This window comes from Pleurodeles waltl, chromosome 7 (genome assembly GCF_031143425.1).
Source record: "Pleurodeles waltl isolate 20211129_DDA chromosome 7, aPleWal1.hap1.20221129, whole genome shotgun sequence".
In the NCBI taxonomy this organism is placed as follows: Eukaryota; Metazoa; Chordata; class Amphibia; order Caudata; family Salamandridae; genus Pleurodeles; species Pleurodeles waltl.
Window position 1 is genome coordinate 982,328,270 of NC_090446.1, and position 144,179 is coordinate 982,472,448.

General features: G+C 44.2%; 1 protein-coding gene across 1 annotated transcript; it reads right to left on the minus strand.

The window, feature by feature from the left end:
• Positions 1–11,794: 11,794 nt before the first annotated feature.
• GPRC5C (G protein-coupled receptor class C group 5 member C) lies at positions 11,795–114,730 on the minus strand. Its single transcript, XM_069199790.1, has 5 exons — positions 114,334–114,730; positions 84,857–85,899; positions 55,510–55,604; positions 15,559–15,678; positions 11,795–14,428 (listed from the first exon to the last, which is right to left on the minus strand). Exons 2-5 carry the CDS (start codon positions 85,863–85,865, stop codon positions 14,399–14,401), a joined length of 1,254 nt encoding a protein of 417 aa, XP_069055891.1. The 5' UTR covers positions 85,866–85,899; positions 114,334–114,730; the 3' UTR covers positions 11,795–14,398.
• Positions 114,731–144,179: the final 29,449 nt, after the last annotated feature.

Here is a 144,179-nt window from a genome sequence, read left to right on the forward strand (position 1 = left end):
CCAAATTTGCAGTATTTCACATTAGGACATGTAAAACACATCAGTACATGTACTACCTAGCACCCTGCCTGTGGAGCTACTTAGGGCCTACCCTAGGGGTTCCTTAAATGTAGCAAAAGGGAAGGTTTGGGCCATGTAAGTCAGGTCGAATTGACAGTTTAAAACTGCACACACAGACACTGCAGTGGCAGGTCTGAGACATGTTCACAGGGCTACTCAGGTGGGTGGCACAACCAGTGCTGCAGGCCCACTAGTAGCATTTGATTTACGGCCCTGGTCACTTCTAGTGCACTTTACTAAGGACTTACTAGTAAATCAAATTTGCCAATCATGGATAACTCAATCATCAATACAATTTATATAGGGAGCACTTGCACCTTAGCACTGATTAGCAGTGGTAAAGTCGGCAGAGACAATAAACCAGCAGAAACAGAGTCCAGTATACCATAAAAACAGGAGGTCAGAAGGCAAAAAGACAGGGGAGACACGCCAAAAAGCTGCCAGGTCTAACACTCATCCTGGAGATTACCTGGTGGTCTCAGTTGGAATTTCTTTGCTTGCTCAGTCGAGTGTGGTGAATCTAAGAATGTCACTCACCCCATTCAATCCACTCCAATCCAATCTGCCTCACTCCAATACATGCCAATCTTCCCCACTTCAATCAACACCAATCCACCCCACTCAATTCAATCCACCCCACTCCAATCCTCTGAACTAGCCCCACTCTGCTCCACTCCAATCCAAAACAATCTGCTTCACTCCATTTCAAAACAATCTGCTCTACTCTAATCAATCTGCGGGCTCAGACTTTCTTCTCAGAGAGCAGGGCAGGCCTCAAGCAGTCGGCCAGTCCTCTGAAGGACAAGGACGGCGTTAAGCAGTAGGGTGGTCCTCTGGGGAACAAGACAGACCGCAAGCAGCAGGGCAGCCCTTTTGGGAACAAGGCAGGCCTTATGAAGCAGGACAGTCCTCTGGTAGCAGCAGGGCAGTTCCCTGTAGAACAAGACAGGTTTCAATCATCAGAGTAGTCCTCTGGGGGAACAATGCAGTATTTCTTTAATGTTCATAGGTCCAAGAGTGAACTGAAGAGTTGGTCTAAGGATTCACAATTTATACCTGGTGCCAGCCTTTGAAGTGGGAGAAACTTCTAAACCCTTATACACATGGATTTTGGGAACTTCCGCACCCTCCCAAGTCCAGGGTTCAAGAGATCTAGGGTGACTAAAGACTGGTGTGAGTTTTTTGGTGAGTACTCTGGAGGCAGCTCCTTTGAACTGTTATTGGGACAAGGAACAGTTCAGCACCACATATCTTGGCAGGATGGCCAATCCTGCCACACCTAGTCTTCTTTTTTCTCACTGTCAGGGAGGAATATATAAGAGCAACTGCCAGCTATCCACACAGCCCTGTGACCCAGGACAAAAGATGCAGATAGGACGTGGTTAGGACAAGAAAATGCTAACTTTCTAAAATGACATTTTCAGAATCATGATTAAAAATCTGACTTTACCATTAAAATGATTTTGAATTAAATTTCATTTGAGACCAAACACATTTATTGAATGTAATAGTGTAACCCAGTGTTATCCTATGGGCGAAATAGGCACCGCAATGAAAACCACATTTAGGTGTTTTTCCTCTACAAGGACTTGCAGCTTAAAAGTACATGTCCAACTTCCTAAATATATTGTACCCTGCCCTATGAGCTGTGTGAGACCAACCCTAAGGGTGACTTATATGGATAGAAAGGGAGGTGTAGCCCTGGCAAAAGGTTCATTTTGTCAAGTCAAATTGTCAGTTTAAATCTGTGCACAGGCTGCAATGGCAGGCCTAAGACCAATCACACCACTTAATCCACTCCACTCCACCCCACTCCAAATCAATCTGCCTCACTCTAATACATACATTTAAAAGGCTACTTAAGTGGGTGGCACACTAAGTGCTGCAGGTCCACTAGTAGCATTTGATTTGCTGACCCTTGGTACAAGTTGTACCACTTTACTAGGAACTTATAAGTAAAAATGTAGCAATTGAGTGCAAGACAAATTGACCATGTTTAGATGAGTGAGCAAAAGCACTTTAGCATTTGTTAGCATGGAGAGGCGAACAGAGTCCTCAATTTCAGCAAACAGGAGGGGAGAAAGCAAATGGATTGGGGAAGACCACCCGAAAGCCTGTTAGGTTTAACATGTGCAGCCCAGCTGAAAGTGGGGAGAATTACGCTCCTTCATGGGAGTTCTTATCTCTAAGTCACTAGAACCTGGATAGACCATCAGCTTGGAAGTGGTCTGCCCAGAGTGGTGGTCCACCGCAATGTCCATTTCCTTTAGAGAGAGATGGACCATCTCAACAGTTTGGGATACACATCCCTCATCTGCGTTAACCATCTGAAGGGCCTGTAGGGTGCCTGAACTCAGAAGTGAGACCCAGACAGGTATGGTCTTAGCTTCTTCAGTGATCCCACCCTCAGCAAAGGCTTCTCTCTCAATTACACTTCACTTCTGTTCCATGGGGAGTAACCTCCTCCTGATGAAGGCTACAGGCTGTTCCAGGCTCTCCTTACTTAACTGATAGTACCACCCACATGCCATGTTCTGCAGCATCTGTCTAAACTATAACCTCCTTGGAAAAGTCAGGGGCCTTGGGTACAGGTCCTGTACACCTGGCCTCCTTGAGAGAATCAAAGGCTTTCTGGCAGCCTTCTATCCAGAACACCTTCTTGGACTGCTTCTTACAAGTTAGCTTTGTTAAGGAGACAACAGAGCCTCCTATAGTATCCAGTGAGGCTCAGGAAGACCCTCACTTTAGTCTGAGTTTTGGGGGGTTCCCAGGCTCGAAGGGGCACCGCCTTGTCCCCTTACATTAGGTGATATACCACAGATCCCTCCCCTATCTGGCACTTGCTGTCCTTCATAGTCAGGACAGTCTGTTGCAGAGCCTGAAACACCTCCTGGGGGTAGAACAGGTGTTCCTCCCAGCTGGAAATATAAACAGCCGTATCATCATAGTAGGCTGCACTGAAGACCTCCATCCCAGCTAGGACCCTGTTGATCGACCTCTGGAAGGTGGCATAAGCATTCATTAAACCAAAGGGCATAATTCAAAATTTAAAGTGACCCTTTGCGGTGGAGAATGCAGACCTTTCTTTAACGTTCCTCAGTCAAGGAAGTCCACCATGACCCCTTTGTGAGATCAAAGGTATTTAGGAACTTGGCAGCTCCAAGCCTGCCAATGAGCTAATCAGCTTGGGGGATGGGATAGTTTCAGTTTTAGTAACTGAATTGAGCCCCCTATAATTGACAAAGAACCTCAGATCTCAGGTGGTACCCAATAGGGCATCTTAGGGCACCAGAACTACAGAACTCGACCAGGGACTACTGGAGTGCTCAAACACCACCAATCCAAGCATCTTGGACACTTCCTCCTAGATGCTAGTCCTTGCTTTGTCAAATAGCATGAAATCTGTGTTTTTCACAGGCATACTGTCTCTTAGATCAATATCATGATTATGCAAATGTATAAGCCGAGGGGTGAGGGTGAACAGAGAGACCAACTGTCCCAACAGCTAATGACAGTTTTTTTAGTGCTGTGGGCTCAGATAGGAGAGAGAATATTGACACCTTCCACTAACCCATACTGCTCCTTAAAAGATGGCAGGTCAAGGAGAGGTTCACTCTTCTCTTCCACCCCATCATCTGTCACCAGGAGCATGGTGACATCAAACCTCTAATAATGGGATTTGATTGACATGGCGTACCCTTAAGGAGTTCTTGGAGGTCTTGAGGTCTACTAAGTATGTGACCTCTCCCTTTCTCTCCCTGATTCCCTAGGGCCCTGAACAGCGGTATTGTAGGGCCCTGGGGTCCACTGGCTCCTTCATCCACACTTTCTGTCCAGGCTGCAACTCAAATAGAGTAGCATTCTGGTCATGTCAGAGTTCCATCATCTCCTGGCTGGCGTGTAGTTTCTCAGAAGCCTTCTTCCAGAAGCATTGCATAAGGTTTCTGAGAGCCAGAATGTAGCTAACTACATCCTGGGGTGGCTTTTAGGGTGCTTGCTCCTACCGCTCCTTCACCAGACTGCAAGGTCCCCTAGCACGATGACCATAGAGGAGCTCAATGGGCTAATCCCAACCCTCTTCTGTGGTACCTCCCTGTAGGCAAAAAGCAGGCATGGTAAGAGGAAGTCCCACTTCTGCCTCACGGGCTCATACAGGCCTATAATCATGCCTTTGAGGACAATTTTGAACCTCTCAACAAACCCCTTGATCTGAGGGTGATAGCGTGTGAAGAACTTATAGGTTACCCATCACTGATTCCTTGTTGACTTAATGTATGCAGATGTAAAGTTTGTGCCCCTCTCAGGCACTCTAGGATTGAACAACCCCACCCATCAAGAATCTAGCCACTGAAGATGCAGTTGTGGTCCTCAGAAGGATGGTGTCTGGTGGTCTACTGGCATGGTCCAGCAAAACCAGGATAAACCTGTTGCCTAAGGTAGTTTTGGGGTTCAACAATGTTGATGCCCACCCTTTCAAAGGGGGTGTCAACAATAGGTAAAGGAACCAGGGGCATCTTTAGCTTTTTCCCTGACTTCCCACCGGTCTGGCAGGTGGGATATGACCTGCAGAATGCATCTGAGGCTGTCTTCATCCAAGGCCAATAAAAGTGGGTGACAGGCCTAGCAAAGGTCTTGTCCTGCCCCAGATGTCCTGCTGTGGGTATATGATGATCCAGACCCAGTAGTAAGGCCCTGTAGCACTGGGAGACCACCAACACATATGTTGCGGCAGGCCCATGGACCTTAGGCTCACTATATGAGGTCATTCTCCCAGTAGGTGAGGTGATGTGAAGAGGTGCCACCAGCTGTATGGGCCTCAGCTTGCACCTCAAGCCCTCTAGAATGGCACAAGCTCAGGAAGGTCTTCCAGGGCAACAATGCCCTCCTTTGTTGGTTCTGGGGTGGCACCCTTAGGCTCAGCCTCTTCCTTGACCGAAGGGAGTTCCAGTAACCCAAACATCTCCAAGTGAGACCTGAGCTCCACCTCTTTTCAGGCAGTGTGCTCTGGGTCATTCACTAGCAGACAATCAACAAGCATGGCAAGTTATTCTAAGAGAACCTGAGAGCCCTCTGTCCTTCTCAAAGGGAATCAGAGCCACTGGGGAATAGATTTCATGATTGACTGCTATTACAGCCTGGAGGAATGTTTAGGGGATTATCTGCTCTGGGGACACCAGGCACAACCTTACAGTAGTAATACTGTCTCCAATGTCCCTAAGAGCCTCCACCCTCTTCCCATTGATGGTGACATGCTGCCTATTCTTGGAAGTATTTGCAAGCATTTGGGCTTCAGGCACCATCGCCTTGTCACACAGGAACACTGAGGTAACTGCTGCTGTAACCCCACACTAATTGGAGCAATCTCGTCCCTAAGAGCTACACTGGCCAACCCTTGGGTCTGGCCAGAAGTGGGAAGCTGTGGCATACTGAAGCACTTGGCATCTCCCTTCACATGCCCATACCAGTAAAATTCACTTGGGGCAAACTTTTTGGTCTTTGTGTCCACTAACCCATTCTTCTTTTGGTCAGATTGGGCTGGGTATCCTTCTGTTGTGAACTGTTTTGTTGGGCCTGGGAGATCTCCCTACTTTTATTTTTGTCTACCCCCTCCTTCTTCTGTTGGGGATCCTGAACACCCTCTTGGCAATTACCCCAGATGCCTTTTTGGACACTTTGGGGCTGACTCAAAGGTCTTCCTGCTTTGCAACTACCTGAGGTCAGTTAGCTTGCTGTAAAACAGTTGCTGGAGTAACGCTTTAAAGCAAATACTGAGCATGTGCTCCATCAAATTTAGATTCTACTGTTCATTAAAATCACTCACTTTACTACCCCTCCCACAACACTTCAGTGTCTCCCTGGGGCAGTCTGAGAAATCCACCTAAGACTGGTTTGGCAACTTCTCGCTGTCCCTAAACCTGATGCAGTATTTCTCAGGAGTCAACTCAATCTTGGTGAGTAAAATTGCCTTCATGAGGCTATACCCCATCAGATCCTCCTCATAGTGTAAAAAGGATGTCCTTCACCACTGTGAGCATGTGGTTGTTTCACAGGCTTACCTGTCATCCTCCTCTGGGACCCTGTGCATCCCGAAGGCTTTCTCATAGGCAAAAAACATTTATTTATATCATTTCCCATCACATAGCTGTGCACCAGGTTGTGGGTTATGCTGATCCTCACATCTCATTTGAAGACTGGATTTCTTGCACCATTGCTGTTGAATTCTGATGCTTGCTTAGCTTTAGGGTCCAGCTCCTTCAGACTCTTCTCATGAGCCATTCTCTTTTTGTCCAGAGACACCTTTTTCTCTTCTAGGGCTCTTTCTGCCTCATCCTTCTCCTTTGCCAAGATCCTCTGTGCCTCATTCTTCTCTGTTGTAAAGGCTCATTCTGTTTCAGCTTTCTCTCTTGCCAAGGCTCTTTCTGCCCCAGCCTTTCTCTTCTCCATTTTCAGTTTGGTTATTTTTATCCGGAACTCCCTTTATGCTCTCCTGTTCTCCTCTGAGGCCATAATCAGGGCATTATCATCCTCCCATTTCATTCCATCCTTCTGCTCCTTCTCAAAGTACACCTCCTCAACCTCCTGGGCTGTTATATGTTAAGGCGGGCCTCTTCCCAGGCCATGAGAGCATTCTGGAGCTCATGCTTCTTGGAGTTCTTGTTTGCTGAAAATCTCTTCTCTCTACAGAATCCTTTGAGGTCAGTCACAGTGTAGCTCTCCAGGACGTTGAGCCCAAACTCCATGCTTGCAACAGGCAGAGACACAAACGCACCACGTTAGATAGAATGGAAGTGAATTTGCAAAAAGCAAAAGACGAAAATCAAGGGCAATTTAAAAAGAGGCTGAATGTGGTATCTAGCTATTTATGTGAGAGTTGTGTTACACAAAATCACTGAGTGGCACTGCACAAATACAAGTACTGGATCCCACCAAGGAACACCAATGTAGGAAATTGTTCTTTCGATTGACGGGGTGAAAATTCTCCTCAAGCAACAACCAAAATCCTTGTCAGGGTTTAACAACAAGAGTCACTAAATTAACATGCTTACCCCTCTGCTAAGTTGCCACAAAAACAGTCAAGCTTAACTTAGAAGTGCTGTGTTAATTCTTTATGCAACACACAAACAGTAATAAAGTAAAAATACAACACAAGGTATCCCCCACTAATGTAGAAAATAGGGTAAAATGTAATACATAAATCCAATCAGAACATGAGGTATGCAATTGTAAAGATTTCTACTTATTTGAGACTATTTAGTTTAAAGTCGAACTAAACCTCTATAAATAAATAGATCCATACCTGGCATAGATCCATATCCATACCTACCCTAGTGTGGCTCCTCTCTCTCACAAAAGTTCCTCTTCTCAAGCATAATGGTTGCACCCAGGGTGTACTTGCTAGATAGCTTTTACATTTAATAGAGAGGATTCAGGCTGAAACCATTGCATTGTTCCAGACAGCTTGCAGGGCTTTAGAAGCAACGTTTACCTGTATACAGTAAAGAACTTTGTTAAGGAGTGAGAGGAGGGGATGACTGAAGTATAACTAAGGGTAGGTGGCAACTCTGCGATTTCCACAACAAAACTAGGTTGATTCCGAGGCTGGCAGTTTCAACAGACACTGAACCAAATCCATGCTGGGATCCTGGTCAGAGCAAAGAATGCAGGATACGTTTCCAAGATAGAGCGTGGGTTTCCCACTCATACTATATTTTGTGCTTTCTTTTGGTCATTGTCCTACCAAAAATGAAAGCTAAAAGTTTGCAGTGAAGGTTTATCCCAGCAGAGGATTTTCCTTATCCGTTTTACACAAGGGTCAGTGATTGTTTTTGGGTTGTGAAAATATGTTAGACCTGTAGTCAGATCCAAGTAACGGAGAGTATCAGAAGTGGTCATGGACCATCTGAAGAGACATTTGCCAGGCCAGCAGCCTGCCACAGGTTTCAAGCATCACATTGATGTGAGTAGAGATTTTTATTAATGAGGGAGGCCCGATAGCCCTGTGGTCTTCTGGTTATATCTGTGGTCCCCATAAAGGGGATCCCTTATGGAAATTGGTAATGTAATTTTTGTAGTTATTTCAGACAACTAAAGTCTAATTAAATATTTAAAAATTAATAGATCTATGTCTGTGACATTTCAAAATTCTTAGAAATGGAGACTACATATGACGGATATGGTTATTAAGATCTAGTTTAACTTTAAAATAAATGCTCTCCAGTAAGTACACACATTTGTATAAGCAGCCACTGATGAGTAATTTTTTGGTCAGATTGGCATCTGCAGGAAGCCAGTCTAGGTGGGACAGACGGCAAGAAACAGCCATCATGTGACTTTGGAACTTTACGTTTTAGTAAGGCTCAGTAGGGCACGGGCTGCTAGCTGAAAACCAACACTTGACTAGTAGAATTGGTCCCGCCTATGTCACCAACTGGATTACTGCGCCAATTGATATTCTAATTTATTGGTGTAAATTAAAAAGCTTATTATCTCCGTTACCAGGCTAAGGTTATTGACAAATCTTTTTTTGTTCAAATATTTTATTATTTTTTAAAGAGTAAAGGCGACAGTATGCATATATACATATGGCACATAACCGAGGCCCAACACAATACAAGTTTTGACAGGTAAAGAATAAGTTATTGTCAACATAGGGGAGACACAGGAACAATAGCAGCCATCCTACATTTGTCGATAAACGTATCATAATAGCCTTATTACAGCACAGTATTATAGATATACATTACATCATTGTGTGTAACAATGGGGATGGTGCTGAATCCTAATGACTAGTAAAGTCAAAACTAAGACGGTGTTAAAGCCAAGAGGAGAAGTCTTGTCCATAGGGACTGCATGGAAGGTCTATTGAGCCCAAAAGTTGAGATTTGTGAAATAGCAGTAGAAAGGAGAGATGGGAAAGAGTGAAACAAGGGAGGGGAGGGTTGTGGGGGGTGTATACCATGGGAGGAAAGATGTTGTACTAAGAGTGAATGTCAGCTTGTGTGTGACGGAGCTGAGTGGTGAGATATGAGGCTATTAGATGATGGACATGAATCTATTAAGTGTGCCCCAATCGATTTTGTAGGGACAGTATTTCTGGAGGAGAGGGTCAAGTTTCTATGTGTGCTTTAGAGATAAGTGACCCATGTTATGCATCGCTTTCCATTCTAATAATTTGAAGATGTTTAAACCAATGTATCTGAATGGGTTGGGGAGGGGTGACTTGAGAACTGTGTAATAGTTTGTAGATTTTTCACACTAAATTTCCAAAACTACTAGATTGCTGAAGGAACCGAGATAGACCTGAAGGAAGTAGTGGGTCTCATTTAGAGAGGTTTGCCTTCATTTTAAAAAACATTATAGAAATCCATATTGGATAGGGAGTATTCCTCCTGGGAGGAGACAAAAATAAGAGGAAGGCCATCAGTAAGCAAGTCGGGTACTAGGTTGATGGCTTTTGATGCCTAAATGAGGCAAACTACGGCTGAGATAGCTGTTGCTGTTTTAGGATTGTTTCACAGAGAGAGGGCCGTAGACTTACTTAGGGCAGGGGAGAAGAGTTTATCAGTCATTTTGAGGGCACACATTGAATCCAGAAAGATATGATTAGAGTGAGGTAGCATTGGGCTAGGCGTTGTCAATGTCACAGTTAGTGAATATGGCAAGATGAGATGAAGTTCACTCACAAGCAATGGTACTGTTGTAGTAGAGTTAGTGTCAAGCCAACTTGTGCCTCGTGTGGTAAGAAAGACTGTTTGGTAATAATACCAGTTAGGAAGACCCCACCCTCCAAATAGCCATGGCAGTCTGAGCTTCTTCAGACCAATCTGGGTTTCTTTTTACCCCAAAGGAAGTTGGAGGATAGCCTGTCAACTGTTGTAAAGAAGGATGAACATAACTGTATTGGAAGCATAATGGGCAAAAAAATCCAAAAGGGGAGTAATCATCATTCTCAAAGACTGTAGTCTCCCCCCCCCACAAGATGAACTTTGGGGACCGGGTGGATAATAGGTCCTTGGTTTTATCCAGAGTTTTCTGTTATTGAAAAGAGGATGACTCTGATAGATTATTTGAGACCAGATACCTGGGTATTTCATCATTTTTGGCTGCCATTGAAGACTGGATTATCCAATACGAGAGGAGTGACAGTGAACATGAAGCAGCATAAATTCTGTCTTTTCTCTGTTTACGGTGTAGCTGGAGAATTCCACAAAGGACTGAGCCAAGGATAAAATTTTGGGGATCATTGTATAGAGATTTTCGGAGAAGATAAGTATGTCATCTGCATAGGCAGCCGTTTTGAAAGTGGCCATCTGTGTAGGGCCCTTGGTGTGTCTATGTGGGATGTATTTACTTTAATCGTTTTCTCTAAGTTGGAAAAATACGTTTTAATGTTTTTATTTTGTTTTTTGACATTCAACAGATACAGAAGCCTCTGGTGACACACAACAGGGTGTCCCACAGAACCACTTAGCAGGAAACTGAACCAGCGTATTCTTTAAAGACAGAGAGATTTCTTTGCAAGCCATTGTCTATGATCTTCAAATCCAGGAGCTCAGAGTTCATACGCCAAGCATGTCTCTTGGAGAGCATGAAGGAGAATTTCAATGAGATTGTGATGGCTTCACGGTCAGAGACTATTCTGTTGAGGAGTCAAGAGAATTCTGAACAATTCCAGCACTAACCAATATGTAATCAATCCTAGAAAAAGTATTGTGGGGAGGTGAGAACAATGAAAGTCACATTCTGTGGCATTCCGAAGTCGCCAAACATCTAGCAATGTATTGGTCATATATAGAATGTGCATGGCTTTGTGTGCTTTGGGAAATATGTATCAAAATGCTGATTGTCTATCAAGAGTTACATCCAGAAGGGGGTTGAAGTCTCCCCCAACACAATACAGGATGATTGAGGTGGGGAGGCTAGCTTTGCAGCAAGGGCACACCAAAATTGGGGGTCGTCAGCATTAGGGGCGTAAACATCGATGGCATAGAGTTCGCCATCACTCTGTGAAAGTATGGCAATGGCCCATCTGCCATCATTATCCTATTCCACAGCAATCAGAGAAAGGCCAGAAAATTTTGTAATTAGTGTTATAACACCATTCTTTTTCGAGATCCAAGTCAGTGCGTAAGGATAGGGCATATTTGTGGTCAATCCGTTTCCTGGAGGAAAGGTATATCTCCTTTAAGGTCATAGCCAATTCTGAGATTTTCCTACTTTTCACCCGTGATTAAGGACCTTATCATTGGGGGAGATCACTTTTAAGTCAGGCGTCTTAGGGAGGACTGATGATCTAGCATGTAAACTAGAAAACAAATGTCCAAAAAGATGGGCCGCAAGGCAGTTATTAACACATCTTTAATAAAATACTAATAAATATAAAATATTTTTAAAAATCAGGTTGCTGTTAGGTGTCTATATGGTGCATGAAGGCAGCCATCAGCGTCAGTCACTCCTGATAAAGGAAGTTACCCTGGGAGACGTATTACTTCCATGTCATTGATTTAAAATGGCTACCATATTAACTGTTCAGAAATACTAACTTTTCCAGAATGGGACAGGCAGAAAATGGACTTTAAGGAATGTGTTTTGAGAAGGAAAGCAGAAACTAAGCTGCTTCACACATAAAAATCTCATTTACAAAGATTAGGTGCGTGTCACCCTCCCCACCACAGAATATTTTATTTTTAAAGTTGTTCAGGGTTTCTACGATACAAGTAACAGAACACAACAATTTTAGCTTTAAATAACAATTTATTCATATGTACATATTCACACAAGAGCACACAATCACACAATCCCCTTTTCTCCACGAATCGTAAAAATAATAATAGGTATATACATCATAGTATCTAAATACAACTGGCACAAAAATCATGATTTGAAAGTCATCAAAATGGCAGCTGTAAAGGCCACATTATTGTAGGTCATCTGCATATAGTATGGAATAAATATATAATGTCTATGTATATACAAAGGCACTGCTTTGGAAATCCAGTGGTGTGACTGAGGTGTCAAAATGGGTGAGAACTTAAGACTTAAACCCTCCTGCACCTTTTATTTTTTATTATTCCATCCCTTGTCGTTAGCCTGTATTTTCCTACGAGAATAAGAGCCACAGAATGAAAAGGGATGAAGCATCTGCTCTGGGTTCTGATTCAATGATTCCCTCCACCTGCACAGGAAATGACTCTGCCCCGTGCACCTTGAATTAGCTGCCTAGCATTTCCTGTCCTCAGTTAAGAGGCATGAATCTCAAGATGTCTTCATTCATAAGTGCTTAACTTTATATACTCTATATTGCTTACTTTGAACATTGTTGGTCTGTTGATTTTTTTGTTATTTATTAAAAATGCTAAGAAAGACAATTTATAGCACACCAGCTGCATTTGCTGTGTTTTAGAAAATATTGCATGAAGCATGTCTAGAGCATAAGAGAACTTTTAGTAACATTCAGCCATTCTAACAGCAGGTCAGAAGGTAACACTGACTGCTGTCGCTGCTTGCTTTTCCTTCTTCCTAGGCGCGATTTCGTGTCACGTTTTGTTTGTTTGCACAGAGCTAAACCCCCAAGGTCCAGCAACGACCTTACCAGTAGGAAGACTGGGTGGTGGGAGAACAGGCGGTGTGTTTTTTTGTTTTTTAGTTAAGAGACTGGGAGACCCTTTTAGTATAAATACAGCACAAAACTTCACTACGTTTTCTTGTAAATGAGTCTTGTGGTATTAAGATGGCTAGATGAATTCTTCAAATAAGCAAACTGCATAGTAAGGTTTATATTTATCAAGTATTTGTCCCGATCGTGGCTTACTGATCCCAGTTTTCACTGGATCTTCGGTCACCAATGATGGACCTTCTTTTTCCAACGCATAGAGATGGAAACCAAGAACTGGACCAACATGCAACCAGGTACCCCATGGATTTGCAACTACATACATTTGTGTAACAAGTGTACTCGGCCTATAAAATTGCATCTCTAGCATTTAGCAGTTGGATCTTGATTAACACAATACCAGGATTACAATGTTGTGGTAGGACACGCTGCGCACCTTCCATCAGTGAGTGCATTCAGCTCTCAGGTGTCGTGTCAGAGACACCTAGTAGCATCAGTGCCATGTGGGACAATCATCCCCACCACAAGCACATCAAGGGCATTGAGAAGGGACACTGATTTCCCCACACAGCCTCTTGCAAGAGTGAACATATCTTCCAACAGAGAGGGCGGCATATGATGTCTGCAATCAAAGGTGGACTAGCCGATCTAGGACTCATTACATTTCCCAACAGGCATGTGCTTCTGGATGTGCAGAAGATCTGAGGATGAGTGAATCATATTGTGTGCCTCGAATGTTGGATTTGATGTTCTGGTGATAAAATGAATGAGCCATTCCATCGCTGGAGAGATTTGGGTGAAGGAGATGCTAGGAAACTACCTTTGACCTCAGAATAGATGATCTGTCATTTGTAATGAATCAGAACAGTCTCCCCACTAACCAGATGCTAAATGCACATTTCCTGCACCCTTGCAAGCTAGTGTGAAGCCATTTGTGCAAATCGGCAAACAAGCAGCCTACTTACCCTCAAAGGATGCTCTTAGAGCCCTACTTATGCATTTCCAGTTCATCAGATTATTTTAAAATGTATTAACTTCATTCTGTACAAAAGATATTTCCTGAGTCTAAATATTTGAAAATAGCCATGGTTACCTTATTGGAATAGGCATTTTACAGAGACTGTTAGCTCTGCTCAGGGTAGTTATCTCCTGATAAGAACAAGTGACTGAAGAAAATGGTTGGACTCACAGAGAAAGGGTGAGAATAACCTCAGCAGGTGCTGGAAAGCCACTGAGAGAGCTAGAGGCAGAAGTGAAATGCAGTGTTGGACAAGCAGACATGCTGCCATGGTAGGCTTGATGTAACAAAACGAGAGGACAACATATAAACCTTTGCTCATCTTCGAAAATTTCTGTCGAGGCAATGAACTGGGATGACAGCCCTCTTCATCCCTCTTCTAGGGGATTCTGCCAGAGGTGAGGGGTGTTGCAGGGTAGAGCAGCTTTTTATAAAGGTCTCCCAAGTTCAGAGGAAAAAGTGAACTCATTACTCAATCAGAACAAAGGCAGGGAGTTTCACAGGTGAAAATGACCTTGGGTGGAGTTGCATCGAAGCAAGACTTCTCAGAGAAGAGGGGAGACACCATCAGATTGGTGTGAGTTATCAGCTTCTCCCAGGACACCAGCCTGGAGTCTGTCAATCCTTGTATTGCTAGGTGCATGGCAGAATGGGTGTAGAAGCTGGGCAGCCGTGCCCTGGGAACGCTGCAGCAGGGACTCTTCCCCTCACCACCGGGCATTGGGGTAGGACGGGTTCTGATGCAAAAGGAAGATAAGAAAAGACAATTTAGTACCGTAGTTGTTTCCAATCCCTAGTCAAACTCTAAGCAATTATAATTTCCCAAAAAAATCACAATGCAAGGAGCAGAATTCTTAAACGACATGGACGCATCATGCTACCAACGTCTACACCAATACAGGCTGCTGAACCCTGAACTACAAGGATGCATTTCATGCCAAAACTATGGAAGGCAGATTGGCCTACAATAAATCAAAATATTCCCAACCAACGTGTCCCAAATAGTGGCCCAGAATGAATAGGTTGTTAACGCTCATGGGTATTTCAGATGAATTACAGCTTGAAGAGGAAAGCTAGAACGATGGTGTAAAGGATGCATTGACATTCAAGGAGGAGGGATGCGAGGGCTTAAATATGTGTAGTTTGGGAGGGAGGGGTGTTGTGAGAGAGTCATCAGGGTCTATGAGCTCAGCTGAGGCAGTGAAAATATTAGGGTAGAGTTGTGATTCTGGAACAATGGTAATGAAATAAGTGCTTTAGGAGGTGGGAAGGGGAATCTCAGAGGCACAGAAATGTGAATGTTCACCCTACTCAGGATTTGTAAAGCCTCGTGATGGGGGTCTTCACTAGTGACTTTGCATTACGACAGACAAATAAATAGACAGGCTAGGTGGACCTGGCAGCCCCCGGTATCACATCTACAGAACCAGGCATTTCGCCACCAAATACTGAATGAATTGCCCGGATAGACTGAAAATGCCTAATAGTCCCTAGCTACACCACTGGCCTTTCCCGGTGCTGCCCTGCCAGCGGGCACCTATGGCAACAGCTAGCCTGCTTTGGAAACACATCTAATAGCTTTTGGAATGAGGATGAGTGCCAGCTGGCACCTGGATGCAAACTCGCAATTATATCATATAATGTGATAGCGACCTTAATCACCCTCGCCAGATCTGAGCCATAAATCAGCAGAGTATTTATAACTTTATGTGAGAAATGTCTGAAAAGAGCCAACAATCTCTGGCAGCAAGGGCGTCACGCCCGGTATGGACTTTGGCCTTGTGTGTAATGGAGCCGGGCAAAGCCCTGCCCGGTGCTCTATGCATCATCGAGCACTCCCTGGTCGCCGTCCCCTGGATCCCCTTACCTGTGATCTCCTGGCATCCTGCGCAGCATAGGCATCTTCGGCACGGATGGTCGAGTTGGTGCTGTTCACCTGAGTGTTTGCCGTGGCTCGAGGGATGATGACATCATAGGGAGTTTCCCCCTAGGAGCACAAAATAAAATTTTATCAAAAATTGATTCAGAAAGAACGGATCAATCATCATTTTTTCCCAGGGCTGTTGTATTCCGCTGCCTGTGAATAGTTGGTTTTCACTGCATCACGAATCCGTGATCAGGTACAATTTAACTTCTGATATAACAATCACGTTAGTTCAATTCGTGTAACTCACACCACAAGACATTTGTTAGTGCTTATGTAACAGATGCTATTATTACCCATCCCAGAAGAGCAGATACTCCCACTAGAAATCTCGGTTCACACTGGTTGTCCATATGTCTCAAGTTCCTCACAGTAACTGGATATGTTCTCAAGGCAATAACATCTACCTGGGGCTTCTCACGCTGTATACTATTCACCCTAAGCGCCTCACAGTCTCTGACCATGCACACCATATTTTTCACCCTACTCTGACCTGACAGAAATAACGCAAGCCATCCTACTCTTAACCACACAGTAGTAATGCAATCTATTCAACTCCCCTTAGAAGCCTCCCCACCCTGATCAGCTCGTGAGTAATTGAATCCATGCAACTCTTCACTTTGGAGTATTGTAATCCATTCAACTCCTCTTCACTCAGGAGTATTAAAATCCATCATACTCTCCTCTAGTCATGAGTAATGTAATCCTTGCAACTCAGGATATATGTAATCCATGCGATACACCTTCGCTCAGGTGTATTAGGAGCCCCCTACTTTTCTTTGCTAAGGGGAAATGAAACCTATGTTACTCTCCTGTGCTCAGGAGTAATGAAAGCTGCCATATCGCTCTTTGCATACTCCCCTCTGTTTAAGGGTAATATAATCCACCCACTCTCTTTTACCCAGGCATAACAGAAGGCATTCTGCTCTCCACTGCTGGGGAGTAATTTTATCACTGCTAAATCCTTTGATCATAGATATTAAGTACTGTCCCACTCTCCTCTTTTCAGGAGTAATACAGTCCATTGTACCCTCCTCTGCTCAGAATCAGTGTAATCCTTTCAATTCTCCTTTGCTCAGGAGTATTAGAAGTAACCTCACTTCTCTGCTCAGGAGTAACGTGATGCATGCCACTCTGCTCTGCGCAGTAGCAATAGGCGTTATCATTCTCACTTCCATTGTGAGGCATACCGTGATACATCCTACTCTCCTTCGCTCAAAAGAAGAAGAATCCAGCCTTTTCTCATTTGCTCAAGACTAGTAGAAGCCATCCTCCTCTCCTTTGCTCAGGACTAATGTAATCCACCATATTCTCCTTTGCACCGAAGTATTAGAGGTCATCCTACTCTCCTTTGCTCTAGAGCACCAGAAGCCCTTACACTCTACTGGGCTCAGGAAAGATCTAACTAGGTTTACTCTGCTTTGTTTATGAGTTTTAGTGTCCATTCAACTTTACTATGATCTGTAGCAATGCTTTAGAAAATGGACTCAAATATACTTCACTCTGCTCAGGCGTAATATGATCCATACTCCATTCCTTGCCCAGGAGTTTTAGATGCTACCCCACTTTACGCAGCTCAGAAGCAATACAATCCGTTTTATTCTGCTCTGTTCAGGAGTAAGATAATGCACCCCACTTCCTCGGCTCAAGCGTTCCAGAATCCACCCTAGTACTCTAGCTCAGGAAAAATGTAATCCACCCTACTCTGCTTTGCTAAGGGGTATGGAATCCATCCTACTCTCCTGTGCTCAGATATAATGTAATCCATTCTACTCCACCTTGCGTAGGTATTTTAGTATCCATCTTAATCTCCTCTGTTCAGGGTAATGTAATAGAATTCAACCTACTTTCGCATACGCAGGAATTACGAGAACACATCCTAATTCTGTCTGCTCAGTAGGAATGGAAATCATCCTTATCTCCTTTCCTAAGGAATATTAGAATAGAAACCATATTTAGAATTTTAGATTGATGACAGTGAGATATGGGGATTTTTTTCTCCAAAGGGTTCTGAATGATGTCAAACAGACCACGAGGTTGAAGCTTGAGTTGTTTATGATGTCACTCAGAACCCCGAGGTGAAAGCAGAGTGCCCACCTTCACTAAGGATTAGTAGAAGCCATCCTCCTCTTTTTCACTCAAGAATATTAGAAACCATCCTACTCTCCTCTGCGCAGGAGTAAGAGAAGACAACCTTAGTCCCTCACTGGGAAGTATTGGGAGCTATGATAATCTCCTCCTTTCAGGAATAATGCAGTCCACTCTGCTCGCTTTTGCAGAGTATTAGAAGCCATCTTACTCTCCTCTGCTCAGAAGCAAGAGAAGACATCCTTGTTTCTCCACTCAGGAGTAATGGCAGCTATCATACTCTCCTCTTTTCAGTAATAATGCAGTCCATCCTGCTCGCATTTACAAAGGAGTATTAGAAGCCATCCTACTCTTGTCTGCTAGGAGTAATAGAAACAAATGTACTTACCTCCAGTCAGAAGTAATGGATTCCTTCCTACTCTCCTTTAGTTATGATGACTATAAACTATTCTACTTTCCCCTGCTCAGGACAGAGTATTAGAAATCATTCTCATTTACTCTGCAGAAGAGTACTGGAAGCCACCCTAATCTCCTCCGCTTGGGAGTAATGAACGTCACCCTGATCTCCTTTGCTCAGCAGTGAAAGAAGCCACTGTCCTGGAGGTTAACCATTACATTTGTCTCGCCTGAAACAACGCGAACCACGTGCTCCTCACACAGGAGAGACGTGCAGAGAGGTGGAGCGCTCTGACGCAACACAAGAGCATTGTGTGGCGTTTCACAATATTTAAGAAGTTTACACACATACTTGTGGACAAAGGGCCTCTTGAAGCTGGTTCCGTGCCCTGAACGGAAAGATTTATGTGTTTACCTGCTGACCATTAAAGGGTGGCACCCTCTGTACAAACGGATCAATGTACCTGACGATACCAGTAATCAGCGTTCCAATGGAAGGTGTGAATCTGGGTGGGGGGAATAAATCACGAGGTCACCCATCGGCTGGTCTTTGGCCTCATTCCTCACGTGAGGTATTTTAAGATCTGATCTTCGTTTTCTCATAAGCGAGAGGCGGCTGCGGGACTCATAAAACCTCAAGAAGGCTGCGCCCAGGATGGCGGTGAATACACAGTTTGCAAAAAGAGGGAAGCATTCTACCCGGAGATACCATATTACATTCTGGAAGAGGGGAGTGGGAAGGATAATTCACTGCTTAAAAGGTTGATTACACTCTTAAAATCAATCAAACCGTAATGTACACTTTTAGGCTGCGTTGATAACGCATAGTGGGGGGAAAGACCCAGAATGCCTACAGAAGCTGTCACCTCGTGTGCTTGAACCTGAAATCGTCATTAAATGCCTACCAATAACCTCTAAAGAAGATGAAATATGGAGGTGCATCTTTTGGGTGGCGAAAGCCACCACCAAAATTCGGGACGCCCTTAACCCTAAATTGTGACCTGAATCCATTCATAGGGGGTCCAGGAACTGAAACCCGAGCTATTTAAACTGAGCTCTGTACGGAATCGGTGCAGGAGCAAGAATATTGTGCACATCACAATAAGGTGCTGGATTGGTTCAGCCGCAGGCGAGCAATCACACACAATTACGTATTTGTCAGTGCACAATTTGAAAATAAAAAAGTGCCGGTGCTTAAAGCCCTAAACACGCGGCAGCCGCAGTTCAGTGTGCGAACACGGAATACTGATGCAGCGTCATCCCGAAGCCATCTCGAGCCCCTTCAATCCGTTTACAGCCACTTCCTGCCCCTTCGCAGCTTTCTGCTTTCTCCCGGGTGACCCTTTTTCGTTTTTCCCTTTTCCGTCTTTCTCATATGTGCCTTTTGCTCTCAGTAAATGCTTGAGGCAGAAAAATAAGTGCCGGCCTTCAAAAATAAGTGCCCGTGCTCCAAACCAGAAACGACAAGCACAAATTAAACATTTTTGTGGAACAAGTAATGCGATTTTCTATGATAGCAAGATTAGGGATTTGTATAGGCATGAAGAGACAGAGAAAGCAAGTGATGAATACGTTATTTCAGTGATCTTTGGAGTAAGAAGATACTTCTGGATTGTCATGGACAGAAGAGGGCAGCGGGTGGAAGTGGTTTGGGTTGGGAGTACCAGGCTTTTGCAGAAACAAGAGTGAGTGGAAAATCAGCTATTCGACTTATTTTTAATTCGCGGTGCTAAAGCCACACCTCTCCCGCTCGGAAGACCCTGTACTCATTGATGAAAGCGCTATTGCAGATGAGGCACAGTCATGCGCAACACCAGCCTCACATCACCTCAGCACTGTCCAGATATTCCATGCACCTAAAGCTGGCTTCTCTTTGACTTTCAAATGGTGTTTTCAAATAGAGGGAAGTCTCTGCACCAAAAGACCTTCCGGTAGCTGCATGTTACAGTGCTGGTGATCATTAATTATGACCGGCATTAGAATCTTTAATCGCACAGCTAGATTTTTGTATATTACCTTTGCCTCATTAACCTCTGCTATCCGGATACCGAGTTGTCTGTATTTATAAAAGCTGCACATAACAGATGGAGTGGGCACTGCAGACAGCATCTAAGCACTACCCTGAGAATCTGGCCTCTTAATGAGAAGGAGGCTGGCTCTGCCCTCTCTCTAGTATCATGTGCATTCAAGGGTCTGGGCCTCAGGGCCCCCACTGCCTGCCTCTGTGTTTTTGTTGCTTTAAGGCCTCTTAGTCGACCGGTGTGAATTGTCTGGAGGTTAATGTCCTAGCAGGAGTGTAATATCAGGCCAGTTAATGCTTAGAAGCCGGCCTTTCTCCCACTAGGCTTTAAGCATCGTTCGGAGTGTTTTGACTATGACCCTTGCACTGGGAGGGAGGGGTGTGCCTTATCACGTGACTGTACTGCCATATATTTGAGCACATTCTGATAGCATGATTTCTACAGACTCCTGTCTGTTAGGGAGCTGTTATAGAGGACTAGAGTAGATTAGGTTGCAAGAACCCAAGTACCCTATCGCAAGGGGCTCCTGTGAACTCAGTGACCGGTGTGAAGGAGCGTCGGGACTTTCCTGAGTTCGGTCTGTAGGAAACTGACAGCCTTGACTCCAGCTTTGGGTGTGTGTCAAACATGGTTCCAGTGTTTCTTACTTTCTGAGATGTGGGAGGACCGTCCCAAAGCTGAAGGGCTTTGGGAGATGAATTATACCGGGGAGAACATCTCCTTAGTCCCAACGCCCTGCATCAGGATCTCAGTGGTAGCTCCATTCAGAGTAAGTTCTCTTCCTGCCATGTCATGTATGCTGTAGAGGCATTTGGTGTCCTTTGTCAGCCTGAACTAGCAAGCAATGGACAGCACAATGTGTGCTTACAAACTCCATGCCTTGTCCACTCAGATATCCCATAACTTGGTCCAGTTAGAAAGGTGCTTGAGGGTCACTGCAGAGATCAGTGTGCAACTTCCAGATCATAGTGCCAACTCGGCATAACAGATTCAGGTAAATGGAACGAATACTGGTGAGTTAAATAATAATTCATATTATCAAAGTGCAAAGAAGCATTTCAGTTTGTGCCAGGCACTATACAACTGACCATCGCGCAAGCCACACTTGCACACTTGTGATTGTCAATATACATGACCAAATACAATGACAACCCAGTGCTTTGCAAAGGACAGTGCAAATAATTAGACAAGGGTGACAAGGAAGTCCTGAGGGGCTGGGTCCATGAAGTTAGTCGTTCGGAATATCCATGTAAAATATACATACTTACAGTGAATGAATATAAAACTAATTACCACAGCTAGGGGTTAATGTGGCACGGATTTAGCCCTCATAGACCCACACTGGACACCCTTAGTATAGTTTACAGGCAGTCTCCCTAGGGAGAACATGTGTGTCCCCTTGGGGGGCTCAAGGCTAGGACTGTAAATAGGTCTTCGTTCTGGGTTGCAGGTCGGATGGATTTCATCCACAATTCTTCATCCTCCGCCTTGACTTGCTGCCGACCTTTCTGAGAAGCTGAGTAACACCTTGGGGCATTAATCCAATGGCAGCACAGGCAGGAAGACAGGGATAGGAATCTTGACGAATTCAATTTGCCTTTTTAAAGAAGGCAATTAAAACTGGATTTACAGAGGCCGCCAGCTAGAGGGAAGGTTGCCAGGAGAATCTTGTGTTTTTTTTTCTTTGCTCTTCGGTCTTTGCTGCCCTGCCCCCTCTTCCCTTCTAGGCATCATTACATGTGTCCTTTTTCTTTCACCAAGATGGTCTCTTACCCTAGACAGGACTGTAGGTGCAGAGGCAGTGGCTTGGGTGTACCAATCACCCTAGAACAAGCATTGAACATTGGACAGCTTCTTGCTGTCTGGTAATGAAATTTAACAATTTTCAGAGGCACTCTCAGGCTTCTGGGCCCAGTGAAATTGCAACTGATGCACTATTGATAGCTAACCTGCTCTGCTGTTCATTTTTTGTTACCATGATTTCATTACTCACATGCCCCCTGTGAAAAGGTTTAGCCAAAGTACTGGGGATCCCCTTTCTGATGCTATTCGCATGTTTTTCGGGAGTTGCGTTTCTCGTCCTTTCCTGCTGTTGCTTGGGACCCAGAAGGTAATCCCGCCTCTTGCTCCTCGGGGCACAACGCTGCCTGCTGTTGCCTGGGTGATGAAAGCATCTGTTGGCCTCATAGGACAGGCCTCTCTAAACTGAAGGGTTTCTAGCGTGACTGCGTCGCCTCTGCCTCCAGGTCTGCAGGGTCGGATTGCTTATTCTGAAGGCAACACATTCTGGGAGCTGAAACCATAAAACTTTCTACAAATACTCCAGTTGCTGAGAACCGTTACGGATTTCTCGACAGACATCTGGATGAAACATTATCTGTCACCTTAGTGACCAGGAGCCCAAGGCGAGATGACCACCAGATCTGGTGGCTGAAATAAGTCAATGTATCTGCCTTATCTTTAGACCAATGGGAAACAAAGACATCAAATGAAGGCAACCTATACTTCAGAACAGGAAGTTTTATGTGCTGTGCTGTAGGAGGCTACCGTCACCTAGCTATCCATGAGTGACACAGAGGCTGAATCCAATCATAAGGGCGCACCTCACAGGATATCACGTACACTGTTTATCAGCAAGTTATGCAAACCAAGATAGCAGGATGTGCCTAGTCCTGACTAACAAAAAGTGATCCAAGTTTTTCTGACGAAGTGTTTTCTGAAACTGTCTATCAGGAAGACCTTAAACCAAGCCAATAGACAGACACCCAAACCTACTTAAGAATATGTTATATAAACCCTGCTAATAAAAAAGCTACCCTGTGATGCCCAACAAGAAATCTTGAAATTGCAGCCCGCAGAAAGTTCGGAAGAACTTCCTAACATTGTAACAGATCGTTGCTTAATCACAACTAAGCCATGCTGACTATTACTGCTTGCCCAAGTGGGATCGTTAAGAGCACTACAGGAGAGAAATGAAAATGTGCTGAAGCTTTGTGTGTAGTATGACTGACTAGCTTGGCTATTTTATATATTGTTACATATTGTAGTACCCCTGAGAATTTAGGGCAATGGCTCTTTGAAGGTTTGACCATAGTTAAGGGCAACTGGTCTTCTGGGTAATCAGATGCTTGTTTGATAGATCAGTGTCCCGGAAGGAATCCTCTGACTGGAGTAGAGCCAGGCTCTCGTTAAGTTTGTCTGATTGATTACTCCGATTCGAACATTTTTTCAGGAAACGTCTAGAGAGCCGGAAATCTCAATCTCCTGAAAGGCAAATCGTCCGCGGTTTCGTTGTCAGTCTGTCCGTCTTGTGCCGACCCATGCTGGCTATAACTGCTTGAGGGTGGGTACAGTTTAGGGGATTGTCTGCTGTTTACGGTACAGTCAGTGGTAAACACTGGCTGCTGGGGCTGATGAAGGTTAGATTTCAAAGTGGCCAATCAGGCTTTTAAATATCTACTACATACGTAGAAAGAGAGAGAAACGTGATGTCTGCAGCATCACGAGCCCCCATAACCAGTAGAACACACACTCTCAGTTTCTGCCACGGCGATGTCTGAGTGACAGCCCACTGTGGAGCCTCACACTGATAATTGCTTCGTGAACGTCATTAGTGTAGGGGGGTGGGCATTAGCGCCGTACCGCCCCCTGCCCCAACAAAGACTGTACTGACAAAGCTTCACCAATCCCCTATTTAAATATTTAAAGGGGCTTTTTATTCCCAGAACTCCTACAATATGAACATTGAAATAAGTGAGAACAACTTAAAGTTAAGATAATTAGTGAGATTAAAAAAAAAGTTTTCACAGTAGAGCTCGGGGGTCTTTCAAGTTCTAGTCTATATTTTCTATAAACTATTGGTCTGATCTGTCTAGTCAGCTTTTGAAGAGGTCCTAAAGTAGCCATTCTAAACCCCATCAGAAGAAAAACAGATCACTTTTAGTGCTTGAAAGCATGGTACACTCCTCAACATCGTCTAGTCAGTACTCTCATATATGACAGCATCGCTACAGAACCCCAACCTGCTCAAAGTACAATGCTCATTCGATGACATCAGCAACCCCCTCCATGCTTCGAAGATGCAAACCGTGACACAGCTCGTATGGCGAGGAGAGGACTACTAAACTCCCGCCGAGTCCAAATGACCACACGTTTTGCATAATAAATACATCGCCACAAACGTCCTTATACTCAAAACACATGCCATGCAGTGGCAACGTCACTAGCAAACCCCAGCTTGCTCAAAACAAGGATATGCATTACATAGAGGTGACAGCACCACAGAGCACCAAACCAAGACGAACAACACGACAAATCACAAAAAGATGAAAATGCCGTCAGTCTTTAGGCATGAGAACCACCTCACACTTCGCATTTTATAAAAAAAAGTTAGGAACTTTTGCCTGTTCCTACCCATAAGTAGTATTTTTGTCACATCACAACAAAATGTCAGTCCTAACACACACTGTTGTTCTATGGATAACACTAAACACTACATCCCCCTTCTAACTGTTTAGCCACCCATATATCACCAAACTGACAGCAACTACAAATAAGAACATATAGGCATACTGATGTCCTCCAAGATAAACAGCAGCCTCAGCAGCAAACCAAGCCCTTCTGCAAATCCAAAAGCTTTGGTACATATTGATTTTTTTTTTTAACACAAACTTTAATGTATTTTGTTGAGACATGACTATGCATACATTAGCGACTGGCATCATAATAACAGTTCTGAAACAAATAGTGTTACATAGATATCTGGTAATGTCAGAAATATTGTAGGATATATTGCAATGGTATAAATAAAGAACAATAAACTTCAGTCCCCCCACCATCCCCACCCCAATAGCCACGTCACCTAAGCCTGGAAATCCAAGTATATAACAATATGAAGAGGGACACAGAAATTATATATTCATGCAAGAGGAGGTAAAAGAGATAGTATACCTGAACGGACAGGGGGCAAAGGGCTCCAATCAAGTCACCACCAACTATCGTTGATCAGCCACAGCAGTATTTGCAAGCTCACCAGGTACAATGGGAGTTGTTAATGATACTTCACCCGCAATGGGGGAGTTGCAAAAAATATGTATGAAAGATGGTTAGTCTGCTGCCGTGTCCTGCACTTTAAACCACTCTAAACGAGCATCCTATTCCAGGGAGATTTTTTTTTTTGCAGAGGCTGTGATACTCCGTGAGACAAAGAGCATTGCTCTCCGCAAGACCCCAGGGGGCCACCTCGTCCCGCCCATTATCTAATCTCGACGATGTCAAAGATTTCCATGGTCGTGTGATAAGCCATTTTGTCAACAATAAAGCCAGATCGGCAAATCGCAGTATTATCTTGGAACCACTTGGTCAGGGATGGAGGCTTAGGAGACACTGCACTGGAGTATTCCATTGATTCATCCCCGTAACTTCAGACAAAGCCATTGCTATTCTTGCCATTGCTTTTCAAACTGGGTAAGATGGGGACAAGTTCATAAGATACGTAAAATATCAGCGCTTTTCGATGAGTAGCACGCTACTCCGGTACCCAACAAGAATTAGTGCTGGATTAGTATAATTTAAATAAGGAGTACAGTTTTAGTATTATTATGAGTTAATTTGAGTTGCGGATATGAGAGTTTGTTAGTTAGATTCACTGGAGTAATGGAGGGGTGGAGGAGGAAAGAAATCCAGAAGTGTTAGTTGGGAGTTTATCCTTCATTTACTCAATCCAAAGGCTTGAGATGAATAAAAGGGGAGCGGAGGAGAAAGAGGATGTGGAAGGGTTAGGGAGAGCATAGTAGCAGGGTGAGATGAATGCAGGAGAATTTAGTAGGGTTGTGTGGGAGGTCACAGAGGTAGAGTGAGGTTTGGTGAGTTAGATGTGGAGGTGGAGGGAAGAGCTTAGGCAGAGATATTTAGGAGATGAAAGTGGTCGAAGGGATTTGGGATGAGTCCGAGTGAGAATGGAGGATAGTTTGATAGAGACATGACATAAGAGTGATGAGTAGATAAGTGTGATAAAAAGAGAGCAGAAATTCATAGATATCTAGTATAACAACCCATGCAATGATCCACAAACATGCCAGGCACAGAAACAACATATACACATACATACACATATATATATATATATTTATACACACACACACACATGAATACACACACATATGCACATACAATACATAATTAGAATCATGGGTAAAAAATACTTAGTCAGACAGGTTTAAAAGAGTGTGTGTGTATTTTATTGTTATTGGTTTAGTTTCTGTAAAATGAGCATCGTGGCCTACCCAACCGGAGAATTTTCTACGAGTATGTCAGTAAGCGTTACCTAGCATGTTTTATATGCCCCGTTTATATTGTACACTAAGGGTACGTGATGGCGTCTCCAGCAACCTTGTGTGCCTTTGGCAATGTGATTGTTACTAGTGCGTCTTTGTGGAGATGTCCTTGTGCTTCTGAGCATCAACAACGCACCACCGGAATCGGCGGTAAACGCATTGGGGTCGTTTTGGAAAGCTGTCCATCATCCTGGTAAAAGGCGGGAATTCCTTTACCTACTTCGAGGGTGGACGGGGCGTGGCTCAGCGGGCGGAGATTACAGGTGCTTTATAAAGGGAGAACCTTCTACTCTGTGTCTCCAGCAGAGGAAGGTAGAACCCGAGCGTCACAGTCAGATACAGATTACGCTACAGTACATCATCAGTTCACCTCCAGGAAGGATTCTAGATCTTTTCTGCTATGGGATCTCTGAGCGTACAGCCTTGCTTTATCTTTGCCAAGCCCAAGAGTTAGGGTGGCTTGTCCTTTCCAGAGGCTGAGCTTCAACTGCGGCACCTGCTACGTTTATATTTCTAAGTGCTTCCTGTTGAGGTTTAGTTTCTGTAAAATGAGCATCGTGGTCTACCCAACCGGAGTATTTTCTACGAGTATGTCAGTAATCGTTACCTATCATGTTTTATACGCCCTGTTTATATTGTACACTAGGGGTACGTGATGGGCCACGGGGTAAACGTCTCCAGCAACCTTGTGTGCCTTTGGCAATGTTATTGTTACTAGTGCGTCTTTGTGGAGATGTCCTCGTGCTTCTGAGCATCAACAACGCACCACCGGAGTCGGCGGTAAACGCATTGGGGTCGTTTTGGAAAGCTGTCCATCATCCTGGTAAAAGGCGGGAATTCCTTTACCTACTTCGAGGGTGGACGGGGCGTGGCTCAGCGGGCGGAGCTTACAGGTGCTTTATAAAGGGAGAACCTTCTACTCTGTATCTCCAGGAGAGGAAGATAGAAACCGCGCGTCACAGTCAGATACAGATTACGCTCCAGTACATCATTAGTTCACCTCCAGGAAGGATTCTAGATCTTTTTCTGCTATGGGATCTCTGAGCGCACAGCCTTGCTTTATCTTTGCCAAGCCCAAGAGTTAGGGTGGCTTGTCCTTTCCAGAAGCTGAGCTTCAACTGCGGCATCTGCTACGTTTATATTTCTAAGTGCTTCCTTTGAGGTTTAGTTTCTGTAAAAAGAGCATCGTGGCCTACCCAACCGGAGTATTTTCTACGAGTATGTCAGTAGGCGTTACCTAGCATGTTTTATACGCCCCGTTTATATTGTACACTAAGGGTACGTAATGGGCCACGGGGTAAATTTCTCCAGCAACCTTGTGTGCCTTTGGCTATGTGATTGTTACTAGTGCGTCTTTGTGGAGATGTCCTCGTGCTTCTGAGCATCAACAACGCACCACCGGAAATCGGCGGTAAACGCAGTGGGGTCGTTTTGGAAAGCTGTCCATCATCGTGGTAAAAGGCGGGAATTCCTTTACCTACTTCGAGGGTGGACGGGGCGTGGCTCAGCGGGCGGAGCTTACAGGTGCTTTATAAAGGGAGAACCTTCTACTCTGTGTCTCCAGCAGAGGAAGATAGAACCCACGCGTCACAGTCAGATACAGATTACGCTCCAGTACATCATCAGTTCACCTCCAGGATGGATTCTAGATCTTTTCTGCTATGGGATCTCTGAGCGCACAGCCTTACTTTATCTTTGCCAAGCCCAAGAGTTAGGGTGGCTTGTCCTTTCCAGAAGCTGAGCTTCAACTGCGGCACCTGCTACGATTATATTTGTAAGTGTTTCCTTTGAGGTTTAGTTTCTGTAAAATGAGCATCGTGGCCTACCCAACCGGAGTATTTTCTACGAGTATGTCAGTAAGCGTAACCTAGCATGTTTTTATACGCCCCATTTATATTGTACACTAAGGGTACGTGATGGGCCACGGGGTAAACGTCTCCAGCAACCTTGTGTTCCTTTGGCAATACGTTTGTTACTAGTGCGTCTTTGTGGAGTTGTCCTCGTGTTTCTGAGCATCAACAACGCACCACCGGAATCGGCGGTAAAACGCATTGGGGTCGTTTTGGAAAGCTGTCCATCATCCTGGTAAAAAGCGGGAATTCATTTACCTACTTCGAGGGTGGACGGGGCGTGGTTCAGCGGGCGGAGCTTACAGGTGCTTTATGAAGGGAGAACCTTCTACTCTGTGTCTCCAGCAGAGGAAGATAGAACCCGCGCGTCACAGTCAGATTCAGATTACGCTCCAGTACATCATCAGTTCACCTCCAGGTAGGATTCTAGATCTTTTTCTGCTATGGGATCTCTGAGCGCACAGCCTTGCTTTATCTTTGCCAAGCCCAAGAGTTAGGGTGGCTTGTCCTATTCCAGAAAGCTGAGCTTCAACTGCGGCACCTGCTACGTTTATATTTCTAAGTGCTTTCTGTTGAGGTTTAGTTTCTGTAAAATGAGCATCGTGGCCTACCGAACCGGAGTTTTTTCTACGAGTATGTCAGTAATATGTGGTGTTAGATATGGCCTGTGTAGGATAGAGAACTGGATAAGTTTATATCTAGAATTGCGGGCATCTTGTTTGGAATATTCTATTATGTTTTCCCAGTCTTTATCTGGGATTTCACAAATGCGGTCTATTTCCAAGTCTGCTTTTGAGATTTCAGGGATGCCCGCAGAGGTATTTGAAACCCGCCCTAGAGCCATTGAATAAGATGTTGCCCATTCCCTACAGTGTACAATTACTTAAGCAATTCATGTGTATTGGGTTTAATCCCTTCGGAGGCCCAGTGCTGCTATGCGTACCACATTATGCTGGCATGTGTCTGAAATAATGTCCCAGGGAGCCTGTACAACTGCACAAAATCCATGTGTGACGGCAGTATACAATCTTGAAACAATGATCCCACCGTCAACACCCTCTCCCATTCCCATGGACCCAAACAGCGCATTGTGAGTGTTACTGGGGACGTAGGAAGACTGCAGAGAGGAATATTCAGTGCATATGGTATGGCGACCGCAGTGTACCTCAGCACTAAAAAGGACCACCTGAAGTGGGGGAGGACAAGCTTGCTGGGGGTCACCCTGGGAAATATCAATCTATGTAGCTGGCCCCTAGCGTTTTGTGCTGGTGTGTAACCTATCTCCGACAAATTGTGACCCGCTAGCCAGTATGACAGCTCCTGTAGTTACCCCACTATGCAATATGCTTTGAAATCGGGGGCCACCAAACCGCACCTAATCATGCAAAGCTGCAATTTAGTAAGACTTACCCTACGGTGCCAAGGACCCCAGGCGAGGTCCCCCAACAGAGCATTTAACAGACAGAACACCCACGCCGGCACCATCACAGGAAGGTTTACAAAATAATACAGGAGATGCAGTAACATGACCATCTTCACCACAGCGCAGAGACTGGTAGGGGCAGTGTGATCCAAAGGGCGATTTAAGTGAATTGATCGATCTCACAAGGTTTCCATCAAGCAGGTCCTTCATTTGCACATACTGATGACATCTCCAACAAACTGCTGCCTACCACAACACTTCATGGCTTTGTATAATACTAACATGGAGCTCAAACTTTCTCCAAACCAAAAAATAGTGTCACATATTTAAGATATGACCAACAAAACCAAACCTTGTGATGAAGCAGAAAACACTAGAGCATAGTGAAAAAGAAAGTAACATACCATGGCCACCTTTAAACCAAATTAAACTGACTCATGACAACATAATCAGCAAATAAGCCTTCAAGCCAGAAGACACCACTAAAGCCACCACTGAATGTGAAGACCTTGATGTCTAACCAAGACATACCACCTAACAAGAGCGCAGCACCATCTTGTAGGGACATCATTGCAGTAAGACATAATCTGCACCAAACCATATCATCAGGTGCTTGAAATCAGGATCCATAGAAAGCTTCTTAACTGTAGCAGAACACTGAAGAGTGATAATGTCACCACTATGAGAGGTATTTTCTGATTAGAATCATATTTGCTATTAATATGAGTAATTTGTAATTGAATCGAAAATACTGGGATGTATAGCACCTGCTTTGCTGACCTAGGTTAAACGAGGCCTCAACTAAGCCTCAACTCGAATTTGAAATAACATGGCTGCAATTTCATAATATTTCTTGTGTGTTTATATTTTCTCATTGACACTGCATGCAATGACATGTTGATTATGAAGAATGTCAAAGGAGTTCTTTGGGTACTTTCTAGGCTCCTCCTGCTTGCACATTGTAGTGAATTCATTCATGAGTCTTTTCATTGTTCATGTAACTAGTTTGGTCTGACACCTCCAAAGACATTGCGTGAGAGGGGACACATTGTTAACATATATGGGATAGTGCTAGAATGGTGATGCTATATGCTGCTTTATAATGCTCAACTGTGAATTGTTGCTACAATGAGGCATTTGCTCAACCCATTCTGATAATGTGATTTATATTACTTTCTATAGTGAAACTGACTTAAAAAGACAGAAAACTATGCAAACTTCGATGGCGGATTGGAGTTTATCGCCCACCCCTAATTTGCATTTTAATTTTATGAAGCTTCATGGGTTTTCTAAATTTACTGATCTCAAACTCCTTTTTGAGTCAACCTTTATTATCAACTGTATTGTTAAATTGCTGTTTTGAATCTTATATTGGTAACACATTCCTTCATATATTCCTGAGGACTACACCGTTCACGACCCTGCGAAGGGTGCTATCACTGTCATGCAGTTTATCTAAGAGATAATACCACCACCAATAAACCGCAGACCACATTGAAACTTGAACACACATCTCACAATGATTACTACTAAACTTCAACACTTAAGAGGTAGGAGCACATGCAGTTGACAGATTATCAAGGAGTAGTGTCACCCAGATGGACGGTTGATCAAAGCAGTGCTGATCAGTGACATCTAAAAACAAACATTGGAAAAATCAATATGTCTTGCCTATGTACGATCCATTGGCTTTGTCAATGTTTATTAGACATGTTGCACAGCAACATAAGCTGCTGTGCAACATGGCTTGAATTAAAAAAAAAACAAAGCATTGTTATGTGGCCAGCGTCATAGCACTTTTTTTTAAGCCATATTGCACAGCAGCTTATGTGAGAGGGGAGGGATGGAGCACCAGATGGGGGCAGCAACACAGAGCAGGGATCGGTGGAAGGGGAAAGAAAAAATAGTACCTCAAACACAACAGGAACAGCAGACGGGCACTAATCAATCTGTGCATAGTCCATGCTCCATAGAAAGGAACAAAAGTGATGCTTGGTGTGTGCTGTCCAATTTGGAGGCAGTAAAAATAATGATACTGGAGTCATCAAGAGGTAAGCAATGAACAAACTCTAATCCATTTGCTGTAAACAATATCTCACAAGTGAGAACGCAGACTCGAACTAACCAGCTCAGTAAGAGAAAACAGTAATTTCTTCATTATGAGACAGGCGGCTTTAACCACTCGCGCTTACTGATGAATATGCGTTATAACTTCAGGGCCAAGGCTGCAATTTCAAAAACAAACATAAGGTTTAGTTAGTGGGAGTATAATGTTTTTGCAAAATATGCATGAGAGCGCACCTTTAATTAAAAGTCAATACAGCCGCAGATCTGTCTACAGAGCCATGTTTGCTTTTATGTACTGTGCAGAACTCAATTAAGTGTTATTGTGTGTTTGAGACTTGGCTGATAGAGGCAGAAAACGAACTGCAAGGGTAAACGTGGTGTTTTGTTTGCGGTCTGCTCGGTTGAATACAGTGCTTCAGAGCCCGGAGCATCCATTACTACTTGGTGATAAAAGATGGACCCACCCTCGGGTGGGTCCATAGTCTAGGGTGATGGCTTGTTGTCGACACCCGAACAACACATAGCGCAAAAGCTTTCTGTGTAAGTTTATCCCAATGGGGAGTGTGGCACAGTACGCAACCCTTACTAAGGTTCAGAGTTCTGCATCCTGATTGCTTTCCTGGTGGGCAGAATGGCACAGTGTGCTGCTGGCAGCCTGGCGCAGTATGCCACAGAGTGCCGCACTCTGACTGTCGCCTTGATAGGCAGTGTGGAGCAGTGGGCACACCATGACTGCTGTTGTAAAGGACATTCTTGGCACACCCTGGCTGATGTTCTGATGGGCTATAAGGCAAAGTGTGATTGGTGTCCTCGTGGGGCGTATGGCACAGTGTAGACCATCCTCACTGCTGTCTCAGTGAGCTGTATAGTACAACGTGGCACACCAAGACTGCTGGACAATATGCCGTACACGGACCGCTGTCCTAATACTGAGAGTTGCACAACAAAGTGTTTTGTAGACAACAAAGTGCACACTGATTGCTGCCAATATGAGCAGGGCATCACAGTGTGCCACACCCTGACTCCTGTTCTGTTGAGCAGCATAGCAGAATGTAGCACACTCTGAACGCGTGGTCTCTCCGGGCCTCAGACCGACTAGTAATTAAAAACGGGTCCTATATTCAGGGCCACTGGAATTATGCAATTGTGTGGCTTTTTTTGCTTAATTATAGATTTGCCACATTTACCACATAATCCATCCTCTGCTGCATAATTTGCAGCTTTTAACAAAATTTATTTTGCTTCCAGCTCAAACGGTTCAAAAGTTATTAAAATGCAGCAAAATGTGCTGCTAAGCAGTGGAAGGACCTCTGCAAAGATTGACTGGTCACCTTTCTGTTGCTTATTTCCTAAATTGGCTGTCAAACTGCTACTAAAGAGGTGCACCAATGCCCTGGCAATGCAAACAAGTGTGTAACTGTCATAATAATGAAGTGATATTATTACAAAATGTGCTGCATTACGCTGCATAATTTTGCTTTTCTTTCCACATAATTTAGTGATACTGCCTCTTTGCAAGACCACCCCCCCCACACACACTTTTTTCATCCCACTGAAAGTGCTGCACGAGGGGCTCTGTGGTGCAGTGCAGTACACCTTGATTGCTAATAATATGAACAGTATGAGGCAATGTGCTACATCCAGACGGCTGGTAGGCTGTATGTCACACAGTGGCATACGCTGACAGCTGCTGATATGAAATAAGAACCTCCTAGCCGGTCAGAAACCTCCATGGGCCTAGACAAATAGTCAGTACCTGGCACCCCAGGTGAACAATGCAATAGATACCTTCGATTTTCATTTAAAAAAAAAAGATTTTTATGTCTGGCCTTTGAGACAGTTTTCTGTCTTGCATATTATTGTTTTTCCAAAAAGTGAGGTATTTGAGACAGTTTCAGCTGTCTCGCCAGACTATAGTTTTCCTCCAATGTGCATAGTACATGTACATAAGGGGGTTTGGGAGCAGTGGACTTCAACCACTGGTCAGTTAAATTGTCATTCACATTTTGCTACCCACCATTGTATACAGAATGGGGCAAAAGGTAAGACCCCTTTCACTTGGTGCCTTCACTTTCAGTGATTGCACAACGCATGCGCACATTGTTCACAAAAGGGTAAAATGTAGAAGAAAATTATTTCTTCAGTTGTACAGCTGCTTCAAGGCATGCCTTTTAGCTTATTTGTATTTTAAAATAATCTAACAAATACCGGCTATTTATTTTGCCTGCGCTCCTGTTTAATGTTTATGTTTTAAAATGTGACATAGGGCCAGATGTGCCAAAGGGTTTTTTCCATTCTGTGTCAATGGGAAAATGTGTTCGTACGTATGGCCCATAGTGACATTGTAACTGCTTGCGATTTGCTTGCTTGAACGATGATTTATTCTGCACAAATATCAGTAATAAAATGGTGCAACTGAAATCCCTGGTGTTTAAAACATCACTAATTGTTGTACTAATTTCTTTATTTATGCTTATACGCAACATTATGAACGTGCAACAAAAAACCGTGACTATTACATGCCAAACTCACCATGACATTAGAACTTGAAATAACAATTCGGCCCTCCTGTAAATGCCCTGCCCCCCTTAGCACCTATACCATATCATTTTAATTTAATCCCCTCGACTATCATGCCTTGCAGGTTTCATTCTGAGTTCGGTACGTGGTTCTACCTGCGAGTCCCTCCCTAGTGTTCCAGCCCCGAAGCAACCCCAGGAGATAGAGGAACTCCCCCCAGTGCTTCAGATGTCAACCTGCGATCCCCGTCCTGCATCACTGCCAAAAACACCACTAGTTAAATAGCATCATCAATGATTTTTTTTATTGTAGCATTTTTATTGCAAGTATAAGGCAGCCATTATTAGATGAAGGCACATTTTCTTTGTTTCCTTTTTAAATTTGTGGCATATGCTTGCAATAACAAATAAAATACAAAATCAAATAACCACTGCACCACCTTGCCTACGCCAGACGTGTTGGCTTTGTCAATGGTTGTTTGGTGTAATGTTTTTCCATGAATTTGGCACAATAGCCACACTCCCCTCCCCGACCCACAACCTACCACTTTTGCTGAGGGGGGCTCCTTGGAGTTCAGTGCCCCCCTGGGGGCTCATGTTATACCACTGACCGTAGCTACCTTAGCGTTGCGTTTAGTGCTGAGCACCGAGCTGGGATTAAATCTCCCTTGGCAGAGGCAGGCCCTGGCCCGTGGCACCAAGGCTGTACTAATCATTGACCAATTGGAAAGGGCAGGCCGCCTCCTTGTCAATAATTTACTTGAGGCTTGCCCAGCTCAATACTGCTCATTAATGTGTTCACAATGTATGGGGTGTGTATGTTTCTGCATCAGTGCTCCTGAGTCATTAACCCTAGCCTAGAGATTAATGAATACCTTCAACCAGAAACACCTCCATCTGTACTTACATCAGAATGCCCACCCCCCTAGGGCACTAGATTTGAAGCCCAAGATCGGCATTAAATGTCATAAATAGAGGTGTGTTAGCACTGGAGGAGTGTTTCAAATGCTTGCTATCAATGATGGTTTCAAGAGAGCTGAGTTGAAATCTTAACAACCCCAATTTACCACATTGTAGGGTCCACACAAGTAACTTTATCTCATTGTCTTTATCTGTCAGCTTTAAAGCACCTCCTAGAAGCAGTGTTAACCCACATATAACAAGCTTTGTGGTATGCCCCTGGCCGCCAGCCTTTTGGCATTGCTAGTGCTTGTTTTTTAGCCATGGTTTTTGGAAACTTTCTTTTTGGGAAAGCTGCAAAGCCCTTATCAATCAAAAAATAAATTGACTGGAATTAAAATATCATATGGTCCCAAAAAGCAAACATTGTTATGGTAGTCCATCGAACCCAAGGGAACTACCGTGTGTGTTGATGTGCATCTTGTGAAAGTGCAGAATGCCATCACTCACAGTGGAAGTGCTAAAGTGGGTTGTTCCATTGCCCCATATTCTATGCTGTTGGAAGTGGAAGGAAAATGTGATTGACACAATAACAGACATGAAGATAGTTGTCTGAAAACTCCTATAAGAAAGCACATTATGCACACAATGTTGGTTAACTCAAAAGGTCTTAGCTAATCATAGACTTAGATATGATGATTTGACACTACTTATTTACTCTGGGAGCCAGACTGAGATTTATTCTAAATTGGCTGTCAGCGTACCTCCCTGAAGGCACATTTACCACCTTTGTTCCTACAGATGCAAAACACTGAATACAATAATCTGTGGTTGATTATTAACTACTTGTGTGTGCAATACATTTGGCTTTGTATTTAAGGACTGGGTTCAGGTTTGAGAGTCCCTCACCCAGGGAAATCCAGGCCCATATTCCATAAAGAGCCCAAGAGACGCCTACTTTCGGTGTTTCTGGATAACTTGCGGGGCCCTTTCTGTAATATCCTATATGTCCCAACGTGTCCCTGAGCATCCGGGGCATACTATGTAGAGGTTGTACTTCATTGGTCTGTACTGCGATGAGCGTTCAACAGGGTGTGCCAGGAGCAGACCTGGTCAGTGCGCTCTATTAGAGATAAGCGCTGCACCTATGGCAACGTAGCCTCCTTTTGAAAGGGTGTCAGAGAGCCCCCGGCAGGGGAGTTCAGTGAGTGACAATATTCATCTACAGGGGGATGTCAAGAGGTCCATGCGACCTTTGCGCTCCCCCACCCATTTCAAGGAGCAACCTTGGAACGCACTGCTCAGCACCTGCCAACTGCTCCTTTGCCTCAGTGCACATTCCTGTAACTTCTGAAAATATCAAAGTGTCCCAGGGCTGCAGAAAGCTGGAGCACCCACCTGCTTCGTTTCCGGGGCACTTGTGTGCTACGTGGTACAACTTACAAATTAGGAGTATCTTGGACACGCACAAATACATGACACATACACACAGAAGAGTAGTGCTGTGCAATGTATCGTACTGTAGCTTTTAAATTGCACTTGTCATTATGGTGGGGGTGAAGAAGTGTTTACACACATGGATAGTAGGCTACAATGACTGGGTGTGTGAATGGAAGAGTGCTGTCTTTGTTTTCAGCCTATATAGGAAGCAGAGAGGTGATCTTCTCTTGTCACGCTATATTTAGCAGTGTAATGAATGAGGGATATGGGAGACAGGTGCACAGTTTAACTAGTAGTGTGCAAGCATCTGTGATCAGTTCTGAAGAGCTCATTATTATGCATGTCGTATTTTCTGGTTACAAACGTATATGCCCAGAATTACAGAGGTTGCCCACTCTAAGTTCTTCTGTATCTGGAAATGGCATAGAACCTGCAAAAGAGATCTTCCAAGGATTGACTGGGTTACATTCTGGAAGTGAAGTGAATTAATGGTATTCTGAATATTCATAGATAATGGTAGTGCTGTATGTATGTGGTATTTTAATAATGTGAATCTAACCAAAAGACAGAGGGTGCTGTACAGGGTAAAAGCCAAGGATACAGCCAACAAGTGACTGAAGAGGTAACTGACTTGTGTGATTACTTCATCATGATGTAGTGTTCTTTAAAGATGTGCATTTTAACCTCTTTCCTGAAATGGAGCAGGGCTGGGGCCTTATTGATGGGAACGGAAATGTTGTCCTGATCTTTGGAGAACATATGGTATAGACCTGTTGTCTTGTTTCTTTTTCCACTTATTTGTTTACTGCCTGATGGTATCCCTCATGCTGTTGTGCTGATAAGCTATCAATAGTGGCGAGCTTGTCAGCCATATAGTTGGGGGCGTAGGGTATCATGACTTTGTAAATGAAGCAGCTGGTTTTGCAGTGGAGCTCCTTCGGGATAGGGGTGATGTGATCATATTTTGTCAGGCCCAGGATGAGACAAGCTGTGGAATTGAGGATGCGCTTTAGGTGATCAGTATTGTGTCTTGGAAGCCACGAAGCAGGGGATTTATCCTTGTGTGAGAGTACAAGGGCTTGAACACCTGTTCTGAAGTCACTTTCTTGTGATGAATTATTTCACTTTTAAGAAGTGAGACCCAGTACCAGGCCATCTTTGTTTTATTGGAAATTGGTATTCAGGATGAATTCTAGTGACTTGGCTTTGGGTGAAAGTTGGGGTCCAAAGCCATCAAAGTTTTCACTGAGCCAGGTTTGTACAATTTCTTGCTTGCTACTCTTTGCAACTTTAAGGAATTCTGTCTTCGTGGGGTTGAGCTTTAGGTCTGTTGTGTCTTTAGGTGTGTTGGAAATCCAGGCCTGATTGAGGGGCAGGCAGTGTTTGAGGAGTTCCAGGTCTGAAGCGGAAGAGACTTGTAAGTAGAGCTGTGTATCATTGGCATATTAATGAAATTTGATGCTGTTGTAGGTGAGTAGTAAGAATATATTGTGACGTGGGACTCATCTGAATCAGAGCTGTATGCCAACCGGTCTCCAAGCTCAGTGAATTACTCAAGTTGATTTAATTGTTCAATTCAATTGAAACAAAACGACTTCTGTGTCTAAATAAATAAACAATGTCGGGCTCTCAAATCAATAACATCATCTCTCTATTAATTGTGATCCTTATAACGGAGCTATGGAGCCAGTCCTGCTGCCCCTCATGCACTGGATTCTCTTCCAGGTCTTGTTAGAGGTAGTAATTGCACACACCTGTGACCAGTCTTGCTGCCATTGCCTGAAGCTCTTATGTTTGTGCTCTGAAGTTTGAACCTCTGTGTACTGGAACTCGTTTTGCCTGTTTTCCTGACTAGTTCTTGTCTTGCTTCAGCCAGGACCCAAGGTAGCTTACTTCCCTTTCTGCTTTTTATGCCAGTGAAGTGCAGCCCCTGGGGCTGCTCCCTTTCTAATTGTTTTTTCTGTTCCTCTTATTATTTACCTTTACCATTTTGTTTCTGCCATAACTCATACTCATCTCCCCTTCTCCTAGATTTTACCCCATGTTTATTTGACATGCCTCTATGTTTTTCTTGCAGTCTTTAGTTCTCTTGCAGTTTTAGACTCTTGCTAGAGTTCCTAGTATCTTTGTGCTTGTCACGCCCTGCTTGTTCTCTAGTGTTTTCCTGAATGTCTTGCACTTCAATGTTTGTTTCAGTTCTTAGGTTCCTTTCTAGTGTGTGTGACTCTTCTTGGGCTCTTTGTGCCTGGTAAGTGTGCTATTTTGTCCTTACTTGTATATATGTATATTCCTTTTTTACATGGTATGACTCTTGCATTTTGGGAGGCAATTCCCGTCCCACCCTTTGTCTTGTGTTTCTTGTAGTATTAAGTGACCTAGTAAGGACGGTGAGATAATGCTATTTTCATAGTAATCTCCACTATGCATCCAGCATGTCTCAAGCATGTACATACAGTCCTTGGTTTTGCCAGAAGGTCCAGATACAGAATCACATCTGCTGCCCCCTTTCGATGGGATTCACAGGGTGACTGTCTATATGAGTAATCTGCATAGAGACGTTGACTTCTCCTTTTGCTGTGGAAAGTTCTGAGTCTTACCTGTGTACAACACTGGTGTGTTTATCTATGACTGGTTCTTTTCACTGTCTGTACACGTAAGAGTTGTCTTGCCTCCTCTGTCATGTTCCTGTGCTCTACCCTATTGGTGCCTATTCTTTCCTGGCTTATGCCTTTGTCTATTCCTCAGCATTGTTATTCTACTTCCATGGTCAGAAATTCCTTGACCTTAAAGGGTGCTTCCACCGTGACCCACAACAAACAAAATGAGTCTAACAAGTTTTAAGGCGTTGATCAGCACCAAGTACCTCTCCTGTATGAGGCTAACCTGTTTCATTAATATACTGACTACACCTACTGTAGCATATCTCGGGATGTGCAGAAATAGACTGAAATATAAATATATATATTGTGAACCAGGAGTTTTGCCAAAGGCCATTTAAGCCTTTGGACTCAGGCGATGATCTGTATTGGATAATGAACATATATGTTTTCTTTTATCATTGAAACAATCTATTATCTCTTCATGATGAGTCCTTTATTCATATCCGAAGTGATAATGATGTACCATACGAATAGGTGTCATTCTGGATACACTCACAGAGTGATAGTGCTGTACCATGTGAATTAGTATCATCTCAGATAAATGGGTGGAATTCTGGAATATATTCAAACGAAAAGGTCTGTGCCTGCTGAATAAGAATACCAGAAAGAGAAGGATAGTGCAGTAGTATGTAATTGGGTGATATGCAAGATACACACAAAGAGGAGTAGTGAAGTGTTCAATTACTGGGTTCATCCAAGACATACACAGAGAGGTGCGCTTGTACTACATGACTAGGTGGTGTCCTGGATACACATAGAGTGAGCAGGCTGTACCATGTGAATACGTGATATTATGGAACTTGGAAAGTTTCCTTGGGAATTTAAATCAGTTTGCAGAGTGCTAAGACCCCATTACTTCATAGCCCCTGGACTGGTGCCTATGCACATCCTTTTATGACGTATGGAGTTGTTTCTTTTGACACTCTCCTCCCACACTCTTAACTGTCTCTTTCTCACAGGACGCATGCACGTGTCAATTCTGGGCACGTAAACCCTATGTCTGTTTATCTTGGCTGTCTATTAACCTTGAAAACGACATTTACTTTCTTATTTATCCGATTGCCAGACCAACTTTTTTTTTCTCTCTTATCTGTTTCTTGAAACGCAGCCTCCATCTCTCTCTATTGTTGTGTCGGTGCGTCCTCTGTTCTGATCTCTTTTGTGCCCCAAATACCAGAACACAGGATCACTGACAAGCTCTTTGACATCTTCAGCTACTGGGGAGGTGTATCAATACTAGGTGAGCTGTCTATGTGTGATGAGGTGTGGGGGTCAAGGAAGCTCGGCTCCTGTCATTTTTTCCAGAAAGTCTCTCCAACAACAGATCAACGAATGACACCCTGCATCCTCTCCCATGTCCCTTGTTCACTCCTACTATCTCTCACCTGGTAGCAATGCTTGTTGGGCCTAGAGAACTGGGGTCCCAAGGATTTTGCGAATCTATGTGTCAAGGGTGTGGGCAGGAGCACTAGCAAACTAGGACAGACCAACCTGGCATCAGAGAGTGCAAGGACATGTGCCGTCACTTCCCAGGGTGGGCTCCTCCCACAAACACAGGCCTCTGTGGGGAATAAAGGGTGTGTAGCTAGCATTCCCCTAGCTCTCCTTTTTGCCATGTCTGCGGACAACACTGGACTCCACAGGCAAAATGTAGATATGAAGGACACGGCACAGGGAGGGGTGGTTCCTGCAGCTTTCTTTCTAGGAACAGACCAACACTGGAACTTGGAATACACTGAGACTGATATATGTAAAGGCCATGACACGCAGACTGGAGCCGCTAGAGAGTCAGACCCAGACATACTGTAACTGAAACACAACCCCCCTGAAGACACTCCTGGATTTGAAGGAAGATCGCTAAAGTCAGCCTGTTCAATGGACCCTGCCGTTGAGATAACTCACAACTAGCAGCAAGAGTTTCCATACAGAGACTCCTCGGAGCACCAAAAGGACACGGCAGTGGAGAACACTACCCCCTGCCCCTTCATTTCTTTGCCTCAGTGGCTGTGCTACAAGCTGATGTCTCTTTGTAGCAACTGCAATGGCATTCCTGGTATTTCTACTCTCAAAAGCTCTCTTTGCCTTGCTGGTTGTGACTATTTGTTTGCAGTTGTGCTGCTGAAATCGCTTTATTCTGCAACCTACAAGGATTCTTTGTGGCACCAGCTCTTCTAGACGTCCAGGTGTCTCCTTTCCTTGCCAATGGGCCCACATACTCTTAAATGCTTGCACTGTTCTGTTTCTGCCACTGTGCACAACACATAGTTATTTATTACTTTATTCCCCACCCTCAGCTGTGACATCTGAGGCCCAGCATCAAGGCAACCCCACTACTGCTGAACGCAACTCAAGCAGCAAATGTAAGCAGCAGAGTTGGTATACCCCTGGGGGACACTCACGGTGGTTTGTCACCCCCTTTGTATCAAATAACTTGTGGTCTGGGTTAATCATTCCAGGGCATTTAGGTACCTACTGGTTAAGCACAGCCACCCCGAATGCACAGACCAGCTGCTAATAGACCGAAATGTTAAACATGGAAGATAGCAGACATCCACTGGAATCAGAATCATGCAGAACTACTGGTGACAGTGGCTAGTTTCTCAGTATCAATCTCTGCTATGCTTTTACTATGCCAGTCCCATTATCAACATGACAACCAAGTTGTGGGTTAACCATATCACTCTACGAAGACACAAAATCTCCTTTGGGTAAGAAGCCCCCTCAATGGTGACCCCAACCACCTCCTTTCTCATCACAATTGGACTCTCATTTCTCTGTAAACTGTTATGATTCTCTCAGTATGCACCATTGTACCACTGTGAGCGATCAAGACAATTCAGCCAGCTAGTTGAAAACTATATACTTTTAAAGAAGGTACAACCTACTGGTACAAACATATTTGCTGTCCCAGAAAATGCAGAGGATAAGGGCTCCTACGGCTTTTAGGGGAACTATATTCTAAGTTCACTGATATCTTTGAAGTAGACAGAGCACATGGTGTGTCATTTTATGCAAAGTCCGATGCCCAGCACACAAGAAAACTGCCCTCAAGGTACCCGGGCATTGTCATTAAATGCTCACCCATATTACAGGTAAACCACTATCACTATTCCAAAGTTTAACACAGCAAACAGATCATCATCATTCAGAATTATGCTGATGAGACTTTGGAGAAATACATGGAATTCCAAAATTTGAACAATCATTTTTAAATGGCTGCTTATACCACTGCCAGCTGCCTAAACCTCTGGGTGACTTTTTTTCTTCATCACAAGAGACGACTACCATGGTGATGCATTTCACGATATAATGAAAAGCCAAAAGAGGGAGAGATAAAGTAGTCCCTAGTAATTTGCAATTGCAGAATTCCTCTGGAAATGAATGGATAAGCCCAAATTGCCAGTAGCATTAGGTGAGAGATTAAGCCTCCTTTAGGTTGAGCAAAGATGTGATTGACAACAAAGTCTCAAGGGCAGAAAGGGGATGCTACAAAAAAAAGTATTTGCAATGCTATGGGTCTTGCATTTGCTTGAGGTAGAGCTATCAGCGTTGTAAATTCCTAACTGGCCTTTTCTTGCCACACAAACTGAAAATAAAAAGTAAAACAGTTGACAAAAGCGAGCGAATTCAAACTGCCGCCGTGAGCACGAAAAGAAAGACAAAAGGAAAAAGCAGTTCGCTCACAGTCAAAGTTATCGGCAAAAGTGCAGATAGCCATGTAACAGGGTCGATGGCAAAGGCGGTAAAAAAAACACCCTAAGGAGGTACAAACGTAAAGCAGTTACCAACGAGAACACAGTATTTTTGAAAGTCAAGCCCATGAACGAGTGACAGTGATGGGCGGCGGTGGGCGTGGTTAAAAGTCCAGATACAAACCAACACGTCGGAAAAGCAGCGCTTGCGCGCTGCTATGCTCAACCTCTAAAACAAGGAGGCCACTCCATTGCCTTTTCTAAGTATTTCTATGTATATTACAAGCAACAAGTCCACTACACAGCAGCATTGGTAAACCCAGACCTCAAAAGCTCCCATGACAAAACATAACATACTTCAGACAAGAAGTCCCAAATTGGGTACACAAGCTTCACTATTTCGAGACAGCTATTTTTTAAAATGTGAGTACTTCCTGTGGAGCAGCAAACTAAAAAAATTGTGTGATAGAGAAAGGGAATTGCAGGAGAAAAACACAATAATTTGTACATCTTCTAATTTCTGCTCTTTTAACCTAACTCCTAAATAAATAAACATGTGTAGCTGAGCTCCACCAATTTGCAAGTGGCTAACAGATCCAGACTAATTGCGTAAGGCGGTTTCTGTGATTATAATCACATTCAAACAATTGGAAATTAAAATCCATTACATAGTCTTGGGTGTCATATGTGGTGCACTAAAATTCCCAAATAAAAAAGAATACAGTTCATAGAGTGCAGGAACAATCAGCAAGTTTTAAACTTAACACTTTGTTCACTAAAGAAATAATAAAGGAACACTGGGACATCAGATACATTTATTTCCTGTGAGCATCAATCACTGGGTTTTATCCACATATGGCTTAATTAAATCCGTAAAGGCATAAACTGTTAAATTGATAATCTGATATATAATTTCCAGGTTAGAACATCTCAGTTTCTTCAAGTATGTGATTTCCAGACCTAATAGGTATATGGTACGTTTTATGTCTATACCTGAGGCTCATTTTATGATGTCTTCATGCCATTTAATTGAATAGCAGTCAGTTTTAAACAGTAAACCATGACAACCGAGAAAACAAACTTTGATACCGAGCATGCTCAGGTGCTCTACTACTGTTACATTCACAGGCCCACCATTAGTACTCTGTATATAGATAGGGGCGTGGCTTAGTATGATTGAGGGATGTTAGCTTCAGAGTTCCGACAATCACGCTAGCACATGATGATAAAATACATTATACTACAAACAAGGTGCATGAGAGGGGCTTAAGAGGCAGTGGAAAGGGAGAGGAATGCGGATTGATAGTGTACTAAGTGAGAGAAAGCACATTGTTTTGTGAACTAACCAACCTTTTTGAAGTCTCTCTAAACAGAGAGAGGGAGAGAGTGTGTGCACATTTGTGTCTGTGTGTGTAAAAACTCCTGGTAAAATTGGACAGCACCTCACCGTACCCGACTGAAAGCACCTGCACCCAAATATTTATCACAAAATACATTTATTGCTGGGTAACACCCTTCTCCCCTCAGAACCTACTCCCCTGTATAAGCTGCCTTTAAGTAACTTTATACTTTCCTTCTAACTTGTCATGAGAGCAGGTCAATACTATTATCTACACTGTTTCATTTTGTCACGAAGTACAGCCAATATTATGTTTCTATTGCGTGTAACACGCATTGTTTCTTCGAATATTTCAAGGTTAACGTTTCATTTGTTATTAAGAGTTTTCTTCTCCTCCGTCAACTCATTTGTAATTATAGCATCAGGTAACTTCTCAGGAGCTGCTATACGCCTGCAGTAACGCTCATCTGTGTTGAGTGCGTCTTTTCTTTATTTGGCTTCGAGCTCTCGAGGAAGCGATAACGGGCTGGGGCATGTGAGCATTTGCTGAACTTCGTTTTTATTTCACCACAATTCATCCTTTAGGCCTCAGGCCAGCCTTCCCTCACTTCATAAAACAAGCTCTATTGCCTTTCAGGAGTTTCAAAAATGTAAACTCATTCAAATAACGTTATACTGTGGTTGCGCAAGTTTGGCGTCACATAATATCAAGAGACTGTTTGTAGGAACAAATATTTGGCTGAAATAATGACTAAATTAGGACAGTAAGAGAATTATATAGATCTGAGTGAAGAGGAGCTCAGTGGTAATTTGAATCAGTTCATGAAATCTAATGTTGTCAGCTGTGAAATCTGACTTGTAAGAAATTGTTCAAGGAATTTTGAATAGTGTAAAAAGGTTAATATTAGACCCTCTTCAAAAGAGGTAGAAGAGCGTAATACAAAAAAATAAATCTCTCAGACTTCTACTATTATATTTGATGATGATTCTGATGCTCCTATTTATTCTTCTTATGCAGATTCTGATCAGCAAGATGACCTTGCCTTTAATTAGTTTGCTTCACATAAGAGAAAACTTAAAAAACAATGTAAAAATATCCAAAAGAAAAGAAAGCTGATGCATGATATCATGAAATGAATGACTCAGTTGGTGACCTTTAATTGATTCGTCTTTGTTTTTTCATCATCTTTCCTTGGAGTGGTCAACTATCCCTCATGTTGAGGATTATATCACGTCCAGAACAAGACAGCCTTTAGACAATCATCGTAACAAATTCAGGTCTGAATTCCCCATACCAATTAGTCCTAATAAAGGTTTACTAACTCCTGTAATTGAGCCTAAATGCAACTTTCTTTTTCAAGTACAACAATGACCCCAAAAAAGTTATCAATATGCTCCGGGCGGCCGTCAAGATAAGCTTCTGGACTACATGGGACAGATTACAAATATTTTCGAGATAGCTGAATAAGCCAAAGGAGTCCTCATCATTGATCTGAATTAATTATCTAATTTGATCCAACTGGTAATGTGCCTAAAAGGTTATGCCAATTCAGCAATATCATTTGAATACCAGAAAGATTTACTTCTCGAGGTAGATTCTAAGGTGACGGAATGGGCTTCAACCTCAGTAGGTCCTAAAGCCAATGACTTTCCATTTGGAGCTCAATAGGCAATTCCTATGTTTCACTGAGAAAGGTGTTTTGGCCAATTGGTTTTCTCACGAACTGGCAGAAGAAGGGCCATTTTGCTTATAATTATCAATTCAGTCCTCCAGTTACTTAGGTCAGCTGGGATACTTCTATCAACTACCCACTTTCTACCCTCAGAGACACAGAGAACATTTTAGAGGCCACAACAAATATCTGAATGACAATAGTCAGTGTACAACCGATTCCACAGGCTTTGGGGATTGGGTGGGTGGTTGTATTGCTATGTTTTTCTAGTCATGGATACTAGGTACTTTAAACTGTACAAGTTTACCAGATAGAGTTCTTCGAAGAACCTTTTCAGGTATGTTACCCACTTGTAATTTCTTTTTCTCGAGCAGATTCCAGCCATATTACTCAGGAGATAAAGGATCTCCTTTTAAACCAAGCAATACAACCAACTAAGTTCAATCAGTCAGGTTTTCTAAGCAACGTATTCCTGACAAAGAAAAGGAATTAAAAAATCAGACCAGTAAAAAACATCAGGGACTTCAATCGGGTTGTCTTTTATAGGCATTTCAAGATAGAAAAAATTCTCTACCTTCAGGACTGCCTACAACCCTTTGATCGGATGGCTCAATTAGACCTGAAGAATGCTTATCTCCTCATCAGCAATACCTCCAATTTCAGTAGGAGGGGAAGTTCTACAAGTTCACTGCACTCCCTATCGGCCTCTCCTCTGCTCTTTGATGCGTCACCAAGTTTAACAAACCCCTAATTACACACCTCAGGTTACAAGGGGTTTGGCTTCTAATTTACTTACACAACATTTTGATCACATTACAAGACAAATCCATACTCATTTCCTTTTGGCAAACAACAATTTGTTTTCTAGATAATGTGGGTTTGTTATCAATCAAAACAAATCTTTACTTTCCCTGGTCCAATCAGAAGCGCTCCTTGGTTTTCTAGTGAACTCAACATCTTCTACTCTTCAACTTCCAGACGCAAAGTTGAATATTATCAGGAAATCATTATCACTGTTAGTAGTTTCTCCCTGAATTTCCCTACAACATTTTCAGGAACTGTGGGCCTTAAAGCCTTTTCTACCAAGGCAATCATCCTGGGTCCCTTTCAATATTGTGCACTACAAAGACTCAAGATTTGTCATTTAAGGAGAGGTTAATGTTATTCAAACCTAATACTTCTGAAGGAAGAAGCAACCTGGTGGTTAGAGAATCTACTGTCTAGATGGCAGCTACCATCGCAGATCTGCTATAAGAATTCAATGCTAGTACATAGGGTAGGGGCGCTTGATCGGGTCAGTTCTCGACTGGCAGCACATGGTCAGGGAAGTAATCCGCATTGCATATTAACTATTAAGAGATTCTTGCAGGCTCCATTGTCATGCACTGTTTCATGCTTGTTGTATGGTTCTGTTGTCAATGGACAACTTCACAGCAGTCAGATGCATCAATCACTTAATAAGCACCTGGTCACACATTCTAGCATTTTAGCTAAAGAGTTTTGCAATATTACATTCAACATCATATGATGGTCATGGCAGAATTTTTCCCTGGTTATCTCAGTTTGGAGGCAAAATAGTACACCCATGCAGCAGTCAGTGATGGGCAATTAAACTTTCTAATATTTCAACTAATTCAAGAAAGATAGGACTACTTTTGAATGGACCTGTTTGGCTCCTGCCTGACTATAACACATTCCCCAGTTCTTCTATTGGAGACCAGTTCCTCTTGCACTAGCTTCAAATGCTTTTCTTCCCTCTTGGAACTGGGCTCATCTTACATGTTTCTTCCGTTCCCAGTCATCTCTCTTTGTCTAGTGGAAATCAATAGAGAATCAAATACTCTGCTACTTATAACTGCTTTATGGTCACCTTCATGGTTTCTGGATCTTCTATGGTTGTCAATAGACATCCCTTTTCTCGTTCCCAACTTACCACATCCCCTAATGAATCCCAAGAGCCAACTACACAACCTAACAATTACAGGAAATTTGCAACTGATGGTGTGGAAGATTTCAGGGCGGCCTGGTCTGTTCTGGGTTCTCTCCTCAGATACTCCTACATTCATCTCTAGAGACTGGGCATGGAATCAAGGTTCAGATCCCGTTTTGACAAATGTCGCTATCATAGCCAATTATTTGGGGTCCCTTGCAGCTTCAGGGAAGTGTTTTAGAACAATGAATACACAAGTATCTGCAAATTTGTTGTTTCATCACGACTTAGTAGAGAAGTCGATAAGGGACTATCCCCTAAATTGATCCACAGAATACCAGTATGTATTCCTCCTTCGCCAAGATATTCTCCGTTATGGGATGTAAATATTTTTCTACAGTTGTATCTATCTTGGGCTGATGTCAGCAAAGATAACAATGTTATTATGCCTGATTTTATTTTTAAAAGTTTATGGTGTGAAAGCTTTGGATTTTCAGTTAGGCAGTTCACTCCTTATGGTGTTCTTTTCAGTTTCAAAAAGAACAAGGACTCTACTACCAGCACTGGAGTATTCTGGTTTTACGAGTATCTAAAACTTTGTGTAGTTCAATGTTTAAAAGAATATGAATTAGAACAGCTTCCCTCAGGCCCTCCTATGGTGAACTTATAATTTCCAATATTAAACCTCATTCTCTGGTGTCTTCAGCAAACCTCGCCCATTGAGTCATGAGAGTTATGTCTCTGTTGGTCTAGAGCCAGACTTTAGGACATACTGAAAGCAGCAAACTAGTCTTTGGATTCGATGTTTAAGGCCACCTTTTGCAAACCCATTTCTCATGCACCTTTTGCTGTATTCATGTAGGAACATCCTAACTGTATTAGACACAGAGCGAGTATTATCCCATTGCTTTGGTTCAATATTAATAAGTTACTTTAGCCAATCATTTTGGAGAAGTACAGCATTGGACACAGCAGTGCAAACGTCTCCCAGGTTGAGCACAGGCAGCAACAGCAGGAGTGAAAGATTCCCTCCCAGATGCAGAACAGTTATAGCAGAGGCAGCATCTGCAGTCTAAGTTTTCCTTGCCATTAAGCATCTCTGAATACTCATGGTGTATGACTTCAAAATGGGCAAACAAAATGAAAGGCAGTGGGGAGAACAATGTGAACTTTAGCGTGTGGTAGGGGAGATAATAAACTCGCAGGAAATGTGGATTTTACTGCTGCACAGTGTACACACTAGTGGTAAGTCCACATCTGGAGTACTCAACTAAAGTAGTAGTACAAAGTTTAGAGTTCCCATCTGCCAAACTGCCCCCAGTTCTGAAGGCCACGTTGGTGTATTGTGTTCAGGTCTCAATTCCTCACTTAAGGTATTGCCTCTACATTTAAAGTCCTCTATTGTGTTGTGTTCAGCACTGAAGGTCACAATTCGAATAATTTTTCTAGTTATGAAGAATACCTTTTGTGATATTGTATCCTATCCTGAAGACCTCACAAGAAGTGGTATGGTCAGTTCTGGAGCGATTCATCTTCTAGGAGGTCAGCTCGAATGTACTGTGTCCTTTTCAAAGGGCCACCTTCGGAGTTTAGTATTCTGTTCAGGAGTAGACCTCTGGTTCATTATTCCCAGTTTGAAGGTCTTCAGAACTGTGTTTGAAAGCAAAATTCCTTGTCAAAAATCCTTATGTTGAAGAATGTTCACACAAAAATATTTAGGGAGAAAAGTTTCCCATTGAAAGTGTTTGTTTTTGTTGAATTGTTTTGCAAACCCTACTTTTGCAGTATGTCTTTGGAAATCAAGGTTGAGATGAGAATGTGAGAATGACAGTGAAATAAAATCAAGAGTGAGCTAAACAGTTACATGATACATGTTTTACACAGCATGTATTAGCAGGTTCTTGGCATCTAAGTGCTTTTAGATGTAGAGTACGAACTTGTGGTTGTAGGTTTACCAACGACATTCTTTCATTGGTGGTTGCCAGTAGACCATAGTTGAACCAGTAAAATAAATATAGAATAGTGAGAGGTTTGGGGTTTTCCCTATCTTTGTGTTCTATATGGATAGCAGGTGTTGCAATCTGCCTGTCAAAATGTGTGGTGATGATGTGACCTTTGATTTGCTCTGTGTGATGCAATACTCTGGGGGCATGCATGGGCCGTACGACCCTTTGCTGAATGTGTGTCAACTGTGGTTATGTAGTACATCAGTAGTAGAATGATCAGAAATGAAAGTGAAACTCATGGTTATTGCCCTTTCCTAGGATCTGGGCTAGTGATTTTGGAAATAATCATGCTGCGAGACCATCACAAGCGAAGGTCAGCTAGGACTCTTTGCATATTCTCTTACTTCCCCCACTCTTTTATTACAACGTTTCTAATAATAAAAATAAAGCCTGATTTGTTCCTCCTTAAAGCAGCCTACATGCCTACAGATGGTGCCAAACACTCCATTTCCACTTTTCATAATATACATGTTTGCCAATTTATGAGCTGCTTCTTGGTGCAGAAACACAACAGCTTGGCCGCCACACTCACTAAAGCTTCTGACATGCCTAATTTTTGTGAGACTTCCTTAGTTGAAACACGGCATGGGAAGGATAAAACCGATTAAATGGGCTGTTTGCCTTCTTGATTAGGAATAAATTGACTTGCCTACCTCATTTACAGCTCTTAGTTCCTTGCTAGTGTTAGTTGTAGTAAATGAGACTTAATCTCTTTTCCTCCTGTGCACTCAGTTGCTCTTAGGTCCCCAGACCTCTGTGTTTTTTATTCTGACAAAATTGTGTGATCCTACTCTGTGTTACTGAGGGTCCACTCTTCTTGGTGTTCCTTGTTCTCTGATTCTTAGTTAGTGTAGTCTAAGTTGAGCTGAGTGTCAGAAGAATTGAAGTTCAGGTGAGCTTGAGGTTACAGTGGGAAGCTATGGTTGGGGTCAAATTGCGGGATGTGGGGGAGGTTGAAAAGAGGGTGAGGTCTCTGAAGGCAAGGCTTAAGGGTTTAAGCCTACCCTTCTGAGACCTCACCCTCTCTTCAAGAATGAGGTTGGGTTGAGGTGAGGATGAGGTAACATTGGGTGTGGTCGACCTAAGGCTGAATTTAGATAAGTTTATAGGTGTGGTAAGAAAGGCACATGGTTGAGGTGAAACAGACGGGAGTTGACATTCAGATGAGGTTGTCACTGAAGGGACGGAGAAATGAGAAGGCTGAGAATGAGGCAAGATTGATATTGTGAAAGTCTGAGATGAGGTTTAAGTGTGTATGAATTTAAGGTGAGAATAATGCAAGAAGCATTGAGGTTGGCAACTGAATAGAGGTGAAGCAAATTTGAGATTGATTTTAAGATTCAGATTGAGAAGGGGTAAGGATAAAGTTGCGGCGAGGGGATGTCTTTGAGGTGAGGTTTTGGAGTGAAGGAAGGTGAGGTTGAATGAGGTGATGTTGAAGTGATCTTCAGGTAAAAAGGAGATGAGTTTCAAATGACTTGCAGATGAAACCGAGATGATAAGAGGCAAGGTTGAGCAGGGTGATGGGACCTCAACTACATTTCACCTGCCCTGATGGCAGCCACAGTGGAGCTCACATTAGGAAAAGATCTTGCCTCATTCCACTCTCACGACCCTGATCCTTATTTCTAATTAGTGGCTAAACCATTGGCATAAAAAAACAGAGCATTCTAAAGCTGCTTGCAGGATAATGGTCGCAGCAGAAAGACAATCTCAGTGCTGAGTTTGTGGAAGTAGCAGGGGCGGCTCCTCCGCTAAGGCGGAGGAGCGTCACTTCCCCAAAGCAGGAGCTGCAAAGCTTTAGAAATAAAATGATAATTAACTATTTTATTATCGTTAATGATAATGAATTATGTTTATTATCATTTTATTTTTATTTTTAAAGGGGCAGGGCCATGAGGGTGACAAGTAAATGTCTCAGCCAGCCAAACACACATGCACACAAGGGCTCTCTCCAACCCAGCACTGTGTTGCCAGGCTCCCAGGCTGCGCTGCAGCGCCCAGCCAGGGCACTCCAGCCAATCATAACGCTGCTTTGAGCAGCGTCATGATTGGCCGCAGGGCAGGCGGTGCGGTGGTTTATTTATTTATTTATTCCCCCTGCCACTTTTCCCAGTCGCCAGCCGTGAATAGGCGGTAGTTGTCAATTTTCGGCAAAGGTACTCATTCTAGGGACGTAAACACTTTTAGTGGTTAGCTTGAAATGTATTGTCAAAGCAATCGCGTCACAAAACAATTATTAATCATTATTCTTTCTTTCACTACAAACTAGTAAATGTGTTAAAGTCAGTGATGCGACATTGTTACAGCCCACAGAACAAACATGCCCAAACCTGCTTCCTGTTGGCCTCTGACGTAACTATGAAGCTCTGTTGGGAGGGGCCAGTATGCATGCTTGTCTCTACAGCGCAGCCATGCCTCATGGAACTTGACCGGGACCGGATGCCCCTGGTGTTGCCCACGTGAATTAGGGTGCCTAGGCACCTATGGCAGCTTTCATCACTGACCATTGCATCCGGCACCACGGATGACCACTTATGCCTCTTGCAACACTGTCCTGCACTACCGGGACCAGCTTCTGCTGCTGTCTTTGCTGAGGCATGGGTTATACTAACATGTACAAAGGCCGTAATAGTGTCTTGGATAGTCATGAGAAGAAGGCTGGGCCTAGACATGGAGCGGGAATGGCTTTAAAGACAAACAATGTACCCTTCAATGTTGATTCGGCGTTTACAGAGGTATCTGCAGCACTATCCCGAGGTAAAGGTCATCTTTTAGTTCCATACTGTTGTGAGGAGGAACTTAATTTATGCCAGCGTGCTTTTGTGCCATGTAACCTGTCACTGAGGATGCACGTGCGCATTGCGCATTACGATCAGCGTTCACTTCACTCGTGGCTGGACTATTTACCACATTTAAAAAAAGAAAGATTCTGCTAAATTATGAACTATTTTCTGAAACGTCAGACGAATTGTGTTTAGGTATTTTCCCCTGAGCAAGAACCATTGCGTGTTCTAGCCAGTGAGACATGTCACTGTCTAAGCCATGGCTACAGGGCAGAGAGAGTATATAATAGCATGTGAAAGAAATAGACAATGGCTGTCAAGACTGAGACCTCTGAGTATGACCCATGCCGCGAAATACCTGCTATACGAGTGAAGTAGTCCTGGGGCCAGCCAGGAGCGTCATTGTCACACGCCTTCACATGAGCTCACGCCATGCTTTCTTCTCTGTCTGCTGAGCCTTGCTCTTTACCTAGGCATGTCATGAGGAGAAAGGAAGGTGCCATGAAAGAATAAAAGGAAAACGCTGTTCCTTATTTCTTCATGCCCTTTCTACATCCTATGTCACAACAAAGGCTTTGGGTTGCATATGTTCCCACAAAAACCTAGATTTTGCCTTCCATAATGCCCTCGCCTCCACGCAGGGTTGTAGGTCACTCCCTCAGAAGACAAAATATCGACTTGCAGCAATCTTGAATGTAGGACATTGGCGACCACTATATCATCAAGGTAAGCATCGGGAGATGTGTAGATTTTCTATTTTTCATTATACGGTTCAGAGAGGTGGAGTTAAGAATAGTAAGTCTATATGAAGCTGCATACACTGGGTGGAAATGAAAGCACAACTCTTGTGAGATTGTTACGTTCAGCTATGGGTTGTTCACTGATGTCTCTATGGACTGTGATCGCTCCCGTGACACAGAAGTGGCAGCGGCACAGTGACATGTCACACACCTGACCTCTGGGAGAACTTCCAGACACCAGAACCGAACCAACAGGGTCAACGTTTGTGTGGGAGCAGCAATATCAAGTGTTAATTCCATGGAAGACCTCTACACAGTTTTTTTGCTCACTCATAGGGTTACACATCTCAGTATTCTGAAAGTATGTTTCATTTTTTTTTCTCGCCGAGTAGACTCCTTGGACTGTGGAGGTGAAATGATATACAGGAGAAAAAAAGGGGTCAGTGCTTTGATTTTGGTGTTTTTTATTTTTACTTCACGACATCTCTTGCATGGCAAAAATTATAATTCCCATTCTCGTGTCATTTTAACTCCTGGAAAATAAAATAATGTAAAGAAAAGTATAAAAGGCAAACATATGGGAAATGTAAAAGTGGGCAAGTCGTTCCATGTTAGGAATGAATTAGTTCTGCGGTTCTGTTTTCAGACGTTCCATTCTGGTTCTTGTAGATCTGGACTCGTCATACACAATCCAGGGCTACAGGACCAACAATGCAAATGAAATCTGGAGGTGATTGGCAGGGGGCGATTTTAAATGCAGATTGTGGAATCAGTATCGTGAAAGTAAAGGATGGAAATGAAAAGGAGTGACCCACTGGTAATCGCCCTGGAACCATTGCAGTCTATCCTTTTTAGGGTCGAGCGCACAAGCGCTCTGGCTTGATGTAATCTCTCTGTGGGCTTTTAACCACGTCCACTCTTGCTATTTATTCTTTGTTGTGCTTGTTTTAAATGCTTCATTTGTTTTGGTGCATTTTGTGAAATGTATCTCCTTTGTGTGCTGAGTTCCCTCCCAGGCGAATTCACTAAGTGAAAATTTTTGTTGGCCATCACACTACATCACGCTTCCTCCTGTTACAGCGTGTGATGGCCCCTCCTCCGGTTTTGGTTTGCCTTTCATCCCAGCTGCGATCCTCTCTATACATTCATGCAGGGAGCCAGACAATAACTCTTGCGCTCATGCTCATGGCGGCTATGGCGCTTTGAATTGACTTGCTTATGTCAACTGTTTAACTTTTCGTTTTCAATTTATGTGGCAAGAAAAATCCAGTTAGGAATTTACAATGCTAATAGCTCTAACTCGAGCAATCCCGAGACCCATTGCATTACAATTGCTTGTTTAACATGCCTACACCTATCCTGGCGGATATCCGAAATATGCAAATAATACTTGGTTCTTCCCCAAAAGGAACAGTCCTGCCTGAACTTCAAACCATGCACCTCTAGATGGGAATTACCAGGAACCCTGTAGACATTTTAGCAATATTGAGCTTCAGCTTGAATCCTTCTAGCACAATGAGCACAGGATATATGCATGGCCCTACCCAAACCACTTTACAAGCTCGAAAGTGACAGATCGAAAAGCTTGAATCAATTTGATCTAAAAGTAATTACAATGGGCACACTCCATCACTCATTTGTTCTTAGACCCTATGTGCCAATACAAACTACACCCAGGAAAATTCAAATCAGTCTTGGGCTTGCCTTTTTGGGGTGACATAACATTTGTGATATTATTGCCCCTTTGGAATGATTTTACAATTATTACATCAGTGCAATAGCGCAAAAGGTTCAGCCCTCAGTGAAGAGATCTCTATGCAGCCTTTAGATTATAAATTTGAGTAGCAATAAGGGTCAACACAGCTTTTCATCTGTCCATGGTTAATAGAATGAATACTATGCGAGAGGCAATATTAGCTACTACTTCAACTTCAAATCAATTTGTAGTTTGCACCTTGGAAGTGGTCAAAATTATTTATGGTGATCTAAAATTTGCCACATTTGAGAAGGCAAAAATACAATTTCTTACCGGGCCTTTGTTCATGAGTGCCATCTCGGTAGGTTGGTACACACTAGACCTCAGCTGCCCATTGTACCCGCTATATGGAGACATCGGCTTCTTGGCTGTGAAGAAAGAGAGCATGTTCAAGCATCATAAGCCTGCAGCTAAGTTATGGCATGCAAGATATCCCGCTGCGTCCCGCCCCCCTCTGAGTTGGACACCAACCCTTGAAGACTGTGTCACTGTCCTCCAGCACGAGAAAGCTGAATGTCAACTAGAAGCTGAATCACAGGGTCCTCCAGGAACCTGATATCAGTATTACCCAATTCTGTAAACCTTAATACCACACTTTCTTGCGCTTAGATGCCAGATGCAAGCAAAGACATATCACTTATGTTTGTTGACACTTCCTGTTCCTGCACGTTGCATGTCAACCGAGCCACTGTACTAAGGCTTGCAGTGAACACTCTTCTCATGCAGGTACACCTTGGACCTCTTTGAGCTCTAGACCGTGCACCCTTGTTATTCAGTTGTGAGGTGTGCAGGTGGTATTTCTTGACTGCCCTGGTTTGACCGTATTTGAAATTTATACTCATATGTACAAATCACATAAAAATGTATTGATTTAGTTCGCATATCAAAGTGTCAAGCAACGGCCTACATTGGAGAAACTATTAATAATATTTTCAAGTCCTGTCCACTTCACATGAGACACAAAGCAGCAATGAGTCAAGTTCTTACGTTATCTCTGATCAGGAAAGGGTTCAGCATGTTTTCCGGTATTGTTTGACGAGTGGACTTATGCAGAAGACATGAGTCAAATGTTTGTTAGGTTGATTGCATGATCTGCTCTGGCTAGACAGCAGAGAGCTTGAGTTAAAGTTTGGCAGACAGGTACTGCGTCACAAATGTGACGGTTATCCTGACTGCCTTGTTGCACGTGCATTAAGGTATAATATATAATAGGGCAGATGGAATATCATATTTGTGACAAAGTACTCCCCTGATTAAAGACCAGAACTGCCAGTTTTGAGGCAATAACTGAGAGGTGATTTGCGATGCTATAGTGACTTAAATGTGACAACATGCATTACATCCCCATTGGGTTTAGGACTGTCTCTTTAGCATTGCAAAAGATTGATCAGACGGCCATTTAATTTGGTAGAAGTAAGCATTGCTCATCAAAGGCAACCCCAATGTCTGTAGCATAGTGTATAGAGATTGGAAAGCAGAGGCACCAGTGCACAACCCTGTTTGAGACCTCTTTGTTATGATCTTCTTTGACTTAGTTTACTTCTGACACATATATTGATATAAAATGCAACGATTGGGTTCAAGAGTCTGGAATTTCCCAGTTTCTAACCTTAGACCAAAGTAAGGACCCATCAACTCCTTCTAAGGCAAAGTATAATTGATAAAACAGCCATTTGTTATATTCATTGCATGAATGATCAATTGCTGTAAGGCCAACATAGTGTCCATTCTATCAATGTGGTCTGAGACCTGTATGTTATAGTGCGATCAAATTTTGTTTTTTAAATCCATCTTCATAGGTCTTGCAATAGACGTTTAGCTAAAAATGTTGCTTTAGTCATAAGGTAGTTTGTTGCAAGTTCAATGCCACCCCTTTTACGTATTGGTTCTAATATGCAGCCCTGCCAAGATGTTGGCAGGATTTGCATTTCTATCAAGCTTTATATTAAGGGAATAACAATGGTGCCGAGAATGAAGAATCAACTTTAAAGAGACCGTTGGCAATGGCATTTGGACCCAGGGCACCATCTATCTTGCCACCCTGACCACCCTGAATGAAAATACATTCTAGGTTTCTTGGATACAAATAATTTCATACCATGACTTAAAATCTAGAGCTATTGTATTCCCTACCAATTTAGTCCATTCTGCCACATTCCATGACAACAATTTACTTTTGTCTCAAAAAGGGTGACGTCATAGAAGGCTGATGGAAGCGATATTCGTGGCACTGTTTACACCAGTAGAGCCATGGCCAGTCATTCGAATCCCATTTGAAATCCACTATATGAGAAAGATTTGGGTGTGTAGCGATAGATCGCTCTGAAACACCAACAATAATTTCATTTTTTTCTGGATGTTGTAGGGAGATAGGGTCGAGCCCTGTGCAACTTTCAGTAAAGATAACGTCAAAGGGGGAAAGAGGTTGCAGTTTCGGGCTGGGAAATGTAGCCTACAAATGTTTAAGGGTAGTGACACTTTGTCCTCTGAATGCATCATGATGCAAAACTTTGTCTACGTGCCCCAACAAAATTAAATGCACCTGCTTACTTTTAAAAATGCTGATTCCTTTTAAGAGGGAAAGATCCAGAACAACGTGTCCGGAACCACAACGCTTGCCTGAACAACCCAGGCCTTTTTCTCTGCCTTAACCACGTATGTACTGAACAACGCGCATGCGTGGTTAAGGCAAAGAAACAGGAAGATTCATTGGGAGAGGACACAGTCAGGTAAGTGGGGGTGGGGCAGAGTTGGGGGTAGTTTTTAGGGGTGGGGGCGGGGGTGAAGGGGTTGGGGTTGTTAGTTTTTTTTTTTTTTAAGGGACAGGGTTGGGGGGTCGGTGCTATGGTTTTTAGGGTGGGATAGGGGACTGGGGTTATTTTGTTTTTAGGGATGGGGTAATTTTGTGTTTGGGGGTGGAGGGGTCAGGTTTTTAGGGGTGGGGGGTCAGTGTAATTTTGTATTTGTGTGGTTGGGGTAATTATGTTTTTAGGGCAGGTGGGGGTGGCTTTTTAGGGATGGGGGTCGGGGTAAATTTGTATTTAGGGCGGGTGGGGGGGCGGGTTTTTGGGGGTGGGGAGGGGGGTTGGGGTAATTTTGTAATTAGAGCGGGTGGGGGCGGGTTATTAGGGGTTGGGTGTTGGGGTAATTTTATATTTATGGTGGGGCAGGTTTTTAGGAGTGGGGCTCGGGGTCATTTTGTATTTAGGGTGGGTGGGGGGTCAGGTTTTTAGGGGCGGGGTGGGGGTTGGGATAATTTTCTATTCAGGGCAGGTGAGGGGTAGGGTTTTTAGGGGCAGGGTGGGGGTTGGGGTAATTTGGTTTTCAGGGCAGGTGGAGGGTCAGTTTTATAGGGGCGGGGTAATTTTGCATTTAGGGTGGGTGGGGGGTTATTAGGGGTGGGGGGCGGGGTAATTTTGTATTTTGGGTGGGGGCAGGTTTTTATGGGTGGGAACCGGTGTAATTTTGTATTTAGGGTGGGTGGTGGGGTCAGGTTTTTAGGGGCGGGTGGGAGGTTGGGGTCATTTTGTATTCAGGACAGGCGGAGTGGGGTTTATAGGGGCGGGTGGAGTAATTTTGTTTTTAGGGGTTGGGTAGGTTTATTTTTGGGGGTGGGGGCAGTTTAAGGGCTCAGGGTGGGTGGGGGTATCGGGGTACTTTTTGAAGGTGGGGTTGGGGTACTTTTGTTTTTAGGGCTTGGCTTGTTTTATTTTTGGGGGTGGGGGTTGGTTTTAGGGCTCAGGGTGGGTAGGGGTATCAGGGTAGTTTTTAAGGGTGGGGGTCGGGGTACTTCTGTTTTTAGGGTAGGAGGTGACATGAGATAACCACACATGCCATTTCCACACATGCCTTTACAAGGCATGCCTTTACAATGAAAAATCATTGTAAAGGCATGCGTGGTAAAGGCATGCGTGGAAACAACGCGGTCGTTGTTCCGACCGCATTGTTCAGACGTGTGGTTGCCGCATGATTGGTTCCATCATACAACCCTTTTAAGAAAACCTGGATGGTAAAATGAATCGTATATGATCAATGACATTGCAAGCCCCATGCCGTACTGAAGCGACAGAATGATAAAATCTTTATATGATACATAGATTCTGCAATCCCTAATAAAAACCTGTCTCTCATTTCTTTATAAAAGGCGAAACGGTTCTAACATTACCAGATGGAACTTTGAGACCACCCAGTGGCATAATATAAAGAAATTACATGGCCTCTCAACTGCAAAAACCTATTGCAGTGAAGTCCTAATGAGACAGTGCCTGCTGTCAGAGCCAGCAACAAAGGGGAAAGGCTGATCAGGTCACAGAGTATAATTATAACAGCTGTCAAAATGTGTCTTTTCCTTCTTCTTCTCTGTTTTTCTAGATGTACTGTGTCAAGCAGAGAAAAAATATTTATGGCAACATGTATATTTTTTGAAGCCATGAAGTAATATTAGAAAGTTACACTCTTTCTGCATGTTTCTACACATGCCGAGTTACTGTGCCTTTTAAAAAAAAAAAAAAAAAAAACTTCTCTTAAGCTGATTTTAATACCTTTATCAACGAATCTGTAACAACTTTTTTATTTTAAAAACGTATTTTCATTTATTATGAAACAATAACAGTACATGAACACCTCACTGACACAGTCACATGTTACCATTGAAACGGTACATTACAGATCTTTTTCACCCTCCCTCCCACCTCTACCTTCTGCACTACACCCAGTGTTGTGACCTTCTGCTTCCCGCCGGCTAGTCAAGTTTCCCGGAGTCGCAGGTCCCCCAGATCTTCTCAGACTTCTTCTAACAGCCTCTATCCTTATCTAACAACTTTTTTGATGTGTTTAATTCTGAATTAAAGATGTTATTTAAAATATTCATGTTTGCAAACATTCTCTTTTTTATGTGAAAGAGACACGCACCAAGAATTTAAGGCAATGGTTGTTGGGACAGAAAAGTCCTTTGCATGGTGATGGACTCCCACACCTTCCCTGAGGCCCCAACTGTACTAATATCTGGATCTTAAATGCTGTTGTTATGGGGAAACAAAGAGCAAGCATATGCTCCATGACATGTCTGGCTTGTGTTCTTTTTAGGCCAGGAAGGGCGGCCAATGCTCTACCCTCATAGTGGTGAAAGGCTACTACCTTTTCTAGGAGCTAAGCAGCATGAGCTCTGTGGTGGCAACATACTGTGTAGTGATCAATAGAACTAAACATGTCCTTTACTGGGTGTATTGTGCCTGTGAATGGTACAATACATAAAGATGTAGTGTTGTGCAGCGCATGCATGCTATATGCATGTGCTGAGTGCATGAGCACCATTGAATGGTCCAGTACATGAAAGACTCTGGGCCTCATTACAACATCGCCGCTGCAGTCAAGAGACCATCATTTCTGGTGGTCTGTTGACCACCATGTTAGAAGTTGTGTTTGGCATCGGCCTGGCCAATGGAGTTGAAGAGGTGGTTGCATCAGCCGCACCGCCACGCCAGCAAAACTCCGCCTGCCGTATTACGAGCTGTAATACGGCTTGGTGGAGTCTTGCTGGCGTGGTGGTGCTGACGGTGCAAAACCGCCAGGACCCATCCCCTCCTGGCGGACCACCTTGCCGGAAAAGGTAAGTTGACCGTCCGAAAGGGGAAGGGGAGTGTTGGGTGCATGTGTGTGGTGTGTGCATGTATGTGTGTAAATGGGAGTGTGAGTGCATGTTCGTGAGCGAGCTAATGGAGGTGTCTGGATGTATGTGTGCGGTTGGGAATGTGTGTCTGCATGTATGTGGAGGGGAGGGGGATGTCAGGGTGCGAGTGAGTAGGTGTGTGTATTGGGATGCATGCGAGTGGGGTACATGTGTGCAGGTCTGCGAGTGAGTGGGGGTGTGTGTGAATGTATGAATGTGCGGAGGGGTGTGTATGTGAATGTATGCGTATGCAGAGGGTGTAGGGGTGGGGGTGGGGGTGTGAATGTTTGTGGAGGAGGGTGCATATAGGTGAGTGGGGGTGTGTGTATGTCAGTGTGAGAGCGGGTGGGAGTGTTAGAATGGATGTGTGCAGTTTGGGGGGTATTTTTAAGTGTGTGGACGGGTGGGGGGGTGTTTGTAAGAGTGGGATGGGTGGGGGTGTGTCTGCATGTGTGTGGATGTGTGGAGGTGCATGTGCAAGTGACAGGATTGGGAATTACTGTCGCCGGGTGTGTTACCGCCAGGGTTTTTGTAGAGGGATGACCGCCACAGAAAGCCTGGTGGTCTGCAGCCTTGTAATCCAGCCGGAAGGCAGAGGCTGGACGCGTTGGTGTGAAAACACCAGTGGGCCAGGCGGTTTCTGCCAAACCCCACAACTTGTAAGGCAGTCTTTACTCCAGGTCCACGGAGGTAAGACCACCACAGCGAGGCTGGTGATCTGATGACCGCTAGCCTTGTAATGAGGAACATGAGGAGAGGAGGTAGAGGAATCCCCCAGATAGATTTGTGTGTTGCTGCATTCCTGTTGGCTGGTGGAAAAAGGGAGAGACAGGCTCTGTGTACACTTCAAAGGGTGCTCTGTGATTCAAAGAGAGGTCATTGGGATGGGGCATGGGCACATCTCAGGAAGGGTATGGAGCATATAGAGAATAATAAAGAGTAGGGCTGAGGCCCTGGGATAACCTTTTGCTACATATATCACTGTGGGTGGCATCCACGTGTGAAACTCTAGTCAATCTCATGGCCTATGTTGTGGGGAAATCAAATTTGAAGTCACTCCTGCTGTGACAGATTTCTTTCTGGAGGAAGAGAGAACAGAGGAGAGGGCAATTTAAAAGGCAGTAGGCCACCAAAATAAACTTCAAAAACTCAGACTCTAAATCACATTTGGTGTTTGGAAATGGACTATAAGAAAGGGAGCTTGAGACCCCAAACATTGTCAGCTATCAAGCAGTCAGTCCATCTATGCGAGGTGGAGATGCTCTGTAAGACTTCTGCCTGTGACCAGGACTGGAGGCCAAGGCCTGCTAGTCTTCAGCTGGATGAAGGGACATCACCCAGGGAATCCAAGACCACCTGCCCTTGGAGCCTTGAGCACCAGCACCTGCCTGCTTCCTAAAACCAGAGCACCTTGTGAGGGTAGAGAGGGCAATGGAGAGAGTGAAGTCCAGTAGGGGGATCCTGACAAGTGGATCCCCTTAGAAAGGTGTGAGGAGGTAGCTGCTCCACCGATTGAGTCATGGGCTCATGTGCTGGGAAACGTCAGTGACACTTGTGTGCCAGAGGAGGTCTGATGTAAAGTAAGCCATAACCATTACTGCATTGAACAGTTGGTGACCTCGTATGCCAGGTGGGGCCGCCATGAAGATTGCTGCTGTGCCAGTTGGGCCATAGCCCATGAGTGACATCAAGTCAATGACCCTGTATGCCAGGTGGAGATGTTGGAACGTTTGTTGCTGTGCCGTTTAAGCTGTAGCTCATGTGCATAGGAGGAATGGTGACCCCATATGCCAGGGGGTCACTGGAGAAAGCAAGAAGCATAGCCTAACTCTTTATGGAGGAAGGTGGCCATTGTGGTGATCCGATCAAGCTCAAGCCGTGACTGAGGCTCAGCACCAGGATCATCGTATCCCAACCATCTATGAAAAGAAACTTACCAAGCATCGAAGGAGCATCAAGAACCCCCAGCCACTGCCGCTGAAGGACGGCCTTTTAGGAACTCGAGGGCACCTGATTGTTGTCCTCCAGGGCAGTGTATAGATGACTGACCAGAGGCAGCCGCTAAAGTTTCAGCACCTGTGAAGGAGGAGGCATCAAAGACTCTGGTCATTCAGATCCAGCTGCTGGTGCTGGTCAGAGTAATGTTTGGCCTAAATGGCCCAAGGGAAGTTGCTTGTCAGATATCACTACAGCACTGGAACACTGCCTTTAATCAAGAATCAGAATGGGACTCCACAGACTAGAACTACTAATAGGGTATAGCCTGACTGTCACCTATAGTGAATGGGGAATATCCACTACTGCTAGCTGGAGGAGTGTGGGATTCAGGGACCTGTCTACATAACACTAGAGCCCTGACCTCAGGGGACTGTGCATTGTTTGTGATTGTGAATATCATATGTCATTTTGTGGTTGTCCATAAATACTGCTTATTTCATAAAAACAAGTATTTGGACCATCATTGATTGCTGCTGTATGTATTTATGTGTTGCAAGCCTGTGTTCACCCCATACTTCTCCCACTCTCCCCTGAGTAGACTTGGACTTCTCAACCTGCACTACTACTGAGAATCAAGTACTGAAGGGGTACTCTGTACATTTGCTTAGGATACATGGTTGGTCATGCCTTGGATGGCAGGAGTAAAATGCCTCAACCGTCATGGTTAGGCCAAGTAACTCCTGCTTGCACTGTGGTCCTCTGAACAGGGATCTGAAATAAAGTACCCCTGCCATACACGATAAGTATATGGAAGCCACCTTGGAGTGCCATAACCTTATAAAGGAACTAAGCCTTCGACCTCATTCCTTTGTACATTTATGGAATTCCAAGGTAACTTGCAATATCCTTACAATGTATGGCAGGGGGTATGTTATCCCAAACATATATTGCTCGATTAAGCACATAGGGGGTCATTCTGACCCTGGCGGTCATGGACCGCCAGGGCCAACGACCGCGGGAGCACCGCCAACAGGCTGGCGGTGCTCCCATGGGCATTCTGACCGCGGTGGTACAGCCGCGGTCAGAAACGGGAAACCGGCGGTGTCCCGCCGGTTTCCCGCTGCCCAAGGGAATCCTTGGCAGCGGCGCCATGGGGATTCCGACCCCCTTACCGCCAGCCTGGTTCTGGCGGTTCTGACCGCCAGAACCTGGCTGGCGGTAACGGGTGTCGTGGGGCCCCCTAACAGGGCCCCACCAAGATTTTCAGTGTCTGCGAAGCAGACAATGAAAATCGCGACGGGTGCAACTGCACCCGTCGCACCCCTTCCACTCCGCCGGCTCCATTCGGAGCCGGCATCCTCATGGAAGGGGGTTTCCCGCTGGGCTGGCGGGCGGCCTTCTGGCGGTCGCCCGCCAGCCCAGCGGGAAACTCAGAATAACCGCAGCGGTCTTTTGACCGCGCAGCGGTATTCTGATGGTTCCCGCTTGGCGGGCGGCTCCTGCCGCCCGCCAAGCTCAGAATGACCCCCATAGTGTGTCCCCCTACCAGAGTCATTAGCCAGAGTAAAAAGCAAATTTATAGACTGAGAATCCTAAGACCCCCCTATTCAACTTCCCACCATCATCTCATGCTTTTTACTATGCAAAACAAATGTTGGATGCACTTAGGAGAGCATCATCTCACTGGAATTATGGGAAGGCGCCTGGGGCAGGATAAGGTGAGCTCAAGGGTGAGCCTTTATGGGCCATCTGTGAGAGCCCAGCAGCATCATGTAACATATACGTATATTACAACTTTATATATACATGTATTACTGAATGAAATAATCCTAATTCGGCTGTGACTCTTCAACATATTTGTTTTTGATTGCATCGCTGCTACACTTTTTTGTCATCTAATTCATTGGTATCCCAGATTGCTCTGCGATAAATTTAAGCACGTGAAAAAGGTTATACATGGTGGGATGGAGAACGCACATACTGGATTAGAGGGAGTTGCGCACCCATGGATAATGGTAATTAAAGTAAACAAAGACACTAAGGCCTTGTTAAAAAAATACTTCAGAATATTTCATATACTTTTCTCCTGATGAATGGTGTTAGGCCTTTGCAGAATGTTAAGACATGCATTGAATGCTGTTTTGTTTTCTCTGGGAAAGGTGGCAAACCTAGTCTGACCGGTACCACTGCGCCTTCTGCAAAATTGATAGCTGCTCTGCAGGTGGCTGGCTCTTAAAACTCTGTTCTTGAACTCTATATAGAAACACAAATCAGCGCAGTGTCCGTGTTCTAGTTCTCGATATTCGCCTTCGGTAGTTGTAGTTCCCTTGTGCCAGCTGCGTGGTTGGAAAAGAAAACATTCAGTGGGTATGCCAAGTTTTTTCAATAACCCCTTTTCGTATAAGCCAGTTCAGTTGCAGGGGGGTTTTCTCATCAAACGTTTTCCAACCGAGAACAGGCAGCTTTGCATTTAATTTGCGTACTGGCAATACATTTCCGGTTTGTTCATGCTTTAAGGAAGTATCACTAGGGCATGAAATTGGTTCATTTATCCCTCACCTGCAGGGTCAGACTGGGACAGAAAATGGGCCCAGGCACCAAATAAAAGTGGCTCTCATTAGAAAATTAAAAAGCAAAAAAAGTGGCCTATGCTTGCAAATTGGTGCAGTTTTGCTCGGGTGGAAGACACCTGTGTAACCGTGCTGTAATTGTTTTAATATCAGGGAAATCAACAGTAAAAACCGACCCAGCAGACCATAAAACAGGCCCACAAACATCCAAAAGCCAGCCCACATACTGACCTGTCAGACCAGCATATCGCACACTGTCTGAAAGCCCTGTAAGCCAATCCGACTCTAATCTTTTATTAGCAAAGTTCTGTCCCCTAAAAGTAATTTTAAAGAATCTGCCACAGTAGAGCTATTCTTTGACAAAACGAAAAGCATTGTATGACTTAGAATCTGTTATTCAGAACTAAACTTTGATAGGAACAAGGCAAAACTCAGAGACAGTTTAAGAACATCTGGGGCAAGCAATCCTGATTGGGTGCTCATTGAGTTGCTAATTCTGAAACAAGCAATTGTAAAGTCAATGGATCTCAGCCTTGGAACTTAGTGGCTTTTTCAATTGTTAGCCATGCTGCACAGCCTCAATGATGCTGTGCAACATGGCTAAAGTTTTTTAAAGCCTTTGATGTGACTGCCTGCATCATTTGTAGGATCATGCACCACACATTAGAGTATGTAGTGTTTAACATCACAGAAAAAAGTAGTGCTTAAAAAGCAAGTGGTGGTAGCACAGATGCAAACAAATCAAAGAAATGGTAAAGAGGCAATTTGAGGTGCAACCACAAGATTGACAACCTGGGGCACGAATAAGAAGCAGGCAAATTAAAGTGATAGAAAAGTCATCCAATGGTAATAAGAGGGGGGCTCCAACCCCCTATATATTCTTGGTAAATCATAAAATATATTGCAACAGACAGTGTATGTGTTGCGTAGTAGGCTTAACTTACAAATGAGTAAACCTATGTTAGTGTAGTGGTATACCTATGATTAGCATGCATTTTTTTCATACTAATAAGCGACAGACACATGCATATCAGTTTTCTGCACAGCAGGAAATCCAGAGTGTCAGGATTAATGTAGATGTGCAATTCATGTTTTGTTCCTTCACCTGGGAAACATTTTCCATGTGTGAAACACCTTCATCTATACATTCTGTAAACATGCTTTAGCAAAATCAATAGCTCTATCCTAAAAGTGCCAATATATACGAACAGACATTCATACATGCCGTGTGCTTGTCTTGCAGCAAAAATGCTATTAGCTCATCAGACCACAGCTATTTGGTGTTGCTAATGGCAGGCAACACAGTAGCAAAAATGATTGCTTGCTATGTAGAATGCACATAGAATATACATAATTGAATGTGGCGAACCAGCGTGACGAATGAGTTAACTCTCCAGATATAGAGTAGCCCCTTATTCATTTCAATGAAAGCTCTTTGTAGAGGGTGGAATGATACTTACACCAAACAGCCAATAGTATGAGGTGAGAAAATATATACCACTGGGTGGAACCAAAGGCGACTCTTTGTGTAGTTTACAAACAATGGTTAAGGACAGGTATTGCAAACAGATATGTTGCCAAGCCTGATCTATTAGCAAACATTGGCGAAGCCAGTAGGTCTTGCCTATGCAAGAGCTATTGGCTTTGCCATGTTATACACCAGCGTTGCTGCTGATCAGCATGGTTAAAAGTTAGTGGAATAGAAGAGAGTGGCATGGATTGTTGTAGAGTGGAATGGCGAAGAGCAGAGTGGTGTAGAGTCTTGTGTATTGAAGTGGCACAGAGTGGAGCTCTGTAGAGTGGCATAGAGTAGAGTGGCAAACAGTGAATTAGCATAGAGTGGAGCAGACTGGCGTAGAGTGTTGCAGATTATAGTAGTGTAGAGTACAGTGGCATAGAATTCAGCAGTGTACAATGCAGTGTTGTAGCATGCAGTGGCATAGATTAGAGTGTTGCATAGAAGAGTGTAGTTGTGCAGAGTGAAGTTGTACAGAGTGGAGTGGCGCAGAGTGGAATGGTGTAGAGTAGAGTAGTGTTGAATGCAGTGGCATAGAGTAGTGCAGAAAAAAGTATAGGGCGGTAGAGTGCAGTGGCAAAGTGAGTAGTGATGTAGAGTGGAGTGTGGAGTGCTGCAGAGTGCAGTGGTGTAGAGTGGAGTGATGCAGAGTAGAGTGGCGTAGAATGCATTGGCATAGAATGCAGTAGTGCAAAGTAGAGTGGCATTTAGTACAGTGGTGCAAAGAAGAGTGCAGTGCCACAGTGTTGTAGACTAGAGTAGTGAAGAATGTAGTGGTACAGAGTGGAGCAGAGAAGGTTGGACCGGTGTAGAGAGCATTCGCGTAGTGTTGTAGAGTGCAGTGGCATAGAGTGCAGTGGTGTGGAATACAGAAGCGTACAATATAGCATCTTTGAATTAAGTGGCATAGATTAGAGTGCAGTGGTGAAGAGTGTAGTAGTGTAGAGTGGCAGAGAGTGCAGTGGTGTAGAATATAGCGGTGTAGAGTGCAGTGGTGCGGAGTAGAGTGGCACAGATTTGCCGAGAGTTTAAGGGTGTAGAGTAGTGCAGAGTAGAGTGGCATAGAGTGTAGTGGCATAGAGTTGAAGTGTGCAGTGGTGTAGAGTGCAGTGATGCAGAGTAGAGTGGCGTAGAGAGCATTGGCATAGATTGCAGAGTAGAGTGGTGTAGAATTCAGTGGCATAGAGTGGACTGGTGGAGAGCAAGGTAGAGTGGTGTAGAGTGCAGCAACATAGAGGATGTTATTTTAGAGTAAAGTGGCGTGGGGTGGTGCAGGGTGGGGTGCAGGGGGTAGAATGTAATTGTGTAAACGGGTGTAGAGTGCAGTGGTTCAGAGTAGATTAGAGTGGCGTACATGTCATTGGTGTACAGTGCAGGGGCATAGAGTGGAGTGATACAGAGCACAGTGCATTGGCATAGAGTGTTGGCATTGAGTGGAATAGAGTAAAGTTGTTGAGCACAGAGTGGAGTTGCCTAGACTACAGTGGTGTAGAGTGCAGTTGCAAAGATTGCACTGATTTAGAATAGGGTGGCGTATAGTGCATTGGCATAGAGTAGAGTGTACAGAGGAGAATAAAGAGGCACAGAGTGAAGTGGCGTAGAGTGCAGTGGCATAGAGTGGAACAGAGGACACTGGCATAGAGTGCAGTGGAATGGTGTAAAATGGACTAGTATAGAGTACAGTGCAGTGACGTAGAATGGTGCATAGAGAAGTGGAATGGCGTAAAGTGGAGTATGCATGGTGTGATAGCACACAGCTATTACAAACAGCACATTTTCAATTGAAATGACAATTACAGTTGCACAGACATATAGTATTAATAATAAAACTATACAGCGCACATACGATTACGGGTAGAAATGGAATCAAATGGGGTATTGATTTGTTTTGATCATATTAAAGTATTTGTTTCCAACACACTTCAGAATTAACAAAAACGTGATTCATTTGTGCTTTCCTAATTTTGGTATATTCTGAAATACTTGCAGTTCATTTTAATGTTGTTGTGTGCTAGGGAAAAACACCCTTTCCTATCCCCAGTTGCCAGCAATATTGTCAAATTAAATCCTCTCATTCTCAAGTCAGAGGAAGGTAAGTAAAAACCAAGCTCCCTTACAAGGCACAGCCTGACGTTTGACCTCTGTCTTTGACAAAATAAGTACAAGATTTACAGGCCTGTTTAAAGATAGGAGCACTGTGGAAGAAAACAAGGAGAGGTAGTGTGAAAAGGCTTTACTCCTTGGGAAGGATGAACTTACACTGGGCAGTCTAAAACAAATAAATCCAGCAAACAGAAAGTCAGAAAAAGTGAGTTAAAGACCGCAAAGCCCATGGTAAGCAGCAGCCGGAATGCATTCCCAAGGGAGCTTTCCGAATGTCCCCAAGATGTCCTTAGCAAACCTGACAGCAGCTCTGTCTGGTAGGTTTCAGCCTAAAATGGGAGTGTTTGGAGCAATTTCCCACATGTATAGCAGCTTTTACACCTTCTTAAAGTAGGCATGTGTTTACAAATTCGGTGAGTGGAGTGTAGGCCAAGGCTTGCACGATGTTTGTGTTTACTCACAAAAATATTACTATGTGGCTGTTGAGCACAGTTGCATTATATTACCTACCACTACATACTATGTGGTCATCCATTCTTCCTCATATACGCCTGTGGAAAGTACAGCCACAGCCAATATGAGCTTGCGAGCATCTGTAGATCCGGAATTTATGGACCAAATATTTTATTTCGGGCAACAGGCCCACATCGTTTTCAAGCTCAAAGGGTTAAAGAGTGGGCCCCAGTAATTTTCCTTGAGCATGGCCAATTTGAGTGAAGATTAGCTACTAAAAAGAGATGCCAGGTTTTCACAGTAGGAAATAATAGGTAATATTGTAAATGAACAAGGCATAGGATGTGCACAGGAAGTACAGGAAAGGCAATAAAAAAAGGAAAAGCTGAGCAAGAACAGCGAAAGCCCATTAGAGAGTGTGAGAAGGTTTAGAAATGCATAGATCCAAATGATAAGGAGTAACCAATGAATTCAGACATTCACAGGCAATGCAGAGAGGAAACTAAAATAGGAAGCTAGCGATGGTAGGAGAGCTATGAGAACTATGGAAAAAATGGATAAGATGCAGAAAACTGGTATCAGACTAAAATAGTAAAAAAATATAATTCGGCAGACGAGCACACAAACAAAGATATAGTTTTTAAAAAAAGTCAAACAATTTAGAACAAGAGTATGAAACAGAAGTTAGGGAGAAAAAAAGTAAAATCGTCGATTAAATCGTCAAGGTAGAATACAAAATGAAAGCTACATTTTGGGCAGATTTGGTAAGAGCAGAAGAAGAGGCAGTAAAGTAAAGAAGATCGTGGAAAAAGTATCTTAGACCTGTGGAAATGAAGAGAGATTATGGGCGCATTTACCCAGACTTCAGAGATAAATAGGTCCATAAACCCGCATCAAAGGAATCAGCGAACAAGGAAACAGAGAAATGCTTTTGCCTGTTGAGTGTATGAAAAGCAAAGGAAAAGAACGATTGACAAAGCCAATAGGTCTCGCTTTTGAGAGCTATTGGCTCTGCCAATTGCTTTAGTTCATGCTGTACAGTTTTGGTAAAAATGCTGATATCATGCAGCATGACCAAAAGGGAAAAAAGAGAGGTGCGATGGCACGGCCATGTCATTTTGTAGATCTGCATAAGTATCATGACATATGTGTGCACGTGTCACCATGAACGCGTGTGAAGCCATTTGATCTAAGATGGATAGGTACATTTAAAAATGAAGTAGCATGAAAGTGCTTTTATTTATAAAGCAGCAGGGCAGTTTGCTGCCTGACGCTCCTAAAAAGAGCTAACCTCTAAAAAAGAAAATAGGACAACGTGGGTTGGGGGGGGTAATAAGGAGCATTGGAGGAGTGGGTGGGTCAGGGAAGTGGGTGTGGGGATAAAGGGAAAAGTAGCACATGAGGAAGGGAGGGAGCAACAAGGAGGATGGTAGGAGATGCACGTCAGGAGAGAACAAAACCGGTAAATAGAGAAGCCCATATGCAAGAGCAACGTGGATCACGGAAGGGGGAGGGAAACACACAGACAAGAGAGAGAAACAGTGCGTACTGTAGGGAGAAGCACACTGAGTAGAGAGAGCAACACTGAATGCAGTTGAAACACATGAGGGAGACAACAGCAAATTTCTCATGGTGTGCTTAAGTAAAAGCAAAAAAGGAGCAGTGGAAGACACAAGTAAAGCTGGTAGGCTCCAGGGAAGGGACACACAAAAGATGGACAAGGCAATCCACTGAATAAGACACAAGCAAATGAGACTGACAATAAAGCCAACCAATGGCAGGAAATTTTCGAGCTTATGCAACAAGAATTTTCAAGTCTATTAAGGACACAGTGGCGAGGATTATGCTTCTCTCTCTTTATTGTGAAAATTACAACAGCCAATCACAAAACAATAAAACTACATTTATCATGTTACCAGAAATAACCCTTATCTCATGCACCAATCATAACCAATACGTCTCTATAAGTAACAAAGAGTCCACCTTGCATTCTCTTTCTTTGCAGAATAAAAGTCATAACATAACAGACAACTGATGAACAAGATGCAGCCTTAAAGGGATCCGAATCGCATTCTGCACACCAATGCACCCATCCTCGCCAAGCTGACTCAAACCATTTGTGTGTGCTTGATTAATGTAGATCGAAGTGTGTAGAGAAATGCTAGCACTTGCCACTGACTCCTGAATCCGTCAATACTACTAATTGCAACTGACCCGTCGATATTAGTGGATGAGGATTCCCCAATGAAACCAGTATCAGATTGTGATGAACCAGAATCAGATTTGGAAGGTCGATATACAGCTCTAGAGGCACTGGGAACCACGGCTGTGCCCACCACTGTGGAGTCACCAAAATCATTTCTGATTCCTGTCACGCACCTGAGCCAGAACTCTGTGGATCAGACTAAACAGGGGGAAAGGCAAACCCCTGGTGGAGGGATCAATCGTAATTAAAGCATCCATAGCTGTTGCTTCCAGATTCGGCCTCCAACTAAAGAATCAAGGCAACTGTTGATTCAGGCGTGAGGTGAATAGGTCCACTGGGCAAGAGCTCCACATGCGACTGAGGCAATAAAACACTTGAGGGTGCTGTCTCCAATCACTGAAGTTCCAAAGAAATCTGTAATTCCAACCTGCCACAAGTTCTTCTCCCCCGGGAGGTATTCCATGATCACTGAAATATGGTGCTGAAGACAGAAATGCCAAAAATCCTTGGCATTCCCCACTAGCAACCGTGGTCTCATGCCACCCAGCTTGTTAACATATCTGACTGCCGAGATGTTGTCCATCTGTAGCAGAATGCAACAATCCGTCTGATGAGGGGAAAGACTCTTGATCGCAAAAGAGCCCACCAGTAGCTCCAAACAATTTATGCGGAGATGAAGCTCTTTCTCTGACCAATTATCCACTGTGGTCAGGGATCCGGAAAGGGCTCCCCAGCCCCATCTGCTGGCATTTGATTCTAGTATAACAGCTGGGAAAATTCACATCTGGGAAAATGTTGAAAATCGCCTTGCCGTTCCAGGCATCCATGTGCTCAACCTACCATATCATCTTAGTTCTGGCCTCCTCTGAGAGCGGGATCTAATCTGAACAGGACAGACCCTATTGGAGATGAATAATTTTGAGCCTCTGAAGAGCTCTATAGTGGAGATGACCCGGAAAGATAGCTTGGATAGATGATGCCAAAAGACCCACCATCCGCGCCAAGGCTCTCAGAGAAACAGATTGCTCAGAGTCAGTTACAATGTACTTTTTATACTGCAAACTTTCTGAGCAGGAAGAATCAACTGTGACCGAATCAAGTCTATCTGGAAACCCAGGAACTCCATACTTAGAGAAGGAACCAGGCACACTTTTTGTTGGTTGATAAGAAATCCCAGGTCCTGAAGTAGTTGAACCGTCCATGACAGGGGTAAATTCACCACTACAGGATGCTGCGTTAATAGAATCAGGTTATCAAGGTAAACAATCAACCTCACTCCGCGGGCGTGAAGGGACTCCACCACCGGTCTCATCAGTTTGGTGAAGCACCAAAGGGCTGACGAGAGTCCTAAGGGGAGGACCATAAACGCAAAGCATTGCCCAACCCAAAGGAAAACAACGATGAGGGGGAAAAATTGGGATCGTCAGATATGCGTCTTTTAGGTCCAAAATGGACCATCCAGTCTCCTTCTTGTAGAATATCCTTTAAAAGATGTACCCCCTCCATCTTGAAGTGCCTGTAAACTACCCAGGTTTAAAGCCTTTTAGATTTAAAACTGGGCGGAATACTCCTCCCTTCTTGTCCACCAAAAAGATGGTGCTGAGAGAGCCCTCGGAATGAGGGGAAGAATGGCAAATTGCCTCTTTGAATAAGAGGGATTGAAGTTATTCTGAAATAACCTTTTGCTCTCGTAGGGAAACATTGAGTTGTGTGGGGAGATTTATTTGAGAAGGGGAGTGATAAAACTCCAGTTTGAAGCCTTGAACAGTCTCTAAAATCCAAGGGTCTACAGTTAACAATTGCCAATTCTGTAGAAACAATCATATTCTGCCCCCCAAAGTTACTTCTGAATACAGAATAATCCTCACCTGTAGAAGAGGAGTCTTGAGAGGTCCCTTGTTGACCTGTGTTGCATCCTTTGTGAAAATGCTGTTGTCCTCCATGATATCGTGTGGGGTAAAAGATGGGGTCAGCCGAATGGCCCTCGCTGTAACTGCTGTAGAAGTCGCTGTGAAGACCTTGTTGGTAGAAACGGCCTGACGATTGGCCTTGCATTTGTCTGGCCGGTCGAAAAAAAGAGTGTTGCGAAATACTTTTTTCAAAGACAGCTGCGCTTTGTCCATGGAGCTGAATGTTGCGGCAAACTTGGAAAGATCCTCAATAAAGGGAGCCTCGAAGAGGAATCCCTGCGCAACTGAACCAACTTCAGTGGATGCTAAATCATTTAGCTGCAGGTCGATCCTCATCAAAATGGAGTGACCGCGGTCCCTGGAGATCACGACATTGGAATTCCCAGCTGGCAAATTGCTCTTTGTGCCCATCCAACCAGAATGTCTGGGTCAATGGGGGAGTTTGTTTCCTTGGCCTGAAAGGCCAGCTCCAAAATTTTCACAAGGAATCCAGACATGTCTAAGAGCTTATTCTAGCAAAAACGCCAGGCTCTAACTAGTCCGTTTTTACGGTCTTTGCACCATTTCTTCATGACTGTCACCATGGTAGAGTCTATCTCTGGAATATCAGTAACTTCCCAGCTAGTTCTGGTCTGGGACACTTGGCGTGGAGTCTAGCCCGCACCTCCTTATCGAATCCTTGTCTGATGTGGTTTGAGTATATTCCGCTACCTCCTGTGGAGGGGTCCATTTCGAAGATCGTGGATGAATGAAATGATGTAACCGTGATCACCTCTGACTGTCACCGACAGTTATTCAAAGTTTCCATAAGGGGCCACTTTTTGGCCTTCGCTTTACCTTTAGAAGGTTTGTCTTGTGAAGGCTACGGTTCGTTTAAGGGTGTGAGCGGGGGAAGCCAGGCGGGCAAGCTCTAAAAATGATGATTAAGGGGACCTAGGGCTTTCGCCAGGGCATTATTAACAGATAATTGGACATTTTTTAATTGGACCCACTAGGCTCTCTTCCAAGAAAGGAGCATCATCCTGAAAATAATTTTCTTCCTCATAATTATCAAAATGAGCCATTTTGTACAATAAATCAAGAGCCCCTAGAGGCGCTGGTTTAACCAAGGTAGCCCAGGGCTACAATCAGGGGGAGTACATGGTCCTGGCAGACGGAAAATCAATGGAATGTTCAATAAAGCATGGAGAGAGCTGCCTGTAGCACTCTATGCCAATCTGTACAACCCTGGGGGATAAAACTGCACCAGGGCATGAGGGAGCAATGAAGCGCACTACTTATTTATAAGGCCTGCACAGGTTCAGTAAGTTAAGATGCAGTGAGGGGCACATGTTGCCAAAGGCCTGTTGTGTATTTAATTTCCAGGAGGAGAAACTGGGGAAAACAGTTGTTGGGAGGGAGAACCACTCTACCGCTCCTGATTATTGCCTCATTTGAGTGACACGTGACGGTCACGCGCATTAGTGCTCAAAGTCCTCGACTGGGACTAGAAATAGGTCAGCTCTTGCTCCCACTCCACATATGGAGCCTGTAACAAGGCGCAGGCTCAGGAGGCTGCAGCGCTCCCCCTGAAAAGCAGAAGTATTTAGAATAGAAAGCTGTAAAAAACAAAATCAGCGCTGCTCGCAATGTTGCTAATAAAGCATGGCATCATGCATATCAGTCTCTCAGGTATTACGAGAAAACGCATGCAAATGCTTATTAAAGGGGGAGTAAATATAAACGTACCTGGCTGTGGAGCAGCAAAGAAAGAGGAAGCAAGATATACTCTTCGCTACTTATAGAGTCGTTTTGGATATGGTTGGTGCATGTGATAAGAGTTATTCCTGGTAACATGGGAAACTTAGTTTTTCTTCATTGTCTTTTGATTGATTGCTGTAATTTTCACAGTAAAGAAAGAGAAGCATAATCTGAGCCTCAGGTCCTGACATAGAATTCCTGGAAAGCCGACAATCGGTATTTACAACAGCTTGATATCCTCTACCTAATAGTCACCTGGGTTGGGTGCTCAAGAGTGAACCTAGGACAAGTCCAAAGCCTTCCTTAGGGTATTTGTGTAGCAAATGAGGAAGACCCCTTTCAGGCGGGAAGGAGAAGCAATCCGACGAAATGAGCCAGAATGAGAGTTGCAAAGTTCCTGCAGGCTTGCTGTCCTTTCAGTACACATAAGGCAGTTCATGCTACAAGAAACATCATAAAGTGCAAAGACTGAGTACTGGCAGCTCCACCAATCCAGAATCACTGCAGTCAGACTTGGATAACCACTTTTTAATCAAGACCTAATATGGATAAGCCTAGTTCGAAGAGCCTAGACTATTAACTCTCCAATTGGTCCAGGTGGTCCTCATCTCAGTATAACACAGTTCAGATAATCTGGCACATGCCCTTGAGCAAGTCCCAAATAATGAACACATATATGCTTGAATTGGAATCTTAAACGTCTGATCCCTCAGGACATCCTTGACTAAAGTTCGAAGCAAAGGACAGGCAAGGACAATTACTTCACAAGTTTGAGCGTGTCAGGACCTTTTAAAAGCCAATGGACAAGAAGCCATGCACCTTGCCACACATACTGCACAAAACCGCAGCTCCATCATCAACTGCACCATGAAGGTCCTGTGCAGGCAGGCGTTACAACCCAGCTCACAGCTCACTCATAATCAACAATATAAACATCCAACTCACAACCTGACACAAAAACTCATTTCATGCTGATCTATGCTCACTCTTCAGCAAGGCTTGCTAGTTGATCTCATTACTATAAACAACCTTGATGTTATATTTCCTAGTGGAACACAGAGCCATACAACACAAGCACATTATAGAAGATTTGGTCTGACAAGACCACAACATCGCTCATGTTGATAAGCCACACCAAACAGGAGGGGGCATTGCTATCATCATCAGTCATCATTGCAGCAGTAACCAAGCTTAATCTCCTTTAGGCTCTCGCCTTCCACCTCATCTACATCCACTTGATCCCAACTCAACATTCAGCACCAAGATATCAGGCTTCCTCATTGCAGCCTCGATCAGATACATAAGCAGAATGTTGATGGTGATTCCAGGCTCCAAGGGGCATATTTATACTCCATTTGCGCCGGAATTGCGTCGTTTTTTTTGACGCAATTCCGACGCAAAACTAACTCCATATTTATACTTTGGCGTTAGACGCGTCTAGCGCCAAAGTCCATGGAGTTTGCGTCATTTTTTAGCGTGGACACCTACTTTGCGTTAATGATATGCAAGGTAGGCGTACCCGTCTAAAAAATTGACTCCGAGGCATGTGCGCCGTATTTACACTCCCGGGCAAATTTCACGCCCGGGAGTGGGCGGGTCAAAAAAAATGACGTACGCCGCTTTTGCGCCGTTTTTTAGCGCCTGGACAAGGCAGGCGTTAAGGGACCTGTGGGCTCGGAAAGAGCCCAGAGGTGCCCTCCCATGCCCTCAGGGACACCCCCTGTCACCCTTGCCCACCCCAGGAGGACACCCAAGGCTGGAGGGACCCATCCCAGGGACATTAAGGTAAGTTCCGGTAAGTATTTTTTTAAAAAAAATGTGTGGCATAGGGGGGCCTGATTTGTGCCCCCCTACATGCCACTATGCCCAATGGCCATGCCCAGGGGACATAAGTCCCCTGGGCATGGCCATTGGGCAAGGGGGCAAGACTCCTGTCTTTGCTAAGACAGGAGTCATTTCTATGGGGGTTGGGCGTCGAAAAAAATGGCGCAAATCGGGTTGAGGCGAAAAATTTGCCTCAGCCTGACTTGCCCCATTTTTTGGCGCCCAAGCTCCATATCCCCCTACGCCGGCGCTGCCTGGTGTACGTCGTTTTTTTTCACGCACACCAGGCAGCGCCGGCGGCTAACGCCGGCTAACGTCATTGATTAAATACGGCGCCCGCATGGCGCTTCAGAATGGCGTTAGCCGGCGCAAATTTTTTTGACGCAAAACTGCATTAGCGCAGTTTTGTGTCAAAAAGTATAAATATGGCCCCAAGTGTTCATCCGCGAGGCCGTTAAGGTTGCCTACTTCATCCTGCTGGTTACAGACTACATCGCTCAGCTCATCACACTGCCTGTTCACATTTGACCCATAAAGGGCCTATTATTCACCATCATGAGCAGCTGCACAGATCACTCACTGCAACGTGTAGAATTGACTGAAAATGTCAGCATTACCTTTACCCTGCTGTACATGACTCCTGGCCACCAAGGTCACCCCATGTCTTCAAAAACACCAGAGGCTTTAAGCACTTCCTGAGAAACATTCTCTATGATGGCTTGGTGTATCTGACAACCATGTTTACCTATAAAGATAATTTTGATACCCTATCATTTGACTTCAGCCACACCATCCAGATGACATTAGATGGTAACGCCTCACTTAGTCATTGTTCTGTGAAGGACAAGAACTTCACACTATGATACTGAGAAGAACTAATTCACAGCAAATGAACAATCAGACATCAGCAGTAGAAATGGAAATGAACACAGATACCAGAAGACCTGATTAACAGAAAGGCCTTCCATGAACCCTGTTGACAGCTCAGCAGAGGTCACGAGACTTCCTGCAGGTGCTGGGCATACAGGATGATCCAGCACTACCTGAAACCCATGCCTATTGACCTCTTAACACTCCAAGATTAAATGTATAGGAATTTGGAAAGGCGTCAGTAACCAACTCCACCATAAACCCAAAAGTAACAGCCTCTTTCAAGACTGCGAGTATAGTTTCAGATCTCGATGTAATACAGAGACAGCAACTATCCAAGTGCTTGTTGCGCCCTTGATGCTCTCTGTTGATCCTGTCTCTTCATTCTGCTTTACCTCTACACAACGTTCCACATAGTGCATGATTGAGTAATCTTTGAAGTCCACATATGCCAACTGGACTTCAATAGCTTTGTTAAGCAATCGATTGAGCCATACCTGCAGAACAGTGCCCAGCGGGTCCATATGCACATCTCTAGATCTAGATCTGAGCACACCCCTATCTCCTGCAGTGTACCCCAATGTTTCATTGTCTCTCTAATTAAATTTTACCTGTGCACATAGCATCTAGGAGTCATGCTAACCAACAAGGACTTAAGAAACCACCAGTGCATGTGTGACATTTCTCTATATGAAAGTCTCAACTACAAATTATATTGATCACGTGAAGGACTCCCATATTCTGATCCAAGCCTGCATGCCCAAGGCCTATCAGAAACTGAAACCCACCAAGACAGAATTTGTGCTCATAGCCAGTGACTTCAAACAATCAAAGGTACATCTCTAGCTCACTGAGATAAACCTTACGCCTTCAACCCCCGACTCGTCCACATGTGGCAAGTTTCTGGGATAGCACATTAACTTCAACCACAGTTTCAAGGTCAAATTACTCAAAATACAACAACTACCTTTCATGAATTGACCTTTATCCTTCATATTGAAAGCAGACCTAAGAACTGCCATCTAGGCGCTAGAGGCTAGCCTGTTCAGATCTTGACAGAGGGAAGGTCCTCGGACCGGTAACATCCTTGAAATCCACCAGACTACACTGAAGAACATCCTCCGTCCAGCACCATGCCTCATTGAATGTCTGCAAGAACAACAAGAACCCTCAGAGATCTGTGACCCCACCTAACCTCAATATTCACCTTTTGAGGCCTACTGTATACCAGGCAGTTAAGCCAGGCACCCCTCCGCTGTACAAGATTTATTGTTGATTTGTAATTAGGATTAGCTAAGAATGCACTTTATAATTCACATCTATTTGTATCTATCTAAGTGTAACTATTTATGAGTATAACTCGGTCCGGAAAAAAACCCATCAGACATCAAATTCAAACGCGCAGGTTAATCAGATTTGTCAGAAAATAACTCAACTCATCTTGGAGAAATTACGTCTGCTGGGAAATAAGAGTACAGTAAAGCCGTGGGTGAGGACCGAGATGAATGAATTTAAGCACCTTCACAGAGGCGGAGTACTGAGTAATGCAAAGGTTGGTGACGCAAAATATTCTAGTTCAATCAGGAAAGGGTGGAAGTGGGGTAAGGGAAAGGTGAGGCTACAGTAAAATTAGAGGTAGCCAAGAGAAAATGAGAGGATCCCACTTCTTACAGGACTTCGGAGGGGGTAAAAGCTACTTTAAACTAAAGCAAATATGGCATGGTAGAAACACATACATTACTTGTTTTACGGATCCACTGAGGTCATTAATGTATGCCAACACTGCTTTTGAATCATAAGGCCTAAGACTGTGCGACAAAGATGGCTCTAAGTGCAGTGCTTAATTTGTGCTTGTTGTTTCCGCTGCGGAGCACCGGCACTTATTTCTGAGGACCGGCGTTTAGTTTTCTGTATCAAGCATTTATTGAGAGCACAAGACACGTGGGAAAGACGGAGGAAGAGAAAAACGAAAAAGCGTCAGGAAGGGGAAAAGCAGGAAGCTGACATGGTAAGCAGAAGGGGCAGGGAGTGGCTGTAAACGGACTGAAGAGGCCCGAGGTGGCTTCAGGATTACACTGCCTCAGTATTATGTGCTCGCACTTTTAATTGCAGCAGCCGCGTGTTTAAGAGGACAGCTTTAAGCACCGGCTCCTTTTTATTTACAAATTAAGCACTGTCTAAGTGACAGTAAAAGCTGCAGCAGTGTGTGAATTGTGTGACCTGTGCAATCTTTCATTGACATTTCAAAATGGAAAATAAGAAAACAAAATGAAACCAGAAGTAAACACATGCTTGTTAACCAGAACTGCAGATGTCCGTAGTCTGGATGCGATGTCTAATGTTGTAACAGGGGTAACAGTCACTGGCGTAACAAAGGCCTCCACAGCCCCCGCGGTGCTGGGCGAGCTCTGGGGACACCCTCAGCACAGTACACTGTGCATGGGCGGTGGGCATCTGGCCTGAGAGCCTGAGAGCTCCTGACTGGGTGGGGGAATGTGCCTCTCCATGTACTTTGCAGGGGGCCCCCCACGTTTCGTTACGCCACAGGTAACAGTGGGTATGACAGATCTATTTGATAGCTCAATGAGCAGTGGAGCTTCATGTCCATACATTAAGCTTCAAGGGTTATTTCATATTTAGCCACCTCTCCTTTTTAACGCATGCTTTGTTAGTACATTTTGCTGACATAAAGAGTGCGCCATTTTTACCCTGCCCCCATTATCGTATCTTAAGGCTGGATTGAAGAAGCGTTTACTCTCCACCCAGACTAATTATAAAGATCGTAATTAAAGGACTTATACTAAGTGCAAAATACCGATAGATGGGAAGCTTGCACGGTGCTATTTCACATTGTAAAGCAAAAATGAATATCTCACTTAAAATAAAGTGTTCAGTTTATGACCCTCTCCTTTGATTGAGTCTGCGTCAGGAATTATAGCACACTAAGGACAGACTCCAGAGTTAGCAGGAGGGCCTGCCTAAGCTAAGCACCCTTCACAATATGCCTGTTTATAGATAGCTGTGACTGCCTGCTCTAGTTAAATGGTATACACAATGCAGCAGTCACACCGTGTTTACACCTACACTTTCTGTCTCATGGTATTATTCACATAACACAGTCTTGTAGGTCCCGCCTAAGAGAGTGAATGCTCTATCTGTAGCGAGGTATACATTTATCTTACTATTGGTTGGCTTTCTTGCCACTCACATTTGATTGCTTCTTATTTGTTGACCTTCTTGACCTTTCATTCCTCTTTTGGTATGTGTCCCTTCCCCTGGAGCATGGACCTATTACTTGTGTTTGCTACCACTCCCTTTTCAGGTGCTACTTTTTATTTTAGTGTAAGCATCCTATGCACGCATACGTTTTCCAACTGTTTCCTTCATGTACTTCTTGCTGTTTTCTCTGTGTTTCTCCCCTTGTTCTCTCTCCCTCAGCTGCCGATTTGCAATCTACCCATCAGACCCCTTCTGTTCTTGCTTCCACCAACTCTCCTCCATTGCCTGTGTGCTGGCTCCTCCACCCACCTACCCTATATGTTTAATGTGCTTTCCCAGCCTCATCATCCCACCCTCTGTTTTCATGTGCTTACCTATCCACGCCCATCCTCAATTACCCATGTGCTTCTTGATTCCCCATCCTCCATTGTCTGTGTGCTTCCCCATTGTTGTCTCTAGCTTGACCTTCTCTCCCACCAGCAATGTGCTCCTGTACCACCCTCCCTCCATGCTTCCTCTTCCTCTAACTGCTATTAATTCCAACCCACGGCCCTGTTTATTTGATTTAAAAAAAAAAAAAACACATTAGCGCTATATCAAACAAGCGCATTAGTGCTTTTTTTAAACAAGCATTGGCAAGGTCAATAGATTTTGCCTCTGACAAAGTTATTGGTTTTATCCATTTATTTTTAGACTATTGCACAGCAGCATGCAACATAACTTAAAAGAAAAAAAACACTATGTCTTGGGCAACGCTGGCTACGTCATGGCATAATCTTTTTTTTTTTTTAACTTTAAGCCATGTTTAACAGCACTGCAGGTCGGGCTGCTATGCAACAGTCTAAAAATACATTGACATAACCAATAGCTTTCACCAAGGCGAAATCTATTAGCTTTGACACTGCTTGTTTTTATTGGTAGGCACAGGGGCATTAAGCTATTTGCCGGGTTCCCCACTCCCAAGTTTGGCAGCTCTGGCCATTACACCACGTCCTCTCACCACCAGGGGAGGAATATAATTGAGAGTAATATAACTGTTCGCAAGAGGTGAGAACTGTTAGAAGAGACAGATAAATACGACCTCTGAGTCAACAGCTGCTAAAAAACATACAACTTGTGTCTGTGAAGCCAGGCTCTGCAACTGCTGGTGAGATGGAAACACGTCTTATTATTTAGTTAGAAAACGCAGTTTTATATCACATAAGAATGGAGTAATCTGAATCTCGATTGTTCCCTCTAGTACAAGGTTTCTGAGAACAGAATCGAGCTTAAATCAAATATATGCAAGTTATTGATTTCCCTTATGTTTTTTTGCAGTTTTATAAGGACTGAAACAAATATATAATAAGGAAAAGTACCCCATGAAAGTGTTGTACCCAGTGAAGGACAGTGACGGAAGCAGTACTTGGCCCATGCTCTAATGGATTGACTGAAAAACTGGAAGACAGTGAAATCCATGCCACTGCCCAAAAAGAAGCAAGGAAATCAGAGTGAACCGTCTGTAAGTAAGTGACAGGCAGGCTTCAAGCCCTTTTTATTAAATTGTTTGTTTACAAGAGATTGCGCAAGTGCTTTAGGGGCAAAGCTAAAAAAACACATTTTGCACAACTTTTTTTTTCACTAATTCATGCTAGATAGGTAATTAAAAAGAAAAAAGACTTGCCTCATTTTGTTGAAGCATGCATCCATGTTGGCAGTGTGCCTTCAAAATTACATGACGGCTGTGTCATAGTACTTTTTTTTAAACATAATTTTCAGCTGTTCTGAACAGCAATCATGCCGCAGTAGAGCATTGCTAAAATCACTTTCCAAAGTTCTCATAGGCCAGACCTATTGGCTTTGCCAATTCTTGTTAAGCTAATGAGAACATCCTGCAAATATTGCTGCTGCTCTTGATATTTGGCAGTGTGTCCGTCTAACCTAAGCGAATACTAACCTGAGACAAATAGTGCTGAGCTTCCAGTGTGTCTTCCTAAAATAAGAAAAGATACAACTAGTGCAGTGTTTAGTGTGTGCCTGTCTACACTAATCAAATAACATAATCTATACAGTATACCTGGTAGCACTAATTGTAATTACATTCCAAACGTTTGCTAGTTGGCACTCTTGTAAAAAAAGGCTTTGTCAGTTTGAAAAACTTTTACATGGGTAATACACAACAGCAATTGCTTGAATGTATCTGGCACTAAGGTCTTAATATTAGTAATAAACTTCCCCAGTGCTATATGATTTATCACTGAAATATCAACTTTAAATATGTTGTGGGAATTTAACCCTCAGCTTATCAGTTCTGAAAATACACACATTCTCGTTCTGAAGACCCATTTTTCAATTTTGGTATGGACAGATTAATTCGGTCAAGCAAAAGCTTCTAATTTAGTAGGCTGGACTGGACCCAGGAGAGCTACTTTCAGGCAGCCGAAGAGCTACCAGTAGATAGAAGCCTGGTTTACACTAAGTACATGTTACAGTATTTGCAGTCTGCACCTATCCTAGTTCAAACAGAGATAGTGTCGTATTTTCCTAGTGGAAACATGTCTGGATTCACTAGCAGAGGCAAAAGTTCAGCACTTATAGTCAGTCTCTATTTCAGCTGCAAACTATATAAAAACACTAACGTGTAAATTAAGCTACAATATAATATCACATATAAAAATCACCAAACAAAACTAATTAATTTGTTGGTGCCTGCTTCATGGGCTGTGTCAGTTAGACTTGAGACATCGGGTGTGGCAGGTTAGCACATTAATTACTTGCTACATATCATTATGGAGCAAGGATTTCAAATTCCTGACGTCATGAGTGTTCATTCGGAATCAAAGAGATCAAAGATAACATCTCTGAGCGTATTGCATAAAGTGCTCTGGGGAGAAAGTGTATTAGTGATACATATGTGGTGCCAGCATGTTCTCTGGGGGGCGTGCTCTTATTTGCATGGGGGTTTGGCTCCATGCAAATAAGGGAAACAGTTTGCCTCTGTGCCGTATTATGGACACAAAGACACAAAGATGCCACCAGTAGGCACAGTGACTGTAAGCCACAAAGAGATGGCTCACAGTCGATGCGCTGCTGAAGGAACCCTCTGAAAGTGAGTAAAATGGGTCCCATGGACCCCACCTCAGACATCCCTCCACAGCCACTGACTGCATCCACCTACCTACAGATGAATCTCTGCCCACCCCTGAAAGTGCAGGGGAGGTGCTGCCTGCAATATTAAAGGCGGATTGGCTGGTTCAATCAGCCGGCCATCATTTACTAAAGCGGCGCCCCAGGACAAGGTTACACATACCTGGGGACAGCATAATATTGGTAATACAGTGCACTCTCCAACTACCACCGACTCAGCTACTTACAGGTGCATCACAGGACAAATAGGGACAATGCACCCTTACTATAATATGGCCTCAAGTTTGCTCCAAACACATTTATTGAATTTATTTTAGAGTAGTGCTGTTTTTTTCAAGATTGGGATTTCATATGAATAAGTGACTGGGAACATGATGTACCTGAAAGATTTAATGCTGCACAGAACTGTACCATAACTGTAAGGCATAACTATGTGATAACTAATAATATCTCACTTCGACTATTACAGACTCTTACCTGCTGAAGGCTCATCCATCGAAAATGCCTTATTTTCGACAAACATATTTTGGGACTTCTGCTGCTCCTTGAGAATGGTCTCGTAGCCCACCCCCCTCGTAGGGTACACGTCTTCATCAAAAGCCTGTTGCAAGCCAGGCTTTGTGATTTGGGATATCTCTGGAATGATGTAGAAAAAGAGGAAGGTCCAGGCATTGGACACCAAGGCGATTGACAATGTTGGGTCATTCCAGAGCGATGACCCTCTTTGCATGTTACCATAGACATACATCACAATCCAGACAATCCAAATAGCTATGGACATGATTGTGGTGAGGAGGATGAAGATCCCATGCTTCTTCCAATGCTTGTATTTTCCATTGAAGATTGGCCATGTGGTCAAAAATGTGGCTAATATAAGGAACATGACATAGATGAGAGCCATCACAAAGTCCATGTTCAAAATGCTGCATGGATCTTGTATCGGGGGCCGTCCTATGGTGATAGTCAGCCACTCTGTGTTGATGATGACCTCCACCATGGCAAGACCAACAGCAATGGCAAAGATCCACCATCCACGTGGCCCACTGTTCTTTCTCACTAGGAAGTTTAAGCTGATGGCATGGGCCCACAAGCATGAGAAACAGATCCCAAAGAGGACCCCAAAGAGGAACCTTCTGGAAGCACAGGTAGAAAAGTAGGGCTTGACAATGAAATCAAAGACAATACCGAAGAGTCCCAAGGTGGCGAAGAGGAAGAAGACTTGAGTACCGATCAGGCTCTTCTTTCTGGAGTCCTGGACAAAGGGGATGCTGGCCACCAGGATGATGAGAAGGACGAAGCAGGAGACAATGCCAGCACTGGCTATGGCTTCTAGCACTATTCCCCATGCTGCATTCAGGTCACACAGGTTATAATAGATGGGCAAGAGGCCCGCCCCACATCCAGCTGGAGCAGATGTTTGCCCCTCACTTGTGGTGAAGGTTACAAGAAGGCACAGGGCTGACAGAAGATCTGCCAACCGCCCCATCTTGGATCTTGACCAGTGGAAGACTCTTTAACACCTAAAAAAAAAGAAAATAAATGTTATCACTTTGCCCAAACAGTGCATTTGTTCACTTTAGAAATGGTGATGATGATGGGGATTTCATTGAAAATGCAAAGAAATCATTGTAGAAAATCGTGCAAATTAAGTGGCCAAATGCAAACAAATGCAGTTAATTTTCTGCTCCTTAACATGTGATTGAAAGGAAGACACACTTTGAACTATAATTCACATGACAAAAGTTAGTTTTCCTATACTTCTAAGCCCATGTCTGCCTCCAAGTATCCATGCGGGGATATTTATTCGGGGTGAGCGAAGCTGATGGCTTTTCACTACAGGGAATTCTGTGGAGTTGGTTAATAACTCAGTGGAATTCCATGGAGGCGGAGTTCCGTGTGCTGCAGAGTGGCTCTAAATGCAACCTATCTCAGAAGAGCTAAGCAGGGTCGGGCCTCATTTGGCCTGAACCTGCTTAGCGCTTCCAAGATTGGGCACATTCAGGACAGGGCCACAGGCAGCAAAAGCTGCCATTTCAGCTCATTGGTGCACAGGGTGTACAGTCCGTGCACATGGGGAAGGCTGGTGCGCAAGAGTCCTGAAATGACATATTTCGCTGCCTAAGGCCCTGGCCTGAATTCAGACCAGGGTTGTACGCAGCCACAGCTGCAGTTTCAGGCCTCTTGTGCACCGGTCTGCCCCATGTGCAGTTCAAAAACTCCATTACCTCTGCCAGTGGAGCGGAGCTCACCGCCCACCCCTGATATTTATGAAGATTCAATGAACTCTTACCTTGATCCTACTATACCTGCTCAAACATGCATGACAATGATAGTCAGAAGTTGTACTCCTTTTACTACCTATGGATGATCAGCTCATTTTCATAAAACTACCTACAGGCCTGGCCTTGGCTGTCTAGTAGAACAATAAGAACACAAGTTAGGCTAAAACCATTTACCAGACATGGAGGCTTAGATCATCTTTCCATTTTAAAAGAACCCTTTAGTGGATGCGATTGTCTCATTGAAATATGGATTAAAATACCGTAACCGACCTCCCAATGCTTTGTTAAGCTTTTTTTTTACTTTCAACCCAGCTCATGATCAAACTCGTAATCCACAGAAGTGTTTTAGACGTTTTCCACAAGCAAAGGTGTACACACTTTCCCCTTGATATTTAAAATGTATTTCTTAATAAATGCAATAATCACATAATGAACCTACCTTTCTAAATACTTATTGTAAATGAAATATGTTCAGTCAACAGACAATAGCAGGCTCTGTAGCTTTGGAGTGCTTCGGGTAATGTGATGCGCTCAGCAGTGGTTGATATTCCCTCATTAATCAGCTGAATTCGTTTCGCAGACGTACAGGTTGATATGACATCAACATTCACACCCTCCTAAGATTCCGACTTAAAGCACATGAAGATGTATACTTTAATATCGTCTCTTAAGAAACAGGTTTCCTGTACACCCACGAGCCCTGTCCTCCCATGTACACTCTGCTGAGCTCCCATTTATATGCAATCTCAGCATGGTACCTGCCTAACCACAGTCTCATTCCAGAGAGGGAGATAAGAGGTGAATGGCGGGGAATCTTAATTGTCAGATACATGTAAGGCATTATTGTTTGGTGAAAGGCTCATCTTCGTCACTGACAGGAGAATGGAGCAGAAGCTAGTTTTTCTTTCACAGGTTTTGCCTGTACAGTAGGGTGACATTCGTTATCATGTTTAGATCTGAAAGACAAAGCCCACAACTCTCCATAATTTCAAAATACACGCAGGCTTCAAGAGCTGATGTAACTGAGAGTGGACCTCACGTCCTAACTGACCCAGTGCGCATAGACATTCTTTAAGTACCATCAGCTGAAGAGGGATCTGGTATATGAGGCTCAGGGCGCTCTCCTCTTTCTCACTAGTCTAGAACAAATAAACTAAGATACTGTACATTTCGAAAAAAACGTTAATACATAGCCCTTAAGCTGGGTTTATTGTTGATTTTGTTTGCATTATAGATGAATAAAAGAGCAATCCCACTGTATTAGTCTCTAGGTATAAGTAAATAAATAATTAAATACATAAGATGGACTGAGTCAACCTGCAAGGTCGGGTATTCTCTTCTGCACTGGGGGCTGGTGTGGATTTCTCTGTGGTATTAGCATCTCATATTGTATTTCTCATACTGCCTCAGGGCCCTAGACACAATTGCTTGTAAAAAGTACTTTAAGGCTCTGTTGGAGGCTGGCCCTCTATGTAGTGCACAAAACCAAGTACACTGTGCAGAGGGTCCGGAAAACCACATGTTAGTTTTCAGGGGTAAAATATCAGACCACCTAATGCTCTAAGGTAGCTGGTCGAGCAGCTAGGCTAATCCAGGACATGTGCTAAGTATTTGCTGTACTCACACATCCAATCATGCACCACACACACCCACTGAATACCTTGAGACCAGAAATTATAAAAAACACTTCAGTCTTTTACAGAATTTTTAATACCAAAGTCTTTAGAATAGGTTAAGTACTTTTTTTGTTATGACTTTTTAAAGTTTTAGCAAAGTTAATCTTTCTGTGCGTAATTACGCACCATTGGAATCAATAGGCAGTCACTTTTAAAATGCATTAAAAATCATATGGCTGAGTTACCAGTCTCTTCATTTGCAGGGTGGTCACAGTGGTCGGTGGACACCTTGTGCCAACTGGAAAGCTTCGGAAGCTCCGCTTCCGGCAGGAGCAGCGTTGGAAAAGTTCTTGGCACAGGCACAGGGCCATCTGGATGGACCACTTGGAAAAGGGGCTGATTTGCAAATTCAAAGTGGTGCCTGGGGGTCCCCTTTGGCTATTGAGGTCACAAGGGGTTGGGGACCTGGGGAAAACAGCAGAACCCTCAATGCAAGGCTCAGGTCGGCCAGGTGCAGGGCGTTTTGGAGGTCTTGGATGCTGTGCGCAACAAAGTCCACTGGAGCTGGAGGTAAGTCTCTTTGTGGGTCGCTTGCAGGCCAACAGGGGCACTCTGGTCCTAAGGTCCAGGGTGTTCCTGAAGTACCTCGACTGGGGCTTTCTTCTGATCCTTTGTCAGCTCCAGGGGAGCTGGTTTTCTCCTGGTCAGATGTCAGCTGACCAGGGCCCAGGGTATTGCTCTAGCTCGGCCACTGGGGGTCACAGCATCACTAAACTTGGTACAGTTGGGAGGCACTTCTGGACTGTCATCTGTGTATCATTGGGTCCAGCTGTGTCTTCTGGTCATGGAGATATCAGCAATTCAGTGAAGTGTCCTTCACTGGTTTCCTGGTCTTTTGTAGTTGACTTGCTTTTCTTGAGTGGTGCCTCCACTCAGGAGGGAGATCTGGGGTGATCCTTGAAGCCTGGAGGTCCCCTGAGATTCTTGGGGTCGGTCCAGTGTTGAGCTCCTCCTCTGTCGTGAATGTAGGGACTTTGGTGCAGCAAGAAGGAGTCTTGGAGTCTCTTCTGGTGCAGCAGGTCCTCAGTTCTCGTCCTGGTGGTTTCTCTGGTGCTGGTCTTCTTGTATTCTTGGAATCCTTTTTGATTCTCAAATCTTGGTCTAGGGAAGCCCACTAAATACTGAATTTAGTGGGCGTTTTAGGGGGAACCTAGTAGTGTCCGATGGGGCACTTACCCTTGGGGGGCTACACCCACTATAGTGATCACTTCCTTTGCGAATGGTCACTTCCCTAAACCTCATTGGCTGTTTCTCTCCATTCCAAGATGGAGAAATCTGAATCAGAGGGTACACTTCGCATGCAAGCCCTTGGGGGTGGTGCATGCTCAGTGAGGCCACCCCTCCTACCTTTTGTCTGGTTTCCCGCCTTTGCTCCTGCCAAAAGTGGGGGTGTACAAAGGGGGAAGCCCTCTGCTGCTAGCAGCAGGCCTGGAGGCTCGAGTTTCAGGGGCAGTAGCACTTTGAAGCTCACCGCCAGGGTGTTGCACATTCCTGAGGGAGGGGGAGTTAGCTCCTCCACCCAGAAAGGGCATTGTCTTACAAACCAAAGAGCCAGGGCTCTCCCCCAGGTTTGTATATTGGCTGTCTGGAGTGGCAGCTGGATGGAACCAGCCAGCAACTCTGCCAATTAGAGTTATTTTTTGCAGGGAGCACCTCTAAGGTGGGCCCTGGGTACATTTAGGGTTAGATCCAATACTGGTATCAGTTTGGATTTAATATTCTGAGTTGCTCGATACCAAACAACCCAGGGTACAGAGTGGCCATTATGTAGCTGGGGAACTCTTGTTTGACCAGTGCCCAGTACATACATTAAAATGGCTGCCCTGTTGACTCACTATGTCTTAGGTTTAGCAAGGACACAGTGGGGGCATATTACTCATGCACCTATGCCCTCACATATCGTATGGTGCACCCTGCCTTAGGGCTGAAAGGCCTGCTTTAGGGGTGACTTACCTATAACATATGCAGTGTATGGTGGACAGGGCACACAGAGAGTGTGCCATGTCGAGTTTATCCTTTTAGAGCTGCCCCAGTACACTCAGCCTGCAATGGCAATATTGGGTGCATCTGGGTACAGGGCTCTTGGGGGTGGCACAATCAGTGCTGCTGCCCCCAAGGGCCTTCTCTTAATATATCTTGCCCTGGGTACTGGGGTACCTATTTACTAGGGACGTACAGGGGTATTTAGGAGTATAACCAATTGTGCCAAGCATCACAACAGTTTTAGGGAAAGAGCTCTGGCCCAGGTAACCTGTTTAGCAGGGGCCCTGGGCCCTACCAACTTCTAGAACACATCGACATCAGGCAAAAAGTGGGTGCTAACCATGCAAAAAGATGCCTCCTCCCACAGGCTCCCTTGGTATTTTAGACTCCCCACTGTCATTTGCTGTCAAGCAATCAAAACCTGCACTGGAGGGTGGCAACTGATGTAGGCTCTGGTACAACAGAAAAATATACCTACCACACATAATAAAGATGAATTTACAGCTAGACATAATTCTGTTGAGAAATACTTCCTAAGTACCCATTTGCCAAAGTGAATAGGTCTTACCTGACCTTCTGAAAATAAAAATGCATGCTGAACAGCATCTGTAGCAAGCATTGTAAAAGCCAATAGATCTCATCTATGGTAAAGATAATGGTTTTATAAATTTCTTTTAGCCATGTTGGACAGCAATGCAGCTGCTGTGCCCCACGTCTAAAAGAAATTAAGCACTATGACATTGAAAGTAAGAAATAAAAGTACGACGAGGCAGCCAGAGCTGACTGCGAGATTCAGGGATCCATTTTGTTAGTATGGGATTATTCCTGCCTTTACAAAAAACAGAGATTAAATATATAACATCCAAGCTGAAGTGCGCTGTCTTGGCCTACATCAAGACAATGTCAAAAGAGCAAGGAACACAGCAGAATCTGCATCTTAAAAAGTCACCTTAGAGTGACTTTTGAGCACTTTATTTTTTCTTGGGGGATGGAGGGGGCAAGCAATGAAGGGTGGGGGTGGATGTGGCATGCAACAACAAAGGAGGGCCAGGTATGAACCAGACAAGCAACAACGCAATTCAAGGGAAGAGGGGCAAGCAATAATGTAGAAGGGAGGGGGAGGATGGTGAAGCATGTAAAAGGAAATATACTGTGCCTCAGAAAGCGATGGAAGTGAAAAGACACTGGACAGGGGCAGCAGTACTTTGGCCATGCTCCAGGGAAGGGACAAACACATGAAGAGGAAGTGATGCTGGTTGGCTCTTTGGTACCAAAGGTCAGCAAGGAAAAGAGAGTGATGATGAAGCCAACCACTGGTAGAGGTAAAGGGAGGTGAGGGTGACTTTGTGAGGTGGGTAGAAGTAAAAGGAGGTCAGGGTGGCTTGAGGGTTCAGAGGTAGGTAGAGGTAAAGGAACATGAGGGTAACTTGAAGGTTAAAGGATGGGTCAAGGCAAACGGAGTTGAGGATGAGTTCAAGGGTGAGTAGAGGTAAAGGGAGGTGAGGGTGGCTTGAGTATTCAGGGCTGGGTAGAGATAGAGGTGAGGGTGACTTGACAGTTCAGGGTTGGGAAGAGGTGGAGCAATGGTCTTCAATCTATGGGGTGTGACCTGCGGGGGGCCGTAAAGTCATGGGAAGGGGGCGTGCTTTGCCCAGCCTCACTTCTTCATGAAATCAAAAAGGTTTGCTCTTTGTTTCTGGAAAAGACAACCATCCCAGAACAATTAATTCCTATAGTTAAAATGCTTCAAGTGAAGTGTCATTCAGGGAGTGTCCTGTCCTGTGAAACCAAAGCCAAGCCAGGGTGCCTGCTTGCCTGAAAGAAGTGCAAATGTGCACTATGATTGAATCTGCAAATATAAAGGTTAATCTGAAAATGTAAAGGAAGCTTTGGAGCCCTTACTGACTATAATTGGTTAGATCACTGGAAGTTCTATGATAATCTAGATTTATAATTTTTGAGTGGTAGTGCAAAGAGTTAACAACTGAGCTGTGAAGTGTGTGCTTTTAATTGTATTTACATAGTGCTTCCTGCTCTGAAGAGGTGTGGAAGGGACAGTTATGTAAAAAATACATACATTACATACTGACTGGGTATTACTAAAATATATATATTGGAAGCACCATTTTATTGTAAAATGTTTTGCACATTGTATAGCAGTCTATCTTATACTGTGTGTAATGCAATTATAAAATAATGATTTACATACTCACAGTGTTTTCTGTCACAGGATGTGTGTGGCCTCATAGCACTAAAAATACACAAGTCACTCTTCTCCACTGCATCAAAGCAAGATTTAATTCTGTGGCTCTCTGGTTACACACAGACCTCTGCAGTGCATTAACAAATAGAGGTTTCATAATGTACTGTAGTGCATCGGTTCCCAACCTGTGGTCCGTGGCCCCCCAGGGGTCAGTGACACATTCCCAAGGGGTCCAGTAGGAAGGCACGTCTCCAGCTGGGGCCTCTCAAAACACGTGTGTTTTTATATTTATTACTTCCTTTGTACAGCAGTTTTAAAAATACTGCAAAGTCCCTTGTACATCCTGCAGCTTTCAGGCAAAAATAAAAGCGTTAGGATAACTTTGGTGATTAAAATACCTGCTATAGAGAGATGGACGTTTAGTTTATTGGCACTTTTTACTCATCAAAGCTAGCGTACATAGTTAATATACCTGCTGCAAAGAACAGGAATCATGCAAAAAACATCATTTTATGTGCATAGCACAGTGGTACTGTTTTTCTGACGGAGATTCTTTTGTTACTGTGCAGTTCATAAGTTACATTTGTAATCTAGCACAGTGAGCTATGAACTACCATCAAAGAGCTGCATACAAACTACATGACACAAACTAGAAATTTATGTTTTTTCCCAGTTTTTCATTTACCTTATGCTGCTAAAAATGGTTTGCTTCCATACAAATACATTATTCTTATTAAAGTTAATACTCACCACTGTGCTATGTTCTGAATCCTTAGTTTGTGCTTCCCCAGACCAACCACTATTAGAAAATGTCTACCAGTGTGGATGACATGTGAATCCTACACAGTGTAGTCCCCTGTAAAGTGCTTCGATGCCCTACACTGGTATGAGAGGGGCCATTAAAACAAATGAAATACATGGGACAGAGAGGCTATGGAGAGATGAAAGGCCCTTATGGTTTGAATTCCTTTCCCCACCACATATAGATGTGAGAAGGCTTTCTCAGATTTTATGTACCTAAAAAATAAAAACAGAAATTGCTTGGGAAATGTAAATTTGACCTGAGGATTAATCTTTCCTAAATAAAAACCAAACATTGAAAAGATGCAGCGTCAACCTTTCCATTAAAAGTTTTAGATTTTTGTATCATTTTTCAATATATAATAATTATATCTTTAGTAATCTGAGTATTTGTTTGGTGGGCAGTTGTTTGTGTATTTTTTGTGAATTGCTGTTTTAATGTTTGAACGTTAAATTTTACAAATTGCTTTTCGGTCCCTGGCTTCCCGTAGTGATTCTTCAGGAGGTCCTCTTTAGGAGTGAAAAGGTTGGGAACCACTCTTATGGTGCATTTCCCACTGAGTAATAACTTTTTTTATTTATTTTTCATTTAAGATTCCTGATATTTTATTTGTAGCTACTTGACTGTGAAAGACCTGCATACTGAAGTCAACAGCAGCACCAAACTAATATGACCAGGAGTCAGTTTTTGCTAAAATGGAAGCGTCTGTTGTCATAATGTTAAAAATAAAACCCTTTTTAGAAAAACAGTGTGAAAGAACATTAAGGAACCACCTCCTCCCCTGGAATTAAAGAAAGCATCCTACATGGAACTTACAGTTCATCATTAATGATTGTAAATGGTTATGTTTTAATTATGATGAATGGTTTTCAACAACCTCTAGTTCCATGGAGCTATGAAAGCCAAGTTGTCAGCATCCTATGAAATATAGTACGGTTCTCCTTGGATGTTGTCCACTAAAGTTGCAGCCTATGCGTTACAGCCATTATACCCTGGGCCAAAGGAATTTGTGCGGCTGCAGTGATTTTTGCTTAGTTATAGATTTGCAGCAATTACCACATCATCCATCATCTGCTGCATAAACTGCTGATTTTAACAGTAAAATAATAGTTTATAGATAAAGGTTCAAAAGTTACTAAAAAGCAGCAACACATGTTGCCACGCAGCAGAAGGCCCTTTGCAAAGCTGTACTGCTCACCTTTTTGTTGCTTATTGCTGTTTTTTGGTGTTAAGCTGGTACTAATGAGGTGCAAGCAGTGATTGACCGTCTCTCTGGAGAAAAACAGGCACACCCGTCACATTAGTTCAGGAAGGTGTTATCAGACAAATAAGTTTTGTCAATTTATGCTTTGTTTGTGAAAAATAAAGTACCAGTGTGTATTTTTGGGTAATTCTTTTTGGAGACTTTTTGTTTGAACTGTGTGGTAATCCTCTGACACCGACCACAGTCATGCACAAACCTATGGTTTGCTAAACACTGCCTAATATTATTTCCCCCCCGTAAACATGATTTGCTGTTGAAATTGGGGGAATTTATGGGTGACGATGGTTGGCGATGAAGAGAAATACCAGGTTCTAGAAATTTTTGTCTGGGTAGGGGTCCTTACGTCTAAAACTTTTTAACACGGGGAAGGGTCATTGCATCACAAAGTTTGGAGACTCCTGAGGTAGAGGGAGGTGATTGTGATTTGAGGGTTCATGGTTGGGTAGAATTAATGGGCGGTGAGGGTGACTTGATGATCGAGGGGTGGGTAGAGTTAAGGGGATGACAGGGTGATTTGAGGGTCCATGGGTGGGTAGAGATAAATGGAGAGGAGAGTGATTTGAATGTTCAAGGGTGGGTCGAGGCAAAGGGAGATGAGGATGACTTCAGGGTTCCAGGTGGGTACAGATAAAGGGAGGTGAGGGTGACTTCAGGGTTCAGGAATGGGTAGAAGTAAAGGTAGGTAAGGGTGAATATGGGGTTCAGCATGGGTAGAGGTAAAGGGAATAAGGTTGATTTTAGTGTTCGGTGGGTAAAGTTAAAGCAGACACAGAGCGCAGGAAGGGTATTTTTGCAGGTGTCAGAGAAGCAAAAGGCAAAGAAAGCTGGGAAACATATTTACTCTGATGGAGAGCTTAACCAAAAAGCAAAATTTAGTTTCCTAAACGTAGCAGTGAAAGGACACAGTCAGCCAGTCAATAGGAGCATAACTAGTATATGCTCCAGGGTAGGGACAAAACAAGATAGAGAAGGAAAGCCATCGAATAAGCAGCAAGTAAATGAGCAGGACAAGAAAACCACCCAGTGGTAAGCAATGGGCAGGTTCAAAGCTCCTGAAGTTCTTGGTAAGCCCAGAATCCAAAGGAAATACCAGTTCCCTTTTCAGGTTAGACAAGCCTTCGACCGTAACTAATGCTTGTATGCATATCTACTGGAGTGATTACGCATGTTTCTCTTTCACCCTTACCCGCTACACTATGTGAAGTGCTCAGGCACCCTTTCATAAGGTCACAATCACCCTATTCATACAAGCATTGGCAAAGGCAATAGGTCTCGGCTGAATGGCAATTGGATCTGCCAATGTCTTATTCATACAGTACAGCATCACAGCAGATGTTGTTCAGCACGAAGGAAAGATCAAAAATAGAATCAAAATTAAACATGATGATATGGTGTGTAAATGCATTAAAGACTTGTACAAATACAAATTGAGCAAGCAAAAAGGCCACATCATAGTGCTTTTGTTAATGGAGGCTGAGAGTCAAGGTTGGGGGGTCAGGCAGGGTGGAGGCCTGATAAGCACATAGGCGAGAGACAGCAACATAGAGCGAGTATAGGAGAATCACATAAATGAATGAAAGCAGAGAACAGAAATCAGAGAACATGGTGGGGGACAGTAGAACATGGGTGAGAGAGGGCGACAAGGGGGCGCAGAAACTTATGAGTGAGAGAGCACAACATAAGTGCGGGTAGAGGATAGAAGCACCTGGGTGAAAGAGTGACATGGGGCAGGGAAAGAGAAGCATGTGAGGAAGACAACTAAAAACACACTTGCAGTCTCATCACGTGCTTAAAAAAAATTGTAAATGCAACCAGTGAAAGGACAACAGTCCTTTAGCCATGCTCCATGGGCAGGCCTAAGAAGAGGAAACAAAGCCCACAGGGACTAACAAATAAGAAGCAAATGAGAGTGAAATCATAGCCAACCAATGATAGGCAATGGGCGGTTCACAACCTTACTGCAAGAAAACAAAATGTCTCACAACAAACAGCCTATGTGCTGTTTTAGTCAAGACCTAGAAACTATATAAATTAATAGATACATTGATATGTAACGTATAACCATCATATCACCAAATGTCCCCCCACAGTGTCACATTCATTGAGTTTTTCAAAGAAATAAATCAGCTACAGAACTAGTGGTGCGCAAAGACAGCGGCATAGCAAGGGCCCCATGGGCCCTAGTGCATGCAAGAAAAAAGCCCCCCATAACTGCTGTATGGGAATCTTAATAGCACTTGACTCCAGTGCTAAATTGCCAGCTACTTGTGGACTGGTGCGGCTCAGCAGCAACTCCCAGAAACTGTTCCAGGTACTCCTGCTACCTCTTCTCTCTCACACCCTGCACGCGAGCTACCCCGTGGCAACCAACCTCTTTGATAGGACTATTGGGCCAAAACTACAGTTACCCTTGATGTAAACTGTCTTCACCTTTGGGACAAAAGTGATAATTAAGTTAAGGAAATATATGGTCATATGATTTACGAGTTTATGTTTTTTTTTTTATAAACTAGAACTAAAGTATATTTTGAAAGTGAAAATGATAAGGATGAGTCAGTGTCACCTGTAAGGCTCTGGAAAGAGTGCTCAGCTGCTCTGTTACACCGCTTGCAAGTCACTGAGGGGGTCATTCTGACCCTGGCGGTCCATGACCGCCAGGGCCGGGGACCGCGGAAGCACCGCCAACAGGCTGGCGGTGCTTCCTGGGCCATTCTGACCGCGGCGGTAAAGCTGCGGTCAGAAAAGGAGAACCGGCGGTTTCCCGCCGGTTTTCCCCTGGCCCAGGGAATCCTCCAGCGCCGCCATGGGGATTCCGACCCCCTTCCCGCCATCCTGTTCCTGGCGGTTTTTACCGCCAGGAACAGGATGGCGGGAACGGGTGTCATGGGGCCCCTGGGGGCCCCATAAAGATTTTCAGTGCCGGCTTCATTGTTGCAGGGGGTTTCCCCCTGGGCCGGCGGGCGGCCTTCTGGCGGTCGCCCGCCGGCTTAGCGGGAAAGCCAGAATGGCCACCGCGGTCTTTTGACCGCGGTGCGGTCATTCGCCGGTTCTCGCCAGGCGGTCGGCTCCCGCCGCCCGCCGGGGTCAGAATGACGCCCTGAATGTCTTTGGTTTTTATTTTGCGTCGGTGTTAATGACAATCTTGAATGTTCACTGAGGTCCTGTTAAACTGACCCAAACTCTAAGACATGGTTCTTAGATCAGTTGGGGTGCCGAAAGCACATCCTGAATTGGTGGAATATCTACTGTCCTCGTGAAGTGGTAACAGCACTGATTTATTTTAGACAAGATAGGCTTTTTTACATGTTGCCTACAGAGAAGCAATGTCTACTGGCTTCTCCCTTTAAATGTTTCTGCATGTGTCGCTTAACTGGGCCCACTGCTAGAGCTGTGTGGGACATGGATGGGGGAAGGTGTACCGGGTGAGTGTGGAGACTGCTTATATGTTTGCCTGAGCATGCACTTGAAGCAATTTTAGGATTTTTTTTTGTGTGATTGGCAAATGAAGATTTGAGGGGACGAGCCTGCTCTGGTCTTTGTTGATCTTCAGGCAGACCCTAGGACATTCTTCCCTTTGCCCTGAAGTATGACTGCAGGTGGGCTTGAGTATCTGGATCTTTGTGGTGATAAATAATGCCCTTTCTAGTTTTGCCACATGAAATATAAAAGGCAGTCCAAAATCCACCTTCTCTTCCTGCAGCATCACCTTACCAAAAGATTTTCCTTGGCTGTCTTGCACAAATAAACAAAAAAGTAGGAATTGACTGAAAATATTACATCTGTGTCAAAAATGTACCAGAAATGGCAAGCTTTCAGAAGAAGAAAGTGTGCTCTTTGCACTGTGTGACATGCTATGCAGGTTGTTAAGCATCCTTGCTATCTACACTGCAATGATGTTTCCTCCTTTGCAGTCACACAGAGGGGCATTCCGGAAGCTACGGGGGCAGAGCAGGCAAGATGGGATCGACATGACTGAGGAGTGCAGCACTGGACAAAGGATGCCAAAATTGGCAGTCATCTTCATGTGCCAAACCAATAACACGCATTTCATGAAAGTTGCATGGTCAAGCGTTATACACAACTCTTTCCCAATAATAGTCTGTCCAGAGAATAATGAGATTCCCAGTCCAAAAGAAAGCAGTCCCTATTTGAATCATGTATGAGGAGGCATTGACAAGTAATTATTCTTTGCCCACTTGCTAATTTAATTTGTCTTTGATTTTGCCTTCTTGCCATTAGGGCTTCTACTTCTTCTACTTGTGGATCTCATTGCATTGTCCTTTCCACTTTCCTTGCTAATAACTTCTTCATTAGAATACATTTTCAACCAAGACCTACAAGATTGTCAAGCAGGTTTTTTTTACCTCCATTGTTTCTTGCATCCTAACTTGGTCTCTCTGAAGTGACAATTGACATCTTTCATGGGTACTATTAAGTGCGAGATGACACTATGGCTACTAGGGAGAGTTGCCTTTTTATTAGGTGATTGCAAAATAAACTCAATAGACCTCTCGGCATCCAATCCTTTATGGCTGCCAGCTTGGGAAGGCTCTAATGAAAGAATACAAGGCACATTGTGGTCATGCAGGGGGCATGCAGAGTCCCTTTAGAGAAGTTCTCCAAAGTATAAACATTGCACAGGCCTGATTAGCCAGGGAGTTAATACATGGTAGGCAGCACCCAAGTCTGCAATACTCTGATAGGTTGCTCGTCTTTCCGGCTGGGATCAAACCTAGATTGAGACCCCTGTGAGGAGAACTGTTTACTGTCTGGAGAAGGCAGTGCTGCCTGCTGAGGAGAAGGTGTCCATGGACTGGAGAGAGTGATGGTTGTGCGAGAAGTCATCTCTCAGTCAGCTAGAAGTGCTGCCTGGAGCTGCTCTGAAGGACGTGAGAGGCCTCGCTTGCTTAGGTAGGGGAAGATGAAGTGTTCCTGTAGAAGAAAGTTCCTTAGAAAAGGAGCCCCAAAGCGCAGCTGCCTGGGGGCCAGGAATCTACACAGAATGAAAAATTACACATCATAAAAAACTGTGCTTGGCCCCTTGGAACAATAGGCCCAGGGCTCGGGTCAAGGGAAGGCGCTGGTAGACACCGTCTGCCCTCTGTTTTCAGAGGGTAAGAGCTGCTGCTTTCAGCGGAATGCCACGTTCCTACTTCTCCCGCTGATCTCCTCCCAGTGTCATTTTCTGACACTGAGACACTTTCAGCAGCGCCTGCACGTTGTCTGCTTTTGTTCCGAGAAGCAACATGCAGGTAGAGAGGGGGCTTATCAGATTCCAGCTTAGCTCAAAACAACAACAGAAGTTAAGAGGCCATCAGGTCTCTTTTTGTTGGAGTAGGAGTCTCACACCTAGATGCAATGGAGGGAAATCAAAGGCTCACATCTTATCACTTCACAGGCACTTGAGAGAAATGATTTTGACTATGTTCAATCTGTTTATATGAGATATGCATACACTGTAAGAATGTCAGATATTTTGGTTGCCCCAGTATATACACAAATAACAACTTAAATGCCACTATTTTGTTTTGTTTCTTTTATAGCGCTTTAGCACTGAAGTAGCGCTAAAGCACTATAAAAGAATTAAAACAAAATAGTGGTATTTAAATTGTTATTTGTGGATGTGTAATGTAAAGAACTCTGACACCCTCCACTGGTATGAGTAGTGCCACTACTCATCCCAATGCATGGTGTCAGAGCACTGTAGGTCACACATACAGATTATACATTGACAATAAATCATATGTGTGTACATCAATATAAAGGATGTGTTACATAAGACAGTGAGGGTTACATGGCATGGGAGCCCCATTTCCTTCATACCTCACAGTGCTATATTGGAAGGATAAACAATTTAGGAACTGCAAGTAACAAAAGGATCTCTGTCTGAAAAGCAGAAACCCACTTCCCCATTTAGATCAAATAAAAATCTGTCATCTGTTTGGCACATATTGTGCTTTACAGGAAACATATTAACCCTCTATGCTACTTTGATTCAAAACTAGGTCTAGGCAAAACACAGATCTCTCCAGCAAATATGTTATCCTCCTGAGTTATCTCACCATTATTAGTATTCCATGAGATGTAGCTGGCACACAACGACCTCTGCAGCAGGTCTCCAAACCCCATAAGATATTTTAAAATAATGTCATTGTAATCAATTAAGCAGAACAGATTTACTGCCACATTTTTCCTTATTGCCAATTTATTTGTGGCAGAGTTTTAAAAAAAGTAAATGAGTAAACTGAGGCCCAGATTTTACATCAATATTTTGGCGCAGCCCCAGTGTAAAATCTCATTTTTGAAATACTGTAATGAAGTCAAATGTACTCATGATAGAACTGCTAAACCTATGTGAGGTATTAAGATCTGATGTTACTTCCAGTGGCGACTGGAGTCTGGGAAAAGTGGCAGGGCACAAAACAAAAATGACACACAAAAAAAACCACTTACCTGCCGCCTGCCACATTGCTGCCGGTTCGCCATTCTTCTGGGTCCCTCGCTGAAGGCACAGGCTCCAGCCTGTGCTACGGCCAATCCTAACACTTCTCTCATGCTGCTGGCATGGAGCCTGTACCTGGCCTCTCCAACCCGGCAACACAGTGCTGGGTTGGAGACAGCTCAGTGCGCATGTGGTTTTAGCTATCCTGAGACAGCCGGCCAAACACACAAATGCGCACTGAGGGGAGTGCACCTACCACTCCCCCTGGTGCCTGTCTTCCCTAAGGCCTCGCCCCCAAAAAATAAAACAATAATAAACATAGTTTTATTTTTCAAGATGCTGCTGCTGGCCGAGGGCGACACTCCTCCGCCATATTGTAGGAGCTGCCGCTGGTCACTTCCCGTGAGGTCATGGGTTTTGTTGCCACTTCCTGTGATGCAACATGCTATGCCACGCACTGTGATGTCACGCACTGCGATGTCAGGCACCATGATGTCACTTGCATACTGCCTAACTTGGTTAACTCGGTTAGTGCCCCCCACATCTTTTTTTGGGTAAGACTTGTGCCCTGAGAGGAAACGTTGAATTATGACTTTGCCAAATACTGGAATATTTTTTAAATGACTGCTATTTTCTGAGTATTGGGCTAGAAGCATTTGTTGGAAACATTCTTAGTCAGAGCAGAGCTGCCTTGTATTAAGTGTGACTGAACCACCGCTTTGTCACGCACATTTTCACACTAACCCGCCCACATTATTCACTGCATTTGCAAGATTCTCAGGTTAATGGTAAACTGTTCACACAGAGCGATAGCATGTCCCTATGACTCATTTTAAAATCATCTACTTTGTTGGCACTGGAACCCCGTGATCTGTTATGCAGGAAAGTGTTGCTGGTTTAGCGTACTGGGCTAGTAATCCATCACTTTGTTAAATTCAATTGACGGTTATCCAGTTTGCGTGAAATATACATAGAGGTAAAATGCTGTACTGAGGTTAAAGAAATTGGTAGTCTGGCTCCAAGCCACTGGAAAAATCTTGATAGGCAGGCATTTCTCCAAACGCTAATCCAAGTGCCATAACTGGTGCCACCAATCACACCAAATGCTATTTTTACGCACATGTTTTGCAAGTTTTAAAACTGAAGGTGAAGTAGAATTTCCTGTTGCCCACCTGATTGTGACTAAGTCATGGGGATAGCAAAGGGCTAATTCAAGGGGCATAGCTAAAAGTGGTGCATCAGGTGCACTGGCACCAAAACCCAAAGCCCTGACTGGCCCATTGATACTTGATAATTGCTGTATTGTACTACTCCAACAGTCCATGGGACAATTTCCCTGGCTTGCACCATGGCATCCTGGGTATGCTACTTTACACTGCTCCATTGCCCGACTCTCCCTTCGACATAGTTGCTAAGATTCCCATATCTATGCCTGATGTGCGAGGTTGTCTTTGAATTCTGAGACTTGTAGTCCTGTTTTATAATGGAATAAACAAGACTAAAAGTCCCAGGATCCCCAAAAAAACCTTCGACTATAACAGCACCAGACATTATTCCGGGAGCCACCCAATTAAACAGAGCTCCCTGCTTATGTGTTTGTCTGAAGCCCCATTTCTCAATCCTACTCACACCTTCCATGGTCCATCCTCCAACACAGCATGGCTGCGTCAGGTCTCATGCACACCCAGGAGACAACACTGATCGCCATGTTCAGAATATCAAATACAGTGTGCAACTTGCATTTTTTTCTTATAATGATCAGAGTGTTTATAATTGTTGGTGTATACAATGGTTATATCTCCCGTAGATTAATACTGCCTACTGTATTGACGCTAGACTATTCCAATGTTTTAAAGCCCTCTCTCGTGGACAGACACTGTAAAATAAAATGCACAAATGCACAGTCTCGGGGCACAGTGGACATGGGGTGAACACAAGCAGCCATTGTTGTGAGCAGAAAGTCTCCCTAATGGTGTTGAACTGCAAATCAAGCCCTCTGCTGCCTGGCCAAGCTCTTGCACATTAGCAACGTCTTTGGCGCCCCTTTGCCCAAACATAAAAGGAGAAGCCACCCAAGGGGGATGTTCCCACTGCCAGTGGTGTGTTTTTGGCACAATGGCTGCCGATAACTACAATTCAACTAACACAAGGTGCCAGCGTGCGTCACACGATAGCAGCGCCTCTGCTTTTGGGATGACGATATCAAACAGTGGGAGAGAGTGAGCTGGAAACCACCTGCACAGAGTGAGTTTCCAGCTCATGTTTGGACCCTGGTCGCAGCCGATGTCCATGGGCAGGAAGGGATGCAAACTCCACAGGACATCAGCAGCAGCCACTGAAGCTTTTGTTTGTTTTTTATTTTCAGGGGGTAGGGGGCAGCAGTCGACTTAAACCCGCCATGGCCTCATCTCCTCATCTGAGTAATGGGTTCGCGACTGCGCCCCTCCTCAGACCCCGCCCCCATAAAACCCCGGCTAACTCCTACGCAATGAGATTTTATTTTAAAGTTGGGAAATCTGTGAACACATGGGGATTGGCTAGCGGTGGTCACTCGCAGTGATAAAAGTTGAGGGCCTTTCCCGGCTTTAGCAGGCCGCCCGGTGACTGTCCTTTCCAGGGCCTCGGATTGTTTTCCTGCTGCGTGTTTACAGAAGGCCGCAATGGGTGGACGAGTCCAAGACCCGCCTGCTGTCAGCCTTCGTCCAAATCCAGTCGCCTTCAGGGGATGCGGTGTCCGTGGAAACCAGGAGCGGCCTCCATAGAAACCATCCAAACTGCCAGGTCTGGACTGGCATCCACCTTCATATGAAGAGTTAAATATTACCCACTTCTGGGGCACTCCTTTGATCGAAATCGTACAAAGGAAAAGTCGAATTTATGAAATTCAGGTCAAACAAAGATCTCTCGGCCCTTGCCTGAACCCGCTGAGCTCTTTTTCTTCACACGCTCATGCATTCAACAGGTTTTGGCAATCTTGTTTGATAATCATGCATTATTTTAAATCCTCTTATTACAGAATCCTTAATACGTATACAAAGAGCTATTTACAAAATGCCCTGAACGACATTTATTTGCACCATTGCCGTGTGCTTTTGTGTAGCGCTAGATCTATGCAAACGTGGGATTACAGTGAAAAGTGGGAAGCAGGAGAGGCTTTTATACATTCATAGATAGATGGGTTGATGCACTCTACAGGGTTCCCACTGTATGCTGCTGAGGGCGGGATAAAAATGCTGACAGGGCTCAATGAGCATTTCATCTGCCGTAGGCCAATTTGATGATTGTTGTGCAAATTCATTTCGATATACAAAAGGCAGAGAAAAAGGCCGTTTTTTCTCTCATATGATTATTCCTAAACCGACCTGCATTCCTGGCTTTTATACAATTTTAAATAGTTTCAATTTCCAAGATAACTCCTACAAAACTCAAGTAATTAAATGTGTACTCAGAACAAATTCCACCAAATACGCAAAATGGGCACAAGTGTGTATTTCGTATTTAGAGATTTATTTTATTTCTGAATTCCAAAAATAGTTTCCCCATTTAGAAATCTAATCCCTTAAACTCCAGCTAAATGTGGGGGTTTCTCTTCCTATTCGTGCATAGAGAAATACAGTAAGTCTTTTGCCTTACAAGAGAACATTTTAGGGTCTTAACAGCAGAATAAATTACCTGTATGATGTAAATGAACACTGACAAACATTTACGTTTGTGGTGCTCTATTTTGCACATAGTCACAAACTCACCTATAACCGTATATTTGCAAATATATGTAGAAAAAAACAACAAGGTTAGTATTTATAAATCTCTTTTCGAATAATAATACGGTCTCTCATTCCATGAATTTTCTTCAGCAAAATGCTTTTCCACCAGCAATGCTGGCCTCTCAGGGGCAGCAGGCTTTTGAGTCTTGCGTGCCTCTTACTCGTTCCCAACCCCACTACCTTTTTTCACTTACCCCACCAAATTGTAGTTACAATGTGAATGACCTTTCCCCAGCCCTCCTGTCTTTCTGGGAATCCCGACCTATCATTAGATTCATCTACATGGCAAGTCCACCTCTTGTTATGGGAGTTGAGAAGAGACAGCTCTGGAACAAATGTCAAATCAGTAGAATCTGACTCTCCTTTCCTGGCAGCAATGCAAGTGACAACAAACGCTTCTCCAAGGTGACCTCTGGGAGGAAACACACCAGCTAATGGGCCCTGAAGGCCAGGATGGGAAAATTACAGCTCAGCAAATCGGTGAAATCGAGCTAACCTTTCCCAGCCTGTACATCCTGACTACACAGCAACCAGAGAGCCCGGGGGATTGGGGCGAGCAGCGGGGGGAGCGGAGGGGTGGATAGATGAAAGGTATGGGGAGAATCTGGGGGAGGGTGTGTGACGTGTGGCCTGCTGCTGATCAATGGGTAACTTGCAGTCTTGCAAAATAGAGATGTTAACAGCATGTGGAGTGGTCTATCTTCTAAGCCAAAACACAAACACTGTGGTTCTGAAAGTATGTCACTTAAACAAAGAAGGGCTGTGGAGGATATTTAATGAAGTGCCGCGAGGGCAGCACTTGACTCTAAATGTCCAGTAGAGCTGGAACAAATTCCAGAATAAGGGGACTGGCCACCAGCATCAATGCACTAAAATCAGGGAATTTAAAGCATCCCTGTGTCATTAAAAAAGCTAAATTGTGTCACAAAAGTCACCGATTTTGTGGGTCTGCAAGTGTTTATGTGAAGTGAAAGACATTCATTGACAAAGCAAATAGGCTTGGCATTAGCTGACAGCCTTTTGACCTTGTCAATACTTGGTTTTTCCCATCATTGCTTTCACAAAACTTAATTGTGGGAGAAGCAGGTGGAACCTGGTCAGCAATAAAAATAATGCCTTAAAACAAAAATAAGCTTTTGATCTCTCAATAGGCATACATTTGCATAGTAGCCTCCAATCTTAGGGGAACTACTTTGTGCACAGATATGCCCCTTATGAAAATGCAGAATGCTATCACTCGGAGAGAAAGAGGCAATGGCTGAAGGGAGTTAGTGGGATGATCAACTGCCCCAATCTGTATGCTTTAGTGGGTATAGTAAAAATGTGACCAACAGAGGGCTGGTAACTCTCTCTTTCTCTTCCATGCACACACACACATAGATAGATAGATAGATAGATAGATAGATAGATAGATAGATAGATAGATAGATAGATAGATAAATAGATAGATAACAAGAAGTAAAATTAATTTCTCACGTTTAGTTCTTTAACTCGGTACGAAATATTTGTTCTCATCCTACCCCAGCATTATGGGACATGTGTGTCATTTGTATTCTAAATGATGGTTATATATTTAGCATATTTAAATACGTTCAAAAGACTGCTGCTAGCAAATTATTTTTGCAACTGGGAAAATGTAAAAAAAAGTTTAAATACCTTTGTCATAGTCGTTTGAATTCTAAGAAATGCCACCAAACGTTAAGTTAAATTAAGTTTAGCTGAACACATTTAAAGAAAGATGTGTTTCGAAAAATCAGCCTTTGCAAAGCCATTTCCCTGTCCATTAATTAAATCTAGCCATTGAACAACTAAGAACGACTAAAAAACTGCAAGAGAAAATAATTCAAAGGGCCTTATTTTGCCCGAATCTTTTGTAGAAATTACTCGCGTTTCTCTAGGGGTGCTGCAGCAGCTGTCCCCCCTCCTTCCACCGCCACTGAAAACCACTGACTCTTCTCCAGCCCAACCAGACTCCAGGGACGCCCCCTAAAAATGCCCGTAATGCGATTAAGTCTGCCCCAACTCTTCCAGGCCTTCTGGATCGCTGGGGTGCGGTAGGGTTGGGGCCACGTCACCGCCACCTGTCTTTGAGAGTACCTGCTGTAAGTCACTCTCGCATGACGCGGCGCTTCATCGGCTGTTCAGCTGTGTATGTGCGGTGTGGCTGCTTCATTCGGCTAGTTGTGTACTAAATGTGTTGTCTGCCCGTGCACTCCGTAGAACGGTATCCGTTGTGCGTCAGCTGTATTGCTGTCCATGCTCGGCTCTGCAGCAAAGAGCTGGTTTTCACTCCATGTGACCGGCATGAATGCTTCTGGGAGAAGGCGCAGCTCGTTGTATGGCTCCATAAGGTGTCCATTTGTGAGTGGCGTGGAGCGGCGTCAGTTGTGCATCTTGTATGACTGCATCATTTGTCTAGTTGGGTAAGAGATTCCTTAAATCCGTTGTCCAGTTGTGTACTCCATATAGCTACATCAGATTTCAAACGGCATCAATTTTCTATATGTTTATGCTCTGTCTCCCCATCAGTTGTCTACTTGTGTTAGCTGTGTCTGTTGTCTAGATGTTCATGCTCTGTCCCAGCGCCAGTTGTCTACTTGTGTATGCTGCATCGTCTACAGTTGTCTAGTTGTGTGCCAATTGCCCAGCCGTGCATGGTTTGACTCTGCATCACCTGTCTAGTTGTGTACCCTGGAGGGGTGCGTAATGTTTGTAAGCTGTATCAGTAATTGGGCACACTGCATTAGTTGTCTAGCCCTATAATTTACCTAGTTGGAACTGTGTAGTAGCATTAGTTTAGCTGAGATCAGTATAACTTAATTTGGGCAGTGTCCTGTGCCGGGTACGAAGGAAGCCACCAAAAACCGCAGACGAGGAGACTGAGATCTTGCTTCCCAAAGAAGCACCACCAATGAATATTGTTCTAGTGAGATGGAGGATAAAAGCACCACCTATGAATGTATGACTATTGAGATTGAGGATGAAAGCACTACCAATTAATGTAACCCTAGCGAGATGGCGGATAAAGCACCCTCTATGAATGTAACATTAGTGAGATGGAGGATGAAAGCACCGCCTATGAATGTAACACTAGCGAGATGGAGGATGAAACCACCACCAATTAATAGAATTCTAGTGAGGTGGAGGATGAAAGCACCACCTATAAATGTGACTCTAGTGACATTAGTATGAAAGCGCAACCAATGAATGTAAAACAAGTGAGATGGGGGATGAAAGCACCACCAATGAATGTAACACCAGCGAGATGGAGGATGAAATCACCTCCAATTAACATAATTCCAGTGAGATGGAGGATGAAAGCACAACCAATGAATGTAACACTAGCGAGATGGAGGATGAAAGCATCTCCAATGAATGTATCAGCACCGCCTATGAATGTAACACTAGTGAGATGGAGGATGAAAACATCACCAATGAAAGTAACGCTAGTAAGTTGGAGGTTAAAAGCTTCACCAATGAATATTGTTCTAGTGAGATGGAGGATGAAAGCACCACCTATGAATGTAAAACTATTGAGATTGAGGGTAAAAGCTCCCCCTATGAATGTAACGCTAGTGAGATGGAGGATGAAAGCACCACCAATTAATGTAACACTAGTGAGATGGAGGATGAAAGGAACCAGCAACGAATGCAACACTGGTGATATGGAGGAAGAGAAAAACCAGCAATGAATGCAACACTATGAGATGGAGGATGAAAGGAACCAGCATTGAAGTCAACAACAATGATAAGGATAATGAAAGGTGCCACTATTGAACATAACAACAGTGAGATGGAGACAGAAATGTGCCACAATTTAATACAATAATAGTGAGATGGACAATGAAGAGCATCAGAAGTTAATGCAATAACAGTGGAAAAGAAGGAGGATGAAATGTGTCACTAGCAACTGCAATAATGGATGGAGAATTAATTCAATGCAGTAATAGTAAGATAAGCACGGCCGGTGAATTCAGTAACAGACAGAGAATGGCCGATGAGTGCAATCATATGAGATGCAGAAAGAAAGGTGCCGCCAGTGAATTGAAAGATAGTGAGATGGTGAATGAAACGCATCACAGATCAATGTAACTATAGCTAACAGGGACCATTGGGATGAGGTTTACAGAGGCCATCAGTGAATGCAATAATAGTGCGAAGGAGAATGAAAGGTGCCTCCCATGAATGCAACAATAGTGAGATGGAGAATGAAAACCACCAATAGTCAGTGCAATTACAGTGAGATGAGCACAATCATTGAATACACTAATAATGAGATGGAGAATGAAAGGGCACCACCAACGAGTCCAATAATGGTAAAATAAAGAATGAAATGCACCACCAATAAATGCAATAATAATGAGATGTAGAATAAAAGGCTCTGTCAAAAATGCAATAATAGTGAGATGGGATATGAAAAGCTGCGCCAATCAGTACAGTATCAGTAATGGTGATATAGAGAATGTTTTTGGAGTAATACATGAAATTAACAGCCCCACCAGGGAATACATTATTACCTAGCCTCACTCTTCATGCAAAGGGCAGACCTCTCAGCCTACTGCAGGAGAGAGGCGCAGACACAACATCTTTAGTGCCTGCAAGGCCCCCCAGAATATTGGTCCAAATCTGGAGGCCACATCTGGAGTAGTGGGTCCACTTCTGGAGGCCTCTCCGGAAGTATTGCATCTAATTGAGTTGAAAGCACCTAATCCTTAATTTGTAAAATAATAATAATAATAATAAATACAATATAAGTTAAATGGCCCAAAGACTTGCTTGAGCTCCTGCCACCAGTGCTACTAAAGAACGGGTTTGCCAAATACTAGGGTTGTGTAGTCTGAATCTCACCTCATGCTTCTTTTTTCCACCACACCACACTACTAGTCCCTTTGCACCACTTTTGCGTTTTCTTTTTCATTTGTTTTTTCCTTTTATGATCATATCCTTTGTATCTTTTCTATTGTCTTTATACCTTTCTCTCTTTTCCTTTGAGTCAAAGTCTAATGTTGAAAAATAAGTCCTGGCACCTGCAACTACTGTCACAAAGTAAGTAATCAGCTCTCCCTCCAGAAAGTCAAACACGGATTGGAGACTGCACTGCGGGATGATACAGCTCAGTTTGGAGGTGCAGTATGAAAAAGCGGTAACGCTGAAATATGCAGGTGCTCTGAATGGAAGGGAGTGAGCCATTTTACAGCTTTGCTGCCCCCGCCACGTTCAATTAATGAGGCCGCTGAGAGTTCTAAAAGTATGAGGGTCCTGACACCTCCATCATCCGCCAGACAGCGAGATGGCCCAAGACTGACAGGGCAACGACATCTATACTGTGGCTTGGCCAAAAACTTGTTTGAAAAGTGTCTAAGAGGTTATTATCCTCGACAAAAAGTTGAAACTGTTCTAGTAGTTTGCCAAGGAATGATAAAAGGGAGAGTGGACGAAACATAATAAGATTTCGTGGGTCTAGTGAGGTTTTTTTGAATAGATTTTACCGCAGCAGTTTTCCAAGAAATGGCAGAATACCCTGACTTAAAAAGGGCAGGTGACTAACTCTAGCTGCTGAGTTTCGAGCAGAGATAAGAGGGGTTTCATGAGTTTTCCTACACATGGGTCAAAAGCAGAGCCTGTTGGGCCACAGCTGGCAATTACAGGTACACTGGCTACATTAGTTCACATGATATTTGACTGCCACATAGATGGGTTACGGCATGGAGATGTTGCAAAAATTGCTGCCACCTTGCTGCCTTTATCTGGGCACTCAAGAATATTTGGTAGTTGGGGTCTCAACCAACAATGGAGTGACCCTAATTGAAAAACATTCTGTAGTCTGCGAATGGCAACCAATTGAATAACTTGTAACTGATGAAGGTTAAAAATGCTTGTGCATGTGGTTGGATGGAACAATGTTTTCTAATGCATAAACTTGAGCAGGGGTGAAAGTGGACCCCCAATCTGGGAAAATTCGTATATTTGGGATCCCTCGAAAGAGATGTTACAAACAGAGAGGATAGGGAGGCTCAGTGTTTTCTGCGCCTAAGTCATTCTCCTCCTCCTAACCGTCTCTCCTTAATCACATGAGAATATATATTTGTAAACAAACATTATGCACACCCACACCCCCTTCACTCATAGAGAACCTGCTTTTTAGCTTTTCTTTCTCATTCCCTTGTGCATGCTTTTATTTGTCGATTTTTATTAACTGTTTAAGTTGCAGAATATATTAAACATACATCTTACTTGACATTTACGATCTAGGAGGTAAACCATATGTGTATATGGTAGATCATATGTAGGTTTACTTATTATTATTTGCTAACATTTATTTTTAATAATAATATGTTTTTTTTATTTTTCGTGAACTGCAACAATAATAGATCAATAACATTATATTAACAGTCAGTGCTTAATTTGTAAATAAAAACGTGCCAGGGCCCAAAGCCCTCCTCTTAAACACGCAGCTGCTGCAATAAAATGTGTGAGCACGGAATAATGAGGCAGCGTAATCCTGAAGCCATCTCGGGCCTCTTCAATCCATTTAAAGCCACTCCCTGCCCCTTCAGCTCACTCTGCAGCTTTCTGCTTTCTACCTTTGTGACGCTTTTTCGTTTTTGTCTCCCTCTGTCTTTCCCACGTGTCTTTTGCTCGCAGCAAATGCTTGAGGCAGAAGAATAAGCCGGGCTCGCAAAAATAAGTGCGGTGCTCAGCACCGGAAACAACAAACACAAATTAAGCACTGATAACAGTTCTTAATTTGTAACAATAATAATAACATTGTTAAACACAAAAGAACATAGGTTTTTAACAAAACACGACCGGCCTCTGACATTCAATTGTTCATTTGATCGCTATTTATGAATGCCATATAGAATATATGTGCCAAAAGAAAGTGTAAATTCGTTTTTTGGTGTGTTTCCGAAGGTCTGTCCCTTCAATCACCTGCATGTGATCTTGCGCTTTCACTGTTGCCTTCCTCACTCCTGCTGGTAATATTATTTCTGTTTATGCTATTATTTCTCACACTTCTGCTAGCAATATTATCTCGTTCACACCTGTTTCTGCTGTCACTCCTCTCAGTTTTGCACGCACTATGGCCTCCCTCACTCGCTCGTGTTTGTAATACTTCATTTCAGGCCTGCTTTCGCTATTTACCTCTTTCACTCCTGCATACGTGATTGTCTCTCTTGGTCCCCCTTACATAATTGCTTCTCCCACTCTTGAGTGCAGTTACGTCCCTTGATCCTGCCAATGCTCTTACCTCACGCACTCCTGATTGCAAGATTGCCATTCCAGACACTGCTTATGCGATGACCTCTCTCAGTTCTGGTTACACTATCACTTCTTTGACTTCTGTTTTCATTATTGCCTCTTGAGCCTTCTTTGTGTAAATGCTGGATAAGTACCTTCAGGACGACCTCAGGGGAACTTTCTTACAATGTCGCTGTTTGTCTAGGGACCTTACTTTCATCCTCCAAGTAAACTGAGTCACCAAGGACTCAGACACCAAGAACGAGTTCCACCACCTGAAATTGCTACAGGAAGTACTTCTCTCTCTGATTCTCTTAAAATGTGTGCTGACTGTGGTGAGTATCACTTGGGCTACTATTTCAGTTTGTAGACAGGGCTCCCTAAGAAGAGACCTAGCCAATCGCATAGGCTTCAAAATCACACAGCTTCAGTTCAATATGTCTAATCCTGGGCATAGGACTGATATGGTCTACAGTGCATCACCCATATCTACTGTCAGGGTGGCCCCACTGGTCACTGCATTTGACATCCACCTCTCTGACACAATGGGCCATCTTCTTGCTAAAGATCAAACCATCTGGCAGCAGATCCCTCCATGTACAGGGATATCACCTCCCCTTGAGACTCAAGGAAGATTTCCTTAAGATAGGTAAAGTTCTGAAAGATCACTTCTGTCACTTGGTCAATGGTTGGACAAATGTTTAAGCCTTCATTGTTACCATTATAGGCAGCATGTATCCAGTACTTGCCCAACAATCGGTGAAATTACTAAAATCGACCTCTAGGTCTACGGTCCCCACACGTAATGCTTTTCCTACCAATCGGACAGCTATGGAAAAATTCCTGATTCCTGATTGGCACTTGGGCTAGGCAAACTTTAAATTGTGCCCATAAATGCACCCTTACCTTGGCTTGATCTACAAGGCTTATTTGGTGTGCTGCAGCAGCCAAAGACCAGATGGTATGCTGTGGATAAATAGTACACACCGTGAAGGGCTTAATTCTTGTTGCAGAGAATCAGTTGGTGTTTGGCGTTGTCTGTGGCCTGATGGGACTTTCAGGCTGCCAAGTGGTGGTGGTTTTCATGTTACCACTGATGAGTTCCCCCCTGGCTTTAATTACTAGTGCCTCAGATTAATCCTTCTTATTTCTTTGACCCTGAATTACCATTAGGGGTGGCTTTCGTAAATGCAGAGGGAGAGAAATAATACGAATTACATGTTTTGGGGGAGTAACGTGCGGAAATCAGTATTATCCACCATGACAGTCCCTCCCCTAGCAAGAGCGGGACCTCCAGTGGCGAGGAGTTGCATTGCAAGGCCCCTGGATGGCAATGGTTTGCGCTCTGGCCTTGAGGCTCACAGCCCTAAGCGTTGACTGGGACGTTTTTCCACTACTGCACAAGGCCAAAAGCCTATTACTTTTTCTCGACCTTTCTTTTGCTTTACTCACAAAGCTTTTTTTTTAATATCGTGAAAATTAAACACAAAACATTTTGCACGTTGCCCAACCCTAAAATTGGCGTATAGATGCTATTATTGACACAGTAGGATTTTGACGATGCTGCACCTTCTTACTTTACAATGCCCCTGGCTGTTTTCTTTTTACTGCCTCCCTTATGAGGTGGTAGAACCGTGACTTGTGATGCTCCAAAAAATCCCAGGTAGATGAGATAAAAAAGTGCACACCATACATTGCCACATCGCAAAGTAAAGACATAATTGTGGGAGTGAATATGGAAAAAGAAGGAGCGAGGATTGAGGCAGACCGTCTCGGGGTTGGATAGGTTGCTGTTGCAGTCTGCCTCTAAAGAGCACCATGTGATTAGGGCAGCAGGATCGGCTGCCAGCCACTGTCTCTCTTGTGTTAAGCACCTGGCAGGGTCGCACTCACAACACAGGCGAAGTCAGTAGAGCAAACAACCGAAGCTTCAGAAAAAGTATCTTTAAAGGTTAGAGTGCAAAGCAAAGGTGGTAGCTAAATCGCCCACTGCCAACAAGCAAACGCATTTCGTACTACCTGTATTTATGTGAGTTTGGGTATTTCTCGCGAGGCTGCAGGGAGACGTGTCGAGCCTTTCACACTGATGTTTTGTGAGTGCTCGAGTGGAGGGAGAATCTGAGGCGTTGTTACTGTATCCATGGATATGTCGTGCCCTCTCAGGCTGGGGAGGTTTGAGATTGAGATTGTGACCTGGGGGGGCTACTGGGCAGTCAGATTGCTTGCCCCGAGTTTTAGGGGCAAGGACTGACTGACATTGCTTGTAGAGTGGTCTGAAGGGGCTGGTTCTTCTTACCTGTAGCCTCGGCAGCCGAAGCTGTCCGCAGGACGCGGAACGGGTCCCAGCAAGAGGAGGCGAGGCAGCCGCTGGCCAGAGGTCGGATAAACTGTACTTGCGCACGGCGTCTCTGCCCTTGCCCTGCTAGGTGCCCCGGCTCTGCCTGCCTCGGGCGGGTTCTGTCCACTCCGGGCCGCACCGCCTGCCCGTCTCTCTGCAGCTGTACTGTGCGCGCTGCCTGCTCCCTCCTCCCACAGGTGGCTCTGCACGGCCCAGCCCCTGACATCAGCATGACATCAGCCGCAGCCTCCCTGGCCCTTATCGGCGCCGCACACTCCCTGCCGCCCCAGGTGCTGCACTCCCTGCGCAGGCACGGCTCCTGCCCTCCCCGTACCTCCCAGGCACGGCTGGGCTCACGCACCAGTCCACCCAGCCCCTCCTTTCCGGGCACGGCTCCAGCACACACATCAATCCACACTGCCCCGCTCCTGCATTGATTTACAGGGTCTTATCTTCAGTAAGTCAGAGGTTCTCCCAATCGGAGGTGATTTATGTATTTCCCGTGGTTATCAACCTGCGACATTCACACCAGCTCTTGGACGGCTTCCTCCTTTTCACCCATTTATTTCTCTCTCTCTACCATTCTCTCATTTTCCCTTTGTTCCTTCTCGCTTTCGTTTTTGTTTCTTTCTATGGCGTTCTTTCTTTCTTTCTATCTTTTTCTTTCTTCCCATTGTCCTTTCTTTCTTTCTTGCGTCCTTTCTTGCATTTCTTCGTTCGACTTCGCTCCCCTTCCTTTCCATTCATTCTCAAACCTGAAAACCCCACCACTGTTTTCTTCTTCTTAAATGCCACCAACTGGATTGGGTTCAAGAACAGGAAACCACATTCCCTGAGTTTAGAGGAAGGATGGATGTCTCTGAGTTACTGCAGCAGATATAAGAAAAAAAGCAATAGTGCATTAAAATCGCAATTTAATGGATGACTGCCACCTGGCCAGATAGCTATTTTTCTAGCTGTCTGTCTGCCTAGAAATATGTTTCCAACAAGGTGTAACCATTGAAATACCGACTTGGATGCCTCGCAGGCTGCCTATTCCTGCCTTTTCCCACCAGTTGTAGTCAGTCTCCTTCTCTCTCCCTCTCCCCTCCCTTCCCTGGAACTTCAAAAAGTTTCAGCATCAGCTCTAATGCACAATACCACACAAATGTGGCCTATTCACAAAAGTAAACCTGCATGTGAGTGAACCTACACCTGTAAGGTTACTCTTACACTTTTGAGCAACTTTACGACCTTGAGCTATTCACTATTTGTGGGCATTAGTCACAAAGGTAAACTTAACAGTATGTTTACTAATTTTAGGTATTCGCAAACCATGCGCAGAGGGTTATGGCTCCACATTCCCTTACTTATGTGTGCGGAGTTCTCCGTCCCTGGAATGCCGCAATCAGAACAGAGAATCTCTTACACATAGGTATAGGGAGAGGAGAGCCATAAAACTCCGCATGTAGTTTGTGAATACCCTAAAAGTAGCAAACTTACACAAAAGTGTAAGTTCACCTTTGTGAATCTGGCACTGAGAGTGTAAAGTTACTCAAAAGTGTAGTCTTACATATATTCACCTCCTAAAACAGGGGGTGGAGCTAAATTTGAGGGTACACTTACTACTGCCGAAAGCAGCAGTAGTAAGTGCCACTCCACAGATGCCTAGCACCGGTACTGCAACACTCTCCGATTAAAGCGTAATGGAGTGACGGAGTTCAAATAAACTCCCCGGGAAATCATTTGAAATCAAATGAAACTATTCAAAATAGTTAAACATTTAAATATATTTAATGTAATATTAAGTTTAGTTGCCCTTATTTTCATAATGATGAAAAGGATTTTTGTAGGTATACAACTCAAAGCAAGAACTTTCTGTGGGAGTCACTGCCATCTCTTAACCAACAGAATAAGTCGAAGTTTATCTACTGAATCCATTACATTTGGAGCGCTCTTCTTCAGGGAAAACATTCCTGTGCCTAAACCACTTCATATTACATAAGGGGGACAAACTATCTCCGGAGTAAGGAGATGAGCGACTGCTCATCTCCATAGGGTTGAAAAGGATTTGTGAACTGAGTCTCTCTGGAACGCACCGACTAGTGACAACCTGGCTTCCAGGAAGACCACGAAGAACTGGTTCATTACTAAAGTGTCCTCGAGTGCAGCATTTTCAGCTCCACACTCATTTAGGTTCATCGAAGGCTGTACATCAAAGAAGCACGTCACGACTTGAACAGTGTGTAAAAGTCAAGGATTGCCCTTTACGCACAAGAACCTTGCCCTAAACAACCAAATGTGCACGCTGGTGGTCAGTGTACATTGTCTAATCTTCCTTGACCACATGCAAGACCACAGCTCTGCTTCGCAACCTACACCTCAGACACAGCGCACAGATTTCCGTCGTACAACATCCATCACTACTGAGCGAGCACATCTATTACAGTCACTGACAGACACTATCCCTTATGAACAACTCAGCTGCCTCATCTCACCACCAGTGACTGCCCCTCACGTATGTCAACGCCCCCCTACCCCCAGCTGTCCAACAGACATTACACATCATGAAATCCGACATCTATCATTGCAACGAAAAGCCGTAACATTTTCTTAAACTATTAGCCGCCTTCCTTATCCACATTGTACCTCTGGAATGCTTGTCATGTTTATTTATTTATTGAACGTTTTATACCGCGTGTACATTATCCTAGAGAATCACAAAGGGAAAAGGGCATACAATGAAACAACAAAAACGTGCATACAAACATCAACATAAAAAGTAAACAATGAACAAGTACATAAATAGTCAACTTTACAACAGTAGCCGTGGAAACGATTAACCACACATCCATGGAACAATTATACAGGTTATAATTAACAGAGCAAGTTTATGATAGGACAGAGAAAGTAAAGGTGTGCTTGGTAAGACAGCACCTTGCTACCAAAAGGATTAGGCCTGGAAGAAAGGGTAATTACGTCGAAGTAATTTTAGTTATTATGCATTATTATTGTGATGCGAAATTACCAGAATTACCAGCAATTAAGAGTAATTTGGAGCAAAAATCATACCACAGGAGCACAGGAGCAACTAATTAAGAGAGACCAAGGGGGTGCTGGCTACCGCTGTTCGTGTCCTATAGCATTTAGTGCTAATTTCGTAGGGCAAGATGCATCCTCGTGTCCATCTTGAATGTGTGGGTGCATTTTGTACTAAGAAAATTGAGCTAAATGCTTGATTACTCTTCTCATGTAATTGAGCTTAATTACAAGTAAATTTGAGGTAATTACGTTAAAAGAATTACACCAGTTACACCCACCCCTAAACGATGCAACTTGTGAAAGGAAAGATACCATGATAAAAAACAATACAAATGGAAACTGGAGCACGCCGAAAAAGTAACAACAGTCAATGAAGTATATGGGCAAGAAGATGGAAATTCATTACGCAGGTCTGTGATATACTGCTTTATTAATAAGCCCTGAAGGAAGCCGTATACCTATGGTGCTTTCACACAGGTTGAACATGCATATCCAAAGTAAAGTACACCACCAGGTAATAATATCATAAGTATCAAAATACAGTAGTTTTGCAAGGAGATACAACATTCTGAGCATATATTGGTTCCAAATTTAAAATGTTAAATTAATATATTACAGTCCTAGGGGCAAAAAAGTCAGTAGTTTTCAGTTCAAAGTCAACTGGTAATGTCATAAGTGTTGACAACGGCCATCATGAAAAGAGAAACAGCCTGGACATTGTTGGTCAATATGACTTTTTCAACTTTATGTTGGTTAATAAGTTTAAATGCCACAGGTAATGTGTTTGAGTCCCATGGAACCATAGGCGAGGTATGCCAACATTTAAAGTGCTGCTGATATGGTAGTTGCGTTACAAATTAATGCTACAGGAAGTTGTGCTCCCCAGTATAAAATGTAGGTAGTGTGGCCCAAAAAGTGAGTATAGGAGGTGTTGTTTCTAAGCGACAGGAACAAACACAATGTCAGTAATGGCCAAGCTCCAGAGAAAACTTCAGCGCATTCAGAACGCCTCAGCACCACTCATCCTTAACCTCCCTCGCCACAAACACATCTCAGCCCACCTCAGAGACCTCCACTGGCTCCCCGTCAATAAAAGGATCATCTTCAAACTCCTGATCCACAACGCCGGCCCTGCCTACCTCAACGAGCATCTCATCTTCCACGTCCTGACACGCCAGCTCTGCTCCGCCAACCTCCCCCTCGCCACCGTCCCCCGCATCCACTGTACCAGAACCAGTGGCAGATCCTTCTCCCACCTTGCCACCAAGACCTAGAACTCCCGCCCCGTCCGTCCTGACCCAGGACCTTTTGACCTTCAGGAAGCGTCTCAAGACCTGGCTTTTCGAGCAGTAGCACCCCACCTCCCCCCAGCACCTTGAGACCCTACCAGGTGAGTAGAGCACTTATCAAATGATTGATTGATTGATTGATTGAGTATAGCTGTGGTGGTGTTGTGAAGTACTTAAAACCTGATCAAGTCTAACAAATCCCATAGCAGAGTTAGTAACAAAAAGGTGAGTCCACAAATACACAAAGCCAACAATAGGACTGTGAACAAAGGCGTAAGTCCCCTGTAACCATAATAGTTCTTTAGAGAGGCAGTAATAAAATGGAAGCATGGCTGAAGTATTTATCAAGAAGGACAAATCTGAGTTCTCATTTAAACATGTACAGAGAGGCAATGGTGCATATTGGAGGAGGAAAGCCTTTTTCAAGTCTGAGAGAATGTCTGAGGTTAGGTAAAGCTTCCCAGACCTAAGATGCCTAAGGCAGAAGAATGAGGGGCACACCACAGAAAGCAGAACTAGGTAGATGGCTGTATGAGCAAGTTGAGCAATAGGACTACTATTAACCCGCTCCTGGGTCTCACCATCAGTGCAGATATTCCTGGGTTACTTGATTGTAACATCTGCAAATTATATCAACGAACGTAAGTGGCCCTTCTTAATAGTATTTTACAGCTTCTGCTTAAATTGAATGGAGGCAGTGGATTCATATTTGTATTCTTTTGAGCTGGGTATTGGTAAGACAATTTCTAAAACTAAAGCTGGCGAGCCTGTGCGTGATTTGCCTACATAATCAGACACTTGGATACTTGAAAATTCAAAAGTCAACAAGTCATAACCTGAGATCTACTGAGGTAGGCTGAATTAGTCACAATTTGAAATTCTGGAAAGTGCAGGCAACATGCAGAAACAGTCACAAAGCCGACTAAAATAGCTCTCAGTTTTTAAATTGATGAGAGTTGGAGAGGTTTACTCTGTGAAAGATCTTTTTGTCATTTGTACATTGCTGAAAAGGAATCACGTATACCTTTTGCAGGACAGTGAACACTTGTATAATCTGCAATGTGTTTATGGCCTTTCTGCATCTCCACGGGTTAGGGTATCTGACCAAACACCTCAAAGGGTGTTCAAACCCAGAATATCATGGGGCTTAGACACTAATGCGAATATTGAGCAAATGTCCTTTCTGTAACATGCTTTCTGCATGACCAAGATCACAAGGTAATGTGATGGCTGCTCATGAATAGAGTGCACACTTGAGTTCATTTATATGCCACGACCAACTGGTCGACTGGTGTTAGTCTAATCAGTTTCATGTCGATTAGTGACTGGAAAATGTGACACTGGTTGTGTACAACTTGTGTACAAAAGTCACTCAGACACATCACAGCTTTTCACCCCCAGACCGGCTTCTGTGTGCATACATTTATATCTGGGATGAGCTGCACTCTCTCCCAGAAGACTTTTCCCAAGCTATGTCCTGCTTCTACATCTTCAAACTGTCCTTTGCCCACATTCGAGGCTGCCATTTGTGGGTCTGAACTATCCCCTTTTCCCAGGCAGCACAATGGGTACCAGATGGAAACGAGTTATAAGGAAGAACGCCTAGAGGTGTTCCTTGCAGCTGTGCCACCTCGAACGTTTCCACCCCCCCCCCCCCCCCGGACAGCTCCCTTCTTTGTTGTCCCCAAGATCTCAGGTACTAGCACTGTAGTGCAAACAGCCAAGATTATGGGTCCTGCCTCACAGAGGGCAAACGAAAGTGCTCATATTTCCCTCAGGAAGTGAAGCTCTTAGCCAGGCTTTGTGATAATTGTCTGTCTGTATTGTTTTGTAGCATTTGAAGTATTTTCAGGATCTCATAGTGTTTATTAGATGGCCAGGTGAGTACTATGCTGCTTCACCAGTGCATGGATGAGATAATCTGCTGGATGCACGGACGTCATTTATGGGTCTCCAGGTTTCACAGCTGCGACCCCTGGCTTGCCTCTTGCGTCCCCTGGCACTGCCTATGCCATCCCTTGCCTTAGAGGTGACAAAATAAGTGCAAGGAACAAGTAACAGCTCGTCCTTATGGACGTCGGTTGGGGCTCCCTCATCTTATTTTCTATCATTTTTTTATTGCACTGATAGTGAATATTATGACATTATTCACCATCAGTGTAATAAAATTGGAATGTAGTTAGCTGGCATATGACCTTCCCTAGCAGATAAGTACAAAAATGCATTTAAATGAATGTTGTGTGTGTGCTTGAGGGTATTTATGTGAGAGAGTGTGTGTATATGTATGCATGCTTGTGCATGTGTAAGCATGTGCGTGAAAGTGAAGGTCAAAGGCCGTGTGATGTTACTTCCGCTACCCCTGGCATGTTGGTGATTTCACGGTCATGGCTGGATGCTGTGACATTTATCAGTGTCATGTGTGAGGCTCAGCAAGTGTGCTCCCTACTCAGCATTGCAGCATGAGCGTGCATCTAAAGCATAGGTTGTGAGAAAAGGAAGGTGATAACAGCAGCAAGCAGCTTCTGCAATCTAGTAACACTTTGAACACTTTGAGGCCTCAGATTCAATACATCCTGTAATGGGAAGGAGGCAGTTATTTATTTCCCGTCTGAATTCTCAATGGTTGTTTATGGTGCTTTGGAGTACGTTCCTAAACTTTCATGTGTGTACTTCGAGACTTTGAGGCTTTCAAAGTGGCCACTAAATCCCACCACCACCTGATCAGAGTCACCAGAAAAGACACCTAGCAGGACCACATCAGCCTCACCGCTCATAACACCAAAGAGCTCTTTGCTGTGCTCAAAGAGTCTGCCAATCCCCAATCAGAAACATCAAGCATCTCTACATCTCAAGACCTCTGCGACAGGCTAGTGAACTTGTTCCACCGGAAAATCAAAGACATATATGAAAGCTTCAGATCCCAACACCCACCGAGCTTTCCAACAACCCCCCAGATCTGTCCCATTGAACCACCACAGTCCCTGCACTGCTGGAGCATCCACACCAGAAATGAGGCCCGTACCATCATGAGCAACATCCACTCCGGAACCCCTATGGACCCCTGTCCTCACCACATTTTCAACAAGGCCAGCACATCCTTCGCACCCGAGCTCCAACACACCCTCAACTGTCAACAGACAACTAACCTCCTTCCTTGAGGAGAACCTCACCCTGGACACTCCCCATTCTGGATTCCGCAGCAACCACAGCACCAAAACCGCCCTCATCGCTGCCACCGATGACATCAGAACCATGCTGGACCGCGGCAAAACTGCAGCCCTCATCCTCCTGGACCTCTCGGCCACGTTCAACACTGTCTGCCACCACACCCTACGCTCACGCCTCAGCAATGCTGGAATTGGTGACAGAGCCCTGGACTGGGTCACCTCCTTTCTCACTGGCAGAACCCAGAGAGTCCGCCTCCCCCCATTCTGCTCGGAGGCCACCAAAATCATCTGCGGCGTACCCCAGGGTTCGTCCCTCAGCCTGACCCTCTTAAACGTCTACATGGCCCGCTCACTAACATCACCCGATCCCACAACCTCAACATCATCTCATACGCTGATGACACCCAGCTGATCCTCTCCCTCACCAAGGACTTCGCCAAGACCTACCCCCACAAAGGAATGAAAGCCATTGCCGAATGGATGAAGAGCAGCTGCCTCAAAGTCAATTCCGACAAGAAGGAAGTCCTCATCTTTGGCTCCACCCCCTCCGCATGGGATGACTCCTGGTGGCCTGCCACTCTCAGAACCGTTCTGACTCCCACCGACCACACACGCAACCTAGGATTAATTTTGGACCCCTCACTATCCATGACCCAGCAAGTCAACACCATCTCCTCCTCCTGCTTCAACACCCTCTGCATGCTCCAAAAGATCTACAAATGGATACCCACCGAAACCAGAAGAACAGTCTCTCAAGCCCTCATATGCAGAAAGCTGGACTACAGCAATGCCCTCTACGCAGGAACCACGGCCAAACTCCAGAAGAGGCTGTAATGCATCCAGAACGCCTCCGCATGCCTCATCCTGGACATCCCCCGCCTCTGCCACATCACAGACCACCTGAAAAACCTGCACTGGCTCCCAGTCAACAAGAGAATCACCTTGAAACTCCTCACCCACGCTCACAAAGCACTGCACAATACCGGACCAGAATACCTCAACAGATGACTCTCCTTCTACACCCGACCCGGCATCTCCACTCCGCCAACCTCACCCTCACAACCGTCCCACGCATCTGCAGAGCTACAACCGGCGGTGGATCATTCTCACACCTCGCCGCCAAAACGTGGGGCACTCTTCCCACCCACCTGCACCAGACCAAAGACCTCCTTTCCTTCAGGAAACTTCTCAAGACCTGGCTGTTCGAGCAGTATCAGCACGCCCACTCCTTTCTTCCCCCTCCCCTACTCAGCACCTTGAGATCCTCACGGGTGAGTAGTGCGCATTACAAATCCCTTGATTGATTGATTGATAGAGACAGCAACCTTCCCAGAAGACTGGAAGTATGCTGAGATACACCTGCTCTTGAAGAAACCCACAGCCTACCCGCTGGACATCAAGAGTTACCACCCCATCTCTCTGCTTCCTTTCCCAGCCAAGGTCATCAACACTTATCTCCGTAACCACAGTGAGGACAGCAACATCCTGGACACATCCCAATCAAGCTTCAGGAGCAATCACAGCACGGAGACCGTCCCTCTTGCCGCCACAGATGACATCTGCTCGCTCCTTGACTGTAGCCATACAGCAGCCCTAATCCTACTGGACCTATCGGCTGCCTTCAACACGGTCTCACACCTCACCCTCTGCTCCAGGCTCCAAACAGTCGGCATCCCCAGAAAGACCCTACAATGGATATGCTCCTTCTTGTCTGGCTGAACACAAAAAGTCAGACCAACGCCTTACTTGTCAAAACCTACAGAGATCAGCTGCGGAGTTCCACAGTGCTCCTCCCTGAGCCTCACACTCTTCAATGTCTACATGGCCCCTCTCGCATCCATCATCAGGGACCATGGACTGAACATTGTCACCTACGTCAACGATACCCAGCCGATCATCTCACTGACCGAAAACCCCACTACTGCCAAGAAGAATTTCCACAACAGAATGGAAGCCGTCCCCACCTGGATGAAGGACAGCTGCCTAAGCTCAACTATGACAAGACTGAGATCCTCATCCTGGGACGATCCACATCAGCCTGGGATGAATCCTGGTGGCCATCGACCCTCGGCAACCTCCCCACCCCAACAAACCATGCAAGCAGCCTTGGCATCATCCTGAACTCATTGCTCACCATGACCTGCCAAGTCAACTCAGTTGCATCCTCCTGCTTTCACACACTTCGACTTCTTTGGAAGATCTACAAATGGATCCCAAAGGGCTGCAGCAAAACCATAACCCATGGCAACACCCTTTATGCAGGCACAACCCAGAAGAACCTCAAGAAGTAACAGCACATCCAAAACGTCTCCGCCAGAGTTATCCTGGATATTTACCACTGGAAACATATCTCCAATCACCTATGAGACCTCAACTTGCTCCCTACTGGGAAGATAATTAACTTCAAGCTCCTCGTCCACATCTACAAGGCCCTCCGCAACCTAGGACACGCCTACCTCAGCCACTGCATCATCTTCTACTCCCCTACCAGACCTCTCTGCTCCGCTCAACAAGCACTAGCCACCGTATCCTCCATATGAAGACCTCAGCTGGTGGGAGATCCTTCACCTACCTTGCCGCAAAGAGCTGGAACACCCTGCTCCCACACCTCAGGCAGTCACCATCACTACTCCAATTCAAGAACGACCTTAAAACCTGGCTCTTCAACTGAAGCTCAGAGGACAAACCCCCTTATCACCTTGAAATCTTTACGGGTGAGTAGTTGCAGTTTATAAATCTTGATTTGATTTGTTTTGACTTGTACTGCGGAGGACCTTCAACAACAGTGTGGATTATCTGTCGCTGAGTAATTCTTGATTTGAGGTTGCTCCTTTTACTGTATAATATGAGTTTTATTTGTATAAAGCTAGCTTTCTCCCCTTCCCCCAAGGATGCATCGCGGGTGCGCAATTCAGAGGGATTTGAAGATTCTTCTTCTTGTTCTTGGTAACTGTGGAGAGTTTTGAGAGCAAGAGTCCTTAAGTCCCATTCTTAGGTTGTAGACTTTTGTGGCTGGTTCATTCAGCATTCTTCGTACCTTGTAGATTGCCTAGAGGCTTCTATATTCCATCTGTTTGTATAGTCTAAACAGAATATTACTAGAGCCAGTGATGCCTGTATCCCGTGTGAGAGGCCTCTGAGGTATTATTATCATATAAAAGGTGTCCTTGTCCCTTTGATTATGTGTGATTCAAGTGAGAGTTTTCAGTCCCTGATCACTCTCCACTTTTCCTTTCTACTGATGTCTTTCAGGTTGTCCCTTTTCCCCAGGGCACACGTATATAGGGTTGTAGTTTAGCCAGGATCCATGGGTGAGCATTTCAGTTTGTGAAGAGTTTAGTTTGAGATGATTTTTCTAACATCAGGTGTTCCATGGCAATTAAAACTTTGTTGAACCAGGAGGTCATGACCTCAAAAGGTTGTAAAATATTAAGATGATCTGGGTATCATGGGCATAGCTGTAGTATGTGAGGTGCCAGGAGTTCTCAAGGTCATGAATAGGGGCCAGGATGACTTTGAGAAATGGGGGTGTGATTGTTGAGCCATGAAGAATGCCTACTTGATAGAAGTAGAGTGAAGACTTTAAAGGAGGTTGTGAGTCAATTTTTGACTTATCCTTAAGGTATGGTAAAATCAATTACAGCCACAGTACCTTAGATAAAGTCATAAATTCTCTGGGCTAGTTAATGATGATCAACCATGTTAAATAGGTTCAGCAGTAGTAGTGCAGCGACATGATTAGTGTCTGTGGATTTCATGGATGTCATTCCAGATGGATATTAAGACAGATTCTGTGCATCTTCTTGGTCTGAAACCGTCTGTGTGTTAGATACTGGGATATGTTGATCAATGAAAAATGAAGGTCCTCATTTACAAGTCCCTAGCAGCACACTGCGGCACCGGGGCAGTGTTTTTTTTTACGCTCCGGTGGCGCAGTGTGTCAACCTATATTTACAAAGCCATGCAAAGCCACCTTGTGGCTTTCCATGGGCTTGTAAATAGAGACTCCTTTCATGCATAACTCTGTGTGAAAGGGGCGTTCCATGGGTGTTGCTTGGGATGTTCCCATGCAACACAAATGGAACCCGAAGGAATCTGACACATTCCCAGATTTACAAGTCTGGGAATGCATCAGATTCCTACATCACCTCAGGGGTGGCATAAGAGTGATGCAATGGGAATAAATATCTGTATTTCTCCCTCTTTTTTTCCTCTTTCTATGTTTGCTGCCTTATGCATTATGCAGCACACATAGAAAGAGGAAAACACCTCTTGTGATTGTTTTTGTGCAGGAAGGTGTTCCTTCCTGCACAAAAACAATCATACCCACATTGCAGGCACCCTTGCACCTCTGCAAGGGTGCATGCATTGGCAAATGGCAGCAATTTGTGTACCAGCGCAGTAGGAGAGGACAGAAATGTGCTGTATCATGCAGATGCGGGACATTTCTGCCCTTTCCCCGTGGTGCATGTGGTGCAGCAAAGCACTTGTTGCACTGCCCTGCGCTGTGGGCCTTGTAAAAGAGGTCATACATTTATGAGATGCTGCCTTTTCCAGAAGTTTGTCTAGAAGGGACCATAGGTCTCTGGGAAAATGTTTTCCAACTGTTTGGGGCACAACAGTTTACTGGAGACATTGCCTCTTAATTAACCTTTAGGTAATTTTCAGACAGACGTTTGAATGAGTACTGCTTAGGATGTGCTTTCTGGGTAGTCAGTTTAGCAAAGGAAGGCATATTTAAATTGTTACTGCTTGTCTTTGAATGGAAGTAAAATTAAGCCATGCAGCTTTTTCAGTGAAGTGTTTTGCTAAGACATGACACCGTTCTTTCAAGAAGTCTGATTTCAGTTTCGCAAAGTTTTACATCGGAGTTGAACCAGCCTTCCTTCTGTGAAGCCATTGATGTGTCCTTATGAGAAGATCACATGTTGAATGCTGCTATTAGTCTTTGATAGAACAGTTTTACTGAGATTTCAGAGTCAGATGGGAAAGAAGGGTATAGTTTTTCATCCATGCTGATAGCGTTTTGCATTGCTTGTTGAGGGATCTTGAATTGTGGGAGGAAAGTTGAGTTTAAACTGGATGTTGAGGTGGTTGCTTCATGTAATAAATGTGTTTCCTATACTGAAACCAATTTTCTTTGGGACATTTGATTTTTGGAGTCTCAGTAGGCGATTAAAATCTGCTAACTGACTGATTAGTAAATGCCGATGTGGATTGCCGGCGGTCAGCTTCAAAGAGTAGGTAATTGTACTGATGCGACTAGCATCAGTATAGTCATATGGAGATGCTCATTTGAAGGTCTGCCTCTGTGTACCCTGGTATTCTGGTTGCTTATGGTAGGATCTGTCACACTGTGACATTTACTCTTCCCTTTATTCTTTGCTGAGATGTACTGAGGGTATCTGTCTAAGCCCATTTTATCAATTCTCGTTCCCAAGGGTCTAGAGAGGAAGCCTGGATCCATTACCAAGACATGGCCACCCGTTGCTTAGCAAGCAACCATGCCAAGTCTGTAAGTCTATTTTCTAGCTTTGCAGCCTTCACTCTCTTGCATAAGCCCAGTATATTCACCTCTAATGATTGAAACTTGTCTCTGCCAGACACCTCCTGTATTGTCTTCTGGACCGACTTCTAGTGTTCAGCAAGATGAAACAGCTCCAGGACACGCGAGGGACATCCACTGCAGCCTGATGACACCTGGGGCACTCGCTAGAAACACTAGCACATATTTTTGTAATTTGTACGGAGTTAGATATTTTCAGTGAAATATTTTAAATTGATTCAGTTCACATGTCATGATACAGGAGACCTCTAAAGGCTATATAATTATCATAGACCATTCTTTGGGTAGCAACTGCCTGTTCAGGTCGTGTTCCCTCAGAAAAGAGCTGCCTGTGTTAGATTGTTGTGTGATACTGCCATATAGAGATGTTACTGCTTTTATGGCTCTGCCGCATGCTAGTATATGTTGCAAAGTGTCTGTGTGAGTGGTTCAACATTCCCCTGGTTCCAAATGGATTTTATCTGGCTAATGCCCTACATGTCAAAAAACTGACCTGACTGACATTAATTTTCATAGTGAGGCGCAGTCAGCCCTCACCCCAGTCACCTGCAGTTGTAGTGCCATTTTAATCCTTTGGTCCCCCCATATCAAATCTAGTAGCAGCCTATTTCCTGCCAGGGAGCACTACTGGCACATTTGTTCAAAAGTAACAGGACGGTACAGGATGACCATCTTAGAAAGGGACATTCTACCCATCTCTGACAATGGCAGTTCGATCGAAATGTGCACATACTATCTTTTATGTGTTATTATTGTACCCAAATGTCTTGATCCTTATGAAATATCTGGATCTCCTGATAGCTAAACCTATTTTGGGCCCCACCAAAGTGAGAGAGCAAGAAGATCGGCCTCATTGATAACTGTCTGGGGTTTCAGAGGAAATATACATGATTTACTAATAGTATTGCTGAGGACTGATTGTGTATCGAATCTCTCTAAGTGGTTGAGATATACTGGAAGGTCTTCCATTGGACTGCCGAGGTATATCAAAATGTCATTCATATACAGTGAAAAGACGTGTGTGACCTTGGATAGTTATTTTCCTTGTCATCTTTTCCCTTCTGAATGTGGTTGCCATAGGCTCAATTGCTAGGGCAAATAGGGGGGCGGGGGAGCAAGAGGCATCCTGTCTCATACTACTCAGCAACTTTTGAGCCTTTTAAACAACTGTACACTTTGAACCATCAATGTTGGGTTTGTGGGCAACTGTCATACCCACCCTCTGAGCTCCACTCTAAACCTCATTTCTTCCATCATCACTTGTAATAAATCCCAGTCACAGTGAGATGTCCAAAACAGATGTTTGAGCAACTTAAATTACATGTCCAGCAAATAAATAACAAGAAAAATAAGACATCCAGTAAATAAATAACAAGAGTGGAGTACAAGGAATAGAAATAAAAAAGTGAGTGATAAATGTGGGTCAAAGTAGAGACAAAATGAAGAAAGGAAATAACAGATACAGGGGAGGCTCTAGGAGTTTGAGGACTTTATCCACTGGTGTCTCCCGCCCCCTCTTCACACAAGTTTTTGGCCTGCTGGCCGGAATATTGTCTGAACCACTCTCCCAGCCCCGACTGCCAGCTCGGGAGGCCTGAGGATTTTGAGAGCCTTATCTGCGGGCATTCGCTACCCCCTCCCCTAACAAGGTTTTGGTCTGCTGGACGAGATACTGCGTGCACCACTCTCCCAGCCCATGTTGCCACCTCCGGGGCTCGGTCAAGCTCTCTTAGGCAGTCACTGGGCACAGAACTGCTGATCCCTTATCATATGATATGCAGGCGCTGGCTGGCCTTGATCACTGCTGTCAGCAGCACCGTGTTGTCCAGCAGGACCATCCCAGCCAAAGGCTTCTCAATGAAGGCCACACTGTGTGGTGCTAAAGGGCTATACACTGGACGAACAGCTGCAAGGCAAAAGCTCAGGCAGGCACCATTTGCGCTCTGTGGGGCTCGGTGTTGGAAATGGAGGGGTCCCCACTGGCAACATGATGGCCCCCGAGGCTGCTGGGTCATAAAGCACCGTGCTCACACAATTTGGCAAGCAGTCGGGAGTGCAATGTGTCTGTAACTGTGATATTTAATGTATAACTAAGGGCTCATTTGATTGATTTCACCGGCCGAGTGGAGCGTTGGAATTTGATAGTAATTCTGCATTACAAGAGTAATGCAGAATACTAAATTCCTCCAATTCATCCGGCAGAATTAAAGCTTATTTTATAGTAGTGAAGGTCCAGCCTATTCAATGATGCCCTGTAGTCTTTTCTCATTTGTGTTAACTAGGGGTGTTTAGTTGCATTAGTAATAGCTTCAGACTATAAGAGTATCAATGTGTTTTTTCCAGCATTATTACGTCTCTCTCCAGAGCCATCCAAATTCGGTAAGTCATTGCCATGCAAATGCCCCGTTTCAGTACTTGAATACTTCCCATTTAGGGGTCAGATCCCTGGCTGTGTTTTCACACCAGTCAAAAAATGTGATTGTGTTTTGGAGTGCCTCTCTATGTGGGGTATCACTCAAAGCCACAGGTATCAAATGACATCTGGATTCTACCTATGTGTACCCCTCCTGCTAACACCAGCTTTAGAAGAGCACGGTTTCAAAGTGTTTTACTTTAATATTCTGGAATAGGGAATGACATGTGTAGAATGCGCACATGCGAGTAATAAGAGAACTCTCTTTTCTCAGAGTACATTGTGCACCATACATTAGACAATTCCCATTTGTTAATCTAGAGAATTTAGCAGCCAGAAGGTCAGACTGAGTCCCTTGAAGTGCTGGCAGGGATCTCTCTGCATCAGTAGTTGGGACTCAATTGAAATTACCTCCCTAAATAGGCATACATTCTGCATCATTTACTTGTTGTGTAGTTGAGGAAGTCAGGTTGTGCATTGTTCGTTACATATATGTTCACCAATCTAATCAACACATTCATCTACTTTGCTCTCTAATATTGTGAACCACCCATGCATATCACTTGTATGTTTGATCAGTTCACATGGAATTAGAGAGTCGACCCAGGTAAGTGTAGAGTCATGACCCCCTCTTGTGCCCTCTGTGCTGTGGGTTTTACACACTCAGCTCATGTAATCCTTGCCTTGTGGCACCTCTCTGTCACATGCACTCCATGGCTGTCTCATTGGAGAGAGAGCGGAGCATACTGGCACAGGAGCACAATTTGGCATAGGGGCAGATGGAACATCCTGGCGCAGGAGGGAGCAGAACAGATGCCACAAAATCGTATAATTTGCAATGTTTCTGTTTATCTTTTGAGAAGCATCACATGAAATATTGCCATCCTGAATGGTTTGATTCTGACACAAGCAGACGCTGAGAACGCCATTGCTGGGTGGCTGCTAGCAGAGAGGAGTGAAGGTACGAGAGAAGGCAGAAGCGGTTCGGTGAGATGCCGCCCCAAATTGAGGAGGCGTGAGGGCCCACGTCGACCCGGCCTGGCCTAGCCAGAGGGGTCAGAGGTTGGCCAGATTTGAAGAGGAAAGGAGGCAGCTGCAAAGCGTTTCGGCCCATAGCGGTCCGCACATCAAAGGCTGCCGGGTGCCGGCAGGGAGGGACGAGTTGGGCATGAGGCGGACACCATGAGGAGCTGTAGGGGTAGGCTGTGAGGTGCGAGTTACTGTCCTGCCCTCCCCCCACTTGACTGAGGCCTGGGTCAGGCGTACAGGGGATTGCAGGAGTTTGGAGTCCGACCCCATGTCCAACTTGTAGCCCTACGACCCTGCACTTCAAGGCGTCAAAGGCAGGAGGCAGGCAGGCACTGAGCGCTGGCATTGGGCTTCGGAAGGCCAGGTTCTTTGAACGACTGGATGTGGTGGTGATGGCGCTGGTGCTGGTGCCAGTGCTGCCCAATCCGGGGCCTATCTGTGCTCTGAAGCTCAGAGTCCAGGAGCTTTTAATAGGAACATTCAGCAAGAAGCAGAAGCGAGAAAGCAATTAAGCATTAACTCATAATTTTACCAGCAGCACTTGCCTTAAAAGAGACTTGAAAGAGGGTCTAAGTTAGTAGGGAGTGACTGCAAGAGACCCTACCCTACACGCCACAAGACAATAGTTGGGTGCCTGGTGCTGGAAGTTCGAGAGTGCAAGTTTCTTCTGGGCATTAGGCCGCAGCCTGCCTTTGTTGCACGGAAGCGGCCAGTAATAGACCGGTGCGGCTTGTGCCTAAAGGGAAGCTGCCATAGCACCTCACTACTGGACAAAAAAAACACAGCACTGAGTGAACAATCACTGGCAAGACAAGTAAGGATGACCTTATCTCAGGGGAGGAAAAAAGCAGCAAAGAGGCAAAGGCAATGCTCCGCAGGATCAACAGAGCCTGGAGGAAATCCCCCTCAAATCAGGCAGTCTTTAAGAAAACCACCAGAACTCCTAATAAATCATCTGGTCATGACAAGAAAGAGGGATACAAAATCACTGACTTTCTGACAACTAAGATGGCTGACAATCCAATCACGGCTCTAAATGTTATAGGGTCATCATCCCCACGGATGGATATTGACATCATGACAACTCTTACAGCGGCAGAGAAGTCACCCCAGTACAGGGAAAGCCCACGAGCGACGCAGTAGTGAGTAGCTCACTGATCCCGCACCGCAGTGCCCCAAGCACAACAATTATGACAGAGGTGCACAATTGCAACCAATTCAACTCTTTTTCTACTTTAAATCTCAGTAAGTGGAACAATTGGAGCCAGAACTCCTCTTTTTATACCCCATATACCTTACATTCATCGCAGTGGGGAAGCAATAGCGACTTCATAATGATGCAGGATCCACCTTTAATTGACCTCAGATATTTGCTCAGGTGAATTTTTAAGTAAGCAGGTTGCCTGTGAGGGACTTATAAACGTGGACCAGCCATTGAATACTCATGGCACGCAAGGAGGGGAGTGGTGATAGGAAAACCTTAAAGCCAGCTTGAATCAGCGCACTACCTGCAATAGTAGCTCACCGGTGAAGGCAGGCTTCTCCTTCAACACAAAGAGTCCAAGGAACTCAGACAAGAATGAAAATGCAACGGGCACCGTGTTGGTCCGTCCAGAGATAACAAATGTCTCCCGGTGGACCCACCATTGGAAGGTAAATTTGAGAAGGATCTGCCAGCATCTGGAGAGTCAGGGGCCTCGTGGCGGGCCCTTTTATTGACCATGGACGCAAAGTCTGTGGCCATTCATTATCAAGCTGACGAACAGGAAACTCAGGTGGATCTACTCAATATCTTGGCAGTGCACGGAGTGAGCACTGATAAGAAGCTCCAAGCGTTGAACAACTTGATAGGAAGGGCCCAAACCCATTCTTATACTCAGCAAGTGTCATGTCAATGTGCCTCTTTAGGAGACAACTCACCCAAGGCTACAGAAATTTTAAATGACATCCTGACAGAAGTAAGGTCCCAGGCACTCAGAACCCAGGATAGGCTCTGCAGCAGGGAAGAGATGGTCCACGAAAACTCCATAGACAAGAAAGATGCTGACTATGAAGTTGCCCAACTTTAAGAAAGTAAACATTCACAGGCTATTCTCTTTTCCCAGCAAGAGAAGAATTAGAGTTCATTGGAGTGCAGAAAAGGCTCCAGTACCCAATTAACAAGTCACACCTGGAATGAGACCACAGGAGAAGCTTCTAATGTCCCCGCAGTGAATGAGGCCTCACTTACCAAAAGGGAAAAGAAATGGCAAAGGAAAGTACGGAAGAAGGTTAAGGTGGCCCAGCAAAACAGCATATGGAAGTCATTTTTCATACCACATGCAACGTACACCCGCATTCACGCACACACAAACATACACACACAGCCCAACACCCCGTCTCCCCTGTTGGAGCACCCAACCTACCTTATTGCTTGGGTCCTCTGGCAGGAGACAGGACATGGGGCTGCTGCCAGCAGCAGCGTCCACCAGCAGAACACCGCCAGGCCGTTTCATGGGTCATGATACAGTCTGCAGCGGTCTACTGGTGTGGCGCTGCTGCTGGCAGCAGAGCCACCTTTCCGCTGCCCGCTCTTTTGGCGGCCGTCGCCGCGGTGGCAGGCGGTTTTAATGAGGGCCCAAGTCTCACGTGAAACAAAAAAAGTGGCAAAGGAAGCACGATGGGACAAGAACCCTGATAAAACAAGGCTCCTTAAACTGAGGTCACAATACATGAAAGACTGCTGGACGGGAAAAAGGCCGTATTATGAAGACCTGTGGTCTAAGCTCCCGATGTCCAATAAACAGAATAATAATAAAAAGTTCTAGCAATTGATGAATGGGCTGGTCCAGGGAAAAAATCAACATTCTAATGCCGGTATCTATGCTACCACTTGGGAAGCCCATGTTTTAGCATTGTATTCGTCCTCAGACCAAAAGGTGATGGAAGAGGACTCTACGGCTGTAAGTCATTGTACTTCAAGTTTGGCCAACTTTGGCTATAGAGTAAAGCTAAATGATGCCTCCCAGCGTGATACTGATCATGACCATGCTCTTATGGATATAGATTTTGAACAGCTGATAGGCATCATTAAAGAAGCTAAAAACGGAATGAGCCGCTGGCCAGAGTGGAATCCCAAACACCCTTTTTAGAGGAGATGCATCATATTGGGCTTACTATTTGGGGCTTCTTTTTAACGATCTCCACAGCACAAAGCTGCTGCCAGAAGCATGGAAAGGCAACATCTTCCATCCGATTTCCAAGACCGGAAATCCTGATTCCCCGCTAAATTACAGGCTAATAGCCTTGAATGACGTCGAAGCAAAGCTTTATGCATCTTGTCCGTTGCAACAACTATTAGTATGGATACAAGAGAAACAGCTTCTACCACAAAGTCAGACAGGCTTTAGAGTAGGCATGGGGACTTCAACCAACATGGCTGCATTGGCTCTGTTAGGTATAAAGGCTAGACACAAGAAACTTTGATTATTTTGCTTTATTGATCCTAAGTCAGCCTTCGACCGTGTTCCAAGATCTCACCTATGGGAAAAATTGAAAGGGTGGGACCTCCCCAGTAGCCTGCAGAGTGTAATGATGGAACTATATTTGGGACACTTGGGCACAAGTTAAAATCGGAGCAGGTGGCCAGGTCACTAACAGAATTCAAACTTCCAATGGTATAAAGCAAGGATGTGTTCTAGCCCCCACGCTGTTTAACTTATACCTTGCAGACTTAGCCAACGCTCTTTCTCCTGTTAACAGTCGTAGCCGGTTCTGGCCTTGGAAACAATTGCATGGTTACAGTACGCAGATGACATTGTATTACTCAGTCAAACACCAGTTGGACTGCAGCACAGTAGCGATGCAGACACTGGCATATATAGTTAAGGAAGGGCTTGAATTAAACTTGAACAAAACCAAAGTGGTCCGATTGGTGGATTCAAAATTTAAATCTTTCACGTGGTTCATTACTGGAACTCTGGTGGAGGTTATTCCGTCATACAAATACTTGGGTTTCATAGTGGATCAAGACCTGACCTTTAAACCACAGCTTGTTGCTGCTCAAGCAAAGGCACAACCCTTAACCTATGGATTCAATATATTAAAACAAAAATTGAGATGCCCGTCATATATTCATCTGCTCTCTGTTATGTCAGCACAGCTAATGCCAACAGTCACATATGGGGCTGAAACAAGGCTGAGAAAGGAAATAGTAGCTTTAAACCAAATTCAAACGAAGGCCTACAAAACAGTGTTCCAGATTCCAAACTCAGTATCACCAGCCCAGGTACGCTTAGAATTAGGGCTGAAAAACTATAAATATCAGAGGAAAAATGCATATCTACAACTCTGTTGGAGACTGCGAGCAGCAGAGACTGGAACCATCAGCAACCTATGTTGGATTGAAATCAAGGAACACCAGCGCTGCAATGCCAAAGGCTCATGGGGACACTATCTAAATAACTCTATAAAGGAACTAGGCTTGCAAGACGTATGGAGCATGAGCTTGGGTAAAGCAGAGTTTTACTGGATGGCAAATGCTTCCACTTGGCTACAGTTGCTAACAACAGACAAAAACACGCTTGGTACTAGTTGACATGCCTGGACCGCATTATCTAATATCATCATATAAAATACTACGGGCTCAGGAACACTTAGCAGTGTTCTTCACCCAATCTCTGAAACACCAATTTAAGCTACTGCGTTTTGGTGTGAGCAAAACCAAAGACATGGTGCCTTCATGGAAACCGCAGTCAATGATACAATCTTGTCGCCTCTGTGGGTATAAACAAGAGTCACTTGTTCATGTTTGATGTATGTGCCAAGTGCTGGCAGAACAAAGGAAAATGTGCTTGAAACATATTCTTAGGGCTCAGGGCATACGCTCATGTAGACTAGCCGTTATTAGTTGGTTAAGCGGCACCTCAATTCCTTTTGCCTGCCTGGGGACAAAATTTATGGTGCAGACTTTCAAAGAACTGTCAAAAACAATTGAGTAAGGTAGAACATAGCTAGAATTGATCAACACGCTGTTGTTTCAAATGTTTACAGGTCCATGTTGATTGGTTCTCATTTTGTATACCATAGCAAACCGGGTGGGCGGAATAAAACCAAAATACTTTTTAGAGTTAGAAGGGTCAAGCTCTACATCTGAGGAGTTTTCAAGTAGTTTGGATCGAGGAACTTGAATTAATATGCAGGTGGGGACAACCCACGTGCATAGTGTCTAATCAAATGGTAAAACCAATTAATACAACCGGGGACTGTTTTTACTGTTTTTATTGTAATTAAGTGTATTTAATGGCTAATTTGAGAGCACATGCGAGTGTTTATTTCGTGCAATTATATGACGAGTTCTAAATTGGGGTTGGTTTTAATTAACTGTGCTAATAAAATTTACTTACTTACTTACTTATACTGATGAAATATTGTATCAAGGATTTGGAGAGGTGTCCAGCACACAAAACTGCATTTGAGTTTTGATCGGAGAGTATGTTATGATGTTCTTAGGCATGCCAGAAAAATCCAGTTTATTTTTAACATTTTTCCCTCTTTCCTATGCAATATTCATGATGGAGCCTGTAAGCGTACATGATTTATAAAAAAAAAAGCTAAACATTATGAGCTAAGAACTGTTGGTAAGTAATGCTTCTTTTTGTTTCTAGTGCTCCGCACCTGCATCAGCACTAACAAGGACCAGCGAGGTCAGACCCTACTAATTAGTGTTGCACTGCAGCAGAGCAGACTCAGTGGTGCCAGTCCAACTTTTCTTGTTTTAACCCACCACTCTTCCCCTCGGGGCAGTTTGTGAGATTAGATTGTTGTTGCTTGCTTCACGTTGCTGCCCCAGCTGGGATTTGAGGTCCAGCATTATCTCTGTGGTTGAAACCAGGTGAGTGCGACACCTGTAGCAAAGCAAGAGGTTGTAAGGCCAAATTACTGTCCCTTTCCACTTATTGGGCAGCTTCTCTATTTCCTCTTTGATGAGGTGTGTTTCCTGAAAGGAGCAATATTAATATCTCTTATTTTGATGTAAGAATACATTCTATGCATTTTCATTGGACTTCTTGTCCCTTGCATATTCCAAGATATCCAATTATACTTATGAGTACTGACTATTGAGTGCCATCATGGAACAAGAGACGAAAATGTTTCCCACTATATGGAAATTATTTGGGTCAAGGTCTTCACCCCAGATCCCTAGCCAAGATTCTCACATTTACTGCATGATACCACTGTATCTTCTCCCCTATTGTGGGCTGTTTATCTATAATTGGCAACTAATGTGTAAGAGATAACATGCCCAGCTGTTTTCCCGTAGGGCCTGGTGTCGGAGCACTGGCACCATCTCAAACAAAGGTTAACATGGAATGTCCTGCATCTAAATCTCCGGTAAGGTGTTCAGGCAGAGCATGGCCTCAGGTAGTGTCCAGCACCCTCAACAGAAATCCTTCTACAGTGATATCTGTGTAGCACATGTTCTTTTGTTGTCCTACCCTCTATCCTCCCCTGAGATATTTCCTTGTTATGAAGGTGACTCACAGCCATCAGCTGCTAGGCTTTATAATATGAAGGAATTCACTCATTAATGTAACATTACTCAAATCCCTACGGCCAGTGTATGTGTCTGAAGCATTTAACACTGGGGAACTAAGAATACAATTTCATCTACTGTGATCAGCTTCAATGTTGGCAGTTCTGGGTCCTCTGTTGCAGATTCTTCCTCATTTGTTCCCAACTGTTTAAAATCAGGATCTTAGAGACCTGGACCGATGAACGCATCCAGTTCCATTGATAGCAGCATTTAGTGCTTCTTTCTGAGGAGCTGCAATCTGTTCCACAGTTGACAAGGAGCACCTCAGCCATCAATCCTTTTTTTTCCTCTTTGATCTATGTCAGTGGTTCCCAACCTTTTGACTTCGGTGGACCCCCACTTTATCATTACTTGAACCCCAGACCCCCTACTGAATCATTATTGGTATCAGTGGACCGCCTCTACTGACTCATTACATAAAGCTGGGGACCTAATCTGTTAAGATGATTTAATTTTATAAGAAGTTTTGGACCCCCCTGAGGAGGTTTCGCGGACACCCAGGGGTCCCCGGACCACAGTTTGGGAACCACTGATCTATGTAGTCTTTGTGGCATGGGGTCTGGAATCCTTTTGCCATGATCCAGGGTCAATTGAGTCGACCAGACCCCGGCCTTCCTGGATTTGGAGAAGAAGAGATTTCTATCGTCCAGTAGAGTTGTATAATTTTCAGATGCACATGGAAAATCAACATATATCTGACATATATGTGGTGAAGTCTCTGCTTTTATTCCATAAAGGAACCCCTTTTATCTTGGAGGACTGCAGTTTAATCAGGAAAAGGAGATTCTAATGATGAGCTTATCTTTCTGGCTGGCTGCAGAATAGCATCTTTGTCATGGTAATTGAGCCGTTAGGCCACAATCAGACGTTCAGGAGCACCAGACACAGGCAACTCCACAGGTACCCTATGGATCCTTTCTGTGATGAAATGCTGTGGTAGTTCCTCCCATGCATTCTTGTCGAGTATCCAGTTCTCGAACAAGCCACCATGTTGCGTCCCTCCACCATTTCAGATAGTCCTATAATCCTTATACAAGTGCAATGGGATCTTCCCTCCAGGTCCTCTGCTCTGGCTTCCAGAAAATGGATTTTCTTTTGCATACTAGGTCTGCTGACAGAACATTGCTGGGTGAAACTCATCAAGATTTTTTTATTGGCTAAGACCCTGTCTACTGATTTCTGCTGATGCCCTTGCAGTAAATTGAGGTCTACAGCTACTGCTTAGAGTTTGTTTTCTCCAGCATTTCTCTAGGTTCCCTTGTCACAATCAGGATATTGTCCAGCTTATCTTGTCCTGTGCCTGCCATTGTGTCACCAATTAACGGTGGGGTACTGCCAATTAACTCTTCATCAGCAGAGATGCCACAGGTTTAAAATCCTATGTTTATCCATTTTTACTTCTTCTCTTGGTGCTCTGCACCAACCTAAACCAATGTGGGCAACCGAGTCACACACCTGTGGTAAGTCAAGCAAAGCCACCTTCTTGTGCCCTCCCAGATTCCGATGTCGGTAGGCCAGTGGCTAGGGCTTCTAGCTATAGCTCCGGGTGCACAGGAAGGGGCCATCTGCAGTTTGCCTCACCATTCTCACCACTCAAGGTCTGCCCAAGTGGCACATCCTTTGTGGCACACACCCAGAGGGCCTCATTGCACTATCCTCCTATGCATTCAGACACTTTAGGAGTCTGGGATGTATGATTCTGAGTCACTTATCTCCCAGGGTGAAGGGGGCTATCACAGAATGTTTTATAATAGTCAAAAGTATAATTGATACATGGTAGGATCCTGCCGGCCACCAGGCCCTCAGCTTAATGAACACACTCCCTATCGGAGTCCTGCTGTCACCACATCAAAGTGGAGGTCACTTTGCCTCTCTACAATGCAGATGTTGTGCTTGTGCTCTCGCCTCCTCTACTGGGGCCACCAGTCTGCCTCTTGACCTCAACGCAGCGGTAATTCTCCACTCGCTATCTGGTGTCACCAGGGGTCCCTGCACTTCTCTGGTACAGCCACTTACTTGGTTCAAACCAGGCTGCTCATCTTCTGAACTCTATCTTGAATATAGCGTGGCCCCTTTGCAGCGATGCCTCTACTCCCTTCCATGATGTGTACTCTCTTGGAGGCAATATTAGCTAGTTTGCAGCAAGAGTTTGGGTCATCTCAAGGGGATTCAATATCAATTTCAGGGGGCCTTTTGAGTCAGGATTCTGGCAACGTCCTATGCAGTCGGACGGGAGACGTTGCAGCATGACCATCCCTATAGCTTGCAGACTATGCCCCTGGGCGCCAGACACTTAAGCAAAGATATTGGCAGTTTTCCTCTTGGCACACCAAACCACAAAACACAAACCATTTGAGGCTCTCGAGCTCCAGCATAAAGTGAAGAACGTGCAACCACATAACTACTGAATTTCCAATTATCAAACATGTTTGATTTAATTCTATTGTTTTTGACCTTAGTAGGATTTTGGCAGAAATTCCGCAGCATCAGCAAAATCCACTCTAAAATCCACATCAGACTTAAAAAGACTGCTGGGCTAGATCTGCCTGCCTCTCGAGATATTTTTAAACAGAGTTATGATCCCTAAAACCCTAGGTACTTCTGTGAGTGAATACAAAGTGTCTCCCTGAAAGTAAATCTGACCCATTTTGTTTTATGTTATATGTAGCAAAATTGCTGCCACACAAATAGGATGAAAAAATGCTAACCTCTTCTCCTTTCACTGTTACCCTTCATTTTGTCGGTTCTACCTTTAATTCTATATACATCAAAGAACATTCATTTTTAAAGAAATGCCCGGAGAAAAAGAGTGACATGGGTTGATTCTTTTGTGGGGAGAAGAGCTGCTGCTGGGGAACCCAGTCTTCAGTGAGGCATGCTCAATGGTACCTGGCAGTGGTTGGTGTCACCCCCTTGAGCTCTCCTGCTTCAACCCGACCTTTTCCCCCTATTTTGCTCCCTGTGGTCCTAGAGGGGCTGTGTTGTGTCGTGGGTACACCCTGCAGGAGACGTTGCCATTTTTCATCTTTCTTAAAACGCACATTTTCATCTTTTCTGCCTTCCATTCAGCACTTTGAATTTACTTTAAGGGCATATAAAACATCATGCAAATAATCAACGTAATAAATAACCCGGAAGGCAAGAAGAAAGGACACTCTCCTGCATCTGTCTTTGGTGGCTTTTGGAGGGGCAGTAACTGGATGACACTACTGTCTGTCCAATCACTCCAATTTGGAAGAACATTCTGCTGGGCTCTATTGTAAACTGGTCTCTTGGGTTAGGAGGGCCTTTGTTGCATTGGACTAAGCTTTGAAGGGTGGTAGAGGGTCTAAATTAATAAGCCATATGTCATAAGACAACTTCTGAAATATTGTTAAGGTTTCTCCATAGACAGTGCTATGTTGAGTTTGCCTTTGAAATTGCTGGTAAGACTGCAGAAGTGTCAGTCCATATCAAAATCAACTCTGAAACGCTAATAGGTTTGGGACTGAATCATATAATCATTAAAATAAGTTTAGGTCAGGGACAGCATCAGTCAAATGCCTGGTATGTCTCTAAAATATCAGTAGGAATGGGGAAAATTCGCTCTCCTCTAAGACCAGCTCGTCTTACACTTGCACTAAAGTCCATTGAATTTCACATAGAGAGAACAGATGTAAGGAGCAGATGAAGTGCTAAAGCATGCTTCCATTGTCCCCCACCTCAAGACTCCTCAGTGTCTTATCCAGCTGCACTACCACCCGGGACCCTAAGTATTCTTTGGAATTTCTAGTCAACCGCACAACAGAAAACACACAAATGTTGATGGTAAGAATACTTGCAAATAATCTAACCTCTGGCAAGACTTCATTTTACTCCTACCCATCATTTTTTGCCCACCATATCACCTCAGATTACACACAGGTACATGCACACCAGCTTTAGCCCTGCTCCAATACAAATAGTAAAGCCCAAACTTCCAAGACAGGTCCTCTCTAAACCAGAACACAAGCAACATTAGAACGGATTTGGCCTATTTGGGCCTCTTCAGTTGGGTGTAGCTTGGCTCCAGCAGCACAGTGAGCAAGCGACCCATGCCAGGACATACCGTTGTTTAATTAGGATCATACATCAAACACACAAAAAGTGATGGGCGGAATGCTTGCAAATAGTCTAACCAGTGTTAATTGTTCGTGGGTAGCATTCCAACCCATTGATTTTTTCATCCACTATGCCACCTCAGTCATATGCAAATCAGTCTAGGCCCTGCTCCAGTAGGAGCAGTCTTGCCCGTACTGCAAAGAAAGATCTACAACCAATTGGAACACAAGCAATCCAAGGCAGGTTTTAGCTTATTTGGGCCTATTCATTTGGGTGGAGCTTGGTTTCACTGGCTAAGTGAGCAAGGAACCTACTTCTGGGCATACCCTTCTGGGTGTTTTAATTATTTGACCGTAACATCAATCTACATACTAAAGGATCCATCCATCATACTCACACCACTTATGTATTGCTATGTGGCTCATTCTTTGACTGTGAAAGGTGAAGCCATGTGTAATGTGCATTGTTTCCCCATTGCACATTACTGTAACACTGATGATGTACCTTTAATCTATTGCCAACATTACACCTCAGTAACAAGAAATGTGAGTACACTCATGTTCATCACCAAGCCGAGGGGGAGTGAGGGAGGGAAGGAAGGGGAATAAGGGAGGTCAACAAGTACATGATTTGAGGGATTCTTTGAGGCAGATCATTTTAATTGGTATACACTTTGTACCAAACAGTAGTTATTACAGGAACCGTTAATGACAAATCAACAAAGAAATTTAGTATGGATGTTGAATTCTCGGATGATTAAATAAATATGGTTACCATATACTACAGTCTACATGTCTCTTCTGTCTAGCAGGTGTCACCCATCCATTTAGCCCATGGAGCCTTGGACATAGAGGCTCATGGACAAAGTATCTCAAGGGTCAGTGAATGGTCAGGGAACCGATGGCAAAGAGAGCCTCAGAGAAAATGCTGGCAGGGCATGGATATCAAGGGGCATAGAGATACAGGGATAGGATGTGATGATATGGCCAGAGCTGCCAACTTTGGAACAGAGGAACAAAGTTGACTCTAGATCCTGTGATTCTGGATGAGTCACTTAGGGGGTTATTATGACTTTGGCGGACGGAAAAGCCCCTCTGCCGAAGTCCCAACGGGCAGGTTGCCGCCAATGCAGCCACCTTCCTGGTGGCCCTATTATGAGTTTCTGGCTCAGTCAGTGGACGGAAATTGTGTTTCCACATGCTGGCCCAGAGGGAAACAGCTTACAGCATTGTCTCCAGCTCATAATAGAGCCGGCGGAAAAGTTGTAGTTCGTAGGGTGCACCAGCACACGTCGCGATGTTCTCTGTTTGCAAAGCAGTCAGTGAACATCGCAATGGGGCTGGCCAAGGGGGCATGCCAAATGCATGGGCAGGGCAGAGGCCCCCTGGAACCCTCTGCCCCCGTTTACAACAGCCTTTCCATGGTGGTGCTACCACCATTAAATTGCTGGCGGAGAAGGGACTCATAATCCCCAGGGCAGCACTGCTTGCAGCGTTGCCCTGGCAGATTAGGACCGCCAGACCGACGAAAATTCGTAATCTGTCGGTGCTGGTGGTCCAACCATGGCACTGCCACCACAGTAGTAATGAGGCAGTTAGACCTCCACATTGGCAGCGGTCCGACCGCCACTGGGGCTCTGGTGGCCTTGAGACTGCCAGGGTCGTAATGACCCCCTTAATCTCATCATGCCAAAAAAGATCCCCAAACAATTACATTGTGTAACATACTCTGGTGCACATGTACAATTCTCCTATGCCCCTGGGCTATATAAAATTGCAAATAAAATATAGGTACTAGGGACACAGGGAAAGAAGGTCACTCACAAGCCAGTGACATTGGGACAGAACATCAGATGCAAAAACACAGAGATATTGATCCCTGCAACAATAGAAAGAGTGCAAGAATCGGATACAGGACAGAAAAACAAGAACCCAGGTTGACATGATCCCATTAAAATCTATTTGCAAAATAATACAACCAAGATAAGGAACTGAAAATTCATAAACATTGCTCTAAAAAGACCCTGACACGCAGCCAACGGAGTCTTTTTGAAGACCCAATGCCCCAATACAACAGTATTGCCACCTCTGACACAGGTGTGAGAGGAAGGCCTCAAGACCAAACTCCCACAGCAAATCACCACACAGACAACCCACTACACACCTGTAGGAGGATCCACACCTTTTACCGGACACCTCAGTGAGAATAAAGCACGCAGTCCCAGGCCACAAACTGTTTTGGAGACCTCCTTCAAATAGGTGACTGGCTCTTTCCCAGTACTGTAGGTCTTACAGAGACATCGGTCTGACATGTGATTGGCATTCCTTGGCATACTGGTCTTTCGAGACACAATTGTATTCCTTAGTCCTCTCATATCCCATCTCTTTCTAATGTGCATTTCGTTAAAATGACCACTCAAAGACAAAGCGAAAAATGCACTCTAATTTATCCAATCTTACCATAGATATAATGATTCCATGCGTTCCTTAGTTTGGTTATATCTGGTAAGTGTTTCAGACATATTACGGCAGCATTTGCTGGCTGGTCCCTTTAAGGGAGACAATAATATATTTTTAATAGTAACCTAATCTGCAGCAAAATTGTGATTGAGTTCCTCAAATCTCTCCCTGCATAACTACCTCCTCTGTGGTACACATTGCTGACA

What these genes read in the sequence shown, in the direction of transcription:
- GPRC5C (XM_069199790.1), bottom strand. Translation starts at nt 85,865, where the DNA reads ATGGGGCGGTTGGCAGATCTTCTGTCAGCCCTGTGCCTTCTTGTAACC. An exon ending in GATGGATGAGCCTTCAGCAG is followed by an intron (nt 55,605 to 84,856) that starts GTAAGAGTCTGT and finishes CTTTCTTCACAG; the next exon opens with CCAAGAAGCCGATGTCTCCA. An exon ending in AGGATGCCAGGAGATCACAG is followed by an intron (nt 14,429 to 15,558) that starts GTAAGGGGATCC and finishes CTTTTGCATCAG; the next exon opens with AACCCGTCCTACCCCAATGC.